The sequence below is a fragment of the Notolepis coatsorum genome (genome assembly GCF_963971535.1).
Source record: "Notolepis coatsorum genome assembly, chromosome: 18".
NCBI classification, from domain to species: domain Eukaryota; kingdom Metazoa; phylum Chordata; class Actinopteri; order Aulopiformes; family Paralepididae; genus Notolepis; species Notolepis coatsorum.
The window spans coordinates 100490510-100634688 of NC_140182.1; the positions used below are offsets into that span (position 1 = coordinate 100490510).

Below are 144179 nucleotides of genomic sequence, written 5' to 3' on the forward strand. Positions count from 1 at the left end.
GACGTGGGAGGGGCTGCCGCTTGCTTGCGCGTGGGGGCGGGGGGTCGCGGCCAATCAGAGAAAAGCCGAACACAAGTTGGTTGCCTTTAATATTCACGCCACCTGGTCGGGGACTGACCTTTAGATTAATCTGTCTAGTTTAGTTAGGATGTCTATTTTCTCCCATGTCTGCTTTTAACCTCTGTCTCTGTCTCAACGGGCCCATGGAACAGCTTCATACCGCCTTCTGTCTGGCCTGCAGTGCTGAACCTTCTGAGTGACTTCTCCTGCCCCCTCGGGGCATACAGCCCTGAGCTATTGTCTGGTATCTCACCCTGTATTGATTGATTGATTGAAAAGTTTATTAACAGATTGCAGAATGGGTACAGTACAGTACAGCTCAATACATACAATTGTTAAGGGGATGCAGACCAGAGAAAGACTTTCGTCTTGTTTACATCAGGGTCCCCCATTTTCAATTCATCATAACATATATGACATACATGACATACAGATAGACAGTACTGCTACATCTATACATTTATGACATATCAGATTTGCAAATACAGTACTGTTTGTGATACAAAAGTGTCCAGAAAAGGAGTGTATATACATTTGGCATAGAAACTGTACATTGGAGGAGGTTGGTTGGGTGGGGTTGGGTGGGTTGGGTGAGGGCTGTTCATTGGAGGTGGGGGGGGGGGGGGGGGGTTGGGAAGGGGACACACACACATTTTACACTGTACATTGGAATATTGACAAAGCCTTACTTGGTCATTTACTGTACAACTAGGTTAGGACATTTGTAGGGGCCAGTTTCGAATTGCAGTCTCACGTAGGTGTTTTTTGAGAGTGTTTTTGAAGGTGGGTAGTGATTCACATTCCTTTACAGCTTTAGGCAGGGCGTTCCACATTGATGTGGCATAATTGCGAAACGTGTTTAGTCCCTTGTTTGAGCCGAATCTGGGTTTTACATGATTTGTGGAGCTCCCTCTGGTGTTGTGATCGTGGTATTCACTGACCTTTGGGAAGTATTTTGACATGTACATGGGTACCTTGGTCGCGTAGTGTATCTTGTAGACCAGGCCCATTGCAAGTTGCTGTACTCTGTCGTCTACTCTAAGCCATCCTAGGTTGTCAAAGTGGGCAGGGGTGAGGTGGGTTCTAGGAGTCAGGTCAAGTAGTAGTCTGACTAGCTTGTTTTGAGATGTTTGTAATTTGTTTTTTAGTGCCTTTGAGGTGCTTTGGTACCATGAGGTGCAAGCATAGTCGTAGTACCCTTGAATGAGTGCTCCTGCTAGAGTCTTCAGGGTATTCTTGTTTACCAGAGAGGAGATCCGGTACAAGAATCGCGTTCGTTGGTTGACTTTTTTTATTACATTGGATGCCATTTTGTCACAGGAAAGATTAGCCTCTAGGATGGAACCCAGGTAGGTAATTTCATCTTTCCTTGTGATAATATTGTCACCCACTGTAACCGAGAAGCCGTCGGTCTTGCTGAGTTTGTTATTTGAACCGAAGAGAATGGACTCTGTTTTGCCCATGTGTAATGATAGTTTGTTGTCGGCGAGCCATATGCAGATTTTGCCTAGTTCCGAGCTGAGGGCTTTTTCAACCTGTAACTTGTTCTTGTCAGAGACCAGCAGGGCTGAGTCGTCCGCAAACAGGAACAAGTTGCAGTCACAAGCTGACGACATGTATCCATACGCTTACAGTAGTTCTATCTATTACTCTATTTCACAATGTTCTTATATACTATGATTCTACTGTCACCATGTATGCATATGCTCACTACATGTATTTATTGCTCCATCTCCACCCACTACAAACATGGGAACTCTCTAACCCCTGTCCCAACCCCCGCCCCCATCTCTCTGAGTGCTTGTCTCATAGTGCTGACCAAGGTGGTGGATGTCTCGGGGTCTTGGCCAAGATTGCAGTGACTGTTCTACGTGCACCACTGAGGCCATGGATCAGCTTCTTACCGTCTTCTGTCCTGGTCTGTCAAAGTGGTTTGTGGTCTGTCAACGTGGTTTCATTGCTGGGTTAAGTACTTCTATTCTATTCACTTAATATGCTTACTTCATATATCTTTTCTATTCACATATATGCTTACCACTTGTATCTATTGCTATGTCCGCCCATTACAATCACGCGAGCTGTCTAACGCCTGTCCCGTCTCCCTGTCTCCCTGTGAGTTGCTGTCCCGGAGTGATGACTGGAGTGTCGGACGTCCCGTGATGAAGGCCGGGAGGATGCGACCCTCTCTGCGTGCCCTCCTGTCTCCCTGTCTCCGGCTGTCTCGTAGTGATGACCGGAGTGCTGGACGTCCCGCGATGATGACGGGGAGGTTGCGACCCTCTCTGCGCCGCCCCCTGTCTCCCTGTCTCCGGCTGTCTCGGAGTTATGACTGGAGTGTTGAAGGTCCCGTGATTAAGACGGGGAGGACGCAACCCTCTTTGCGCCGCCCCTGTGCCTCAAATAGATCCGCTATCAGCTCTATCTTTAATCTTTCAAAATGTTCAGTTGCTATCGCTATCAGCTCTATCTTAAATTTTTCTAACTGACTGTATGTCGTGTATGTCATAAATGTCATGATGAACATTTCTGGTCTGCATCCCCTTAACAATTGTGTGTATTGAGCCGTACTGTATTGTACCCATTCTCCAATCTGTTAATAAAGTTTTCAATCAATCAATCAAAGATGCAAAACACTTGAATATACTTTATCAGAGTATCAGAAAAACTTGAAAATAAATAATGAAATAAGTAGATGTAAAAACAATCAATACAATTCCCACTTTTACCGGCCTACCACATCAGGGTTGATTGATTGATTGATTGATTGATTGAAAACTTTATTAATCAATACACACAATTGTTAAGGGGATGCAGACCAGAGAAAGACTTTCGTCTTGTTTACATCAGGGTCCCCCATTTTCAATTCATCATAACATATGACATACACGACATACAGATAGACAGTACTGCTACATCTATACATTTATGCATACCAGATTTGCAAATACAGTACTGTTTGTGATACAAAAAGAGTCTAAAAAAGAGAGTATATACATTTGACATAGAAACTGTACATTGGAGGAGGTTGGGTAGGTGGGGTGGGGGGGGGACTGTACATTGGAGGTGGTTGGGTGGGTGGGTGGGCGGGGGTTGGGTAGGCGGGGTGGGGGAAACTGTACAACTGTACAAGCAAAACTGTACATTGGAATATCGACGAAACCATACTTGGTTAGGGTCTCATCTATTCTTGGGTTAGGTAATTTACTGTACATTGGAGGGGGTTGGGTTAGGACATTTACAGGGGCCAGTTTCGAATTGCAGTCTCCCGTAGGTGTTCTTTGAGAGTGGTTTTGAAAGTGGGTAGTGATTCACATTCCTTTACAGCTTTGGGTAGGGCGTTCCACATTGATGTGGCATAATTGCGAAACGTGTTTAGTCCCTTGTTTGAGCCGAATCTGGGTTTAACATGATTTGTGGAGCTCCCTCTGGTGGTGTGGTCGTGGTATTCACTGACCCTTGGGAAGTATTTTGACATGTACATTGTACATGGGTATCTTAGTCATGTAGTGTATCTTGTAGACCAGGCCCATTGCAAGTTGCTGTACTCTGTCGTCTACTCTAAGCCATCCTAGGTTGTCAAAGTGGGCAGGGGTGAGGTGGGTTCTAGGAGTAAGGTCAAGCAGTAGTCTGACCAGTTTGTTTTGAGATGTTTGTAATTTTGTTTTTAGCGCCTTTGAGGTGCTTTGGTACCATGAGGTGCAAGCATAGTCGTAGTACCCTTGAATGAGTGCTCCTGCCAGAGTCTTCAGGGTATTCTTGTTTACCAGAGAGGAGATCCGGTACAAGAATCAAGTTTGTTGGTTGACTTTTTTTTATTACATTGGATGCCATTTTTTCACAGGAAAGATTTGCCTCTAGGATGGAACCTAGGTATGTAATTTCATCTTTCCATGTGACAATATTGTCACCCAATGTAACTGAGAAGCCGTCGGTCTTGCTGAGTTTGTTATTTGAACCGAAGAGAATGGACTCTGTTTTGCCCATGTGTAATGATAGTTTGTTATCAGCGAGCCATATTATGCAGATTTTGCCTAGTTCCGAGCTGAGGGTTTTTTCAACCTGTAACTTGTTCTTGTCAGAGACCAGCAGGGCTGAGTCGTCCGTGAACAGGAACAAGTTGCAATCACAAGCTGACGACATGTCATTTGCATAAATTACGAACAGTAGCGGTCCTAGTATGCTTCCTTGTGGAACACCACAGCTCACTGAGAGGGGGGGGGGGGGGGGATAGGGTACCGTTTACCTCCACCATCTGTTCTCTCCCCTCCAGGTAGGATTGCATCCAGCTCACTGATAGACTATCAAAACCAATTGCTTTTAGCTTGTCAAGCAGAATGGTGTGATTGACAGTGTCGAAGGCCTTCTGTAGGTCCATGACCATGCCGCAGTATTTGCCCGCGTCCACCTCTTGTTTGATGTGGTCGTTTAAATAGAGAAGGCATGTGTCAGTGGAGTGGGATGTTCTGAAGCCAGATTGGAATTCGTAGATTAGATTTTTTTTCCGCGAGGTACTTTTCGACCTGTTCGTATACTATTTTTTCCATGACTTTTGAGATGGAGGTAAGATAGAAACAGGGCGGGAGTTGCCTGAGTCTAATTTGCTGCCCTTTTTGTGCAGGGGTGTTACTCTCGCAGTTTTGAAGTCTTTGGGGACGTGTCCCTGTTTTATGGAGAGGTTTATTATGTACTGGGGTGATGGCGGCTGCTGAGTCTCTGAGGAATTTGGAGGGGATATTGTCATGGCCAGTGGCCTTGTTAGGTTGGAGGGCGCTCAGTTTTTTGAGTACCTCAGCTGTTGTTACCATTTCTAGTTTGAAATCGTCTTTGCGGACCCCTAGGTCCGAACCCTACCTTCGACTTTTACTTGAGTATTTGAGTATACAGTATCTTTTGCCGCCGGCATCATCACTAGGCCTATGTGAGACACTGTATTGTTATCGTGATCAAGGTGACACAAGGTATCCTGATTTATTCCCTCTCCCATAAAGCTCTTTGTTTCACCCTGTCTTGCACCCTGTATTTGAACCCAGCCCCCTTTTCAGCACGTACTCCGTAAACACTTTCCTAGGTTATATCTAGTTGACCGGGTACTCGGGTAGGAATGTCTTTTGGCTCAAAAGAGCATAACTAATAATTCAATGAAATGTGGGTCACATAATGATACACGTGTAAATGATGCTGATGTTGTCTGGATCTCACAAACAGTTGAAACAGGAGAAGACAAGGATCGTACCTTATTTTGGAAAATCAAGGCTTTTTAGACGGTGAAGTCATGGAAATGAAGTCCTTACCATTCTAAAACTATTCCGTCCCTAGAGGGCGTACAATAGAACATACGCATCAAATAATAAGAAAATAAGTGTGGTTTTCAATTCCTGTATTATAGGCAATAGACATTTTGACATCTTTCCAGTCCGCGCAATGATTGATGCAGGGTAACGTTAGTGTGGTACCACAGCGACCTCTGGAGGACATACTTGAGCTCTACAATCTCAGCATTTAACTGATTGATTGATTGATTGATTGAAAACTTTATTAACAGATTGCAGAATGGGTACAGTACAGTACAGCTCAATACATACAATTGTTAAGGGGATGCAGACCAGAGAAAGACTTTCGTCTTGTTTACATCAGGGTCCCCCATTTTCAATTCATCGTAACATATGACATACATGACATACAGATAGACAGTACTGCTACATCTATACATTTATGACATACCAGATTTGCAAATACAGTACTGTTTGTGATACAAAAAGAGTCCAGAAAAAAGAGTATATACATTTGATGTAGAAACTGTACATTGGATTGGGTAGGTGGGGGGGGGGTGGGGGTGGGGGGGACTGTACATTGGAGGTGGTTGGGTGGGTGTGGGGGGGGAGGTTGGGTAGGAGGGGTGGGTGGGGGACACTGTACAACTGTACAAACAAAACTGTACATTGGAATATTGACAAGACCATACTTGGTAATTTACTGTACATTGGAGGGGGTTGTGTTCGTACATTTACAGGGGCCAGTTTCGAGTTGCAGTCTCCCTTAGGTGTTTTTTGAGAGTGTTTTTGAAAGTGGGTAGTGATTCACATTCCTTTACAGCTTTGGGTAGGGCGTTCCACATTGATGTGGCATAATTGCGAAACGTGTTTAGTCCCTTGTTTGAGCCGAATCTGGGTTTAACATGATTTGTGGAGCTCCCTCTGGTGTTGTGATCGTGGTATTCACTGACCTTTGGGAAGTATTTTGACATGTACATGGGTACCTTGGTCGTGTAGTGAATCTTGTAGACCAGGCCCATTGCAAGTTGCTGTACTCTGTCGTCTACTCTAAGCCATCCTAGGTTGTCAAAGTGGGCAGGGGTGAGGTGGGTTCTAGGAGTAAGGTCAAGCAGTAGTCTGACCAGTTTGTTTTGAGATGTTTGTAATTTAGTTTTTAAGGCCTTTGAGGTGCTTTGGTACCATGAGGTGCAAGCATAGTCGTAGTACCCTTGAATGAGTGCTCCTGCCAGAGTCTTCAGGGTATTCTTGTTTACCAGTGAGGAGATCCGGTACAAGAATCGAGTTCGTTGGTTGACTTTTTTGGACCTGAATGTAACACACTTTCCCTTTGCGGGTACTAGACTGGTATCTGCAACTGCAGGTTCACATTTTTTAACCCAGTCCCTATTTAAAGTGTCTGTGATGATGTTGACTAGTACAGGCCATCATTTCACTGATCGCTTTAATATTGAGGAACATCCTACGACTATGCTTGCACCTCATGGTACCAAAGCACCTCAAAGGCACTAAAAACAAACATCACAAAATCAACTGGTCAGACTACTGCTTGACCTTACTCCTAAAACCCACCTCACCCCTGCCCATTTTGACATCCTAGGATGGCTTAGAGTAGACGACAGAGTACAGCAGCTTGCAATGGGCCTGGTCTACAAGATACACTGACTACAGTACACCACTAAGATACCCATGTACATGTCGAGATACTTCCCAAAGGTCAGTGAATTCCACGACCACAACACCAGAAGGAGTTCCACAAATCATGTTCAACCCAGATTCGGCTCAAACAAGGGACTAAACACGTTCCGCAATTATGCCACAACAATGTGGAACGCCCTACCCACAGCCGTAAAATTATGTGAATCCCTACCCAACTTCAAAACCGCCCTCAAAGAGCACCTATGGGAGGCTGCAATTCAAAAATGGCCCCTGTACATGTCCAACCCCCCCCCCCCCCCCCTCCTAATGTACAGTTTCTTCCCCCACGAATGTATATATTTTCTTTTAGGATCTCTGTTAAACAGTACTGTATATTTGTATATCTTGTATGTCATAAATGTAACAGTACTGTATATCTGTATGTCATAAATGTCATTATGAATTGAAAATGGGGGACCCTGATGTAAACAAGACGAATGTCTTTCTCTGGTCTGCATCCCCTTAACAATTGTGTGTATTGAGCCATACTGTATTGTACCCATTCTGCAAAATGTTCAATCAATCAATCAATCAATCAATCAATCAATCAATCCTCTCACAGAGTCCATTACAATCCATCATGCTAGACAATGCTTAAGTAGGGCCTGGGTGCAAAACCTTTTAACTTTTGTGTCAGTGGTGTCATCTCCTCAGTTCTCACTCTTCACACGCTACACTGTAAAGTGTATACATAAGGACAGAAATGCTTCTCCAAAAGACCACTTAAATCCATATCTTTTTTTCCCCCACACACGTTCTTACACATTTCTCACAACTGTAAACAAATTAATTTGGTCTGCAAAGTAATGGTATTTAATGAGTTGGAATTCATCCTCATGTATATCAATAACAAAATATAATGTAAATAGCTATATACCGGTTGTAACTTATTATACTGTTTCTCCAGACTTCACACAGAGTTAAGTTATGTTTGCATAGTTTCTGGTCCACACCTATATGAAGTAGTTATAGTTATAGCAACTTCTCACATAATTTCTGTGCAAACCCTTAAGTAACTAGCAACTGCAGGTTCAGATAAATGTAGTGGAGTAAAAGTCAAGTTCCCTGACGTGGAAAATACTCAAGTAAAGTAGAAGTGTCTCAGAATTGTACTTAGGTTACACTGCTTGAACAAACTTACTAAAAGACAAAACAGATGGATGAGCCAATTACTCAAGATATTTTATTACATAGTTCATTCTTCAGCTATATACATATAAAAAAAACACATAATAGAAACCAAAATGTTCACAAATATCAGCAATCAAACACAGTGAGTTACAGCATAATAACACGGTACAGATGTTCTGCAGTTAGCGATCATGTTTGAAGTGAGGCGTATGTCAAACAACATTAAACATTATTTCTGACAGATCGTCCAAAGGAAGGCAACACAGAAATTCTAGGGGATTTTCTATTACGCATTAATCTCGGACAAACAAATTCAGTCAAGGAGGGGGAAAAACACAGCACTTGGATGGCGGGAGTAGAGTACTAGTTGTTAATGATTTATTAGACTGATATTTTTCACTAGAATCCTTTCACAATCAGTGTCAGGAGTCCTGTTAAATTGCGACATATTATAGGTAATTTTCACAGGCTAAAGGCGCCTTTTTGGAATTACATACATACAAGAAAACAAAACGTTAACCAATGTTATATTATTTACAAAACTCCCTTGTGACGTCCCTTGTAATGTTGAAAATGATATAATAATTGTCCACTCAGGAAGGAGAACACTAACAGCTTTAGTGGTTCAATCTTGCACGTGGACCTCGGGGGCACAGCGGGGTGCACAAGCCCATAACATTATGACAGTTTGAATTTGAAACACTGACATTCCACTCCAGCAATCTGCTTTTTCTTTCCTTTTTGCATCTGTCCGTGTCTGTTCCCTTTTTATTTGGTCAATTGTCAAATCTCAGAAAGTCAGCCAGGGCTCTAGTCAACATTAGTGCACTTCATAGGTAATAGAGTTGTCATTTGAGAGACATAAAACCCCATCGCACACTGATGGATCGACATTGGTGAGCCAACAAACTGTTGCATCCGGTAGTGGGCTCTACTGGGCTCTACTGGGCTCTACCGGGCTCTACTGGGCTCTACCGGGCTCTACTGGGATCTACTGGGCCTGGGTGGTCTGGTTCTTTCTCTCCTGCCATTCCTTCTCCCTCAGGCTCAGCTCGGCGTCAGAGAAGGCCGCGGGGCCCCAGTTGGTGATCATCTGATGGCCCTTTGAACCTGGAGGAGAAACACACGAGGGAAAATTTGAACACAGAGGATGGCGCACGTCAAGCCCTGTCTAACGGACCTGGACAGGGCTATGGGAAGGTGAAGCTAAATAAAACACCTACAGGTTGCAGACGGAACACTGGTTCCTACTTCAACGGCCGTGAAGACTTTATGTGGTGTCTTTTCGCACAGCGCTATGTGTCGCAAAAATTGCGGTCACTCACGGGCGTCCTGTCGGGATGGCTGTGTCTACACGTAACGTTATTTGTGCCGTGGCTCTGGACGGTTTCGAGCTTGTTATTCATTGCCTTCCTGCGAGCCCAACACTGGGTGATGATGCAAGAGAGCGGAATGCTGTGCGCTCAGTGTGGAGTTCGTATCGGTATAGAACAGCAAGCTGTGGGGGGGCAGAGGTTGATTTATATTAGATATGAGGTCGGTTGAGACACAAGCTGTAATTACTAGTTTTGAGACGGTCACATGTTTAACATGAGACATAAATCCTGTTGGACATACTGGCCAGCAGAAGGCTGCAGCCTGTGTCCAAATGTCAAAAAGGTGTCTAGAAATTTCAGAAATGTGCTGGAATTGATGGAAAATAGAATAAAGCAAGTCTGGGCACCTCTAGGCAAAACAGTCTACAATATTTATAGGTCTAGTAATGATAATTCACAATGAGCAATACACTGTCATTACACTGTGTTTCCGTGAAAACACAAATAACATAAATGATTACACTGAAACAGTGCTGGACTTTGTTGGTACTCTGGTAGAAGAAACAATCCCCTCCAAGCCTTGGGTAGACAAATCCGTCCGTGAGGCTCTGAATACGCACACCTCAGCCTATAACAGGAAACATGGACGAGCACAAGGCGGCGAGATACAATGTAAGGAGGACAGTAATAGAGGCAAAAATGCGATACAGGGATAAGGTGGAACTTCAGTTTGAACAGGCTGATTCCAGAGGTGGCAGGGCCTCAGAACGATGACAGATTACAAAGGCACCCCCCCCCCCCCCATGCTGAATAATGATATCTCCCTGGCAAACAAACTCAATACCTTCTATGCACGGTTTGAGGCTGTAAATAACAACAACAGCCTACAGGCCACTGCAATGGAGAGTAGAGCCACTGCCGATGGAGACTCAGTGTTCAGGATAACAGAACATGAGGTGAGGAGGACCTTTAAGAAAGTGAATACCAGGAAGGCAGCAGGACCGGACGGTATCCCCGGTCGCGTCCTAAAAGTCTGTGCCGACCAACTGGCCCCGGTATTCACTGACATATTCAACCTGTCCTTAGAACAGTCTGTCATCCCCACCTATACCATTATCCCTGTACCCAAAAAATCCACGCCTGCTTGCCTCAACGACTATCGCCCTGTAGCTCTCACCTCCATAGCCATGAAGTGCTTTGAGAAGCTAGTGAAGGGCTACATCTGTTCCTCCCTCCCCAACACCTTGGATCCCCTGCAATTTGCATACCGCCCCAACAGGTCCACAGAGGACGCCATAGCCCATGTGCTGCACACAGCAGCATCACACCTGGACAAGAGGCAGGGGAGAATGCTATTTATTGACTACAGCTCAGCATTCAATACCATAGTCCCCTCCAAGCTCGTTGTCAAGCTCAGAGACCTGGGCTTGAACTACGACATCTGCCAGTGGGTCTTGGACTTCCTGACAGGAAGACCCCAGGTGGTGAGAGCAGGCAACTGCACCTCCTCATCCATCACTCTCAACACAGGTGCCCCCCAGGGCTGTGTTCTGAGCCCCCTCCTCTACTCGCTGTACACACATGACTGTGTGGCACAGCGGAACAGCAACACAATTATCAAGTTTGCTGACGACACAGTTGTGGTGGGCCTGATCTCTGCAAACGACGAGAGGGCCTACCTGGGAGAGGTAGAGAACCTGGCATTGTGGTACCGGGAGAACAGCCTCTCCCTGAACGTCAGCAAAACGAAAGAGATGATTGTGGACTTTAGGAGGTTGGGGGCCAGGGACTACAGCCCCCTCAGTATCGACGGGGCACCGGTCGAGAGAGTGAACAGTTTTAAGTACCTCGGAGTCCTGAGGACCACACACATTGACAGTGTAGTGAAGAAGGCACGGCAGCGCCTCTACTTCCTTAGGTGCCTAAGGAAGTTCAAAGTGAGTCAGAAGATCCTTAAAAACTTCTACTCATGCACAATAGAGAGCATCCTGACTGGTAACATCACCTCCTGGTTTGGGAATAGCACAGCACACGACCGCAGCAGACTACAGAGAGTGGCCCGTTCAGCCGAACGCACAATTGGAGGTGGGCTTCAGGACATTTATAACAAGCGTTGCAGGGCCAAGGCTAAGAGAATAATCAAAGACTCTAGTCACCCAAACAACTGCCTCTTTGAACTTCTGCGGTCAGGCAAGCGCTACCGGAGTCTCATGGCCAGTACAGAGAGACTCAGAAGGAGCTTCTATCCCCAGGCCATCAGGATGCTCAATGACTCTATGTAACAACCCATCATCTACACTCATTGCACACACATCCACATGCACACACTCACTTTTAAACAAACACTCACCTTAACACTCACTTTAGACACTTTAACACTACATTATATTTATCTATTATTAAAGAGATTTGCACTACATTCATACCTCGTTTGCAATTGCACCTTACCTCAAAGTTTTGTACCTCATTTTCTGCATTGTACCTCACTATTTTGTACCTCTATGTTGTACTTTAGATTGTATATTGTACTGTATATTGTATATATGTATATTGTATATTCCTCTTTACTTACTTTTTACTTACTTTTTTTTACTGTGTGAAGCACACTCTCAGGGGCTCATACAGAACCAAGCATTTCACCGTAAAGTATGTGTATTTTATTGTGATAATTAATAAACAAACTTGAAAACTTGTCATGCGTGCAGTGTCCATCCAGCATTGGCTTAAATGAAGTGCTCATGCTGCCCATAGCCCAGTGTTAGATAGCAGCCTATAGACTGATGACAACTGATGACGAAGTTCTGCAGATTTAAAACACGCCACAAGCACAGCCTCTGCTTCTGTTCTGCTCTGCATACTGTCAACACCATGAGAAAACGTTTGTTCCCAAATTGCTTTTATTAATCCAAAGACATAATGAATGACTTAAGGCTAAATGCTTGCGTACACACACACACACACACACACACACACACACACACACACACACACACACACACACACACACACACGCACGCACACACACACACACACGCACGCACACACACTGCTTGATGTTGTCAGTAGTGTGTGGTCACCTGGCTGGATGAGGCGAACCAAGCCCTCATGCTCTGCCACTTTGTGCCGCCAGGTCCTGGTGTTGTTGGCTGCATCCTCCAGTTTCTTCATCACTTCCTGTTTCACACCAAGCAGAGACAAAACACGTCACAGTTAGTTATTACAAACAAACACACAAGTCATTATTTCAGTTCATCACAGTTCATGAGGTCGGGTTCTTATTGTATACAAGTAAAAAAAAAAAAAAAAGTAAAAAAGGCTTTTGACTAAAATGTAAGTATTTTTGTTCCCGCTCCACACAAGAGTCCCTGTTTTGATCCCGGACCCTCTTACTTCAAAAGCACATGTGTAACGGAGGTACCGCGTGTCTATCCACAGTCACGATGGACTGTGTATAGTGAAGTGGCTGTGGACGTTAAGCGGTACTGCAAGTAAACTCACTCCCCAGAGGCATCCAGACCCATTACTAAGAAGTGAATTCACCTCTTGGTATAGTGGTCTGTGAGGGAGACCGGGGTTCAACTCCCACTCGGGGCATGTCGAATAAGACTAGTTACACATGCATTTTCCTTGAGTCTTATATGACAAAGACCTTGAGCGCACCGCTGCCACTTCTCATGATTATTTCAGATGTCTGTGCTTTTCCAAGAGAACCTTCTGGAAACGGGACACCCTTATTCAAGAACTTGCCTTGTTCACATGCTGAACAACTAGACAATGACAGATTGCCTCCTGTAACAGATATCATGTTTATTCTCCAGGGTTACAGCACCTATTTTCAATTCCAAAACTTTCTGTAACTTCTCCATGACCTTGTGTATGTGCGTATTAATGTATCTAGAGGTTGTAATTGCGCAAAGAAATTGTTGCTACATAGTGTCTCTGACCTCTTCTCATCTTACAAGTCGTAATTAATTTTCTCATAAAATGTATGGGTATTTTTTATTTATTAATTTAAAATCATTTCCCCAAAAAATGTCCAGGCCTGGAAAACACATTTTCAAATTCCATAACTTCTCAAGGATTCTCATGACTGGCGGAACAAGGTGCCTCCAATCTGCCAGACTTATAGTGACACCTTGAGGTCTAGTAAGGTACTACTCTAGTCCTCTATTTTCCTCCTGTTTCAAAACTTCTGTCAAAAGGCTCCCAAATGCCTACTGAGACATAGACACTATCCCTATCATTAAGAAGGTTGTTCTACTCAGTATAGACACTATCCCTTTAACTTCTTAAGCCCAGATTTATTTCACATCACAAATAGATCAATACAGTCCGTATAAGAGATGTTGTGTTTCTTTTTCAAATGTAGCCAAGAGTAAAGACCCGACCCAGGGTGCTCCAGTAGCACACCATGTTACCGCGCTGCGTCGCGGAACTCCGTGCTGCGTCACGGATCTGGTTGACTCCGAGTTCGATTCCCGGACTTGCCGTCATTTGCCGAATGTCTCCCCCTGCTCTCTCTCCCGTTTCACCCTACAACTGTCGGTCATGCTTGACCAGAAAAGCGATAAACGCTAAAAAATAAAGTTTAAAAAAGAGTAAAGACCCGAACCCTATCAAAACAGCAGTCAAAGTGTATATTTTCAGCAATACGTTTGTTTAGCAATGATTTTAAGTGTTATTAGCGAAATATGAGCTAAAGAAACATCTCGGTGCATTGCATCGGAAAACGTTTGATTTAGACGTGAGAAGAAGAAGCACTCATGAAATCGTTGTAGTCCAGAAAAAGAGGAGACCCAGGGCTTTCGATGGATGTCTAAATTTCATAAAACTACACTACCCAGCTCACACCAGCCGCAGACAAAGGAAGGAACACCATTTTGTTTCTTACAGGCATTGACATTAATTTCGTGTTTATATCTCACGGGTCGAACAAACCTCAACGTTATTGCCATAAAATACAACGTATATTATTTCTTTACCTTTCTGTGAACGTCTAGGAGAAGACCGCGTCTCAAAGTAACTTTACTTACAGTAGATTCCATTCACGGTCTTTGCTGCCCTCTACCGGGCGTCTGGTGGTACTAGATCCAGATTTAAAATAGGTATTACAAGACTATAATAGAGCCATTTATAGGCCTGATATTCTATATTCATATTTTATATTGCATGTGTCCGGATGGCAAATTCAGTACTGTATCTACAAAAAAACCTGTAAATCATCTGCCCTTTGTTAATTTGCTTCGATTTCTTGTAAACTTGATCTCAAGAAGGTGCTGAGTGAGCTCAGTGGCATCTTTCCGCTTTTAGTCAATGTTGACATGGTGTTATTCACCATCAAAGATGGAGAAAAAAGTAATAATTTATATTATCGTTTGGTTTATTGCAATTTACTCAAGCATAGTAACATACACAATATTTCGGACACTGGGAATATATTCCCTGATGTCCATAAATACCAAGAACATGCAAATGGACCTTGTAGAAGTGGAGTAATCTTCTATTTACTTGGGTATGTACTTTTAGGTGAATTTTCAGAAAATATGGCATGGGCTTAACAGGTTAACTAGACCTTTAAGAAGGCTGTTCTACTCAGTATAGACACTAGTCCTTTAAGAAGGTTGTTCTACTCAGTATATGCACTAGTCCTTTAAGAAGGTTGTTCTACTCAGTATATGCACTATTCGACTCCCGGACCCGGAGACCTTTGCCGCATGTCTTCTCCCAACCTTCCTCTCTGTCGGGCAGTAAAATGCCAAAAAAAATAAATAAAAAAGGCTGTTCTCCTCCAACACCTCACACACCTGCACCAAGTTGCTAATTACCCAGCTGAATCATGGCCTCTATTGTCTCTCTCAGGTCAGCAGAGTAGCCAGCCATGCTCTGTTCTTTCAACTCACCAAACTTTTTTCACCAAATACTTCAAACCAAGAATCTTCACCAAATGTTTATTGAAGAATGACCAGTATGAGTGATCCTATAATTAGTTTAACGGTATTGTTGCTGCATTCTAGGCATTGAATTGTTTGAATGAGGTGATGATGAGTTGAACATTTTATGATAAGCATTCTAATCTAGACCATTCTGAAGACTGACACCTGTTTGTGTATTCGTTTCACTATTGTGTGTAGTATGGGCATTTCATTTATTGAATGCTAATTTATTTTGTTTAGTAATTTGGTTATGTCTAACGCAATGCTGCCTTAATTGGTTAAGCCTTTGACTGAATTGTACTGTGTTTTTCCTGTATATTGTTGTAGCACAGACCTCCAAACTTCTTCAGTAAACACCACAGCCAGTGGTTAAACATAACCTCCTGTGTCCTGCCTCTATTGAGATGTTCACCTCTACCCCAGTCACCCCTTACACGTGGCCAGTCACCACAGCCAAGCATCCAGTTTTCAACTTCCTTCATTCCTTTAAAGATTCCTTTGACATTAAAAAACAAAACAAAAAAGCCAATGTGAAGGCAAGAAGAAATTCCAAGGCAAGTCAAGAGGTAAAAATGTTCTTCCTAATATTAAATCAAATCTCTCTTGCCACTGCCAGACATCTGTAATCAGCACTCCACAGATTTAGTATTGGTCTGTCTGCCTCACACAAACATTTGATGGGCCCAGAAGGTGTCAGTGTTTCATTCTTCGTCTATCTAGGTGACACAAATCACAAATTCCAGGATTATCTCTGATTTCTAGCTTTAGGAGGACGTGTTGCATTGACGGAACTGTTCTGGGGCACAGGAATAATATATAAGATATTCCTTTATTGATCTCCTTGGGGAAATGTGGGGAAAATACATGTGAATTCTTGAAATGGGTGTCATTCCTCTTTAAAGGGGACATATCCTTTTCAACAAGTTAATATGGGTCTTTGAGGTCCCCTAAACAGTTTTTTTTGCTGAATAAAACCACTCAGATTATGCATTCTAGCAGCCTCTATACCTCTCTGTTTCAGTCCTGTTCTGTATCGTTAGTGGCTTAGCTTGGCATCGCTACTGCACTATCTCGCGTACGTGCACGCGTACTGAATAAACCACAAATGTACCTCTAATACCAGTATTAGTCTGACCACACCCCTCATCAGCTTACCTTCATAAGCTGGTGTGTGGTCACCTGCTCTCCTCCTTCTCGCTTTCACCACAAGGAAGAGGTGCCTCGGTAGATCCCCACACTTGACACCATGATGGAAGAAATTGGATTAGGAACAGCTTGGGAAACAAGGATACGTTGACATCATATCTTTATTTTCTCTCTCACTATTTTCGAGAAAATACGGCGATATTGTCTTCGTACTGGAGTGTCTAGAAGATGATGATCATTCTAAAAACCCTCCACCGGTTTTCGTATTGGGAGCACGCCGCTGCATGCTTCTCAACTGCAGTTCCTTGCTGTGTTTGTTGGGGTGAAACCTGTCAGGCCACAGCTGAACTGTCGGACATGCCGCTGTTGTGAGGAGCGGTGCGTTCCAGGTTGGGTGAGTAATGTTTGCTGGCGGGCTCCACTTGTCTGTTAGTGCTATGGGGGCTACTTGACAAAGTTTATGGAAACCGGCCCCAGGCTAGGGTCCTTTGTTTAGCCGCCTAGGCGACAGAAGGCCTTGGTCTGGCGACCATTATAGTTTTAACTAGTGGGCCGCGACCATTGACACTGGTGATCCCTGTGTGTTCTGGACGAGTGGATTCTCTCTGTCACCGTGTTAAGACCCCATCTTTCATATCCAAATGAGAGTATTCCTTCACGAGGGGATATGTGCATGTAATGTGCGATAGCGGCAGATTCATGTTCAAAGTCAGCTATACAGGCCAGTTGGTACTGTGCTGATTCCGCCGGACGTGGTAATGTCACCGTTGTGAAGCGGTGTTGACGTCTTGTTTTCTCTTTTCTCTTAAAAAGTGAGGAGGGTTCAGAACGGCGGCCTGTCTGGGTGAGTGTTATGTCATTGTTTACATGTTCATAGCTTACGGTTAGCCGGTCAGTGGCCTGGCGCGGGGTAGCTTAGCTTCTCGCGCGCCGCCGGGAGCTCGCTTCTGATCGCGTGCGTCGTTAGATCGGCGTCTCGCGAGCGGAAGCAATAGCACCCGAACGGTTGGAGCAGCCGTTAGCTTGATGCTATTCTGTTGAACGTGCTTTGATTTTAACATGTTTTACACTCTTGACCACGACGTCATCCTTGACAGGGGATGTTCGTCGACCCTGCCTGAGCCTAGACGGGGATTGCGTCAACAAAGAGGACTGTAGCGACTGGTGGAGCGGCGACGCTGCCCGGATCGAACAACACAGGACGGCTGTGTTCTACGGTGTCTTGTGACTGCACTTCGCTGATCTGCGTTCCGGGTAGGTACGGGGTTGGCCGGACCTCATAACACGTCTTCTGGTTTTACTTTGCTAAATGTATTGTGAATAACGGTGTTTTTTCCCAAAACGTGTGTTGTTGCAATGCATTTGGGATACGTTGCGGGTTGTGTGTGAGCTGTTTTTGTCACTGGCAGTTAGCTTCTCCGTGCAGATCGTGATGTATTGATCTGGTTGTTGTGTGAGAAACATCATGGTGTTTATGTGTACCGTGTACTCACTACTAAGGCAACTAACCTATGAAGCTATGCTTGGTGACAAGTGAGTAAAGGAATGTTCTTTCTCAGACTGTAATGACAATGAACAGTGAGTTCACACATTAACAGGTTTTCCTGTTTTAACTGGCCGTATTGAGGGTAAAATAAGAGGATTGTGTTTTCCCCCCCGGTTCCCTGGGGACTTTATCACCTCCTATCAGACATGTTGTGCATTAATTGTGTCTTTTGTGTGGTAGGGATACGATGTAACTCTTAGCTTGATTGCTGAGGTTGTGCTAAATCTGCTGGAGAAACTTATTTCCTAAAGGGAAATTGGTTTGGTTGCTGTCATGTGTGCTTAGCAAGGCCTGTGGTCGATACTAATCAAGAATGATGTATTCTCTCATTGTGAAAAAAACGGCGTTCCTCTGTTGAGTGTTTTTTGCCATTTTTTGTAGGTGATGATGGGTTGTGTGTGTCATGTGACCTACAACTGGGTTGTACTGGCCACAGAAGCACATGTGTATGTTGGACCGGGGTTCTTAGAGCCTTCTCTATTCTGTGTTTTTCCTTAGTAAAAATCAGATAGCAGGTTAGCTCATGCGCTGTGTGGAGCTGTGAAACGCTTCATAGAGCTGACTATGACTGTGTCATATTCTCTTTTTGTCGTTACGTCGTATCATGGGTGTGGGGTCGTAAAGGGGTGAACTGGTAACCTTTCCTCTCCCCATTGTTCTGTCGGTCAGGGGTACACCCCCTGTCCTTCAAGGTTCCCGTCACGTGGCGGTTCGGCACGTTACGGGGGGGGGGGGGGGGGGGGGGGAGGGAGTTCCTGGTCCCACGGCCTGGTATATTGGGCGTGTGCACCGCAGGAATTCCCCCGCCATAGAGTACGTCACCGTGCGCGTCTCTGTTGGTAGGACTTCCGTGTGCTGTTCAGGTCCATGTGATGGATCTGTTTTCAGGGGGGGTGGTCAGGGCTCCTCCTCACCAAGCGCCTATTCAGGCCTTCTGTGAGTTCGGACTCCTTCTTCCATGTGAGGAAGCCTCCATCAGAGTACAGAGCCTTCCTCCTCAGATTGTCAAAGTGAGTGGACCCTCTAGAAGGGTCCTTTTCTATTGTATGTATATTCGATTCAATTCGTTTATTGAGTGTGTATGGGTTCAGTGCCTCTTCCCCGGAGGCCCTAAAACCAGTTTTTTACATGGCTCGAGGTGCAATATATTCTTTTCAATCTGTACAGCTCGCGTGGGAAGTCTCTCTGGGGATCCCCGTCTCTTTCCTATGGGAGGGTGGTGGGATGTAAAAATGTGAACATTTTTTACCCCGGCTGTGTAGACTGGGATACATACTGTTGATGCTTCCTTCTTTCTATTCCAGAAGTGTTGGAGTTAGGGAGTGTCACACCCCTCTTGTCGTTCCCCTGGGCGCCTTGGGGATTCAATGACAGGTCTAAATAGCCTGTTCATTGATGGGGGTGTGTCCCGACGCACGTATAGTGCTAGCTCGCTGTAAACAGGCGATTGACTGGCACGCCTTGGTTGCTTGTGGTTGAAACAGCGTTTTTATAAAGCAACTGAGATGGGGGTTTTTCCTCTTCCGACGACCACATCCCATGACCTGGGTGGGTTGTCGACGGATTCTCGTTCATGTCTGGGGGATGATGACGGGATGGATCTGAACATATGTAGTGGGGTCTCACGCCCTTGGGGTGGGCCACCAGGCGCGGTTCGTCCGAACGTCTGGGTGGCGCCTTCTTTTCATGTTAAGATCAACACGCATATCTGCCCTTCTCCTGGAGTAGGCATGTCGGCGTGGTTAGGGCACGGGACTGGTTCTGGTCACGCTGGTCCAGATCAGTTGAACCCGTTGTCCGCCGGGGATGCAGATCTGCTGTTCTGGTACCCTGAGGGACTTGGGCTTTTTTCAGGGGGAAAAATGCCAGGTCGGTCTGGGTGTCACAGGGTTAGGCGCTATGGAGACCCTGGTTGGGTATGTTTTTACTCAGCACTGTCGTCATGGCTTACAGCCATGCCATTCTGTACGCGCTCGATCTCGTCGGATCTCGGCCGCTACACAGGTTGGTCCTGGTTAGTACTTGGTTGGGAGACCGCCGGGGAATACCAGGTACGGTGTGCTTAGGGGCTGGTTCTCCATTATTTTTCGCTCCTCTCTCACGCATGGCGAAGAGGGGCCTGTGGGGGTGGTTTTTTGACCTCCTCTGGTGACCCTGTGCTTCCCGTACCGCCAGGCCCGGTCCGAAGTGATGTTTGCGACCCGTAGGCCTGGGTTAACCCTTTTTGGAAACTGAGACACTTGTACTGCGGTATAGCCGGTGTATACCCGCAGGTGTGTTTTGGAGTTTTTTCTTGAGGGGTTATAGGAACAACCACCGCATTGGGTAACACCGAGGTGGTTGATTCCCTGGTGTGTTGGAGCAGTGTCAACTCCCGGGTTCACCGTTTGAGGGTGCCCCTGCACGTTCATGACGTCTGCCAATCGTGTCAGCCTTCTCTGCCTCGACCCCTCTGGGTGGGGGTGGTTAAATGGAGGCTTGGTCATGCAACACCGCCAGCTTACGCTCCTTCCGCCGGGGCGGCTGTGTTCAGCTGTCCCCTCTGGCGCCTGTCTCGTCCGCAGTCTCCAGGCTAGGGTTAACAGCCTGTTGCCTGGTTTTTCCCCGGTGCGCTGCCTGCTTCCGTTGGTTAACCTTTTTTGTGTGCTTACGGCCATGCTGACTGCCTGTTCTGCAGGGTCAGTGTGCCAGGCGGTGTACTATTGGGGGGACGGGGCCCGCTCAGCTTACGGCCATACCGACCTGAACACGCCCGATCTCGTCCGATCTCGGAAGCTGGGCAGGTTCTGGCCTGGTTGGTTCCGCCTGGGAATACCAGGTGCAGTAACTGAGGGGCCTTTGTCCGAATACGCTGGCGATGTGGGGGGCGGGGCACTACGTGCCCACCTGGTGGGGTCTTGATGCTGGCATCATGGACTTCTCCGGGCCCCCATTCTAGGGAGTCCAGTCCTTTTGGTGGGTCTGGGTCTTCCTTCGTGCTCCGCTGCTACGGCCTTGCCACGGGGTTGGGTTTGCCCTTGACCCCGTGATTCTGGGGGCAGTAACGAGGTTGTTCCTCCGTTCGTTCCCGGGTGGCATGCGGGTTGTGCGTGTGTGTAGTCGTGGGGTCAAGCCACGGTCTGCTCACCCTGTGCGTTGAGTTGCTTGAGTGCCTCTTCGCACGGTCGGGTCCGTCGCCCTCCCGTGACGTCCCTAATAGGGGGGCTACCCTCCATTAGGGGGGGTCGGGGGGGCTCGGCCCTCCCTGTTCTGATGGTTTTGGGGGGCTGTCAGCGGGGTGTATTTGTCAGCCAAGTGGCTCCGCTTGGCCTCCCTTGTGCAGTAGCGATGCCAAGCTAAGCCACTAACGATACAGAACGTTAGGTTATGACTATAACCAAGTTCTGTTAGTTAGGGGCGATGCTTGGCATCGGACGGCCGCTGCAGCCCTTGTCCTCACCTTGTGGTGAAAGCTTGGGAAGGAGGAGAGCAGGTGACCACACACCTGCTTATGAAGGTAAGCTGATGAGGGGTGTGGTCAGACTAATACTGGTATTAGAGGTACATTTGTGGTTTATTCAGTACGCGTGCACGTACGCGAGATAGTGCAGTAGCGATGCCAAGCATCGCCCCTAACTAACAGAACTTGGTTATAGTCATAACCTAACGTTCTCAATGGGCTGTTTCTGTTCCTGTAACAAGCAAGCTGCTTTTATCGTACAAATACAATAATTATCGGACATCTAGCCTGTACTATCAAACGAAACTCCAATCCAACTTTCAGACTAGATGTTGCAGAAGATCCAGCAATAGCATAGCAATCTTGTCTTTATAAATGTTGTCGGAAACATATTTTCAAAAAGAAGATTTACGTGCGAGCCGCCATCTTGTACACACACATTTGATCAAGATATCTTCACATGCATGTTATTAACTACAGAGATTGTGGCTGCAATTCTGAATGGCTCGTTTCAAGAGGGAGGGTTCTTGTCACAGCTGAACTGCAGAAAATGCACAATGCACATATTTGACATTTTCTCAGTGTTGGGACAACATCATTAAAAAAAAATAAAGAAGCAAAACACAGGAAAAGGCCATTTTCACAATAGGTCGCTTTTAACCTCCGGTACCGGGCTGAGATTTATTTCACGTCAAAAATAGATCAATACAGTATGTATTAAGTGATGTTGTGTTCCTTTTTCAAATGTAGCCAAGAGTAAACACCCTAACCCTATCAAAACAGCAGTAAAAGTGTATATTTTCAGCACTATGTTTGTTTAGCAATGTTTAAAATCTCTGCACATTGCATCCAGGGGTGCAGTGCTCATGCCACGCGGTACCACGCCATTCCACCACCTTCGGTACCGGTACTCACCTGGCTACTAGCCTTTGCATAACAATAGCATAACAAAGAACGAGAAGAGCAAAACCAAAATACAAACCCTGTACCAATTGGTGGGGGTTTGCTTGAGCTGTGGAACCTCTCACTATGTGACAAAAGGTCCCGACTGGAAGGATGAGACATTTCTTAAGTTGTGATTCAGAAGGAAACTGTCCTTCTGTAAACTGTAAGTTCCATTGTTCATTTAGTTTGTATTAACTTTTCAAGTTTAAGTTAATTCAATTAAAGAATTTGTAGCTACAATGTATCTACAATTACATTTAAAACATTGTTTGTTTTTCAACCATATCTGTTGACAATATAATTTCTTTATATATTGAAAGCTACATCCTGCTACCTTTTTTCAGCTTCTCTATTTCAAGGCAATATTTACAAAAACGAAACTAAAACTATAATTTCCTATACAAACATGTTTCCTACTTGTTGTGAAGGGCCAGATTAAACCGAATATATATATTTATTTATATATATATATTTAATTGTATTTGTATATTCTCTAATATTCCCTGATATCCCTTGTATATTCCTTGTACAATATGCATTGAATATCCATTCTAGCCTACTGAACATCCCATAATAGTCTCCATTCTACTATTGGTCGAGACCTTGGTGCCAGGCTGCCATACCCCTCAGACCCAGTTCAAACGTACCGCTCCACATGTACGAACAAGTCCTAGTTCCGCGTAGGAATCTGACTACCGCACCACTAATGGGACTATTTGTTCATAGTGCGTATATATACTGCGCTACTAAAGTAGGACTTCCTTTTCAGTCCAGTTTCTTACCCTCCAATAGAGTCACAGACGTAAAGCCTCCCTGCGACGCCACGTGTGGGAGTAAGGCCAAGTTCGGCTTACCATCGGTATTGAGACATCGTGTATATTAATATTTGAATAGTCATATTTGGCACTATATCGTCGAGTTGGACGTAGTCTATTAAGCTAATAATAGTCTGTTAATATATAGTGCTTCGTGCGGTGAGAATACTACCGTAGTCAGTACCCCATCGTTTCGGGCAGAGAACTGGCTGCTTATCCAGGGTGGTTGACCCCACGTGAAGCTGCACCCGAGGAGCCCCAGAGCCGACGAGCGAGTGGACCTGTATACCGGATTATTCTACCGACGACAGCCCGCCTTCCCAGGCACGGATTATGCTTTGTATACATTGATTATTCCATGGATAAAGACCCCCGACACAGCCGTGTGTTGGAACCCCCCCCCCTGGAGAGGACGCAAGGTGAGGAGACGCTCTGCAAGACGAGGTCGCTTCACGTCTCTCCCCCGTGGACCGGAGAGAGCCGGCCCACAAAGAGTCCATCTGCTTTCATCTGTGGTCCAAGGATCGCCGGCGCATTGAACGGCACTACAGTGGGTTCACCTGGGATACCCTTGGCCGGATGAGGCAGCCGGATTCTACCCCCCCCCCCCCTCCTACTCCTGTCGGCTTACAAGCGACCGGATTAACCCCCCCTAGTGTGTCCAGTATATAATCATTAAAGTATCATTGCTGTTATTCCTTAAACTATTCCAGGTCGTATATGTACCACCTGCGCCTTCAGAGATTGGACATTCTCTATTGATATACTGACGAATACTCTTGCCATAAAAGTGCATACTAATTCCATTCATAAATGTGATTGATTTGATTAAGTGCTTGCTCTACACACCATCGCTGTGTAGAAATAAAGACCTATTTCTAATTCGTACATTTGTGTTGGATCCGTTTCATCTACGTGACAGTGTTCATCATAATATATTTATGCCGTGTACTGGGTGGCCGAATATTAAGTACAAAGGTAGTGGTAGTAAGTATCATATCTAGTAATACAGTCAGGGAATTGTACCCCTCAGTTACACTACTATTTATGCAGAATAATCTTTTTTTTTTTTTTCTTTTTTTTTTTTTTTTTATATTTTTCCCCCTCTTTTTCCCTCCGATCTTCTCCCATCCCAATGTTAGTCGTTATGCCAATTCCCAATCCCCTTCCTGGTCGCTGCGCACTTACCCCCCACAGTCGGTCTGGGAGAGTGGAGGCTATCACGTGCTTCCTCCGACACACGTCTAGCCAATCAACCGCTTCTTTTCACCTGGCAGCGCAGACTCTCACTGAGAGGGTGTAACGTGTGGAAGGATCACACTACCCCCCTTAGATCCTATCCGCGCTGAGCAGGCGCCCCGACCGAACTGTAGGAGTCGCTGTTTACAACGACCCGGACCCACCCCGCCAGCTTTCGCACCCTCTAATACAGCCAATTGTATTAGTGTGAACGGCCAGCCAAGCTGGTGACAACGCCGGAGCTGTGAGCTGGATTCGAACACGTCTCCGGTGTTGGTGACGAACGCAATCTCCGCTATGCCACCTGACCGCCCTGCATAATAATCATTCTAATCATAATGCTGGTCGGAGCTGTTCTGTGAGCATGCGAGGGAAAATGTATGCGCGGGAGCGCGCGTGCACGTGACGTCATTAAAACACAGTACAACCACTTATGAAATCACCACTGCACCACTGATTGCATCGGAAACCGGATGATGTGATTTGACGCGAGGACATGAGGCCATCATGAATTCATTATCGTCGTAAGAAAATTTCATAAAACTACCCTACCCAGCGCACACCAGCCGCCGACAACGGAAGTCCAACCATTTTTCTCTTCCAAATATTGACGTGATTTTCGTGTTTATATCTCAAGGGTCGAACAAACCTCAACATTATTGCCATAAAATACAACGTATATTGTTTTTTTTACCTTTCTGTGAATGTCTAGGAAAACTGTCGCAATCCGGTAAAAAATGCCGGAGCTATGGACATTTTACAAAAGTAACTGTACTTACAGTAGATTTCATTCACAGTTTTTGCTGCCCTGTACCGGGCACCTGGTGGTATTAAATCCAGATTCAACTCTGCCTATGGAAAAAGGAGATTTGGGCCGATCCATAGATGTATGACTTGGCCATAATAAGGCCATAATTTAGGCCTGATATTCTATATTCATATTTCATATTGCATGTGTCCAGATTGGCAAAATTCTGTACTGTATCTACAAAAAAAACTGTAAATCATCTACCCTTTGTTAATTTGGTTAGATTTTTAGTACACTTGAACTCAAGAAGGTGCTGAATGAGTCGTGAATGAGCCCAGTGGCAATTTTACACTTTTGGTCAATGTTCGCATGGTGTTATTCACCGTGAAAGATGGAAAGAAAACCTAATTATAATAATAATTATATTCTCCTTTGGTTCATTGCAATTGACTCAAGCATAGTAAAAGACACAACAGGCTCAATACCGCCACCTGGTGGATGGTCGGGCGAGTTACACTCGAACAACAGGAAGTGGGAGGTGTGCGTCGATTAAATTCATCCGGCCATCAGACATTGTTGCAAGGCTCCCGACAGACACTATAGTACATATCGATCGCTTTATAAACTTAATAATCGATATGATTTCGGCGTTTATTGCGACATACAAACCGGAAATGGACCTAGGCGATCGACGTCCTATACTTGGGATATTTCACCGCTAGTCTCTTTGACGCACGGTAAGAGGACGCTAACGTTATTTTCAGCCCAATTGTTTATTCATTTCACTGCAAACCATCTGATCAATATATCACCCATACTACATAAAGCATTTACTGACGATCACGGCATTATAAACGACCCCCCCCCCCCCCCCCTTTCCTCCGCGCATGATGACGCATAACGTATACGATCATATACAGTTGAATTTTTTAATATAGCGTGTCTAGGGAATAAACGGCAATCGATAATCTATATATGCGTTTAGGCCTATAACTCACGTTCTAGGAATTACTGCAGAAAACGATAAAAACATACTTATATTCTAGACGGTATTTTTGTATGAATGTATGAATGAAAAAGTATAACGTTCCTACATCCTGAACGATAGATAATCGATGTTGAATGGGCCATAGTAATGTCAATTTAGCAATACAATTTAAAAAGTTATAGCCCTGCAAAGAAGGTAAACATCTCCATAGGCTTAGAGTGCTGGCAGACTGGCTATATTGATGGATATAAGTTATGGCAGGGAATGTGTTAAGTATGACCCATTTTCTTGCTGGGTTGTTGAGGTGACTGTGGTTCCATTCCTAAGGTCCATAGATGTGTTGCTCATCCTCAATGAAATGTCACAGAGAAAGGAGGAAGACACGCGAGGAGGAGAAGAGGAGGAGAAGAGGAGGAGGAGGAGAAGAGGAGGAGGAGGAGGAAATTAATGTGAGAAGCACAAGTGAGTTTTGAAGTGTTTGCAGGAGGAGCTTAATACGTTTAACAGCCTACGTCAGATGTTTGAAAAACGCCTCCGCATGAGGACACGCATATGTATCCTCCACCAGAGGAGACAAGCAAGGAAACCTCAGGCTTCCTCTGTGTATTTCCTACAACCTTGAACATGGCAAAATAAATGTTCAGTGAGGGGTTCACAGAGGGATCGAGGACGGAGGAAGGGAAGCTTTTGTAAATCTTTTGGAATGGATGCTGCTGCGCGTCTGACCTGGTACTGCTCCAGTGCCTCCTGTCTCTCGCCCTCCAGCAGGTCCAGCTGCTTCATGGCAGCCTGCAGGGCGCTCTCCTTGGCCGCGCGCTCCTTCTGCAGCTCCTGTTTCTCCGCCTCCGTCTCAGAGATGGCCCGCTGCTGCCGCAGGTGGATCAGCTCCAGCTCCCCGCGCTTCGCTGCCTCCTCCTCCAGCAGCCTGCTCAACATACAATATAGGGGAGAACGGGGGACGTTGTCACACGGGTAGGTTGTCACATTCATTATATTTCACCACCAGAGGGTCCTGTCTCCCATACTTTGGTATTTAAATGTCCAGAATTGGGGTCAGAGCTCACCTACATTGTCATCTTTGGAGTGAAACAGCTGAATTTGAGGTGAGGACTTTTGTGCTTTTCATGTTCATTTGTAAATATTCCGCTCCTCAGTATTTTTCTTCTAGGCTTTTACACAATTGGTTTATAATGAAACAATTATTACCCTTAAAAAGTGTGAAGGGATAGCTGTAACGACCCCAGGTCCGGGGGGGCCTGGGTTAAGAAGAACAATAACACTGGACATTCTCTACATCCTTTCGGTGGTATCATGCCGCCACCTAATGGACATCATCAGATGATGCAGGCGACCATTTGGCCTATTTTGAGAGAGGTAATTAATGTAATTAACAGTGTGAATAATGTAATTCTATGTGTGTTCATTCATTGTTGTCGTTCCCTTCCCTGGTGTGATGTTCTCCCCTGTCTGGTGTTGTGGTAATTATGCTTTTGTGTCCTTGTGGTTGATGATTTGTTTTAGACTGGCTTGCCAGCTGTTGTCAATTTGTAATTAGTCGGATATTTAAGTGTGGGTTGTCCTCACCTGGTTGTGGCGTCATTTCCTCCAGTTCCCTGTTTCCTGTTCATGTCGTTGCTCTCCCTTGGTTGATTCTAGTAAGTGAAGTGTTTTGATGTTGCCTGTTTGTTTTACGTTTTCTCCAGTTTATTGTTCTAGTGCCAGCACGGCTGCGCCGTTTACTTTCTTTTGTTTGTTTTCAAAGTCCTTTGTTTATCGTACCAGCAAGGCTGTGTCGTTATTGTCCTATTTTTCGTGTATCGTACCAACAAGGCTGTGTCGTTATTGTCCTATTTTCGTGTAGTGCTTGGTGAACTTAAAGTAAAGTCATTATTCTACACAAATCCTGCCGTCTCTGCCTCTCATCATCATTGTCCGCAGTATTGGGTTCTCTCTCCTCTCCACACTACCCCCACTCGTAACAGATAGCTATAGATTAGATTGTTGTTAGCTAGCTAACTAGTTGTTAGATGGCTGTTAGCCTTGATGCTATCAAGACATTCCAGTTGGGGTTGGTTGTCACATTTTATTTGGGGTTGGTTGTCACATGTTGTGTAGGCTATTATTGTTAGGCCGATTTATTGTGTTCTTATTTTGTTATATAGGATGGCCTAAAGATGTGTTTCCTGTTTATGTTCATGTTAAGATGCATTAAGTTATGTATTTGTCAACTTGTCAATGCAATTAAACTTTCAAATTTGAGTTCCCATTAAAACACATGGTGACAACCAACCCCATAGTGTGTGACAACCATCCCCATGTAATGATAGGACATAAGTGCAAAGTAGCTTGTACTCGGTCACACTAGAGGCATGTACCTGTAAAGGAATACTTTGACATTTTGAATTTCACGTTAATGTTTATTATTGTTCACCAGAAAGATTTGTCCATTTGTCCTTCCGTTCCTGTTCCCTTGAACTTGCTTCACAATATTTGCCATTCTGTCCAATAGTTGGAGAGCTAACGGCTGAAGAACCAGAGAACTGTTAGAACAATTGCTCAATTTCTTCTAAGTTGATTTATTGACCACAAATAGTCCTTCAATCAATATCTGCTCACAAAACACTTAATGTAAAAAAATGTTATGCTCTGAATGGCATCTAAACGAAATGTCCACAGGTTCTCAACAACACAGTCTCTTCGTGATCAATTGGCAGCGGAAATGAATGTCCTTTATCAGCGAGGTCCTTTTGAAGATCTTCTTGTCAGCTTTCTCAATGTTCTCTGTCCGATGTCCAGAGACTTTCCTACTTATAGCAGGCCCGAGTCCCGGTTTCGACCTCACAGGAAATGACGTCACAACCGGTTTTGACCTTACAGGAAAATATGGGCGTGGCTTACGGTCAACGGTTCTATCAATTCAGGATATCTTTACAAATTAGTCTAAGGTCTAAATCATCTTAACTATTGCATTTGTCTAACATATTACATATATATTAATGTAGGTCTATCAAAGGGCCACAGTTCAACATAACTTTTTACCATTTTGTACCAGATTATAACACAAATACAGTTATTGCTCAACATTCCTTTGTTTCCACTCAATGTATCAAAGATTACATTTCATCATTAAATTCACTCAAAGTTTCTCCTGGATATCTTAAAATGTGTCTTCTAAATAGTTATATTATTTGACACTAGTTTAACCCTTTGCAAGTTGTCTCAAACCAAATTTTTACATTAAATCTATGAATTTGGCTATAACCCACTTCAAGTTTAATATCTGCATCTCGCTCTAACGCTCTAAGAGTTTTCTTTCATCTGACATTGTTAGGTTTTCTAGTCATAAACATTTCATTTCTCATATCAACATGTTCGTCTGATTAAGCATATCATCTCCGTAATAATGGCATTTCAATTCGGGTCATATTTCATATTGCAAATTACATTTGAATGTTTTACCCATGTCTTTTAAATAAGCATGCCAGAGATATATGTGGCCACTTCAGAAATTGTATTACTATCTTTAACCCTCAAAACATGAGTCCACATCTTTTTTTGTTCAGTCATCTACAATATGATGTGTCTTTATTGGTAAAAATGCTTTATTCTTTGTAAAGGTGCCACTAATTTGCATACTAGCTCGCCACAAACAGGTGATCATTCTGGCAATAGTTTTATTATGATTTTTGACCCTCAAAATATGGGTCTAGACGACCTACTTGTTCAGTTATTTGCAATATTGGCTGAAATAGCGACACTCGTTTTTTGACTATGGCGTCATTCATTTGAACATGGGACACTCTGACAGATTTTTAACATAGCCTATCATTGTCTACACTGTTTCCAATCTAGAAACACTGGTTAACAATATATTTCCAGGGGGTGCATGATAGTATCCGCTTTCCTACTCAACTAATTAGTAAAAATGTGATTATTTTGTATTGACCCCACAGATTTGCATAGGCAAAATTACATAGAAACATGTGATCACTCTAGGGATAGTGTTATTGTGATATTTGACCCTCAAAACATGGGTCTAGACACCTCATTTGTTCAGTTATCTGCAATATTGGCTGAGAATCATGAAACTGTTTTTTTTGTGTGCGATTTTTTGATAATTGCATCCTTAATTTGCATATAAATGATACATGGGACACTCTGACAACTTGTTAACATAGCCTATCATTTTGTTCACCTTTTTTCCATTCTAGAAAGTCTGGTTAGAAGTATATTTCCGGGGGATGCATGATACCCCCCTCTATCTACTAGACTAATAGTAAAGGTAAAGACTCTCATACAAGCTCTTCCACAGACACGCGTCACACAGGTGCTGTTCAAAAGGCTCTTTTGCTAGCATATCTGTCTCATTCTTATGATGGCTGTATGGCTCTGCCGGCATTCCTGGCTCTCTCCATTGTACTATCCAGGAAACTAATTAAACATCTAAAGAGGACCGTTCATTTCTAAAAAAAAATAAAGCTAAAAAAAAGTCACCTCATTAGTCGCCGTACATTTACATTTACATTTACATTTAGTCATTTAGCTGACGCTTTTATCCAAAGCGACTTACAAGTTCTGTACGACAAGCCATCAGGAAGGGCACAACTCTATCAGCTGAGTAACAATGTTCATCAAAGTGTTGAGTGCTAGTGTAGGTTAGTTTATTAGGACAAGTGCATGACAGTATGTTTTTTTTTTTTTTTTTTTTTTTTTTTCAGATAATGGTTGAAGAAGTGCGTCTTTAGTCGACGGCGAAAGATTGGATGTGTTTCGGCTGTCCTAACTGGGGTGGGTAGTTCATTCCACCATTGTGGGGCAAGGACTGAGAATAGGCGACTTCTCTTTGATGACCCTCCCGGAGCTTGGATAGGAGTAGGTCTGAGGCGGCCAGAAGATGCAGAGCGTAGGGGTCTTGAGGGTGTGTAGTTAGAGACCATTGACCGGAGGTAGGCGGGAGCGGTTCCCTTTGCCGCACGGTATGCTAGGTCGAGGGCCTTGAAGCGGATTCGTGCAGCAATGGGGAGCCAGTGCAGGTCCCTAAGAAGTGGGGTGACATGGGCCGACTTCGGTAGGTTTGAGATCAGGCGGGCCGCTGCGTTCTGAATGAGTTGAAGAGGCTTAGTGGCAGTGGCCGGGAGGCCAGCGAGCAGTGCGTTGCAGTAGTCGAGGCGGGAGATGACTGTTGATTGGACGAGGAGTTGGGTGGCTTCTTTTGTCAGGAAGGGGCGGATCCTTCTGACGTTGCTCAGGAGGAATCGGCAGGTTCTGGTTGTCGCTGCGATGTGAGCAGAGAAGTTCAACTGGTCGTCGAGGACAACACCAAGGTTCTTGGCGGTCGGGGACGCGGTCACAGCTGCATTCTCGACTGTGATGGAAAGGTCGGTCAGGGGGGAGGATTTGGCCGGCAGGTGGAGCAATTCTGTTTAGCTTAGGTTCAGTTTGAGGTGGTTGGTCGTCATCCAGGCGGAGATGTCGGACAGACAGGCCGAGATCCGCTCAGAGACGTGGATATCTGAGGGAGGGAAGGAGAGGAAGAGTTGAGTATCGTCGGCATAACAGTGGTAGGAGAAGCCATGAGACGTGATAATGTTACCCAGTGATTTAGTGTAGAGGGAGAAGAGAAGGGGTCCTAAAACCGAGCCCTGGGGGACACCCGTCCGCAGGGGGCGGGTGGCCGACAGGGTCCCTCTCCATGACACTTGGTAGGAGCGGTCATTGAGGTATGATGACAACCATGTCAGCGCAGAGCCAGCCACTCCCATTCGTGCGAGGGCCGCGAGGAGGATCTGGTGGTTGACTGTGTCGAAGGCTGCAGATAGATCTAGGAGAATCAGGACAGAGGAGAGGCCTTTCGCTTTTGCTAAGTGAAGTGCCTCTGTGACCGCAATGAGAGCTGTCTCTGTGGAGTGACCAGTCCTGAAGCCTGACTGATTAGGGTCTAGGAGGTCATTCTGTAAGAGATAAGCAGTAAGTTGGTTGGATACAGCACGTTCAAGTGTTTTAGAAAGGAAGGAGAGAAGAGAGACAGGACGGTAGTTGCCTATGACGGTAGGGTTCAGGGATGTTTTTTTTATGAGGGGCGTGACTCTGGCTTGTTTTAGGGAGGTGGGGACCACCGTACAGAGAGTGTCAGCAGAAAGGAAGGAAGGAAAGGTGCTGTGGGCAAGAAAAAGCAGGAACTGCTGTCTGTGTGTCTTTTGTTGTATCTTCGTTAATAAGAGACCGTGGTAGTTCTCAGTTGTGCTTTATTCACAGTTCGGTAGATTACATGTCTACAGTGGAACCGTAGGCAGTCCCTCTATCGGCTGCCTGACACTGACACAGAGCGCTCCTTGGCGCATCTGGTTAACGGAACAGTAACCAATGACATGCAAGACACGTGACACAATAACCATGGGAGTTGGGATAGTGTTATTGTGATCTTTGACCCTCAAAACATGGGTCTAGACACCTCATTTGTTCAGTTATCTGCAATATTGGCTGAGAATCATGATTTTTTTTTGTGCGATTTCTTGATAATTGCGTCCTTAATTTGCATATAAATGATACATGGGACACTCTGACAACTTGTTAACATAGCCTATCATTTTGTTCACCTTTTTTCCATTCTAGAAAGTCTGGTTAGAAGTATATTTCCGGGGGGAGCATGATACCCCCCTCTATCTACTAGACTAATAGTAAAGGTAAAGACTCTCATACAAGCTCTTCCACAGACACGCGTCACACAGGTGCTGTTCAAAAGGCTCTGTTTCCTAGCATGTCCGTCTCATTCTTATGACGACTGTATGGCTGTTCAGGAGGCTCTGTTTGCTAGCATGTCTGTCTCAAGCTTATGGTGACTGTATAGCTGTTCAGGAGGCTCTGTTTGCTAGCATATCTGTCTCATTCTTATGACGACTGTATGGCTGTATGGCTCTGCCGGCATTCCTGGCTCTCTCCATTGTACTATCCAGGAAACGAATTAAACATCTAAAGAGGACCGTTCATTTCTAAAAAAAGAAAGCAAAAAAGTCACCTCATTAGTCGCCGTACAGAGAAAGCAAGTGTCAGCAGAAAGGAAGGAAGGAAAGGTGCTGTGGGAAAGAGGAAGCAGGAACTGCTGTCTGTGTGTCTGTGTCCTTAATAAAAGTAGTCATTTCGGGGTGGAAGTCCACAGACCCCTGCAAAGTCATGAAGTCAGGAGTTGTGGAGGTTGTATTATAAAAGTGTAGGTCTGTTTTTTACGCCAGTGTTTACAAACATTAGAAACCTTTTACAACTCATATTCATACCCATTATGCCACATCAATGTGGAACGCCCTACCCAAATCTGTAAAGGAATGTGAATCACTACCCACTTTCAAAAACACTCTCAAAGAACACCTACGGGAGACTGCAATTAGAAACTGGCCCCTACAAATGTCCTAACCCAGTTGTACAGTAAATGACCAAGTATGGCTTTGTCAGTATTCCAATGTACAGTGTACAATCTGTGTTTCTTTTTGTTTTGGGGCTACCCATTTATTAAAATTTAGATTACATATTTGGCCTTTAATCAGCTCGGTGGCCATTGGTGGAAGACTATGGTTGTACCAGGCAGCTCACAGGTGTGTGTGTGTGTGTGTATGTAATATGCATGGAACCCTCCCTCTATAACTACCACCCCCCAGACTATTACTGTAAATACCTTCTTAAAGGAACACTCCAACATTATGGGAACATTATAGGAAATGCGCTTCCAGTCTTCTCCAGAGTCTTTTTGATTGATTGAATACTTTATTTTGACACAAATCGTAGGACAAAAACAAGACAATAACAGTGTCAACAACGCTGGTCAAAAATGGATAAAACACAATAAAGCCAAGGCTTGTTTCCATTGTGGTCCATACATGGAACATAAAAAGGCACAGAAACACAAATGGACATGTACACTAGACATGATACATCCTAAAAATGTGTATAAAAACACCTAACTGACAACTCATACAGTTAACTAATGTTAAAAGAAAAATCCGCAACCCTTAAAAGCAACTCATGATAAAAGAAATAAAAGCCAAGTTATGATAAAAGAGATAAAAAACATTTTAAGACCAATTTGAGTTGCTGCTGAGCCATGTTTTTAGGGCGGATTTAAATCCGAGAGGGGAGTTCAGGAGTTTTATGAATGTTGGCAGGGCATTCCACATTACCGCATGCATGTCCTGACTCTCGGCGGGACCAGGTCCGTGGGGCTCCCTCTTGTGGCGTGTTTGTGGACATCTCCTACTTTATTAAAATAATTTACTAGGTACTTGGGGACCGTTTCTTTCAGTACTTTAAAAACCAGTCGCATTTTAAGCTGGTGTACCCTTTCTTCAACCCTAAGCCATCCCAGACTGCTAAAGTGGGCTGGCGTTAGGTGAGTCCTAAAGTGAAGGTTGTGCAGGAGTCTCACTAGTTTGTTTTGGGAGGTCTGGAGCTTTGTCTTCATTTGTTTTGATATGTTACTGTACCATGAAGTGCAAGCATAGTCAAAGTGACATTGGATGAGGGCTCCAGCTAGGGTCCTCAGAGCGTTTCTATTTATGAACGAGGAAATTCTAAATAAAAATTTGGTTTTTTGATTGACCTTAGTAATAACTTTTTGTGCCATTTTTTCGTTAGAAAGTTTGTTATTTAAAATAAAGCCTAGGTAGGTGACCTCCTCTTTATCCTCAATAATGTTTTCACCTACTCTAATTTTAAACCCCTGGGATTTCTTTAGGTTGGCGTTTGACCCAAAGAGTATGGCCTCTGTTTTTCCCAGATGTAGAGACAATTTATTGTCACTGAGCCAAGAGCAGATCTTTTTCATTTCATTGCTCAGGACACTTTCCACTTTAGACTTATCCCTGTCAGAGACCAGGGCCCTCATTCATCAACGTGTTCTACGCACAGATCTGTGCTTACCCTGTGCGTACGATCATTTCTAAGCAAAGAGTGGGATTCATCAATTTCGATTTGAACTTGACTCCGTGCTTACATCTACGCACAGGTCAGACCACACTTACCTGACGCCCAGTGGTAGAATATATTATTACAACAAGGAAATGAGCTTCTGTGCATAATAACACTGGCATGTTCTGTACGAACCGTAGTTCATTATAGTTCATTGTAAAATAGCAACAGTAGTGTAATTATGGTCAAAACCCTATAAATAGCATTTGGAATAATAGATCTTTCTCTCAGAATGAATGCAGCATGGTTTATATAGCGTTATCGGAATATACGGGGTGTAGGCTACTGACTGACTGCGCTCCGCGTAGCTTGATTGATTGATTGATTGAAAAGTTTATTAACAGATTGCAGAATGGGTACAGTACAGTACAGCTCAGTACATACAATTGTTAATTGGGGATGCAGACCAACTTTCGTCTTGTTTACATCAGGGTCCCCCATTTTCAATTCATCATAAATCATAAAGCTCAACTCGTTATTATCTTGCGCACAGACCGCCGAAACACGGGAACGTTTTGATTATATTTAAAAGGCTTTACGTTAAACGAAACAAGTGGAATTTCGAAGCTGTAAGCAGAATAAGTCATATGAATATAGTGTTCTTCCCCCTTTTTAATGTATAAGAAAGAATAGAAAACGCATTGCAATGACACCATGCAGATAGTGGACAGACTATGTATATGATGGGATTCAAGTTCGCGTTTTTGTTGCTCATAGGCATGCTGTCAGAGTATGATATCTTAATCAAACATTCTAGAACATTTGTCGTCACAGATCATGTCCTAATAGAACATAGGCTATGGCATGGATCGTGATATTGTGTGGACTGTAATTATTACTGTACCGGTACCACCCATTGTGACAACAGCCTTGTGAGTCCCGCACACAAACATGATGGAATTCAAGTTCATGTATTGAAAGGCATGCCTACATCATACATGCAGTGAGATTCATTGTTCTTGTATATGCTCTCTATTATTGTTTATATAGGCTACCCAATACTGACATCAAAATAGATTGTAGTATGCCTCTAGAAATCATATGCAGCAGGTAGAAAATTGACGGGAGATCCATCGCGATTTGGAATAGAATTGAGGAGAACTTTAATCCCTGGGTATCAATCAAACAACACGGGAAAAGGCAGTCATATTCCAGCGCGGTCTTTATTAGCCGACAACAAAATAGATGCCTCTAAAAATCATATAGCCAATCGAACACAACTAATAAAGGCATTCATATTACAGCACGGTTATAATGACACACAACCAACGCCAAACAGTGGTCAACGAACGGTCTTTATTAGTATTCTGAGCTGTCCAGGCAGAATTGCAGCAATGGTCTTAGGGAGCCGTTGATATCTGACATCACCGTTTACAAGTCCGCCTTTTATTATTTATCCCATAATACGCGATAGTGTCTTCTTGGTTCGACAGCAGTGAACAATCTTCGTGGAGTTTCTCAGGGTTCCGCTCGGGTCAGTCCATTATTTCACATCCCATGGGGGGTGTTTCCTCATTTTCATGACCATATATGGATAATCATGCACGAGCATTGACGGTAGAACAAAGTGGTATTCATCAACACGGAGGGGCATAGAGCCTGCGTACGCACCGTGTGATAAATCCCGACATCCCTGTGCGTACACTAGTTCTACATTCCGTGCTTAAGTGTGGAAATAGAAATGTTCTATGCACACTATTGATGAATGAGGAAACACCCCCCATGGGATGTGAAATAATGGACTGACCCGAGCGGGACTCTGAGAAACTCCACGGAGAATTCACTGCTGTCGAACCAAGAAGACACTATCGCGTATTATGGGATAAATAAAAGGCGGATTTGTAAACGGTGATGTCAGATATCAACGGCTCCCTAAGACCATTGCTGCAATTCTGCCTGGACAGCTCAAAATACTAATAAAGACCGTTCGTTGACCACTGTTTGGCGTTGGTTGTGTGTCATTATAACCGTGCTGTAATATGAATGCCTTTATTAGTTGTGTTCGATTGGCTATATGATTTTTAGAGGCATCTATTTTGTTGTCGGTTAATAAAGACCGCGCTGGAATATGACTGCCTTTTCCCGTGTTGTTTGATTAATACCCAGGGGCAGGGATTAAAGTTCTCCTCAATTCTATTCCAAATCGCGATGGATCTTCCGTCAATTTTCTACCTGCTGCATATGATTTCTAGAGGCATACTACAATCTATTTTGATGTCAGTATTGGGTAGCCTATATAAACAATATAATACGAGAGCATATACAAGAACAATGAATCTCACTGCATGTATGATGTAGCCTGCCTTTCATACATGAACTTGAATTCCATCATGTTTGTGTGCGGGACTCACAAGGCTGTTGTCACAATGGGTGGTACCGGTGTACAGTAATAATAACAGTCCACACAATATCACGATCCATGCCATAGCCTATGTTCTATTAGGACATGATCTGTGACGACAAATGTTCTAGAATGTTTGATTAAGATATCATACTCTGACAGCATGCCTATGAGCAACAAAAACGCGAACTTGAATCCCATCATATAGTCTGTCCACTATCTGCATGGTGTCATTGCAATGCGTTTTCTATTATTTCTTATACAGTAAAAAGGGGGAAGAACACTATATTCATATGACTTATTCTGCTTACAGCTTCGAAATTCCACTTGTTTCGTTTAACGTAAAGCCTTTTAAATATAATCAAAACGTTCCCGTGTTTCGGCGGTCTGTGCGCAAAATAATAACGAGTTGAGCTTTATGATTTATGGTGAATTGAAAATGGGGGACCCTGATGTAAACAAGACGAAAGTTGGTCTGCATCCCCAATTAACAATTGTATGTACTGAGCTGTACTGTACTGTACCCATTCTGCAATCTGTTAATAAACTTTTCAATCAATCAAGCTACGCGGAGCGCAGTCAGTCAGTAGCCTACACCCCGTATATTCCGATAACGCTATATAAACCATGCTGCATTCATTCTGAGAGAAAGATCTATTATTCCAAATGCTATTTATAGGGTTTTGACCATAATTACACTACTGTTGCTATTTTACAATGAACTATAATGAACTACGGTTCGTACAGAACATGCCAGTGTTATTATGCACAGAAGCTCATTTCCTTGTTGTAATAATATATTCTACCACTGGGCGCTAGGTACGCCAGGTCTGAACTGTGCGTAGATGTAAGCACGAAGTCAAGTTCAAGTTGAAGTTGATGAATCCCACTCTTTGCTTAGAAATGATCGTACGCACAGGGTAAGCACAGATCTGTGCGTAGAACACGTTGATGAATGAGGGCCCAGGAGTGCCGACTCGTCAGCAAACAGGAACAGGTTGCAATCGCATGCCGATTTCATGTCATTAATATATATTAAAAACAGTTGAGGCCCCAAAATGCTTCCTTGGGGGACCCCACATGTCACTGGAAGGGACGAGGACAAGGTGCCATTGATGTCTACCACCTGTTCTCTTCCCTCCAGGTAGGACTTGACCCATTTGGCTGACTTGCTATCAAAGCCTATCGCTCTCAATTTTTCTAGTAGGATGGAGTGGTTGACCGTGTCAAACGCCTTTTGCAGGTCCAACATTACCATCCCGCAGTAGTTCCCCTTGTCCATCTCCCGTTTTATATAATCGGTCAGGTCGTACAGTAAACAAGAAGATAGATCTATATTTCCAATTTCCTCTCTTTCAGTAGAGAGCTATCTGGCTGAAAGCTAGCCTAGCTTAACACAAATGAATGGAAGTGGATGCGGATGAACTAGCCTAACTGTTGGCCAAAAACACCTCTCCCGGAGTTTTAAGCTAGGCTAGTGGTCCGTATCCGCTTCTATTCATTTGTGCTAAGCTAGGCTAGCTTGCAGCTGGATAGCTTTCCACTGAACGCACAGAGAGGAAATTGGTATCTATCTGGTCTGACTCTGGAGAAGACGGTAAGCACATTTCCCATAGGGTTGGCGTGTTCCCTTTTTTTTATCCACTTTTTCTCCTCCTATTTTTCTTGTATTTTCCTCCCATCCCAATTTAGTCGTAATGCCAATTCCCCCCTCCCCTTCCTAGTCGTTGCGCGCATTTGCCCCCTACTTGCCGGTCTAGGGAGCCCTGAAGTCTATCACATGCTTCCTCCGATACATAGGAGACAGCCAGCCGCTTCTTTTCACCTGACAGCGAACACTCTCATTGGGTTAGTGTAACGCGTGGAAGGCCACACTACCTCACCCAGATCCCTGCCTCGCTGTGCAGGCGCCCTGACCAACCTGTAGGAGTCGCTGTTGACAACGACCAGATTACCACCCACCAGCTTCCCTCCCGCTGACTCTTGCTGTGTTAATTAAGTCTTAGGAATTACAAAGAGTCCTATTCAGCATCCACTGACCGCGCCTGCAGCCTCCGGACGGTCTCCTCGTCCTGCCGGGCGCTCCTCTCGTCCTCCAGGGCGTCCTCCAGCTGCCGGTACATGTCCTCCTGCTCCCGTACCCGCTGTAGATACTGCTCCAGCTCAGTGGACTTCTGGGCCACCTGCTCCTCCATCTGCTGACGCACCTATATATACGCAACACATGTATACAAATCTTAATTTATACAAAATAATTACAAAAATGAATGTTTGCCGAAATAAATTGTAAATATTAAATGCTATTATGATCACTCACTATACAGCTACTTATTCCTCCACAACAACAAAAATCACAGCACCACATCAGTGGGATTTAACATACAATGAGAATGGTTTGTCAGGGCAATAGTATTCATAATAGTATTTATTTAATAGTATTTTCAATAGTACTTTCAATAGTACTTTCAATAGTACTTTCAATAGAATTCAATAGTATTTTCTGTACTTTTTTAATTAGCCTATTGAAAAATGAAAAGTAGGAAAAGTATGGTTGAAATTCTCAAATTCTCTACTGATCTAGAATCAGTCTCTCTTTGAACAAGTAAAGAGAAACGATGAGGAACTGTTGGACATAATGTCTCTCTGTTGGTCAGTGAGTGTGTGATTTTAATGAGACCGTGCATTTCCGTGTATGTATGTGTGCATGTTTGTGTCGACACCTGGTTCTCTACAACACACACATTTCCATGAATACAAAAAAAAAAAAAAAGAGGAACCGGCTCATGTGAGTTCTTCCTAAAAATGTAGTGAGCGTTGAAATGAGCTGTCACATCACCACCAGCCAGACCAGGCTGCAGAAACAAATTAGTGGGGGGGCATAAAATGTTCTCGGGGGGGCACAATGGTTTTTCAACACAGGTTCCGTTTTATACGTTTCAGCTGGGACAACGGCGCTGTGGCTTGCTTGGCGCTGCCCACGGTGCTGAACTAAACAGCAGAGAGGCAATTGAAAAATCAAATTTCTCTATCTTAAGAACATTCACTTATACAAAAACAGACTGAACGGATATATATAACAGACCTGCTGGGGCAGCGGACTGAGAGCAGGGGACACAGACAGGCTGGATAAGATGGTCAGGAAGGCCAGTAGCGTGGTTAGGGTGTAGCTGGACGCCCTAGCGAGGGTGGCGGAGAGGAGGAACCTTGCTAAGCTCCAGGCCATCAGGGAAAACCCCTCCCACCCACTATACACAGACTTGGCTGACAGGAGGAGCATGTATTGTTATAGGCTCACACTACCTAAATGCAGCACTGAACGGCACAGGAAGTCCTTCATTCCGACAGCCATCAGACTATACAATATCACTGTGCCTCACTGCATCACTGAGCACAGAGTGACAGTTACCATCTTCCTGGACTCTTACTTTTTAAACAGCACTGTGCAATATTACACCTACTGTAGACTTCAGTATATTTTTACTGTATTTATTTACTGTATCTTTTATTCTATTTTTATTCTATTTCATTTTATTCTATTCTTAGGCCATTTGTTTTGTTATTCTTATTCGTGACTTGTTCTGTCTAAATGTTTAATGTTGAGTGATTTGCAGTGTCAAATTTCCCTCAGGGTAATACATTTCTATTCTATTCTATTCTATATCTTTGAAAAGTCTCCATTTATTCAACACTTGTGAATTCACTGACAAACTGAACTGAACTGACAAAAATAAGGTGCATAAAAAAGCAAACAAAATTCCTCCACAGTGTTATGGTTTGTAACCGACCCCAATCGCACAACACAAGACAGGTATGGTGGTTTGCCAAGAAACAGATATTTATTGTGAACAGGGAAAAAACAGGGAAAAGGGCACTGTCCCTTTAAGGGAGAATCACAAATACAGGAATATAATATGAGGGGAAGGAAAGGTGCCTTTAAGAGGCGGGCAGGAAAGGGAACACTATGGGAAGGTAAGGGAACGCCTAAGGGAAAGTTAAGGGAACGCCTTGGGAACAGAGGAACTAGAGACTAGGTAAACCAGGGACAAGGAGAACTAGGGAGAGAGGACTAGGGACTAGGAGAGCTAGGGATAGAGGACTAGGGACTAGGAGAACTAGGGAAGGAGAACTGGGGACTAGGAGAACTAGGGATAGAGGACTAGGGACTAGGAGAACAAGGGACAAGGACTAGGGACTAGGAGAACTAGCTGGAACTAGAAGGGGAGAAACTGGGACAGGAACTAGGTGGAACTAGAAACAGAGGGGACAGAGGGGACTGAGGCCCGCGGTGGCGGGCTGGGAAACAGGGAGGAACTGGGAGGACTGGTGGAAATCATCTGGGCCGCTCTGCAGGACAGAGGAGATAGTTAATGCACAAAAGGGGAAAAAACAGAGCAGGTGCAGAACAGTCCAAATAACAAAGTGAACAAAGTAATAATATCTTCGTGTGACAAACACACAGGGGGAGATGTAAAGTCCAAAAATACTATTCTAAGTGAGAACCAAAAACAGAGGCAATACGCAGGGAGATGAAATGTCCAAACTAACTAACAGAGGCAATACGCTGGGAGAGTGACATCACAATCAAAACTCACCCAGGCGTATGCGTAAAGGTACAGGAACAGCAGCGGGAACGGGGGCAAGGGCACTACGCTGAGTGAGTGACATCACAATCAAAACTCACCCAGCGTATGCGTAAAGGTACAGGGACAACAGCGGGAACGGGGGCAAGGGCACTACGCTGAGTGAGTGACATCACAATCAAACTCACCCAGCGTATGCGTAAAGGTACAGGGACAGCAACGGGAACGGGGGCAAGGGCACTACGCTGAGTGAGTGACATCACAATCAAAACTCACCCAGCGTATGCGTAAAGGTACAGGGACAGCAACGGGGCGAGGGCATCGCCACCGGTTGGCTGGCTGTCCGAGCCGAGGGACAGAGTGCTGGAACAGTGGCGGTGACGAGGGAGTCGTCCACCGGGTAGCCGCTGTCGGAGCCGAGGAACAGGGTGCTGGAACAGCGGCGGTGGTGAGGATGTCGTCCACCGGGTAGCCGCTGTCGGAGCCGAGGAACAGAGTGCGCGCCACACCTTGGTGTGCGCGTCGGAACAGGGAGCTGGAAACAGTGGCGGTGGCGAGGATGTCGTCCACCGGGTAGCCACTGTCGGAGCGAGGAACAGAGTGCGCGCCACACCTTGGTGTGCGCGTCGGAACAGGGAGCTGGAACAGTGGCGGTGGCGAGGATGTCGTCCACCGGGTAGCCACTGTCGGAGCGAGGAACAGAGTGCGCGCCACACCTTGGTGTGCGCGTCGGAACAGTGGCGGTGGCGAGAGCGTCGTCCACCGGGTAGCCGCTGTCGGAGCCGAGGAACAGAGTGCGCGCCACACCTTGGTGTGCGCGTCGGGACAGTGGCGGTGGCGAGAGCGTCGTCCACCGGGTAGCCGCTGTCGGAACCGAGAGACGCCTCGGGGTGCGTCTGCGAGGAGGAGTGTGCCAAGCTCGAAGGTCTGGAAGATGCGCGTCAGTGCGCTGGTACGGAGGAGCGTGCCAAGCTCGAAGGTCTGGAAGATGCGCATCTGTGCGCTGGAACGGAGGAGCGTGCCAAGCTCGAGGGTCCGGGAGATGCGCGTCAGTGCGCTGGAACGGAGGAGCGTGCCAAGCTCGAGGGTCCGGGAGATGCGCGTCAGTGCGCTGGAACGGAGGAGCGTGCCAAGCTCGAGGGTCCGGGAGATGCGCGTCAGTGCGCTGGAACGGAGGAGCGTGCCAAGCTCGAGGGTCCGGGAGATGCGCGTCAGTGCGCTGGAACGGAGGAGCGTGCCAAGCTCGAGGGTCCGGGAGATGCGCGTCAGTGCGCTGGAACGGAGGAGCGTGCCAAGCTCGAGGGTCCGGGAGATGCGCGTTGGTCTAGATGTGCGTCAGGACGAACAGCTGCGCTGGGGTCTGCAGTGGAACGCTGAGGTGCCTCCCGTGGAAGTTACAGGGAGCGCAGAACAGTCTCCTCCACAGGCTACGGCGACAGCAGACGAAGGCTGGAGCAAACATCTCAAGGCTGGAGAGGTCCATCTTACAGCATTGGTAGACCAGAGGATCTCCCGAAAAGAGTCTAGATGTTAGGAATATGACTCGGCATGAATACAACACGACCCCACGCCAAAACGAGGGGAAGCGCCCTGGTATTTAAAGCCCACAGGGGGACTAATTAGCCTGCCACCACAGGTGCGAGAGATAATAGAATATCAAACAGGTGTGGCCACTAAGGGTAAGGAACGAGAGGGTGGGGGCTAGAGAGAGTGAGTAGGGAATTCCTAACAGTAGGCTTAAAGAAGACAGAGAATAGGGAATTCCTAACAGTAGGCTTAAAGAAGACAGAGAATAGGGAATTCCTAACAGTAGGCTTAAAGAAGACAGAGAAAAGGTAGTGAGCAGCGGGCAAAACCTCACAGTATCCCCCCCTCCAACGGGAGCCACCCGGCGACCCAAAACAAATACAGACAGAGTGGCAGGGGGACAAAACAAGAGGTACTGGCCAAGCCAGCAGGGGAAGCCACCACAAGAGTGGGGCTAGCAAAAGAAACAGGGTCGCCGAGGGGTAACTGGGGGAACTGGTCTAGAGGAACTGGTCTAGAGGAACTGGGTCTAGAGAACTAGTCTAGAGGAACTGGTCTAGAGAACTGGTCTAGAGAACTGGTCTAGAGAACTGGGCTAGAGAACCGGGCTAGAGAACTGGTCTAGAGAACTAAGGGGCAAGCAGGGTAGCAAAGGGGTAACCATGGAAGCACCGGGAAAGGGCTAGCAGAGGGAAGGTTAGCTGCCAGGGCACTGATAGCTACAGGGCCTATGCTAGCTGTACTGCTACATCAACATAGAGGCTGCGCAAGCTGCCGGAGCCAGGCTAGCAGAGGGAAAGGGTAGCTGCCAGGGCACTGATAGCTACAGGGCCTATGCTAGCTGTACTGCTACATCAACATAGAGGCTGCGCTAGCTGCCGGAGCTAGGCTGGCAGACAGGGCTGGACCAGCATGAGAGCACAAGCTAGCTGGAAGGACAGTCCTAGCTGTGTGAGAAAAACTACACAAAAAAGTGGAGGCCATGCAGAGGGACCGGGTTAGCTGCTTGGGCCTGGCTAGCTACAGGGCCCATGCCAGCTGCAAGGCTGCATTAACATAGAGGCTGTGCTAACAGCCGGGGCCAAGCTAGCAGACCGGGGCCATGCAGAGGGAAACTGGGTTAGCCGCCAGGGCATGGCTAGCTACAGGGCCTATGCCAGCAGCAAGGGCTGCATAAACATAGAGGCTGTGCTAGCAGCCGGGGCTAAGCTAGCAGACAGGGGCTCTGCTGAGGGACTGGGTTAGCTGCCAGGGCATGGCTAGCTACAGGGGGGTCAAACAGGGCAAAACGGGAAGCAAACAGGGGAGCTAACCGGGGAGACTAACAAGCTAAACAGGGGAGTAACAGGCTAACAAAGGAGCTAAACAGGACTAACAAGGAAGCTAAACTGGGCTAACAGGGAAGCTAACAGGGCTAACAGGGGAGCTAGAGGGAACAAGAAAAAAAAAGGCAAACTCAACATACACAGTCTGTGCTGGCTGGGGTCGTAGACTTGGTGGGGTCGTACTGTTATGGTTTGTAACCGACCCCAATCGCACAACACAAGACAGGTATGGTGGTTTGCCAAGAAACAGATATTTATTGTGAACAGGGAAAAAACAGGGAAAAGGGCACTGTCCCTTTAAGGGAGAATCACAAATACAGGAATATAATATGAGGGGAAGGAAAGGTGCCTTTAAGAGGCGGGCAGGAAAGGGAACACTATGGGAAGGTAAGGGAACGCCTAAGGGAAAGTTAAGGGAACGCCTTGGGAACAGAGGAACTAGAGACTAGGTAAACCAGGGACAAGGAGAACTAGGGAGAGAGGACTAGGGACTAGGAGAGCTAGGGATAGAGGACTAGGGACTAGGAGAACTAGGGAAGGAGAACTGGGGACTAGGAGAACTAGGGATAGAGGACTAGGGACTAGGAGAACAAGGGACAAGGACTAGGGACTAGGAGAACTAGCTGGAACTAGAAGGGGAGAAACTGGGACAGGAACTAGGTGGAACTAGAAACAGAGGGGACAGAGGGGACTGAGGCCCGCGGAGGCGGGCTGGGAAACAGGGAGGAACTGGGAGGACTGGTGGAAATCATCTGGGCCGCTCTGCAGGACAGAGGAGATAGTTAATGCACAAAAGGGGAAAAAACAGAGCAGGTGCAGAACAGTCCAAATAACAAAGTGAACAAAGTAATAATATCTTCGTGTGACAAACACACAGGGGGAGATGTAAAGTCCAAAAATACTATTCTAAGTGAGAACCAAAAACAGAGGCAATACGCAGGGAGATGAAATGTCCAAACTAACTAACAGAGGCAATACGCTGGGAGAGTGACATCACAATCAAAACTCACCCAGGCGTATGTGTAAAGGTACAGGAACAGCAGCGGGAACGGGGGCAAGGGCACTACGCTGAGTGAGTGACATCACAATCAAAACTCACCCAGCGTATGCGTAAAGGTACAGGGACAACAGCGGGAACGGGGGCAAGGGCACTACGCTGAGTGAGTGACATCACAATCAAACTCACCCAGCGTATGCGTAAAGGTACAGGGACAGCAACGGGAACGGGGGCAAGGGCACTACGCTGAGTGAGTGACATCACAATCAAAACTCACCCAGCGTATGCGTAAAGGTACAGGGACAGCAACGGGGCGAGGGCATCGCCACCGGTTGGCTGGCTGTCCGAGCCGAGGGACAGAGTGCTGGAACAGTGGCGGTGACGAGGGAGTCGTCCACCGGGTAGCCGCTGTCGGAGCCGAGGAACAGGGTGCTGGAACAGCGGCGGTGGTGAGGATGTCGTCCACCGGGTAGCCGCTGTCGGAGCCGAGGAACAGAGTGCGCGCCACACCTTGGTGTGCGCGTCGGAACAGGGAGCTGGAAACAGTGGCGGTGGCGAGGATGTCGTCCACCGGGTAGCCACTGTCGGAGCGAGGAACAGAGTGCGCGCCACACCTTGGTGTGCGCGTCGGAACAGGGAGCTGGAACAGTGGCGGTGGCGAGGATGTCGTCCACCGGGTAGCCACTGTCGGAGCGAGGAACAGAGTGCGCGCCACACCTTGGTGTGCGCGTCGGAACAGTGGCGGTGGCGAGAGCGTCGTCCACCGGGTAGCCGCTGTCGGAGCCGAGGAACAGAGTGCGCGCCACACCTTGGTGTGCGCGTCGGGACAGTGGCGGTGGCGAGAGCGTCGTCCACCGGGTAGCCGCTGTCGGAACCGAGAGACGCCTCGGGGTGCGTCTGCGAGGAGGAGTGTGCCAAGCTCGAAGGTCTGGAAGATGCGCGTCAGTGCGCTGGTACGGAGGAGCGTGCCAAGCTCGAAGGTCTGGAAGATGCGCATCTGTGCGCTGGAACGGAGGAGCGTGCCAAGCTCGAGGGTCCGGGAGATGCGCGTCAGTGCGCTGGAACGGAGGAGCGTGCCAAGCTCGAGGGTCCGGGAGATGCGCGTCAGTGCGCTGGAACGGAGGAGCGTGCCAAGCTCGAGGGTCCGGGAGATGCGCGTCAGTGCGCTGGAACGGAGGAGCGTGCCAAGCTCGAGGGTCCGGGAGATGCGCGTCAGTGCGCTGGAACGGAGGAGCGTGCCAAGCTCGAGGGTCCGGGAGATGCGCGTCAGTGCGCTGGAACGGAGGAGCGTGCCAAGCTCGAGGGTCCGGGAGATGCGCGTTGGTCTAGATGTGCGTCAGGACGAACAGCTGCGCTGGGGTCTGCAGTGGAACGCTGAGGTGCCTCCCGTGGAAGTTACAGGGAGCGCAGAACAGTCTCCTCCACAGGCTACGGCGACAGCAGACGAAGGCTGGAGCAAACATCTCAAGGCTGGAGAGGTCCATCTTACAGCATTGGTAGACCAGAGGATCTCCCGAAAAGAGTCTAGATGTTAGGAATATGACTCGGCATGAATACAACACGACCCCACGCCAAAACGAGGGGAAGCGCCCTGGTATTTAAAGCCCACAGGGGGACTAATTAGCCTGCCACCACAGGTGCGAGAGATAATAGAATATCAAACAGGTGTGGCCACTAAGGGTAAGGAACGAGAGGGTGGGGGCTAGAGAGAGTGAGTAGGGAATTCCTAACAGTAGGCTTAAAGAAGACAGAGAATAGGGAATTCCTAACAGTAGGCTTAAAGAAGACAGAGAATAGGGAATTCCTAACAGTAGGCTTAAAGAAGACAGAGAAAAGGTAGTGAGCAGCGGGCAAAACCTCACACACAGGCTACTCACCATCATTAGTAGAGCGGCAAGCAGCGTTTGTGGACAGAGTGAAATCTTCTTAAAACACTGCCCCTCCACTCATTCCTGAACTTTTTTGTTAAGTCCTTCTCAAATGCCAACTGAATTAAATTGGCCTTGCGTCGATGAAGCATACTAAGGCGATGTTCTGTAAAGATGTTCTTGAGGGTAGAAAACGAATTCTCACAGAGTGTCGTGCTAGCTTCAGTAGTGTTGTTGATGACATCAGTGCCCACTAGGGCTGTCCCCGACTAAGCATTTGGATAGTCGACTTTGATTGACCAAAAAAATAAATAAAAAAAATGTTTTTTTTTTTTTTTTTTCAGGGTGGGCACAGCTGACTCAGTGGGCGGGCCAGGCCCCCCAATGCCCGCCCATGGCGCCGGGTCTGCCACCAGCGAATGATGAACGTCACTAACATCTGCTGCCTGGAGGATGAACGCCACAACACTTCCAGGCAAGATATTCGACCACAAAGTTAGAGTGAAACTGTGGTTCACAGATTGGTGAAAATACCAAAAAGAAACTGAATGATCGCCAAACGCCACTAAATCTTCTCAAAATGATGCTGCTGAATGCAGACACCCCCTGAATAGAAAATGATTCAACTGGTGTCATATGGTTTAAATTTGACTTCCCAAATACCCTGGAATAGAAGAGGTTGCGTGTGGATTTTTGTTGGGGGTGGAGGGGGGGGGGGGGGGGGGGTTGGAATCACTAAATGAAGATGGTTTCATTCCAAAAGGCTACACGGTTCACACACTCAGGGTTGGGATTCATTCACTTTCCGTTTCAATCAATTCTAACTTTAAATCAGAAATTCCTGTTTACTTGCCGATGACGGAACATTCATTCGCATTTACTTGTCAACTGGTTGAAGAGGACAGACTTTTGCATGCCAAACGTTTTCCAGTAATTTATCACAAACCCGCCCTTCTTTTCTCGATCCTCCAATCACAACTGTTGCTTTCCTCAGATCAAGAGAAGAGGGCGGAGTTTGAGATCGAACTTTACTTGAACTTGAAAGAAATACCATTTCCTGAATTAACTGAATTGATGGTGAATTGAACCCATTCCTGCTTCCTACACGTGAGGTCACAGAGCCCGTCAAAATGTTGGTCATTCTTTTAACAAATAAAGAAAACTAAAGATGATCGCTGCGCTCCAATAACCTACTCTCCTCAATTCTTCAGTTCTTTCCTGAGAAGCACCAGGCCTTTGTCTTCATAAACCGGTTGAAGCTGTCTGTATGCGCCCTTCCTAGTATGAAGCCCAGATTGTTAAAGCAGCTTCCTACTGTACCCCCCTTGGAACACAAGCTTCCATTGTGAAGGTACATCAAGGTTTTTGACGAGACAGGCAAGCACAGAGAGACTCAGAAGAAGCTTCTATCCCCAGGCCATCAGGATGCTCAACGAACAATAACACTATGTAACAACCATCAAATGCACTCACAGCACACACATCCACACGCACACACTCACTTTAAACAAACAACTCACTGCAGCACCCACTCTAACCACTTTAGTACACCTAAGCACACTTTATACTTATCGGTAAAGAATTTGCACTACAACCCATACCTCATTACACCTTACTGTAAATTATATTGTACCTAAATTGTACCCCATCCCACTACTGCCTTGCACTGTATAGTATATTGTATGGTAACTCAGTTACTTCTACTCTACATAGAGCATTGTATATGTATATACTGAACATTTTTGTCTACGTACTTGACTTCTATTTTATACTTGCTATACTTATTTTATTATCTATCTTTGCCTGGCACAGTCTCTTGAGCGAAACAGAAAGAAGCATTTTGTATAAAAGTATTCTGTACTTCTGTATGACAACTAATAAAGAAACTTGAACTTGAACTTGAGATATTAGATGTACCATTTTCTCTCTCTCCAGGTCTGTCCTGTAGCGATCCTGGAGCTCCGTCTGGGTCTGCAGGCGCCTCCGCTCCTCCTCCGCAGCGCTGGCTGCTGCCTCCTCCAGCGCCTGGACAATAGCAGGAAGGCTACTGTTAGACATGTGTATCAGAAACACTTCATTTAATAAATCCACTGAATGTACAGGAATTTGTCGCAGTGGCAAATGGTGCAAATGACATATCAACAGCCCACAGAGTTCCACTGTATGACTGACTCACCCATTCAAACAAAACATGAACTTGAACACACACGGTCGGTACAATGACAACAGGGACAGTACCACAAACAGTAAACAGTGGACTATACACACCACTCTCCATACATTTAGTACTATGTACATCAAACAATAGACAGTGGACGATACACATCACTCTCCATACATTTAGTACTATGTACATCAAACAATAGACAGTGGACGATACACATCACTCTCCATACATTTAGTACTATGTACATCAAACAATAGACAGTGGACGATACACACCACTCTCCATACATTTAGTACTATGTACATCAAACAATAGACAGTGGACGATACACATCACTCTCCATACATTTAGTACTATGTACATCAAACAATAGACAGTGGACGATACACATCACTCTCCATACATTTAGTACTATGTACATCAAACAATAGACAGTGGACGATACGTATCACTCTACATACAGTACATTTAGTACTATGTACATCAAATAGACAGTGGGCGATACGAATCATTCTACATACATTTAGTACTATTTACATCAAATAGACAGTGGACCTCCTCAACCTCCTCAAGGACCCCTGGGAGTCCCCAGACCCCACGTTGAGAACCGCCACCCTGGTACATAAATCCCCACTTCACTTCAACTCTCTTAGCCCCTAAGAGCCACATGTCTCAGTCACCCCACTCTGTAAACAAAGGCGTAGATGATATTATGATCAAAATGAACCCGCTGCTTGCTGAGTGGCTCCCATTAACCTCCATTGTGACTCTTATCACCCAGCTGTGACTTGTCAGTTGACGTTAAGACCAGTGACGCCCACCCATTACATGGCAGATTAGTGTGTGTGCTGGAGGGAGGCTGGAGAGGCAGCCGGAGGAGAAAGGAGCTATTGTGTACTTGTGAACCTTTTAGTTAAGGGGAGATGACCCTGGAGCTCCCTGGGTCTCGGATTTGTGTGTGTGTGTGTGTGTGTGTGTGTGTGTGTGTGTGTGTGTGTGTGTGTGTGTGTGTGTGTGTGTGTGTGTGTGTGTGTGTGTGTGTGTGTGTGTGTGTGTGTGTGTGTGTGTGTGTGTGTGTGTGTGTGTGTGTGTGTGTGTGTGTGTGTGTGTGTGTGTGTGTGTGTGTGTGTGTGTGTGTGTGTGTGTGTGTGTGTGTGTGTGTGTGTGTGTGTGTGTGTGTGTGTGTGTGTGTGTGTGTGTGTGTGTGTGTGTGTGTGTGTGTGTGTGTGTGTGTGCACGTGGAGTCATTTGTGCATACAAGCACGATAGACAGGGAGTTGCATCTCAATGGCAGATTGTTTTCCAGTCTGTGTGTATTCAGGGGAGCGCAGTCAGTGTCAACTCAGACAAAAGGGATATTGTTGCCCCGAGTAAAACAAATTATTGTCCTCGGTTACACTCTGTGTGTGTTGTCATGTCATGTGTACCAGTGTTAGTGTGCCAGTGTCTGTGTGCCAGTGTGCCCGTTGACTGCATCTACATCATCTTAAAGTGCATTACGGTGGGTTTGATAACACAAAGCGTTACTGTGCCGTTAGCTGCAGATCTAACTATTAGGTCATGATTTATTATGGTCTGATCTTATTGAATATTAATAAACATACATGTCTGAGTGTTGGAAGTTGGTCTAAAAATGTATGTTGCTTTTGTTTTTCATGATGTTGCCTTAGTGTAGAATGAATGTATGGTAATTTACTATCATTTATAAGCTCTAAGACATGTGTCAAACTCAAGGCCCGTCTGGCATTTTCATCCGGCCCCCAGACTGAATTAGTTTATCAATTAATTTTGACCCGCTGCCTCACCTAGGAGCAATTCAACTGGCCTGTGATAGAAATGAAGCGCCCCTAGCACAAATGTCCTGACTTTTCTAGCAAACGCAGAGAGAGTTATGTGCACCGTGTTTTTATTGAATAAAAATGCATCAATCTACTTTCATGGACTATTGGAGGAGGACAGAATATTTTGCCTTCAGTTTTACCTTGTGTTTTTATTTCCGTTCACTTTTAAAAGCTCGTCAGTCATCCATTTTCACTCTCAAGCCGTGGCATTTTTCGGTTGCATCCAATTTTACTTTATCAAGTGGATTATTGCTAATTCGTCATACCTAGTCTGAAATCAAATCCATGCAAATAGTTGTTTTTTGCGCAAGATAAGTGAATGCTACGGTAGAAAGAGATGCTGAGGCGAGCATGTTTTTTGTGTGCTGTTTGTGTTTGTGTGTGTGTGTGTGTGTGTGTGTGTGTGTGTGTGTGTGTGTGTGTGTGTGTGTGTGTGTGTGTGTGTGTGTGTGTGTGTGTGTGTGTGTGTGTGTGTGTGTGTGTGTGTGTGTGTGTGTGTGTGCATGCGTGTGTGTGTTTCACTTAGTTCACCATGTCCAAGACCAGTTTAGAATTGCTAATGTTACAAACTTGTGTGGGTGAATATCTCATTGAAACTTAATTATTAGCATAATTATCATTATTTTAATACATTTCACATACCTACTTTCTGTGGAAATAATAGTTTTGCGTGAGACCAGTGAAAGTGAGGTGTTGTTACAAACTGTTGTGGGTGAATAATTAATTAAATCCTAATATATGTAATTGCAATCTATAAAAAGCTTATCTATAATTATCCATAAATGATGCCTGTTTTTAGTGCTATCGAAAATGTCATTTTCTGTATGAGGAAGTTGGTGCTCAAACTCATATCTGGTTTTATGGTGTTTATGGATGGTACTAGTGCTAATGATTATCTTTTACTGTACAATGATGACAGCATGATTGGCTATGACCACATGCTGCATTCAGTTAGTTCTGGTTCAATTGATGACAGGCATAAATACTGTGCTTTACGCAATCAGGTGACAAAACTAAACAAGGTAAAAAAAGGGACTATTTTAAACAAAGGTTATATGATGCGAGAAATGATAGCAAACAAATATGGAATGTTTTTAATGAAATGATGGGTCGAAAGACAACTGTGTGCACACCCTTAGTGGAATCAAATGGATTTGTTCTCACGAAACCAGGTGAGATTGCAAATCATTTTAATGATTATTATGTGGGTAAAGTATCTAAACTAAGGCATGCTATGAATATGTCAAACAACCTTAAAACAAATGACTGTATTAAGTATATTATAATGAAAGACAAAATGTGTGAATTTGAATTTCATCAGGCTGAAGTCAGTGAGGTGGAGCGGTTACTCCGCTCTCTTCCTGATAGTAAGTTAGCAGGCCTAGATAACCTGGATAGTAAAGTGCTGAGAATGACTGCTGGTATTATAGCATCTCCTATATGTCATATTATGAATAGATGTTTGGATGTGGGTCTATTTCCAAAGATGTGGAAGGAGGCTAAGGTTTTTCCTTTACCTAAGGATACCAAAGCTGCTTTTAATGAGGGAAATTCTAGACCTATAAGTATTTTACCTGTCTTGAGCAAAATCATGGAAAAGTTGGTGCATTCACAAATTCAAGAGTATTTTGTTTCAAACAAGCTTGCAACAGATTCTCAACATGCCTATAGAGCTGGTCACTCTACTTCTACTGCCTTGATACAGATGACTGATGACTGGCTTAAAGCTATAGATAACTCTATGTTGGTGGGAGCTGTGCTGTTAGATTTTAGTGCTGCATTTGATGTGCTGGACCATTCTCTACTGGTTGATAAACTTAAATGTTATGGTTTTAACTCTTCTGCTTTAAAGTGGATACTAAGTTATTTGTCCTCTAGATCACAGAAGGTGTATATAAATGGCAGCCTGTCCAGTAGCAGAGGTCTAGAGTGTGGCGTGCCGCAAGGAAGTTGCCTAGGACCTTTGCTCTTCTCTGTATTTACGAATGACCTATCTTGGGCTACCAAATGTGCTACAACAGTTCTTTATGCAGATGATTCAACATTGTATTACGCGGCACCATCATGCAATGTACTTAATGAAGTTTTGAGTAGAGAACTTAAAGTTGTGCATGACTGGGTAGTATGTAATAGACTTGTCCTTAATATCTCCAAGACTAAATGTATTGTACTGGGAACAAGGCACAGGTTATCTACAAATCCAAAGCTTCATTTAAACTTGTGTAATTCAGCAGTTCAACAAGTTTAAAGTACTAAACTCCGGGCGGCTAGGTGGTGTAGTGGTCTAAGGCACTCGCCACCAGTGTGGAGACGCTAGGATTCGCGTGTTCGAATCCAGCTCTCCACATTGTTTTTCAGTTTGGCTGGTCGTCCGCAGTAATACACATTGGCCGTATTACGGGGAGGGAAAAACTGAAGGGTGGGGATCGAACGTTGTGAACAAGCGACTCCTACAAGTCGGTTGGTGCGCCTGCGCAGTAGAATCAGGAAGTGTCGGGGGCAGCGTGAGCCTCCCACGCGTTACTCCTCGACACTGAGAGGTCGAGCTGCGCAGGTGAAAAGATGCGACTGCTGTTACCTCAAGTACCGGAGGGGACTTGTGCTATGTATGACTTAGTCCTCACTGCAGCCGGCTTGTGGGAGGCAAGAAACAGCGTTCGTGACAGGGGAGGGTTGAATTGGATGATACGAAATTGGGATGGGAGAAAATATAGAAAATGGGAGAAAAAGTGGATCAAAAAAAAAAAAAAAGTACTAAACTCCTTGGAGTGATGCTGGATTGCACTCTGTCTTGGTCTCAGCATATTAATTATATTGTTTTAAAAATGGGAAGAGCAATTGGTATTTCCAGGAAATGTGCTTCTTTTGTTGCCCGTCCCCTTTTATGTCAGATAGTGCAAAGTTTAGTTTTATGTCATCTTGACTATTGCTCTGCGATGTGGTCATCTGCTGCCAGTGGTGAACTCAGGAAGCTCCAGGTGGTCCAGAACAGGGCAGCACGGTTGGTACTGGGCTGCTCACTAAGGTCTAATGTGAGCCGTATGCATGCCCGCCTCTCTTGGCTTAACGTTGAAAATAGATTGTCTTTTAATATACTTGTGCTGTTCAAGTTGGTCATGAGCAGTAAGACTCCTGTTTTTATACATAATCAGATTGTTTTTAGTAATACTGTGCACGAGCATTACACTAGAGGTTCCAGTAGTGGGCAGCTTGAATTGCCAGGTCCTAGAACCAGCGCTCTGGGGAGATCTTTTATTTTTAGAGCATTAACTCTGTGGAATGGCCTGCCTCGGAACCTCTGCTGCATTTACAGTAGATTCACTTTTAAAAAGAATCTTAAATTGTTTTTAAATTGTTTTTAACACTGTAAAGTAATTTTTTGTTTTTGTTTTACACTAATGTAATTTTAGCTATATTAATTGTTACAGTAGGTTCATTATGCATTGTGTGTACTGACTTTTAATAATTTTGTTTTTTGCAATAGTGATTGTTTTTGTGTGTTTTTTTGTGTGTGGACCCCAGGAAGACTAGCTGGTTGCTATCGCACCAGCTAATGGGGATCCCTAATAAAATAAAATCAAATCAAGATCAAAAACACCTATTTCCGTCTTTGGGGTCATTACAAGACAGAGGGAAAGCAAAGGACGGAAAGTCTTATTCTCTTACTTCCTGGTTAATGTTTTGCTGGTGCCTGCTCAGCCAAACAAACAGAAATGGTGTATTAACCTGTATCTAATTGGGGAAGGTTGACTGAGAACACTTAAAGGGGCACTTCGTCGAAAAACTGTGATTAATTGTGCAGATAATCTCATACAAGGCTCTAAACTGTTTTGCACACATTAATTTAGTTCGACAGTGAATGCCTTTGAATATCTCCTCCTGTGATGTCAGAGGACACTGCATCATTGTGTTGTGTTAATTACAGCTCAATGAAATTATGTTGGAAATAAACGTGGGTCTTTTTAGAATGCTATTGTTGTCACTTTGAAACCGTCTATAAATTAACACATACAGTAGGTGATAGCCAGTATAATCACATTCCTCTACTGTAAATGTCCTGCCATTTAGACACTGGAGAATATTTCACATATTTCAAATTCAGTACAATGGAAAAAAAACTAAGGCTGCTGTTGAATTGTAACAAACGATGAACATTAAAAAGGCAGGACACAAACTAAACTTTTTTTGTCAACTGGGCCAGACTGGATACTGGTGGATTTGGAATCTCACAAGTCAGTTAAAGTAGACTGGTTGGAGGCAAGCTGGCTTCCTGCCAAAGTGGTGGGAAGATTCAACAAACCAACAAACCAACAAACCAACACAGCCACAGTCAATTTCACAACCATCAGCATTTGGCTGGTGAGAGCTACCTATATCATACAAGACCACTTCTCCCACTCTACTGGTCCTCGATCATGTTGATAGATGTTGTTCTTGTTGAGCTTTTGACCAAATTAATGTGTGGTATATTCACATCAATTCTTAAATAGTTGGACTTATAGATGGAAAATAAGCTTTGTGGAACTTTCAAAACCCATCTCTAAATCACAATGCACTTCTGTTTTACCTCAGTGTTTATAAACGTCTCTAAATCACAATGCACTTCTGTTTTACCTCAGTGTTTATAAACGTCTCTAAATCACAATGCACTTCTGTTTTACCTCAGTGTTTATAAACGTCTCTAAATCACAATGCACTTATGTTTTACCTCAGTGTTTATAAACGTCTCTAAATCACAATGCACTTATGTTTTACCTCAGTGTTTATAAACGTCTCTAAATCACAATGCACTTATGTTTTACCTCAGTGTTTATAAACGTCTCTAAATCACAATGCACTTCTGTTTTACCTCAGTGTTTTACCAGCAAAGCTAACTGCCTAAGAAAACGGGCACAGAGGCACTGAAAGAGGATTTCACCCGTCTAATCAACACACTAGACTAGACAAATATCAAGATGTATCCATCAGTGGACCAATTGCAAGATTTCGCAGAGAACAAGAAACCTTCAGTCGACTTCTTCAGACATTAAGCACCCCCCACAGCCCAAATGGAATGGAATATATATAACGGTTGTGACAACGTCACCCTCAAACTTCGATGCCCCGAGTGGGAGTCGAACCCTGGTCTCCCACACCGCAGGCAACAACACAGACCGCTATACCAAGAGGTGAATTCACTACTTCGCAACGTGTCTATCTGTCTTTGAGGATGTGAGAGTGAGTTTAACCCATAGCACCGCTACTCACCCCAGCCCTTCTTGACTGCGCTTCACGATACCATCCGTTACATTTATATATATATATATTTTTTTTTCTGCAAATGTTGGCCAATCAAAGTAGACTATACAAATCCTCCTACCTTCCTCACAGCTCCTCCTACCTTCCTCATGGCTCCTCCCTACCTTCCTCACGGCTCCTCCTACCTTCCTCATGGCTCCTCCTACCTTCCTCATGGCTCCTCCCTACCTTCCTCATGGCTCCTCCTACCTTCCTCATGGCCGGGGCTCCTCCTACCTTCCTCATGGCTCCTCCTACCTTCCTTATGGCTCCTCCCTACCTTCATTATGGCTCCTCCTACCTTCCTCATGGCTCCTCCATACCTTCCTTATGGCTCCTCCTACCTTCATCATGGCTCCTCCTACCTTCCTCATGGCTCATCCTACCTTCCTCATGGCTCCTCCCTACCTTCCTCATGGCTCCTCCTACCTTCCTCATGGCTCCTCCTACCTTCCTCACGGCTCCTCCTACCTTCATCATGGCTCCTCCTACCTTCCTCATGGCTCCTCCTACCTTCATCACGGCTCCTCCTACCTTCCTCATGGCTCCTCCTACCTTCCTCATGGCTCCTTCTACCTTCCTCATGGCTCCTCCTACCTTCCTCATGGCTCCTCCTACCTTCCTCATGGCTCCTCCTACCTTCCTCATGGCTCCTCCTACCTTCCTCATGGCTCCTCCCTACCTTCCTCACGGCTCCTCCTACCTTCCTCACGGCTCCTCCTACCTTCCTCACGGCTCCTCCTACCTTCCGTATGGCTCCTCCTACCTTCCTCATGGCTCCTCCTACCTTCCTCACGGCTCCTCCTACCTTCCTCACGGCTCCTCCTACCTTCCTCACGGCTCCTCCCTACCGTCCTCATGGCTCCTCCTACCTTCCTCATGGCTCCTCCTACCTTCCTCACGGCTCCTCCTACCTTCCTCATGGCTCCTCCTACCTTCCTCATGGCTCCTCCCTACCGTCCTCATGGCTCCTCCTACCTTCATCATGGCTCCTCCTACCTTCCTCACAGCTCCTCCTACCTTCCTCATGGCTCCTCCTACCTTCCTCATGGCTCCTCCTACCTTCCTCATGGCTCCTCCCTACCGTCCTCATGGCTCCTCCTACCTTCCTCATGGCTCCTCCTACCTTCCTCATGGCTCCTCCTACCTTCCTCATGGCTCCTCCTACCTTCCTCATGGCTCCTCCCTACCGTCCTCATGGCTCCTCCTACCTTCCTCATGGCTCCTCCTACCTTCCTCACAGCTCCTCCTACCTTCCTCATGGCTCCTCCTACCTTCCTCATGGCTCCTCCCTACCTTCCTCACAGCTCCTCCTACCTTCCTCACAGCTCCTCCTACCTTCCTCACAGCTCCTCCTACCTTCCTCACAGCTCCTCCTACCTTCCTCATGGCTCCTCCTACCTTCCTCACGGCTCCTCCTACCTTCCTCATGGCTCCTCCTACCTTCCTCATGGCTCCTCCTACCTTCCTCACAGCTCCTCCTACCTTCCTCATGGCTCCTCCTACCTTCCTCACGGCTCCTCCTACCTTCCTCACAGCTCCTCCTACCTTCCTCACAGCTCCTCCTACCTTCCTCATGGCTCCTCCTACCTTCCTCATGGCTCCTCCTACCTTCCTCATGGCTCCTCCTACCTTCCTCATGGCTCATCCTACCTTCCTCACGGCTCCTCCTACCTTCCTCATGGCTCCTCCCTACCTTCCTCATGGCTCCTCCTACCTTCCTCACAGCTCCCCCTACCTTCCTCATGGCTCCTCCTACCTTCCTCACAGCTCCTCCTACCTTCCTCATGGCTCCTCCTACCTTCCTCACAGCTCCTCCTACCTTCCTCACGGCTCCTCCTACCTTCCTCACGGCTCCTCCTACCTTCCTCATGGCTCCTCCTACCTTCCTCATGGCCTCCAGCTCATGCTGCTTGGCCTCGTTGGTGGTCTGCAGCTCCCTCATCCTCAGCTCCAGCTCCTCCTGTTCCACCTGATGCTTCAGACGCTGCTCCCTGCGCTTCTGACGGGCCTCGCGGTGCGGCGCTGGCCGGCCCAGTCTCAGCAGACTCACACAGGTCTGGATGGCTGATAGGAGGTGGGGGAGAGAGAGAGAGATCCACACATCGCGTAAGGTGGAGTAGAAACGGCGGTCTAAAAGACAGGATTTGGGGTCTTTGAGAAATATACACAATCTGTCTATCCTGTTACATCTCTGTCAACGTCTTTTTTGTGTGTGTAGTTTTACTAAACCCTCTTCATACCTCTTCTAGCCCAGAATTATTTGTAATATATTTGCATGTTAATCAGAGTAAAAATGTTGGTGTCTATAGGTCTAAATGAAAATAAATTCTTACAATTACCCAATTGTGGTTATGATATAGAATATTACACTTTATAGGATTGATTGGTGGTGGGATGGAAGGTGGCCTGAGTCACTTTATCAAAGTGCTTCAACACACAGTGCTGACTTGGTCCCTGTGATGTTCCTTTTTGTTCGTTTTTTGTGCTGATCGTTGCGCTGCCCTACTGTCAGTCTGGAGAGGGTGTGTGGACGACCACCACCTCTGATACATGTGGAGTCGCCAGACGCTTCTTTTTCACCTGACAGCGAGGAGTTTCACTGGGTGAGTGTAACGGGAGTGTAGGTTCACGCTATCTCGCTATTTTCCCACTCGCGAACACTATCCAATTGTGTTCGTAGGGACGTCTCACCAAGCCAGAGGTGGCGCTGCCGGGGATTGAACCAGGGTCTCTGCAGCAGTAGGCGAGGTCTTAGACCTCTATGCCAGGGGTTCCCAAACTTTTCAGGCCGCGACCCAAAAATAACGGGGTCAGAGAGCCGCGACCCCCACTATTATAGGGGGTAAAAAAAATAAAATCATTTTTTTTTTCTTTTTTTATAAATGGAAATGTATGGTTGAAACATGCACACGTTCAAACGCACACACACTAATAAGCATTGGAGGCTTTTAACCAGGGCCGGACTGGGGAAATCATTCAGGCCAGGAAATATAGTGCAAAATATAGCCCCAGTCAGGCCACTTTTTAAGCGGGGGGTCTGGGGGTCCCCCACCAGGACATTTCTTGTTACAAAGACTTCATTTCCTGCATTCTGGTGCAGGCATTTTTTTTTATTTGTACCCTTTAAATGCCAGTGTTTGTGATCTTTTATTCAACTTCAGCCCTGATCATAACACCACATATTAATTTGATAATTCTAACCCTTTAAATGCCAGTGTGTGTGATGGCGTATATTTGCAATATATCAAATGCAAAGTAGATTTTTCTGGGGGGGATTATTACAGGCTAGCATGTGTCAATGATTAGCAGCAACAGTTTTTTGTAAGGGTCCCGCCTCCACCAATCACATGCGGCTCCTTTTGTGTGTGTGTGTGAGAGCAAGAGAGAGAGAGAGAGATAGTTCTCCAACTTGTGTGAGTTGCAGTGATCTGCTGGTTGTTCCCCACCTAGGTTATCTCTAACTATTGCGCTGCTGCAACTAGAAACACTGGCCTGACCTGCTTCTAAGTTCAGTGGCCTGACTGCAAAAAAAAAAGAATTTGGTATTTTTTAATTTTTTTATCATTTGGCGACCCCCCCCCCCCCCCCCCCGTGCGGCGGCTCGCGACCCCAACTTTGGGAACCCCTGCTCTACGCTACCCAGACGCTGAGTCAGAGTGAGGGAGGCTCCACTATTCTTACCCTGGATCCACTCCTGTTTCCTCTTCTTGTCCGAGGCGCTGATCTCAAAGCTCTTGCCCGAACACTTGATGAAGAAGAGACACTTTTTCCCCTCCTTGTCCGCTAACGACTGTGTGGAAAAAGTAGATACTTAATAGCGTTAGGGTCCTGTATAGGGTTAGGGTTAGGGTCCTGTATAGGTCAATGTGTTAGGGTCCTGTATAGGGTTAGGGTTATAGGTCCTGTATAGGTCAATGTGTTAGGGTCCTGTATAAATCAATGTGTTAGGGTCCTGTATAGGTCAATGTGTTAGGGTCCTGTATAGGGTTAGGGTTATAGGTCCTGTATAGGTCAATGTGTTAGGGTCCTGTATAAATCAATGTGTTAGGGTCATGTATAGGGTTAGGGTTATAGGTCCTGTATAGGTCAATGGGTTAGGGTCCTGTATAGGTCAATGGGTTAGGGTCATGTATAGGTCAATGTGTTAGGGTCCTGTATAGGGTTAGGGTTATAGGTCCTGTATAGGTCAATGGGTTAGGGTCCTGTATAGGTCAATGGGTTAGGGTCATGTATAGGTCAATGGGTTAGGGTCATGTATAGGGCTAGGGTTAGGGTCCTGTATAGGTCAATGGGTTAGGGTCCTGTATAGGTCAATGTGTTAGGGTCCTGTATAGGGTTAGGGTTATAGGTCCTGTATAGGTCAATGGGTTAGTGGGGGCAGCGCTGTGGTGACCTAAAGGTTAGGATTGTTTCTTATGAGTGAGAGTGAGATCTGCCCTATAGCCAACAAAATGGTATATATGCTATTAATGGTATATATATGCTATATGGTATAGAACTAAATTTAAAAACTGCTGCAGGAAAGGGTTAAAAGAAACAGGACTGTTGGCAGGTATGTGATCATCTCCTTGAAATAATGGTATTCCATCATTGCTACATAAGTAATGCGTTAGAGAGATGGCTGGAGGGTGACAGTAAAAGGGGCATGTGAGCACTTCTAGTCAGTGAATAAAATATTACCAAAACTAAACTATTGCCCAATTTTGCTCAAGGACCCCTGGGCACCGAGACCCCACTTTGAGAGGCACCCTGGTCTAGGAGGACTGTCCTTGCCTCTACACAGCAGTTTCCGTCCAATATGATGTCTCCTTTCTTCTCAGCCAGGTCCTCTCCCACATAGTATGAGATGCTGGTGGGCTTCAGGAGGAACCAGCGCTCGGTCCAGTTCTTCCTCCTGTGTCCCTTCTTCATCATATAGCCCTGCAGAGAGGGAGGGTGGCGCGACGGCCTAACGGTTAGAGACTAGGGCTGTCAATTGTCCCTAAGAATAACATTTGACTAAGAATAGACTGAAACGAGGCACATTTGAATATTAATTATTGATAACAATGTACGCAGTAGTTCCACATCAAAGCGGGCATAAAATACTTACAATTAACACTTTCATTGTGTGTTGTATTTGCTATTATGGGTAGTATGAATAGTAAACAATCATTCAGCATTGGGCTGTGCTTTGTAACTTCTGAATTTACCCAAGGGGATCAATAAAGGAATATATTATCTTATCTTATCTTAACACCCATTTATTGGCCATGTATTGCAGGCACATTTTTCCAAAATCACGAAGCACCAGTGATGCGTTTTCAGTTCATGTCATAGCAATAATGTTTTTCTTTTTAATTTACACTCAACTGGACGGTTTGGTAGGCAGACTCATATTTTCTAATTGGAATGAAATTTTAACGTTGAAATTCGTTCTGACAGCCCTATTAGAGATGCAAGCTTCTTGTGGCCGGAATGTTGCTGGTTTGATCTCCCCTGACTAGCAGAAGAATCTGGGCAGGGAAAGGGAATGAATAACACCCACCCTGAAACCCACCATTGACACGCCCTTGAGCAAGGCACTAAACCCCCAACTGCTTCAGTGGAGCAGCTCAGTGGCCACTAGACTACTGGGCAGCTCCCAGATGTGAATGTGTGAAACGGTACAATGCTAAAAAAGAGGACAGATCTAAATAGAGTAAATAGAAAGCAGTTTATTTTTTTTATTTTTTTAAACAGATGTCTGTCAGGGGAGATTATGTCATTGAGACTTGATGTAATGCTCTTGCCTAGTTTACAGTCTCTTTAAAAGGAACATGCAAACATTATGGGAAATGCACTCACCATCAGACAAGAAAATAGATACCAATTGTCTCTCTGTGCGTTCAGTAGAAAGCTAGCTATCCGGCTACAAGCTAGTCTAGCTTAGCTCAAATTAATGGAAGCGGATACAGATCACTAGCCTATCTTAAACCTCCGGGAGACGTTTATAGCCTAGCTAGCTAGCTGGTCCGTATCTCCTTCCATTAATTTGTGCTAAGCTAGGCTAGCTTGCAGCCAGATAGCTTTCTACTGAACGCACAGAGAGGAAATTGGTATATATCTTCCCATAATGTTGGCATATTCCTTTAAATGAGACTGTAAACTAGTCAAGAGCATTACATCATGATGTAATCTCCCCTGACAGACGTCCGCTTTGAGATTTCACGTCTTGGCTGCTCCTGACTCACCAGACTCCTGACTCACTCTTGCTGTTTGATAACGTTCTGATAATCATTGTGATCTCTGTGAACATTTGTATATTTCTTCTCTGTACAATAAAATACACGAGTCAAACTCACTCACAGTGTGGTGTACATCATTCATATCTGTAGGTAACTGCTTGACTTGAGTTTCAACTTGATTAACCCTTTCACTACCACACTACCAAAGGGTTAACCCTTTCACTGCGACAATACAGAAGGTTAACCCCTTCACTGCCACATGACAAAGGGTTAACCCCTTCACAACCACACTACAGAAGGTTAACCCTTTCACTGCCACACTACAGACGGTTGAATTGAATTGAATTGAATTGAATTGAATTTTTATTCACACACACACACACACGATACATTTTACATGCAAGTATCCTCATGTGATAACATGTCGCAAATTGTGTGCATGTGCCAGGTCTCCCAAGAAGCTATTTAAAGCTTTTGGAGGGAGCCTGAACACAGATACAAACAGAATATGAACGACAAAACAATAACAAAATAAACAAAACAAACAAACAAAAACAAAACAAAAAACTACAACGTGGGTAGGTTTATACACCTACCTACTAACTGACATATAACAGAGATACATAATACAGACAATTTTATTCCTAAGTTATAATTTTAATTAGAGATATGATTTGAGCAGTTCCTCTTTCAATGATTTTTTAAAGGTTTTAAAGGTATTAGTCATTTTTAGATTTTCATCAAGCTTGTTCCAGATCTGTGGACCCCTGCATGCTATGCTTAGGCTAGCACAATTTAGCCTTCTCCTCTTGCCAGATATAAGATGCTTGTTTCTTGTGTTGTGGATGTGCAGTGGTTGGCAGACAGGGATAAGCTCAGACAGTCTGTGATTCATGTTGTTGACAACTTGATACATAATTGATGCGTTTTGATGTATGTTAAATTCAGCGAGCCTCAGGAGACCAAAGCGATGGAAAAGAGGCTTTGAGGGCGCTCGATACCCGGACCATGACAGCACTCGTAGTACCCTCTTTTGTAGGCTTTCTAGTTTTTTGAGATGGCTGGGGTATGTGTTGCACCATATGACGTTACAGTAATTAATGAGGGGTTCAAACAGGGTTTTGTATAAAGTGAGAAGGGCAGGCAAGGGAAGAAAATGACGTATTTTGCAGATATAAGCCAACATATTTGGACAGTTTTGTTTGTAGGTATTTTATGTGGCATTTGAAGTTGAGTGACTCATCGATGATGACCCCCAGGAATTTTGTGGACGCCACTCTTGACAGCTCCTTTTCATTTATTTGTATGCACATGTGATGTGTTTGCATCCGATTTGAGTGGAAGACAATAAAGTTTGTTTTGCTGAGATTTAGTGATAACTTGTTGCATTTGAACCAGGTGTCCACTTTTTGTAGTTCTGTATTGAGTAGATCTTGTAGCTTGAGTGGATTTTTATGTGACAGAAACAAATTAGTGTCATCAGCGAATATAACTTTGTGCAGAAGTACAGATGAGTTGACAAAGTCATTTATATAGAGAATAAATAGTAAAGGCCCTAGAATTGACCCCTGGGGGACCCCATATTTGATGTCAATTTTTATTGATTTGTGATTTTTTATATCGACGTACTGTTGCCTACCATGTAAATAGCTACTGAACCAGTTGAGAGCCAGACCCCTTATGCCATAATGGTGTAGTTTCCCAAGTAGAATGGTGAAGTCAATGGTGTCAAAAGCCTTTGATAGATCCAGGAAAACGCCCACCCCACAATCACCCTGATCAATGGCATCATGTATTTTTTCTATTAGGTCTAATATTGCCATGTTTGTAGTTCTTTTTTTCCTGAAGCCGTATTGTGAATTGGTGAGTATATCTAGCTTGGTGGTGTTAACCGTCTATTAGTGTGGTAGTGAAAGGTTAACCTTCTGTAGTGTGGTAGTGAAAGGGTTAAAGATTAGGAATCTTTCTAAACGTGTTCCCAAGCCACATTAAATGCAGCAAACGTAAAAAAAAAAAAAAAATTAAATAAATAAACATTAAAAGGGTAATACCAATGTATTTGACATGTGGGTTCCAAGTCATTCTTGCTTTGATACGATAATGAAGTCACACTTTCCTTTTCTTCATAATCCTTTACCATTTACTGTAAAGTTTGCTTTTTTTTTTTTTTTTTTTGCCGATTCACCACTGCCACACAGGCTTCAACCACAGGTTGGCCTTGGCAGGTTCAGCGAGGCGTTCACCTGTTTGAGGACGTCGAGGATGAGCTCCTGGTACACCTCGCTGACGCCCATGGAGAGGGTCTGGTGGTCCATGCCCTTGCTGAACTGGCCCGTTCCAACCAGGCTGATCAGCTCCCAGACAGAAAGGCAGTGCTGCTTGGCGTCCAGCTTCAGCTTGTAGTCCTCGAAGCGCTCCTCCACCCAGCTGCCCCCCATGGCGTCCGTGAGCTTACGCAGGAAGTACTCAATCTGTGTGGACGGAGGAGGGGTAGTGGGGAGTGAGGCACAAAATACGCACACAGGGACATTCACACACACACACACACACACACACACACACACACACACACACACACACACACACACACACACACACACACACACACACACACACACACACACACACACACACACACACACACACACACACATGCGTGCACCAGGAAAAACATAAATACCAAACAGCAAATACACATAGGCAGGTGGATAATCATAAGGAATAGAATAGAATAGAATAGAATAGAATAGAATAGAATAGAAATACTTTTATTATCCAGTGGGAAATTTGACACTGCAAATCGCTCAACATTTAAACATTTAGACAGGACAGGTCACAAATTAGAATAATAACACAAATCAATCAAGTTGCCTAGGATAAGAGTAGAGTAAAATAGAATAAAAATGAAATAAAATATACAGAAATAAATACAGTAAAAATATACTGAGCATGGGGGAAGGGCATGGGGCATGGGGGGTACAGGTAGTAAAAAAAACAACACAGCAGTGTAAACAATTTGGTCAATATAATTTAACTATCTAACTAAATGAAATATATATTCACAGTGTCACATAAGGTGCAGTATGATTCAGGTAGTGTATTGTCCTCCTTGGGTTCCTATTAATCCAAGGTCAATGTCTGGCAGCCGTCGCTGCCCCCTGTTTTGGAGCCTGGAGGCCGCTAGTCGTCCTGCCACTATTGAGCTATTGAGGAGCACACACACACACACACACACACACACACACACACACACACACACACACACACACACACACACACACACACACACACACACACACACACACACACACACACACACACACACACACACACACACACACACACACACACACACACACACACACACACACACACACACACAATAATCCCTGAGCATCATGGTTAATCACTAATGTTATCAAAAACGGGTCCAAATCATCTCTAATATGACACTGAGCGCTGCATAGAGTTACATTTCATTCCTAAACGGCCTTCCTGCAACATGGCTCCGGTTGTTCATTGTACCCAACAATAAATCCTGCAACGTTTGTAATACAACAGGAAGCTTCAAACTTCCTTTTCTGCTCTTGAGCAACAAAGCAGGCTGTTATGTACCCTGGGAACTCAACACTGATCGTATAAACCACAACATATACCACTACCGCTGCTAACCCAGTTCTTACTGAGGCAAAGATCTCTTCTTCACTTGCAGTTTAAATATCTTTATTATGAACAACGTTTCAGTACAAGGACCTTCATCAGGTCATCCCTTCAGGTCCCAGTAATGGGTTCTGCATTCTGAGCCCCCTGCTGTACTCACTGTACACACATGACTGTGTGGCCAGGTTTAGCTCCAACTCCATAGTGAAGTTTGCGGACGACGCGGTGGTGGTGGGGCTGATCTCTAACAATGACAAGAAGGCCTGGTTGATGAACTGGCACGCTGGTGACGGGACAACAGCCTACTCCTGAACATTGGTAAAACCAAAGAGCTGATCGTGGATTTTAGGAGAATACAGCAGGGGACACACACGCCGTTGTGGATAAACGGGGCTATTGTGGACGGGGTGAGCAGTTTCAAGTATACCTGGGAGTCCACATCACAGCGGACCTGACATGGTCTACACACATAGATTCTGTGGTGAAAAAGGCGAAACAGCGTCTCTATCACCTGAGACAGCTAAGTTCAGAGTATCGGGGAAGATACTCCACTCCTTCTACTCCAGGGCTGTAGAGAGCATTCTGACTGGAAACATCACTGCCTGGTTTGGAAACAGCACGGCACAGGACAGGAAGGCACTCCAGAGAGTGGTGCGCTCAGCTGAGCATACTACGGGTATTGCACTACCACCAAAGAAATTTCATCAACGACAAAACTGAAACAAAAACAAACCCTGCAAACTTTGGAAATTACTCAATAATCAACTAGGCTGCAGTAAAAAACTTAAAACCAGATTCTCAAACATAAACATAAAGACGGACAACACGCTCATCACAGACAAGCTGGATGTAGCCAATTACTTAAACATCTTCTTCACAAACATAGCCACAACACTGGTAAACAAACTACCCTCCCACTCAGGGCATTATGGGGTAGAACACATAGTAGCATACTACAAGAACCTAGACGACAAAGACGACTTCAAACTGGAAATGGTAACAACCGATGAGGTACTCAAAAAATTGAGCGCCATCCAACCTAACAAGGCCACTGGCCATGACAACATCCCCTCCAAATTCCTCAGAGACTCAGCAGCCGCCATCACCCCAGTCATCACACACATAATAAACCTCTCTATAAAACAGGGACACGTCCCCAAGGACTTCAAAATTGCGAGAGTGACCCCTCTGCACAAAAAGGGCAGCAAATTAGACCCAGGCAACTACCGCCCTGTTTCTATTCTTACCTCCATCTCGAAAGTCATGGAGAAAATAGTCTACGAACAGGTCGAAAAGTACCTGGTGGAAAAAAATCTAATCTACGAATTCCAATCTGGCTTCAGAACGTCCCACTCCACTGACACATGCCTCCTCTATTTGAACGACCACATCAAACAAGAGGTGGACGCAGGCAAATACTGCGGCATGGTCATGCTGGACCTACAAAAGGCCTTCGACACTGTCAATCACTCCATTCTGATTGACAAGCTAAAAGCAATTGGTTTTGATAGTTTCAGTGAGCTGGATGCAATCCTACCTGGAGGGGAGAGAACAGATGGTAGAGGTAAACGGTACTCTACCCCCCCCCCCCCCCTCACAGTGAGCTGTGGTGTTCCACAAGGAAGCATACTAGGACCGCTACTCTTCTTAATTTATGCAAATGACATGTCGTCAGCCTGTGACTGCAACTTGTTCCTGTTTGCGGACGACTCAGCCCTGCTGGTCTCTGACAAGAACAAGTTGCAGGTTGAAAAAACCCTCAGCTCGGAACTAGGCAAAATCTGCATATGGCTCGCTGATAACAAACTATCATTTACACATGGGCAAAACAGAGTCCATTCTCTTCGGTTCAAATAACAAACTCAGCAAGACCGACGGCTTCTCAGTTACAGTGGGTGACAATACTGTCACAAGGAAAGACGAAATTACCTACCTGGGTTCCATCCTAGAGGCAAATCTTTCCTGTGACAAAATGGCATCCAATGTAATAAAAAAAGTCAACCAACGAACTAGATTCTTGTACCGGATCTCCTCTCTGGTAAACAAGAATACCCTGAAGACTCTGGCAGGAGCACTCATTCAAGGGTACTACGACTATGCGTGCACCTCATGGTACCAAAGCACCTCAAAGGCGCTTAAAACAAGATTACAAACATCACAAAACAAACTGGTCAGACTACTACTTGACCTTACCTCCAGAACCCACCTCACCCCTGCCCACTTTGACAACCTAGGATGGCTTAGAGTAGACGACAGAGTACAGCAACTTGCAATGGGCCTGGTCTACAAGATACACTATACGACCGGGGTGCCCATGTACATGTCAAAATACTTCCCAAAGGTCAGTGAATACCACAACCACTACACCAGAGGAAGCTCAACAAATCATGTTAAACCCAGATTCGGCTCAAACAAGGGACTAAACACGTTTCGCAATTATGCCACATCAATGTGGAATGCCCTACCCAAAGCTGTAAAGGAATGTGAATCCCTACCCACATTCAAAACCGCTCTAAAAGAGCACCTACGGGAGGCTGCAATTCGAAACTGGCCACCGTAAATGCCCAAAACCCCCACCACCTCCTAATAGACAGTCTCCTCCCCACCGTATATATATTCCCTCCCCGCCGTATGTATATTTCTCTCCCTCCCACCCACCCACCCACCACCTCCTAAAGTACAGTCCCCTCCCATTTCCAAAGATGTGGAAGGAGGCTAAGGTTTTTCCTTTACCTAAGGATACCAAATCTGCTTTTAATGAGGGAAATTCTAGACCTATAAGTATTTTACCTGTCTTGAGTAAAATCATGGAAAAGTTGGTGCATTCACAAATTCAAGAGTATTTTGTTTCAAACAAGCTTGCAACAGATTCTCAACATGCCTATAGAGCTGGTCACTCTACTTCTACTGCCTTGATACAGATGACTGATGACTGGCTTAAAGCTATAGATAACTCTATGTTGGTGGGAGCTGTGCTGTTAGATTTTAGTGCTGCATTTGATGTGCTGGACCATTCTCTACTGGTTGATAAACTTAAATGTTATGGTTTTAACTCTTCTGCTTTAAAGTGGATACTAAGTTATTTGTCCTCTAGATCACAGAAGGTGTATCTAAATGGCAGCCTGTCCAGTAGCAGAGGTCTAGAGTGTGGCGTGCCGCAAGGAAGTTGCCTAGGACCTTTGCTCTTCTCTGTATTTACGAATGACCTATCTTGGGCTACCAAATGTGCTACAACAGTTCTTTATGCAGATGATTCAACATTGTATTACGCGGCACCATCATGCAATGTACTTAATGAAGTTTTGAGTAGAGAACTTAAAGTTGTGCATGACTGGGTAGTATGTAATAGACTTGTCCTTAATATCTCCAAGACTAAATGTATTGTGCTGGGAACAAGGCACAGGTTATCTACAAATCCAAAGCTTCATTTAAACTTGTGTAATTCAGCAGTTCAACAAGTTGAAAGTACTAAACTCCTTGGAGTGATGCTGGATTGCACTCTGTCTTGGTCTCAGCATATTAATTATATTGTTTTAAAAATGGGAAGAGCCATTGGTATTTCCAGGAAATGTGCTTCTTTTGTTGCCCGTCCCCTTTTATGTCAGATAGTGCAAAGTTTAGTTTTATGTCATCTTGACTATTGCTCTGCGATGTGGTCATCTGCTGCCAGTGGTGACCTCAGGAAGCTCCAGGTGGTCCAGAACAGGGCAGCACGGTTGGTACTGGGCTGCTCACTAAGGTCTAATGTGAGCCGTATGCATGCCCGCCTCTCTTGGCTTAACGTTGAAAATAGATTGTCTTTTAATATACTTGTGCTGTTCAAGTTGGTCATGAGCAGTAAGACTCCTGTTTTTATTCATAATCAGATTGTTTTTAGTAATACTGTGCACGAGCATTACACTAGAGGTTCCAGTAGTGGGCAGCTTGAATTGCCAGGTCCTAGAACCAGCGCTCTGGGGAGATCTTTTATTTTTAGAGCATTAACTCTGTGGAATGGCCTGCCTCGGAACCTCTGCTGCATTTACAGTAGATTCACTTTTAAAAAGAATCTTAAATTGTTTTTAAATTGTTTTTAACACTGTAAAGTGGTTTTTTGTTTTTGTTTTACACTAATGTAATTTTAGCTATATTAATTGTTACAGTAGGTTCATTATGCATTGTGTGTACTGACTTTTAATAATTTTGTTTTTTTGCAATGGTGATTGTTTTTGTGTTTTTTTTGTGTGTGGACCCCAGGAAGACTAGCTGGTTGCTATCGCACCAGCTAATGGGGATCCCTAATAAAATCAAATCAAATCAAATCAAATCCCCATCATATGTATATACTCAGGTCTGCATCCCCTTAACAATTGTGTGTATTGAGCCGTACTGTATTGTACCCATTCTGCAATCTGTTAAATAAAGTTTTCATTCATTCATTCATTCACCCCTGCAGGTCTTATATAACAAGAGGTGCAAATCCAGAGCCTGCAGAATAATGAAAGACCCTCACCACCCCAACAACAGCCTGTTTAAGCTGCTGCGGTCAGGCAAGCGCCTACGGTCACACGCTGCAAGAACAGAGAGACTCCGACTCAGCTTCTTCCCCCAGGCCATCAGAACACTGAACACTGAACTCTCCACTCACAAATACACATGAGCACACACAGACACACACACACCACTCATGTGGCAACCGCATTTTTTTTTTTAAATCACTTTAAACAAAATGTCACTTTAAAAAATAGAATCTTAGAAACACTTTAAAAGAAGGAGGTACTGTATAGTTTTGATAAATTAAGAGTTAACATTGTAAATTGTATATTGTATAGTAGTGTATATAAGAACCAGTTTCTCAGAAACCTATATGTTTTTTTTTTACCATGCATATCTTGTGTCTTATCTATTTTATTTTTTTCTATGCCTATTTTATTCTATTTTATTATTGTATTTTGCACAATAAATGCGGGCAAGACCACCCGCATTTCACTGTATGCCCTGGTATGTATGTGACAAATAAACCTCTTGATTCTTGATTCTTGGGTGTTTTAAAGGTAGAATCTGTAATGCTGTCCTCCTGACAAAAGAGCCCTGCTTGGTACTGCACTTGGGTTGGAGTTGATGGGGAATAGGGGAGGGGTTGCTATAGCTGGCCACACCTCAGGACTCTGCCAAGAGAGGTCTAGAGAAATCCACACTATAATAAGTTACTAAACAAAGTGCAATACCAAGCTTTTGCCTAGAGGTCACGGTTTGATGCCATTACAGATTCTACCTTTAACTCTGAGTGAAGGAGGTGGCACGTTGGAGCTCTCTGTTTCTGTTCTGCTGACACAACCTCCGTCAAGTATGCGGAATCTCTGTTGTTGTATCACTAGGGAACAGTCTCTTTAAAATCTCTTTAAAATGACTTAAATATGCTTTAATCTATGCACATACCTCTTAATAAATATCAAGGGGTACTTAAAACATTGTAAGTATTCATTTCAGCTTAAAGAGGCACTTTGCCGAAAAACAATGCTGATTTATTTTGCACATAATCTCACACACATCCCAAAGCTCTAAACTGTTTTGCACACATTCATTTAGTTTGACAGTTATTAAGAGTTAATGAGTACCGGTAACTATGAACCTTTTATTTCAACTCGTAAGACACTGTGGTTACCCTAATTTACAGTGATGTCAAGCTTACAAAAAAATACACAGTTTATCAGCACTTTCATACATATAGGCACAATAAATAAGAATAAACAATAGAAAATCATTAGACACAGTGGTTGGAGAGCATACTTTTAAATGCAGCTAAAGAAGGAAGAACCTTCAGCTCCAGAGTGGGGCATTTTCCCCCAGTTGTTCCTAGTTCAGAGCAAACTTGAGGAACTTTATGAACCAACCAGTCATTTGAACATGTAGAATAGGTTCCAAGATTCCATTCCAACAGTGTTGTGATGTAAGGGGGACGTTTACCAATAAGGGCTTTAAAAATAAACAAATACCAATGATAGTTACGCCTTTAAACCAGAGAAGGCCATCCAACCATTTATATAAAGGACACAGTGGTCTGTATGATACCTGTCACCATAAATCTGAGGGCAGAATGATAGACAGAGTCCAACCACAGCATGCCTATAAATCACATCACCATAGTCCAAAAGAAAACAACTTCAACAATCATCTTTCTACTAATCACGGGAAAGCTGGATCCATTTCTGTACAGGGAGCCAATTTTCTGTCGCAGCTTGGAAGCAAGAATATCCACATGGAACTTAAATGAAAATCTCTCATCGAGCTAAACGCTAAGATATATTTACTCAGTGACTCTCAATGTTAGAACAGCGTACGGTAGATACTGTATATGTACTTCATCATAATAAACATTTCTGGCTCTGGAGAACCACATCAATTTTGTTTTACTAGCATTGAGGACTAATAAAAAATATATAAAAGCTTCCTGAAGAACATTAAAAGAAAGCTGCAAGTTCTCAGTGGCCAACTGAACAGTGTCAGCGATACAGTACACAATAGTATCATCCGCATGTAGCCGCTCTCGTCCTGCCATCTCTGCGTTGTGTTAAAGTCCGACCCCTGTTAAGGGATTGCCCCGAGTGAGTCTCGAACCCCGGGCTCCCGCGCCGCGGGCAACAACGCAGACCACTATACCAAGAGGTGAATTCACTTCTTAGTAACGTGTCTGGATGCCTTTTAAGGGGGAGTGAGTTTAACTTGCAGTACCGCTAACGTACACAGTCACTTCACAACACTTGAAGTCCGTCGTGACTGTGGATATACTCGCGGTACCTCCGTTACACGCATACAAATGAGAATGACAGTCAAGAGAATGGTTTCAGACCATATCCCTCCTGAATGTAGAAGGTAAGATTTATCAAACTACCTAGAAAGGAATTGTTTAATAGACATCACAGTGCAGAAAGCAAGAACCCCAGGGTTTTCCAGATGCATAGAATACACAAGCATGATGTGGCACCAGAATCAATCAGCCAAGATGGAGAAAAGAGATTTACGTGTGGTATTTTTAGACCTGGCAAATGCATTTGGTGCGCTACTGCATAGCCTTATTTGGAGTGTGTTTGACTTCTTTAGAGTGCCGGGGGTGATTGTAAAAGCATACTTCCAAGATATAATAATGTGTTTTAGTACTACAGATTTTACAACAGCATGGCAGAGACTAGAGATAGGCATTATGGAAGGGTGTACTATTTCCCCACTAGAATTCACAATAGCGATAGAAGTAATTATTAGAGCCTCAAAATGGGTGGTAGGTGGGGAGACTAGGGCCAGGGCTCAGATCGCTAGGGCTCAGATCGGAGAAGCCAGTATGGAGTAAAGCAGGTCCCACAGAAAGGAGGAAGCTGGTAGTGGAGCAGGTATGGCGACAAGAGGAAGTAGTGAGGTGTACAAAGGTTGTGGCCCAGGCTAAGCAGGGACAGTGGATGAACTGGGAAAGTGTAGAGAGGAGCAAGATTAGCTGGAAGGATCTGTGGAGTATGGAGAAAAATCATATACAATTCCTAATAGGAGCTACTTATGATGTGCTGCCATCACCACAGAACATAAAACATTGGGTAGATGGGGACGTTGTCGTGTCCACTGTGTTCAGAGATGGTGAGGCATATTATGTCAAGCTGTAAGACTAGTCTCAAGGCTGGTATACATTGGCTACATAATCAGGTTTTGAAGAGCTTAGTGGCAGGAATTGAAAGTAGAAGAGTACAGGTGAATTCATGTAATCGGATGGAGGGTGCAGCCATTACATTTGTTGGTGAGGGAGAGAGATGTAGAGGAGGTAGGTTTTAAGACTCTGGGCTACTTGACCCTCATGCAGGCTAACACATGGTCCAAGGTGCTACTTGACCCTCATGCAGGCTAACACATGGTCCAAGGTGCTACTTGACCCTCATGCAGGCTAACACATGGTCCAAGGTGCCGATGGGCAGAGAAAAGAGGAATGGATGCCCCTCGTCCTGCCGACCCTCCAACTCCCTTGTTGTCCTTAATATTAATATTCTCCTCTCAAACTCAGATATTCTCTTACTGCTGATAATACAGCCTGCCTGCACAGGAGGGGGAGGAGATAGGAGACGGCATCACCAACAGGTAAACGTTACCGTGTTAGTAGTAGGCTATAGGCGAAGGAGCTAACCAGCTAGCCGCCAGCTAACAAGCCGATCAGCGGCAATCAAAGTCCAAAATCAGAGTCGCAGTCCAGGCTGGGGTCATAACCGTCCAGGCTGGGGTCATAACCAGGCTGGGGTCATAACCGTGCAGGCTGGGGTCATAACCGTGCAGGCTGGGGTCATAACCGTCCAGGCTGGGGTCATAACCGTCCAGGCTGGGGTCATAACCGTGCAACAATCTGATATCAGTCCAGGCTGGGGTCATAACCGTCCAGGCTGGGGTCATAACCGTCCAGGCTGGGGTCATAACCGTCCAGGCTGGGGTCATAACCGTCCAGGCTGGGGTCATAACCGTCCAGGCTGGGGTCATAACCGTGCAGGCTGGGGTCATAACCGTGCAGGCTGGGGTCATAACCGTGCAGGCTGGGGTCATAACCGTGCAGGCTGGGGTCATAACCGTCCAGGCTGGGGTCATAACCGTCCAGGCTGGGGTCATAACCGTCCAGGCTGGGGTCATAACCAGAGTCCAGGCTGGGGTCATAACCGTGCAGGCTGGGGTCATAACCGTCCAGGCTGGGGTCATAACCGTCCAGGCTGGGGTCATAACCGTGCAGGCTGGGGTCATAACCGTGCAGGCTGGGGTCATAACCGTGCAACAATCTGATATCAGTCCAGGCTGGGGTCATAACCGTGCAACAATCTGATATCCAAAATCCAAGAATCAAATATAAATATTAGGCAGAGATGTCGATAGCCACAAGAGAAAAACAGCGTTTACTTCCTTCCGGGTGTCATCAGAGGACACTGAATCCTGGCCTTGTGTTAATTTACAGCTTGATGAAATTATGTAGATGATGTAGTTATTTTTTTATCAATTCTTCCATTGAGCTGTAATTAACACAACACAAATATTCAATGTCCTCTGATGACATCACTGGTGGCCATATTCAAACTCATTGACTCTCAATAACTGTCAAACTAAATGAACATGTGCAAAACTATTTTGATTGTTTTAGTTTTTGCAGTGAACTGCCCCTTTAATTTCAATTAATGTGTTATTATAATAGTTTTTTATGGGTAGAATTCAGTGGTTATTTCTATCTAGTTATTGTCCTTCTCAATTTAGTTTCTTATTTAATTTACGGTTATTGTAACGCACCTTTTTCTGATGCAATGCACAGAGAATTCACATTATTCAGAGAAACTCTTTATTCAAATTATTTTAGAATCATTGGTAAACAAACGTAGTGCTGAAAATATACACTTTGACTGCTGTTTGGGTTAGGGTCTTTACTCTTGGCTACATTTGAAAAAGAAACACAACATTAATTAATACGGTCTGTATTGATCTATTTACGACGAGGACAGCAGGGTCCCCCAATCCTACAGCTCAACAGGTTAAGGGACTATCTTCCCTAGTGTATGATGTATGTCTTTTTAAAACGGTTAAAACATTCACTTTAACAGGCTCACACTGAACCGGGTCTGCGTGGCGCTGTGTACCCTCACCTCCTCTGTGACCATGGCCAGCGGGTACTTGTCCTCGGACAGGAAGTTGAAGATGCACCATATCTTGAAGGCGTCGTCGTCGGAGATGAGCAGGTGGCTGCGGTCCAGGTTCTTCCTGGCGCACAGGGTCCAGCACATCCTGTTGAAGTCCTGGCGGTCGAAGATGTCCTTCACCTGTCGGCGGACGAGAAGAACCGGTGAGGACATTTATGGAGGCCAGTGGTGGAAAGTAGGGGTGGGGGGGGAAATTGAGTCCACACACACACACATGTGCATTCAGTTAAGTTGGAATATGACTGTAATACAAACAGTTCAGTTTGTCAGGTACATGCAACACAGATTACAGTGTGTTTACAACATCTGTCTGCTTGAGAAAATACCATGTTCTGCAATAAAAATTATTGAAGTGAGATGAACAGACTGAACTTTATTTTATTAGATAAAACATGTTGACAAAGTTTTACTTTGCAGTTGAAAAAGGTAATAAATTAAATTTGAAATTTCTATTTTTTTTTTTAAATCGCAATATTAATATCGCAATACTCACTATCGTATCGTGACGCAAGTATCGCGATAGTATCGTATCGTGAGGTCTCTGGCGATTCCCACCCCTAGTGGAAAGTAAGTATTTTTACTGCAAGTACTGTACTTAAGTACAATTCCGAGCTACTTGTACTTTACGTGAGTATTTTCATTTTAGGTAACTTCATACTTTTACTCCACTACATTTCAAAGGAAATATTGTACTTTTTACTCCACTACATTTATCTGAACCCATCAGTTACTAGTTACTTTGAAGAAAAGGATTTTGCATAGTAAACATGTACAATTTTGTTTGTTTGTACAGAGTCCCCCCCCCCCCCCCCTCAATGTACAGTTTTGCTTGTTTATACAATGTGCCCCCCCCCCCCCCCCCCCCACCCACCTCCAATGTACAGTTTCTACGTCAAATGTATATACTCCCTTTTCTTGACTCCTTCTGTATCACAAACAGTACTGTATTTGCAAATCTGGTATGTCATAAATGTATAGATGTAGCAGTACTGACTATCTGTATGTCATGTATGTCATATATGTCCTGATGAATTGAAAATGGGGGACCCTGGTGTAAACAAGACGAAAGTCTTTCTCTGGTCTGCATCCCCTTAACAATTGTGTGTATTGAGCTGTACTGTATTGTACCCATTCTGCAATCTGTTAATAAAGTTTTCAATCAATCAATCAATCAAAAATTTATGAAGATGATCTACTTTCACATTTGAAGCCTGCCAACACCAAGAGGACGTAATCAGAGCAGCGTAACTGGACCACATGCCACATTAACACAACCTATAGAGGTCAATGGTTAGATGATTGAATGCTCCCAAGCATCCAAATGTCATGTAGAATGCTTTTACTTTAGATACTCAAGTACATTCAATAGCAAATACTTCTCTACTTTTACTTAAGTAGAATTTGAATGGAGGATTTTTACTTTTACAGAGTTTACTTCTGGGTAAAGGAACTGTGTACTTCTTCCGCCACTGGTCGAGGGGGTTGCGTCTGTGACTGGCACAGCAAATTATGTTTTAACGGACACTGTTAGGGGATAGCTTATAATTTCTGCTTCGGCGGAAGCTTTCTGTCGTCTCTGTCAACACCAAGCTCATGATTGTTTCAGTTTATTTGCTCTGTCAATATGTCTTCTGTGTCTCCTCTATGTATACAAATGTCAGCTGCACTCATCCATCACTCTCAACATAGGGGCCCCCCAGGGCTGTGTTCTGAGTCCCCTCCTCTACTCCCTGTATACACATGACTGTGTGGCACAGCGGAACAACAACACAATCATCAAATTTGCTGACGACACAGTAGTGGTGGGCCTGATCTCTGCAAACGACGAGAGGGCCTACCTGGAGGAGGTCAAGGTTCTAGCGGGATGGTGTCAAGAGAACAGCCTCTCCCTGAACGTCAGCAAAACAAAAGAGATGATTGTGGACTTCAGGAGGTCGGGGGTCAGGGACTACAGCCCCCTCAGCATCGACGGGGCACCGGTTGAGAGAGTGAACAGTTTTAAGTACCTCGGAGTCCACATATCCGAGGACTTGACATGGACCACACACATTGACAGTGTTGTGAAGAAGGCACGGCAACGCCTCTACTTCCTCAGGCGCCTAAGGAAGTTCCAAGTCAGTCAGAAGATCCTTAAGAACTTCTACTCATGCACAATAGAGAGCATCCTGACTGGCAATATCACCTCCTGGTTTGGGAATAGCACCGCACAAGAGCGTAGCAGACTACAGAGAGTGGCCCGTTCAGCCGAACGCACAATTGGAGGGGGGCTTCCCGCTCTCCAGGACATTTACAACAAGCGGTGCATGGGTAAGGCTAAGAGAATTATCAAGACTCCAGCCACCCAAACAACTGCCCCTTTGAACTGCTGCGGTCAGGCAAGCGATACCGGAGTCTCATGGCAAGCACAGAGAGACTCAGAAGAAGCTTCTATCCCCAGGCCATCAGGATGCTCAACGAACAATAACACTATGTAACAACCATCAAATGCACTCACAGCACACACATCCACACGCACACACTCACTTTAAACAAACAACTCACTGCAGCACCCACTTTAACCACTTTAGAACACCTAAACACACTTTATATTTATTGGTAAAGAATTTGCACTACAACCCATACCTCATTACACCTTACTGTAAATTGTACCTCATCCCATTTCTGCTTTGCACTGTATAGTATATTGTATGGTAACTCAGTTACTTCTACTCTGCATTGAGCATTGTATATATGTATATGCTGAACACTTTTGTCTACGTACTTGACTTCTATTTTATACTTGCTATACTTATTTTATACGTATCTATTTTTGTCTAGCACAGTCTCTGGAGCGTAACAGAAAGCATTTTGTATAAAAGTATTCTGTACTTCTGTATGGCAACTAATAAAGAAACTTGAACTTGAAACTTGCAGTAAAACCACCACTAGTGTATAGTATGACCAGGTTGTCATTTCATCCAATCATACGGTATATATGACAGTGTCCGCAACATAATGTGTTGAGCTCCCTAGCATAAACCAGCCTTTAGTCTACCAAATCTGGCAGCCTATCTGCTAGCCTTGGGTCGAATCTCTCTCCTGTGTCCACCCTACAATGTCTCCCTGTCAGCCTTTGTATTACTGTTTTAATGAGGGAGAAAACTAAGGGAATTGATCTGCCTGCTCTCAAAACAACAAAACAATGGTGTATGTTTATGGAAGATGACATAAATTCATCAGAACTGACAAGAAGTGAGTGAAAAGAAGAAAGTGACCCCCCCCCCCCCCCCCCCAGCAGAAAGGGAGGGAAACCCTTGAAAGTTATCTGTTAAGCTGTAGGATTGGGGGACCCTGCTGTCCTCGTCATAAATAGATCAATACAGACCGTATTAATTAACGTTGTGTTTCTTTTTCAAATGTAGCCAAGAGTAAAGACCCTAACCCTGTCAAAACACCAGTCAAAGTGTATATTTTCAGCACTACGTTTGTTTACCAATGATTCTAAAAGAATTCGAAAATAAGAGTTTCTCTGAATAATGTGAATTCTCTGTGCATTGCATCGGAAAAAGGTGAGTTACAATAACCGTAAATTAAATTAAAGGTACAAACAACTCCTACCCACCACAACATTCATACTCATCAAAAACAAGCAGGACATTCTGACTGGAAAGACAATTATTCTAACAACCTAATGGTGCATTTATATAGTGCTTTTATCCAAAGCGCTTTACAATTTGTTCCTCACATTTGACCCATTTCACACATTCACACACAACCATGCAAGGTGCCAACCTATTCATCGGGAGCAGTTAGGGGTTAAGTGTCTTGCTCAAGGACACTTCGACACGCTGTCTGGGAGGAGCGGGAATCGAACCAGGAACCTCCGGATTACCAGACGACTGCTCTACCTCCCGAGCCCTGTCGCCCGATATACCAAACAGCATTATGTTAATATATATCACCCATCATATACCAAACAGCATTATATTAAATATATATCACCCATCATATACAAAACAGCATTATGTTAATAATATATATCACCCATCATATACAAAACAGCACTATATTAATATATATCACCCATCATATACCAAACAGCATTATATTAATATATATCACCCATCATATACCAAACAGCATTATATTAAATATATATCACCCATCATATACCAAACAGCATTATGTTAATATATATCACCCATCATATACCAAACAGCATTATATTAAATATATATCACCCATCCAAACAGCATTATGTTAATATATATCACCCATCATATACCAAACAGCATTATATTAATAATATATATCACCCATCATATACCAAACAGCATTATGTTAATATATATCACCCATCATATACCAAACAGCATTATATTAAATATATATCACCCATCATATACCAAACAGCATTATATTAAATATATATCACCCATCATATACCAAACAGCATTATGTTAAATATATATATCACCCATCATATACCAAACAGCATTATGTTAATATATCACCCATCATATACCAAACAGCATTATGTTAATATATATCACCCATCATTACTAGACTTCACTCAGGTGTATTATTTATACTCTCATTGATACTATGTTTGTTTCTGACTCAAAGTGTGTGTGTGTGTGTGAGAGAGAGAGAGAGAGAGAGAGAGAGAGAGCGAGAGAGAGAGAGAGAGAGAGAGAGAGAGAGAGAGAGAGAGAGAGAGAGGAGGGGACAAGAGAGATAATATATATCACCCATCATATACCAAACAGCATTATATTAAATATATATCACCCATCATATACCAAACAGCATTATATTAAATATATATCACCCATCATATACCAAACAGCATTATGTTAAATATATATATCACCCATCATATACCAAACAGCATTATGTTAATATATATCACCCATCATATACCAAACAGCATTATGTTAATATATATCACCCATCATATACCAAACAGCATTATGTTAATATATATCACCCATCATATACCAAACAGCATTATGTTAATATATATCACCCATCATATACCAAACAGCATTATATTAATAATATATATCACCCATCATATACCAAACAGCATTATGTTAATATATATCACCCATCATATACCAAACAGCATTATATTAATAATATATATCACCCATCATATACCAAACAGCATTATATTAATATATATCACCCATCATATACCAAACAGCATTATATTAATAATATATATCACCCATCATATACCAAACAGCATTATATTAAATATATATCACCCAATATATATCACCCATCATATACCTCTTTTTTGTTCTCTTATTTTGGAGATCGGTGTCATACTGTGACACTGAAATGAAAAAATATTTCATCAACTAAAATATTTAGTCAACAAAAATATTTCATCAACAAAAATATACAGTACGTCACACCCTGCGCCTCTCCCTGCCGTCTGCAAGTGGCTAATCTTGAGTTTCCGACCCACCAGTAAGATAACCATGGATAAATCCAAAAAAAGGAAAGTCTGAGGAAAATAGAGGGTTTAATTCAGCGTGGATAGATTAATTTGCTATGTGGTGCAAAATTTGCAAACAACGAAAAATTTACTTTTTATTTTATAGATTTTCCAGGTCTACAGATCCTTTTCTGTGTTTTATTTCAAAGTAGGTCTACACATGGTAGTCTTTTTTCAAAGTAGACTACTTTTTATTTTATAAATGTTCCACAAATAAGGGAAGGACTCAAATATACCTGAATAGTTCAGGGTTTTATTTCAAAGTCGGTCTACACAGACACCAGTGTTTTGTCTCCTCTTCTGTGTTTTATTTAAAAATAGGTCTACACAGCCAGAATTTTCTCTCCTCTTCATAAGAGTTTGAGGTTTTCCTTTGTTATAACAGGTAAAAACAGCAATAAAAAGTCAAAAAAAATCTTTTTTTTGTTGCTTTATAATCCCAGTAATGCAACAAACTGTGTGCTATAAGTATAAAGTATAATAAATCGCAAATTACTTTGGGTATGCAATTGTCAGGCGTTTTATGCTAAATGTGGGGTATGCTTGGGGATATATAAAACGTTATACACTGTGTTATCTTCATTTTAAGGGTAAATAGGTTGTGCGGCTCCCTGAGCATTTTATTTTGTGGGAGGGGGGAAAAGTGGCTCTTTTGATAGTAAAGGTTGCTGACCCCTGGTCTAGTGTTTACTCTTTTTGTCTTGTCTTGTGTTACTCTTCTTGTCTTGTATTAGGTTATCTGTTTAGTCTTAGTTTTTGTAGTTACTGTCGGTTATTAGGTTCTCAGTTTAGTGTCTGTAATCTACTTGTTTTGTCCCAGTGTATGGTGTTTGTCTTGTCGTCCATAGTTGTAGTTCCTGGTGTTGTTTCTTGTAGTTCTTGTAGTCAGTCCGTTTCCCCTCCCAGGCAGTGGCGTCGCGTGGGTAAAATAACAGGGGAAGCCAAAAAAATATTATTAAAAAAAAAATTATTCAATATTTTTATTAATAATTTTTTTTTTTTTTTTAAGTCAAGCAGTCACCATGTACACTACAGTATGGCTCGGCGGCCAGTCAAACGTTATTTTTATTTATTTAACAGATTGCAGAATGGGTACAATACAGTACGGCTCAATACACATTTACGATGAATTGAAAATGGGGGACCCTGATGTAAACAAGACGAAAGTCTTTCTCTGGTCTGCATCCCCTTAACAATTGTATGTATTGAGCTGTACTGTACTGTACCCATTCTGCAATCTGTTAATAAAGTTTTCATTCATTCATTCATTCACACACAATTGTATAAGGGGATGCAGACCAGAGAAAGACGTTTGTCTTGTTTACATCAGGGTCATTAATACTGCTGGAGCATTGGTTAATTTTTGGTCCGATTTTTCCTTGCGCGATTTTGCGCGCCGCGTGGGAGCAAATTCGAGACACATATTCGGTTGCAAAAAGGTGTCCCACGGTCTCCTCTATGGCCGTGAATATTTTCACGCGGATCGGAATCACGGCGCGCCCGTGGGACACTTTTCCGTTTCGGCGAGTTTATTCCACGCTTTCTGTTTTCCTTTTCTAAGCATTTTAGGGGCTACATGTGAATCAGTAAAAGTTGCGGGACGCCCAGATGTTTCCACGATAGAAAGCTCGCGTGGATCCCATAATAGGCTCACTTAATACAGCGTTTTTAAAATCACGCGACATTTTCAGGGTCGCGAGCCGACCTTTTCCCCTCGTTTTCGATGATGGAAGTGATTTAGGAAAAGCTTCGGCACGCCGAGAGGTCCCCGTGGATTTAATCTCGCGAGGATCGGGGCAATATTCGGCCCGTGGGAACAGTTACGGGTTAATACAATGTTCAGAGTGCAGAGGGGAAAATATGGCACCTGCCCCGCCTCCAGGTGGAATATTATGCTGAACGTCTTCCTCCCAGCTCCGTTTTAAACTTTTAGGGTGTGGCCCAGTGGCAGTCAGCTCGAATCTGATTGGCTAGGATCGGATTTGGAGTTTGGACTCACTCTATAATGCTGGAAGCCTGGAGAAAGAGACCTACCCACTGCTTCTCTCCTATACTAGCTGCAGTAGTGAGCACAGTCTGACAGTGTGTTAGAGGGAGTGATAAGGAGAAGAGGGAGACATTTAAAAAAAAAAAAAAAAAAAAAAAAAAAAAAAAACACAGATGCACAGATGAAAATGAATGTAAACTATATAAAAAAAATAATATATTTTAATTTTTTATTTTTTTTTCATATTTCATATTTCATAATTTGATATGAAATTTATAGGGAGGCATGGCTTCCGTTGGCTTCCACAAGGATTCGCCACTGCTCCCAGGTGTCTCCAGTTGTAATCATCCCAGGTGTTTCTCGTTTGTTCTTGTGTATTTAGTAGTAGTAGTAGTAGTAGTAGTAGTAGTAGTAGTAGTAGTAGTAGTAGTAGTAGTAGTAGTAGTAGTAGTAGTAGTAGTAGTAGCAGTAGTAGCAGTAGTAGTAGTCGTTTTATTCAGTCATCACACACAATACAATATGCACAATCATTCCACAATCTTTGATTTGGTAGTGACTGAAAAGGTACAGACTGAAGCATAATGCTTATACATGCCTGTCCTATATTCTTAACAAAATTAAGAGTCCAAAACAGTATTCTAAAAAAGAAAATAACAAAAAAAGAATTATTCACATTTGTAATCTTCAAAAATAGCTATACAAACCATTTTCTTAAAAACCAAAAGTGAATGACTCATTCTTGTATATCAGCATTGTTCCACAAGTTAACCAGGCTGCCAATAAATTTGAAAAACCTGGAGTGCGTGCCTGGACTTGTTTCCCTATTTTTTATCCACACGTTAACCCCAACAATAGAAATACATCTCCTTTTAATCCCTTTCTTAGCTTTTTGAACAGTAAATTTACAAATGTCTCTTGAATCATATTTTCTTTCATGTATTGAAAAAAACCTTTGCACACCGTCCGGGAGTAACTTTGCTTTAGCTCTGTACATTATTTGCATAATTTTATAATAAACCAAATCATTAAATTTCATAACATGAGACTTTATAAACAGTGGATTTGTGTGGTCATAGTAATAACCAGCCTTATAAAGGCTCCGGATGGCCCGCTTTTGCAGTAAGACTATCGGATTTACAGTATTTTTAAATCATTATGTTTCAGTTCCTTGTTGCCTGTTCTCTGTGTCGGTTCATTGTCTCTACTACTCTGTCTATGTTTCAAGTTCCATGTTTCCAAGTAAGTGTTCCCCATGTTAGTACTTAGAGTTTGTGTTTGTGTTTACTTTTTCCCTTCTTCTAGTTGTCACTGAGAGGTTTTGTTTGGTTAGTTTTGTTCCTTGTTCTGTTATTTAGTCTTGTGTCATTAAAACCCTTGGACTTGCTGCCGTCTCCACTTGTCTGCTATTTGGGTCCTAACGTACACCACCACCCCGTGACATAAACAGCAGTACACGGTACTAGCTAGAGGAAGACGGCTTGGATTACAGTTGATTTCCTGTTGCAGTGCTAATATCCTCATATATAGGTCAGTGGCTAATATCAACAACTGACAGGAAGTCAAGTGTAACCCGTTCTAGAACGCTGCTTTACATTTTGTTTTTGTCAAGTTGAAACTGTCTACACCATCACAGATCAGGAGGTGGTTACCATCACTTGGTTCTGACTAAGGGCCTTGAATAAATGTTTACTGATCTCTGCGCGTGCAGGGTTTGGGGGGTTGGTGCGTTTGTTTGTTTTGTCCCCTGCGCTCCGGTGGTCTATAGCGGTTGACCCCGGAAGAGAATGGCGGTTAATAAAGGTGTTGTAAGTAATTTTTTTATTTTTACTTGTATGTTATATTTTGTTAAAGGTACCATTGAATGTATACGTATAATTTTTATATGATTATACTATGGACTTAAAGATGAGGGAGATGTTAAGAGAGAGATAAGGGGGTGGGTGGACGGAGTATTTGTTTATGTTTGTGGAGAAAAGGAACTCTCAACGTAATTGATGACAATGTAAATATGACTGACATGTGTGCAGTAAAATCCAATACAAATATTGTTTAAAAACTGATCAAGACTGAACTTTTCTAGACCCAAGGTCCTTATGAAAAAAAGGTCTAGACATTGACAGCGCCATGGCAGCGCAGGGACCAGGATTCTATTTAAGTGAATGAAAGGTTTAGAATGCTGGTCCCAGTCAGCGCTCCAGTGGTTGTTTACTTCTGCATCTGTGACCAAAACCCTTCTTATATAGAAACCCTGCCTATAGTATGTAATGAGGTTGAAACCTTGTAATGGTGGCCCCTTGGTGAATTGGATACTTTTCAGGTGGGAGCGGAGGGTTCAGGAGGACAGGTGCCGAGCGTGAAGTGCCTGCTAGTACCTAGTGACCACCTAGACCAGGGCTATTCAACTAAATTGTTCAGGGGGCCACATTGTCAGAAACCCAAGGGGCCAGGGGCCGGACTGCCACGGCGCCTCCCCGTGCTATGAATATATGTACACTTGACACAACACGCAACCACATTTTCACAACTTTTATTTAACTACATTGCAAAAGTAGTATACTTTTCAAAAAAAGTGCTTCATTTATGTGCCACATCTGCAACATCTCCTGCAAAAAGTGCTTCATTTATGACTGTGCAACAACTGCAACATCTCCTCTTCAACATTTCAATATAAAAATAAAATAAAAAACAAACAACATTCTAACATCAACACTTGAACAAAAAAACACATTTATAGTGCAGCTGAGCTTATGAAAAAGTGCTTCATGTCTGTGCAACAACAGCAAATCACAGCATCTTATTAGCACTTATTGTCGATTCTTAACTCTCAAACATCAGGGGGGTGGGGGGCAGACAGGCCTAGCCTACATACACACATCTAATGAGAGCGATTGCACTTTTTTGACTGGGCAATGGCAGAGAAAGAGGGTTCATAGGAAGTGAGGGCTACCCGCAAACAGTGATGCAAATGCTCATTTGTCAAGGAGGCATGGTTGCTTGTTTTAATGGCATTCATGTGAGAGAAACCAGCGTTTTTATTTTGGGGAATGTCTTGACATGAATACACTTTATCCAAAATGTTGTGGTGGATTCATTCTCAAGTGCCTGCTTCAGAGCAGATGATGCTTGCATGTCAATTATTTCAAGTTGCAGGAGACCTTCATCAATGTGAAGTGATGCAAGGAACTCTTGTCCTTTTGTGGAAATAGCAGCTACATTGGCAAATGGGTTGCTCACAAAATGCATCAATTCTCTGGACATGTCAAATTCATCAAATCGACTTGCAAAGTTTTCCCTCAATTTATCAATGAAATCTGTCATTAATTGAGTGACTTTTGGCTCAATTGTGCGTGTTAACGTTGACATGAAAAGAAAAAAGTTAAAAAAAAAAAAAAAAAAAAAAAAAAATTATTATCATGTAATCTTTGGCGGGCCGGTCAGAATCATCCCGCGGGCCGCCAGTTGAATAGCCCTGACCTAGACCTAGAGCTCAGGAATACCGTACTTCAGAGCAAAAGTGTAGCGGTACTCCCCATCCATATGTTTTTTTTTTATTCACCTTTTCTCCTTATTTTCTATTTTTCTCCCATCCCAATTTCGTGTTTCCAATTTTCCCCTATCCTGTATTGAACGTTGCTTGCATATGCCCCCCACTGGTCGGTTGTAGGGAGGATAGAAGCCTTGCATCACGTGTCCCCTCCGGTACACAAGGAGGCAGCCTGTCGCATCTTTTCACCTGCCAGCGCGGACTCTCAGTGGCGAGGTGTAACGTGTGGGAGGCTCACACTACCCCCGCCATTTCCTGTCTCTGCTGTGCAGGCGTCCCCCGACCGACCTGTAGGAGTCGCTGTCCACAACGTCCAGATTACCACCCATCGACTTCCACCCGCTGACTCTGCCAATTGAGTCAGTATGACGGCCGGCCCAAGCCGGAGGCAATGCTGACACCGGATTCGAGACCGGAGTCTCTTGCGTTGGTGACGACTCCGAGCACAATCTCCGCTGCGCCACCCAGCCGCTCCATCCATACGTTTTTGAAGATGTTACTTTTACTCTTCCTTAAAATAATTGTAACTGTTTGAACTAACCGTCTTGAGCAAATTGCATGAACTCAGAGTTAATTAACTTACAATTCTATCGATTCGGAAGTGGCTTATCCATTTCTTAAAAAACATTTTGCGTGTGTCCAACCTCCAGTATATTAAAGAATGAATGCACGATCATTAGCAAATAAAGAGCAATACCTATGACTATTTTCAATTGATGGGAGATGAAAGTCACGTTTCTTTTCTCCGTCATTAACAGAGCAATGTGGCTTGACACTGCGACGTGAAACAATGATTTCCAGTTCCAGAAACAAAATAATAACATAAAGAAGCAGGTGGCTGACCTTGAATATCAGCTTACTATTCCTGGAGCTGTGCTTTTGAATGAGTCAACGACACAGCAGCCAGTAAACACATTGTAGACAATCCACTCCCTCTCTCTCTCTCTTTCTCTCTCTCTCTCTCTCTCTCCCTCCCTCTCCCTCTCTCTCTCTCTCTCTCTCTCTCTCTCTCTCTCTCTCTCTCTCTCTCTCTCTCTCTCTCTCTCTCTCTCTCTCTCTCTCTGCAGCTCATCAACAATGAGGGCCTTGTCGTGGCTCCTGCAGCGCCGAGGCCTCCATTCCCTCCAGCGACACATGTTCATTAGAATTCACTGGCAGGAGGAGGTCACAAGCCTCGTCTCCTCCATCCCGTCGCCTCACTGGACGGATTTCTATTGACTCAGGAATGTTGTTGTTGACGTAGCTTAAGAGTGAGGAAGAATAAACATCGTCATTGCTCCTCGCTGTGGTTAAAGACGGAGATGCAAAAAACGTCCCCATTAAAGTTATGCCACAGAAAAAGAAAAGGACAACGCTGCATTGTGACGTCACATGGACACAGAATCTGAATCACCTAACTGACAAAACACAGTATCTGAATCACCTAACTGACAAAACACATGGGCTTATAGAACTAAAAATACATCTGCCTCCTTGTCTGAAAGAGGGGTGTCACGATTAATCGAGAGAATTGAATAAATCGATTACAAAAGATTCTTGATTAAAAGTTACTGCATCTGTGCTTTGACACATTTCATTTGTGGCAGTTAAATTATCCAAAGCACCTAGTATATGGAAAATGAATCGTTTAGTTTAATCGTTTAATCGTTGGATAAATCAATTACTTAAACAATTGCTTGTAGTAGCCTGGCCTAGACAACAACCCCTGTGGCCTTCGACATTTCAGAAACAGGGGGTCAAACCTTTGAAATCTTTAAACTATTTCATCACTGGTCTCTCTGTGTTTCTGTTCTGTTCTGGTTGCCTCGTTCCTTTTTTCCTCTCCTGACATCAGAGCCTCCTCCCAATCAACACAAAGCATTCCAGGATGCTACAAGGTCAGTTGCTTCGGCGGAATGTTATACTCTGACTACATAGCCAGAAAGTGCAGTGTCCGAAGTCTTAAGTCTTTCTGTTCGTCAGTCTGATTCAACGTGAGCTGTAGGAGTTTCGAACCTGTGACCTGTGTCGGATGGCCCCTTATTGAGGTTAGAAAATTCCTGTGACCTCAGCATTTTAAAGCGTCACTATGCAGTCTTGGGAGGGAAGTCTGAACTGTAGGAAATTGCATAATAAGAAAAGAAAATATTGTATATTATATATTTTATAACTTAAAACAAACTGTCTGTAGAGGAAAGTCTAGTTTAGTTTGCCAGATAGTGAGCTTGTGAACATTATTGACCCTATGTGGTCACGTTGAATCATGCTCTACTTTGTTACTTTATTTTGTAACCACATTTTTACTTTATATTATCCTATCATCTACTATCACCCCCCCCCCCCCCCCCCCCCCCCAATTAGAGATAATAACGCAGTAACTCTTACTCTGAGCAAATTTCCAATGAGTCACTTTTTACTTAGATAAAATGGCTGCATTTATATATATATAGATTAGATAGAATAGACTTTCTCACCAGTAATTGTACTTTTACTAGAGTAGGATATTTTTGTACTGTACCTCTGCGTATTTGTTAGGTCATGACTATATCAACCTTGAATGATAGACGTTTGTTAGCAACGCAGGTTCCCTTGGTGACGATTGTAATGAACTGGCAGTAATGGTCATTATTTCCCACCGCTGACTTACTGTAACTGACTAATGGAATGAATCAGGGAGGATGTGAGTGACACATACCCATATACACATCACACGCACGCACGCACACACACACACACACACACACACACACACACACACACACACACACACACACACACACACACACACACACGCGCACACACACACACACACACACACACACACACACACACACACACACACACACACACATACCTCTCTGGAGCAGGGTGGAGTTTCCTTGGGGGGTGGGGGGCTTAACCAACGCCAAGCCTTAACCAACGCCCAGGCTCTCTCTATTACCTCTATACTAGAACGGGCGGAAGGGGGGTCTGTAACGTTTTTATTTTTGCCAGTGACGTCATGTCTCTGTTCCTGAAACCTCTTCGAATCACTCGAGGAAAGCCCTTGAGGAGACGCAGTCAATGCCACGCAAAAAAAGGATGTGTGGAATGAGGCAATAATCCGCGAGGCGTGAGACACAAGAGATGCCAGACGACACCTTGGTCTGGATTGCTTAACGTGTAACTTGTAACTCGGTGGAAATCCCCAAAGATGACACAAGTTCTGACGATATCCGCGGAAAAAAACCAAAATGACACAAGCCAAGATCACAAGCCATTGATATTAATGCGGGGAAATGTCACAGCTGACAATGACATTAACAATAGAATAGAATGGAATCACAATAGAATTCCAGACTTGTTGTCATGGTAACATCTCAAGGAGGAGCTCCAAGTTGGGATCATGACAATGGGATTCATTGCCTTTCATGACAACACAAGTGGAATGTCTTTATGACAACATGACACTTTGGCACAATTATCACCAAACTCCATTCAGTGAAGCCATGTGACATCACCACCACCGATATGAGGACAAAGAACAGAATGGAGTCTGTCATTGATCAACACATGGCCTTGTGTGGCCGTCCAAGTTGAACCCAGTAGAATGATGGATGTATCAAGATCACAGGTTTTATGTCGTCTCTTATGGCCTTTTGATTTGAAGCTAGAGTCCCTCATTGGAATAGACCATTTTAAAGGGGAACTATCTTATAAATGGCCTTTTTCAGTGTTTAGCATTGTTTCCTAGCTATGTGGACTTATATTAATAGGATCTATGTCTCTAATTCTCATATTGGCGCATTCTTCCAATTCTCCTCTCACAATATTCACCGTCACTGAACTGAGTCATCTGAAAATGTGCATATCTGTGATGTCAGAGGTTTCTCAGCTGCATAATAATGTGGCAGTTGATGTGGCAGTTGGCACCAGGCCACACAGTGGTTGGAGCCCAGCCTCAAAACGGCTTAAGGTCTTGAGGTAGAAAAATGCTGTTTTTGAGGACTTGATTAGAAATACAAAACAATGATTTAAAAAAAAAAAAAAACTTACAGAGGTGTTCCATAGACTCACAGGAATTGTGTAAAAGAGCCCAAATAGTGAAAGAAATAGTAAAATAGTTCCCCTTTAGAAATTGGACACCTTCTTGCCATGGAGTGATCATGTTTTAATGAAGAAATGTTCTCTATTTTCGTAGTATTTGTGTGCTCTCTCACTATCTTGTTTTTATTTGTGTTTGTTTTAATGTTGTTCTATATGTGAACACTTTCTGTATACTGTCTTCTTGGCCAGGGATGCACTTGAAAAAGAGGTGGAAATATCAACGTGATTATCCTGGTTAAATGAAGGAGAAAAAAAATTCTCAAGCGTGAAACAGAAACAGTAGCTTGTTATGATTTAGATTTCAATGGTGAAATCTGTTTACCCGCTCAGTTGCTGAGAAAATAGTGAAAATATAGGTGACTTTTCAAACTGCAAATGTTCCAAACCAATACTCTGACTGTCCAACCAGACATCAGCAAACCTTATTACATTGAAATTGAGGTGGTAATTTCAAATAACATTCACACTCACGGTTAAAACACAAAAGTAACTGTAACTGGGTTTAAACACACTATAACATGGAAAGAGACAATAAACCACACAATCATAACATTTGCAACACTTATTTGACATCTTATAAAACAACTAGAACCACACATTTAGCTGCAACCGCAAAGCATGCTGGGATGGAGGGAGTGGCCAACTTTCTCTGTTACTCTTGCTAGCCAACTGTTTGTAGTATAGTACTGTCTCTATGCTGACCCCCTGCAGTAGTCTCTGTGGCAGCATTTGAAGCCATTGTTGTTGCCTTCTGGCAGTAAAAAGGTGTACCACAACTACACAAAGGACTACATGAAAGTCAATGGAGAATGCGGAAAATTAATTCCCCCGAAAAACGTCCCATTGACCGATGTGAAACATTCCCACACGCTCATCCTTGTACTTCTGTAACTTTCTGCACCAAAGAACAGGCTGACTACCCCTATAATTTGTGAGATATTGCACATACTACCCCCCCCCCCCCCCACACACACACACACACACACACACACACACACACGCTACCGAATTCATAATGTCCTCGGATAGGCTCTACCTACCACAGGCATAACTACAAAACAATCACTTGACTTTTAGACTCTCGAAAATGTTCCACTTCATATTAAAAGGTAAGTTCATCATTTCGAACCCCTAGCCCTATGTCCTACAAGGGGCAAAGAAAAGCCGCAAGCCGGTGCATCAATCATGTTGTTAATATGTGCTTGTTATTATTAATTTATACAACAGAATTGTCTATGACAATATCAGGATTCCATTACAATATGATCCCCTTGAAAGGCGATAAATTATGATATTGAATTATCCCCCATCCTACTCCTATGGTGTGCTTTGAAGGAATCAGGGTTGTTGGCTACTGACCTTGTCCAGAATGAACTTGTTCAGGTAGGGCATGTAGCCCTGGTTTGAGACGGGGCCCTCGTCATCATCCTTGAAGTGCTCCTCCAGGGCGACAGGGTCATGTGGGATCTTCATCACTGTGCACAGGTTATGGGACAGCACCTGCAACGCAACACGCTGCTGATCACACTGGCGGACAGATGACTGGTCGTACCGTCAGTCTTCACAGTGAATAAAGTCACTGACAAAGAGGTGAACTGCTGTGCAAACATCTGCAACTAGGACGGGTGCTGCTCACCTTAAACTAAGGTTTGCCCTCAGTTCACCCTATACTATTAGTAAACATGTATGTACTGCTAGCAAGTATAGTAAGTACTACTGGCAAACTTGTTTTCCCTCCCAAACAAACCATTTCACGTGAGAAACATGCAAAGTTACATTGTTTTGAAAGAAATGGGCAAAGGCTCACTGTCCTCCAGACTTAACTTTTCCTATAAACTCTGGTTATATTAATAGCCTAGTTATAACTTATTGACACCAGGGATACTTGTAAATCTTGTAAATGACCAACAGAGGTCGAAGATGACCAATCATCATAGAACAGATTAAACTGGGACAACACCAGCAAGATTATCGGCAAATTGATGGAACTAACCATTTTTTATTGATGCAATCCAACTGTTCTATTTGCAAATGACTGAAGTGAGTCAGAGCCATATGCTACCATTTAAAACCACAATCGTTAAATATACGATTGTCAAAGTACTTTGTATTTCGTAAGTGTTGCTATGCAGTCGCCCTCGCCCATGATTTGAAATAAACGTTATTCTCATGATTATGGTAAATCAGTGCGCGCGTCCATCGATAGAAGACAGGTGCGCGCGTCTGTTGATAATGTTCGGGAATCTGTCAGACTCATCATCATGGAGCTATTCTTCACTGTCAACCATCGGAACTTTTCAAGATGATGCATTCATTTTTAACAGGTCGGGTTTGGATTTTAAATTAAGGTCTAGAAGACGAAGTTGAGCTCAAAATGTACAAAGAATGTCCTGCTTGGCCACGGCAGGTCCTGCTTGTGTGGAAGGTGGGGGACCCTGATGTAAACAAGACGAAAGTCTTTCTCTGGTCTGCATCCTCTTAACAATTGTATGTATTGAGCTGTACTGTACTGTACCCATTCTGCAATCTGTTAATCAAGTTTTCAATCAATCAATCAATCAATCAATCAAGGTGATATAAACAAGGAAACAAACGGCGCAGTTTTTGATTAAATAAAAAAAAAAGTAGACTATAGTTCTACACCATACCTTCAATTGTGATTTGGACACTTTCCCGCTTTTGTCGACGTCCAAGGCTGTGAAAGCGTGCCATATAGACTTGAGAAGTTCGTCCCGTAGAGCCATGATTACAGCCTCTCTCTCTTGCTGTAACTGTGCGTCTCTGGGAACACTTCCCTCACAGGGACACAACAATAGCAGCGCAGTCACGTGACGCGCTGTCAGACAACTGTGTCCATGGTGCGTCTGTCTGGCATCACGATGATACTATTGGGCTGCAGCACCACTCAGCGAGGAGGTCGTGAGCAGTGATGCCAGTAAGTAACTATAGTTAGTAGTTACTAAGTAACTAGTTACTCTAATCTGATTACTTTTTTCAGTAAATAGTCATCTAACTTGTTACTTTTTACAAGCCAGTAGGCTAATCTGATTACAGTTACTTTTCCAAGTGGCTGTGAGTTACTATTCAGTTACTATCTCATAATGCTGATCGATAAGAGAGCCAGCTAGACCGGTGTATGGCCTGATGGCTGATGACGTCTCATGATGACCTGTCTGAGCAGCCAATCATGATTTATGACATTATGCACTTTCAATAAAGCATTATAAAAAAAAAAAAAAAAAAAACTGTTGTCATTCTTGTGGCAGCAGCAGGGGGGGGGGCAACGACTTCATAACCTAGTTACTTTCTTGATAATCAAGTAATCAGTAAAGTAACTAGATTACTTTTTAAAGGAGTAATCAGTAATCAGATTATTTTTTACAAGTAATCTGTGGCATCACTGGTCGTGAGCCAGTAGGGTTGGTCGGTACCATCTTGTTCCTTTGCTCCTAACTTTCATAGTGATTTTTGGGAAGGTATGACACCCCTATTGCTAGAAAATATGTGATAGCAATGCTGCAGTTGCCTCCAAATGTGTGCTAGCACCCATTCTATAACACTACCAAGCATATTTTCAGGCCTCCTGTCCGAAATGACATGCCCCCAAATTAATCATGATAGCCCCTGAACCATAAGGGCCTATATGCATGTTTCTGGTCTCCTTTGATAGGTAACAAGCTATACATATGAATCCATCTATTACCATTCCAGAGCAAATGGAGATACAATGAAGAAACTAATATTTTTTTGTATCCTCGCCTGGTACATAATCTTAATTTAAAAGGCAATATGACCATTATAACCAATATCCCATGGATAATAATGCAACTGCATGTGTTCTCCTACTCCTTGACTACAAATGTAACTGTAAATGTGATGACAATACATACAAAATACAACATTTATGATACTGTTTAAAAAGGTATACTCAGATGATGTAAATGTTTTGGCCATGGTTATCATTTACATGTTGACTGTTTACTGGTCATTTTACTCCAAAACACTATTTCTTTCAATACAGCCATGTTACAAAAACATAAATCTCCCCAAATATTTTTTATTGAAATAGAAATAAAAAACAATGAATATTGATCAATATGCATATTCAATCAACATTCATATATGGGCCACAGAGCTTCATGCCATATGACCTATCAATATTCTCAGCTCAGTTAGACCTATACAATGATATATTTCTTATTGGTTTTCAGAAAAATATTTGTTTATTTTGGAAAACTCAATACAAAACCCAGGGCACATTATAATCACATCACAGAATTTATTCAGGAATTCAAATAACTATTTACTTTTTGTATAAGTTCCGTCAGTACAGACAGTTATCAGTCTCTATCCGTGGCGCTGTTGGCGGCGCTCTCCAATTGTCTGGAAGCCAAGACTAGTACAGACGTAAAAAACAACAACATATATATATATATATTTTTTTTTATTTAACCTTTATTTATCCAGGCAAGCAATTAAGAACAAATTCTTATATACAAAAGCAGCCTGTCCAAAAAGCAAAGGCCTTTTGTGGGAAGGGGGGGTGGGAGGCTGTAACAAAAACAAGGTTTCAATCAATTAATCAATCAATCAATGTATTTCACATTATCCAAGAATGATTTGATCATCCCACTCTTCTCTGGAACACTGTCCTCAACCCAAGGTGTGAACTCTGCCCATGTGAGTCTCATCAGTGCTTCATAGATGTACTTGTGGGCCCTGACAGCACGGTTATAGTGTTTACCATCAAGGACTCCATTGACAGAACCCTTAATTCCAGCCTCTATGCATAATGTCCTTTAGACCAGCATCCCGAAAACGCTTTCCTAGGATGGCTAAGGCATTATAGGTATGGAATGTCCCCATTATGATGAGAAGAATGTTGGAGAAGCGCTCTTTGTGCTTCCAGGCAATTTCAGTGGCTTTCTTATATAGTGCTTGATCCATGACTACCACAATTGTTTCTAGATGCAGTTCCTTCCTGATTATCTTTTAAATGTAGAATATGTACCTGGCGAGGGTAAAAATATTATGTTGTCCTTCATTGTATCTCCATTTACTCTGGAATGGTAATATATGGGTTTACTTACACTGGATTCATATGTATAGCTTGTTACTTATCAAAGGAGACCAGAAACATGCATATAGGCCCTTATGGTTCAGGAGCTATCATGATTAATTTGGGGCATGTAATTTCGGACAGGAGGCCTGAAAAATATGCTTGGTAGTGTTATAGAATGGGTGATAGCACACATTTGGAGGCAACTGCTGCATTGCTATATCACATCTTTTCTAGCAGTAGGGGCTTAGGGAACAGCCGCACCGTTAGCCTAGCTTAGCGTCATTCACTGGAAGTAGGTGTGCCAGTGTAGCCTAGTTCCCAACAGTCACGAAATACACTCCTAATACAACTCCTAAACTGTCCTGTAAACATGTTGTGACCTGTGTACTGTATTTACCACGTAAGTTTTTGCGCCCCTTCTATATCTGCAACCAATATTTTGACATTTAAAAAAAAAAATCTAACATAACATTTATTTGGGGGAGGGGGCGCCAAGGGTGAAGCTTGCCTAGGGCACCAAATGTGCTAGGTCCGGTCCTGCAGGTGATGCAGCTGATTGATTGATTGATTGAAAACTTTATTAACAGATTGCAGAATGGGTACAATACAGTACGGCTCAATACACACAATTGTTAAGGGGATGCAGACCAGAGACTTTCATCTTGTTTACATCAGGGTCCCCCATTTTCAATGGACCTGTCTCAAACCCTGCCCTCTTTTCTTGATCCTCCAATCACAACTGTCGCTTACCTCGGACAAACCAAGTTTGTCCGAGGTAAGCGACAGCTGTGATTGGAGGATCAAGAAAAGAGGGCAGGGTTTGAGACAGGTCCATTCATAGTGCTGGCGCTTTTGCGGAGGGTGTATAGTGTTGTAAGGCCGAAACACCCAATGATACAAGGGAACACTGCTGATGTGTCCTGTGCCAAATTGACCTGAAATGTTACCTAACCCAGGCCAAGATACACCTCCTCCCACATACATTAAAGAACCCACACCTGTTAATCACATACCTCCTTCAACAACAAGGCACATCTTGTGTGTAAGCACTCACCACCTATTGGCAGGACAGTTTAGCATCACTGAATTGACAAGAAACTGTATGTCAAACATTGACAAATATTTTTTTCTGACATATGGACAGCAAATGAAAAAAGACCAGCAGTATATTATCAAGATAATATAGTTGGGTTAAGTTACATAGAAAAAGTAGTTCAAACTGCTTCATCATTTATTTTTTATAACATCTGTAATACAATACAAAATTATAACATATAGACAAAGACAAAATGAAGAGAAATTATTGCAAAGAATACCACTCAAATGAAAGAGAAAACTTAAGTGCATAGTGTAGGCTACTTCTCACTTACACAATAACAGAAAAAGTGTTGCGTGCATAAAAACTAGGGATGTCCGATATTAAAATGTGATATCGGAAAATATCAGTATCGGTTTTCAATTTTTTTTTACATTTCTATAACCTTTATTTACCCAGGCAAGCAAGTAAGAAGAAATTCTGATTATATTTATTGTCAAAAGTATGCATAATGGGGGTGCTCCAGTAGCACACCATGTACCGCACTGCGTCGCGGAATACCGTGCTGCGTCACGGACCTGGTTGACTCCGAGTTCGATTCCCGGACTCGCCGTCATTTGCCGAATGTCTTCCCCTGCTCTCTCTCCCGTTTCACCCTACACCTGTCGGTCATACTTGACCAGAAAAGCGATAAACGCTAAAAAATGAAGTAAAAAAAAAAAAAAAAAAAAAAAAAGTATGCATAATGTTGTGTTAATTCCACAAGAGATATGTAATGTTAATTACCTGAAATTATTCCATTTTTTGGGGAGGGAAACCCTGCATATATCGGTATCGGTTGATATCGGTATCGGAAATTAAGAGTTGGACAATATCGGTATAGGTAAAAAAGCCAATATCGAGCATCCCTAATAAAAACAGATGTTAACTTAAAACTTGTTTATCGTGAACTGGCTTTTGGTTTCGGATGAGTCATTCTATGAATAAAAAGAGTCAGATAAATTAATTGTTTTTATTTTATAACACTGTACATTATAGATGGCTTAGTTACACCACGTTTACAGCTAACCCAGCCAAATGGAAGTTGTATTTAAGCCTAGCTAACGCTAGGTCATAGTGTTTCAAAACAGTGCTTTGTTATAGGTAACAAGAATAATATGATTATTCTGCACTTAAGACATTTTTATAAATGACTTTCATGCCTTGAAAACACTGAGATATATCCGTCCTATCCCTATTTAAATGTAGCATCAACAGGCAATGTGGTAAAGTGACTGTAAGCACACTCTGCTCTGTTACCTATAACATCTCGTCTATGGAGCAGTTCCAGACAGTACTTCATATCACAACTTGAGTTTTAGCAATCGACACTAGGGAAAAAGTAGTTTGTTCTCACTAATATTTTTGGACTATCATGGACCAAAGGAATAACACATGCATTCTTAAATTGGATGTAGTTCCCCATATTTAACAACAAAATCCTGTCAGATAGGGGCCCTGGAGAGTGGAGACAGAATCTTGTAAAAAGATGGGTCCAGACTTACAGTATGTGTACCTCAGGAGGACGGGATGGGTAGGAAATTACTAAAAAGTAGCCCATTGTATTTGTAATGGGTAATAATCAGTCAGAATAACAAAACACATAGATTTGATGAGAATTTAATAAAAGAATATATGTACAGGTTACAACAATGCAATGTTTTGTTAGGGGGGGGGGGGTGTTATCTTTCTAACAAGATATTCCTCATGTAAATGACAGTAGAAACTACTTCCATTCAGAACACGAGAATCCACTGAACAGGACAATGATTGTTCTAATGCTACAGGCGGGGCTGGCAGCTTGGATCAACAGAACACAAACAGGATGTACCATTTATAACCTTACCACCAAAGGCTAAATCATTGGATTTGGTACTTCCAACAAATTGGATGATTTGATTTTCTCAAACTGCATAATCCATTTTTCACTCTTAAAACAGATCAGAGAAAAAAGGAAACAGCCTCCTGTCGGCTATTCGGAAATAAGAGCCAATGGCTTCTATAACAGTCCAATTTGAAAAACAAACCCTGATACAGACAAACATGAATAGCAGCAGGTTAAAATAACACAAAAAAATAACGTTTTACGTGGCAAGTTCCACCAGTTGCCTCCAAAGTGCTCCATTACACAGCAAGTCAGCTCTCAAACTCTTTGTACCCAGCATCAGGCTTTTGACAGGCAGTAAGGTGCGCACGGCTATGGGCTTAGTACATTCACACTGAAGAGCTTAGTCTCCCATCCACCGCACCAGCAAGTCCAGGCTTTGTCAAGTGTGGAAGTGCAGGGAGACAACGGAGAGAGAGCCTGACATCCATCTATGCGACTTTGAGGAATGACAGAGTGTGTAAAAAATAAAGAAAAAAGGTACAGCTACCTTTAGGGAATGAATGTTTCAAAAGCACAGCCCGTCCAGGGGCTGAGTTCAGAACAGAGTACGGCAAAGTCTATGGTCTTTTTCATAGAACTGACTGGGTCCTCTTCAAGAGTGTACCTCTGTTTAAAAAATATAAAATCTGCTTCAACTGAAAGTGTTGAATCCACTGTCTTGTTGTGATCTCCAGCCTAGTCCCTTTACCCGAATATGGGGTAGAGTAGGGGGGTTGGAAGTATCGTCTCAGTAGATGGTCAGGCTGACCGATCGGTTCATCTTCTTGCCGATGAGCCGGCTGCCTCTGGGGTTTGACTGAAGCGTGGAGCGGGTCAGGACCCTGTCGGTGGACAGCACCTTCTCCTCAGCGGCAGCTTTGGCCATCTGGGCTTTCTTCAACTCCCTGTGGAAAAAAACACAACAAAGGATTAATTCCTCCATGTTAAAACAAATATGACTTCTGCCGTTTGTACATTTGATCAATTAGTTTGGATTTGCCCTTGTGTGCTTACTTTTGGAGCAGGGCGTTCTTGAACTTCTCTGCGTTGAGTTCCACTCGTAGTTGGTCGGCGCTCATCCTGGCGGCGGTGAGCAGCACGGGGTGTCTGATGAGTTCGGAGGTGGATGGCCGTCTGGCAGGGTCAGGGTGGATCATCAACTGCAGGTGGAAGGAAACAGAGGAGGAGGTTAGAACCAGAAAAGCAGGAGGATCTGGAACAGGGGATGTTTTAAAAACAGAGTCAAGGATAAGGGAGGAGGATGTGATTAAAAGATCACTACTGTTAGGCGTGATGTTGTGATGCGTGTGCTAGGGCTGTCCCGGATTACACTGAACTGGATTACACTGATTATTCCTGCGCAAAAGTGTAAATTATTGCTGTGTAGTAGACCGGTTCTCATGACGTCCTTGTCTGGGAGGAACCCATTTCAAAATGACTGTTGGATCATTATTTCTACAAGCTTTTTAGTGTTGTCAAGAGTGCCCAATAGTTACCAAGCTCTTGTTTTTTAACCCATGATAAATAATGAGCTCTACCTGTGGTTATTAAGAGCAGTGGAGCAGACAGGCGCGTGGGGGAAATTATGCTGATGTGAAGAACCAGGCTACACATTTTCATGGTGTTTCAGGCCTTAGTTTAATCTCTATAAACAGATATCTGCAAGAATGGAACATCTGTGGACTAAACGAGGACTGGAGTAACACTTGTTAGGTTGGAATACAGCTACCATAGAATCATCTAAAAGATAAAAAACAATGGTTTGGGTTTGTACGTATCCAAATTATGTCAACATGTTGCCTGCTTCGCATAACGTTCATAAATTATTGATACAGACTGACATGCTTAAGTTGTGGCTAGCTGTTGTGCTACATGTTTGTGTACTGTGCCTTTGAAAAAAATGTAAAGAAGCAGTTGGCAATCAGACTGTAAACAATGGCCGGTGGACAGAGGAAGTCTTGGCCTGGATATTGGGAATTAAAGGCAGCAGCTACACCGGTCGTTGCCCCCAGAGGTAAAAACATTGTCGGTAAAAGAAAAAAGATGACAGCTGGAGGGTTCCGAGATTGGGGTTTGAGGGCATATAAATACACTATCCACCACATTAGCTAACCTGAATTCCTTCAACAGGTCGGCATGTCCGTCTGTGAGATAATTTGCCAGGTTGACCGTGTTGGTCCCTTGATCTGTGCACGTTTAAAACATATTTTACAGACAGGCTTCGTGGTGTGCATTCCCAGGACTGTCGGCTATGCAAGGCAAATAATGCCATATTTCGTTCCGTGCCTCTGCTTTGTCAATAAGCCACGGACTGTCGGCAAGAGCACTTTTTAAATTGCAGCCATGCCTCTCATTCAGTCATCATGAAAGCGGAAAAAATTGGCACGCCCACTATGCCTGCAGGGAGTGGAAGCAGAGCGCCACGCACACAGCCCCGGTGTCTCACATCGACGCAACTCCAGGAAATATGGATCTTATTTAAAACACTGATTGTTATTAAAGTACCGTACTAATTTACAGGTCAAACTGTGCTGTGACATGGTGGGTGCAGCACTCGAGTGCCATTCTAGTTTCATGTTTTCAAAGCGTCTCACCTTGAGAAGACTGAGGAATTCCGGAGAGAGCACTTGGGGGATGTGAGGCAGTTTCCCTTGACGGATCTCATGCCACTTGTCTCCGTTGGTGGGCAGAGGCTCTGTACCCGAGGCGCTGACAACAGTCAGTGCCAACGCGAAGATGTCCGCTTTACCCAGGTTACTGTAGTCCTGAGAGAAAGAGGGCAGAGATGTCCATGTTTAGTTATAAAAACTTTGGAAAAAAGAGTCCGCTAAATGACGAAATGTAACATACATAAAATATATACATATACAGTGACCCGGCACAGTTTAACGCGTCTTGTTAAGGAGCTCACGATTCTGCAGAAAACCCCAAAATGTCACAATTCAGAAATAGGTTGAAATGGAGATATTGGCAATTTTGAGTGCTTTGAAATGCTCTCTATATGTCTACTTATTTGCAAAACTTAATGACTTGTAGACGTGTTCATTATTGTTAGATTGTCCCGACAATAATATTTTTCATTTTTCCTCGCTGTGTGAAAAAACTACAGTTGCGTCCTGGGGGAGTGGCCACTGGCTAAGTACTTTCTGTCTCGGGTATCGGAGAGGAAAAGCAGATGCACCAAAATCCATTCGGAAACAACGGGCCCAGTACTTTATTGGCGGTGTGAAAATATGCAGAGAAACATTCATATCTTTTAATACCATTAATACAGTCTGTTAAATTGAAATCGGGAGACGATCTTCTCTCCGTCACAATTGAAATTGTATTTCTCTGTTGCACAAAAGCTGGCTGGCAGCCGCATTGAATAATCTACTCCAGTACGCGCTCCGAAAGGCTGTAACCGTGCGCATACCGGAGTACAGAGAGAAGGCTCTATAGCAGAGGTCCCCAACCATCAGGCCGCAGACTGGTACTTGGCGTGGATCATTTGGTACCGGGCCGCAAAGAAAGAATAAAGTTGTTTAAAAGTAAATGTATTTTATTCTTCCTGGTATTTTACTTCAAAAAAAATTGCCACTTCCGTGGCACATGCCTCACTCTTAAAAAAAAGTCTCCTGCCATAATGTTCCCCATCGCGTAATTCACTCACAGCTCACACTGTGGTTGTGGCAGAGACATGATTATAATCAGGTTTTTTATGCACCGAGTCTCCCGAACACAGAGAACAGCGTACATACACTGAGCTATGGTAACGCGCACCTACCCCATATAGATTGAAAAGTATCTGCCTGTACTTTGATATAATGTAACTTAACCCTATTGTCTGTGCCTGGTCACATATACACACAGAAAAACCATCAACCTACGCAGGTACACAAATGAGAAGAGTAAAACAAAATAATAAGACAATGACAGACATATCAGTACAATTAAACAGAGTAAATACCAACAACCCATCCAGCCTGGCACAACAGACCCACTTGGCCCAGAAATAAATAAATAAATCAAAGAGTTTAAGGTTAGTAGAATAATAGTAACATATGGGTATGTGCCAATCCTATTCTTTGGTGAGGTAATTCTTTGAAAGCGTTTTGAAAGTTATTGTAATATTTAGGGCTGACCTTCGAAGCTTTTTTTGGCAATCGAAGCTTCTGGGCCGAGCTTCGATTTTAATTCGAAGCTTTGAAGAAAAAAAAATAATAATAATATATATATATTTTTTTGTATCTTATGTTGTGGGACTTGTACAGAACTTTGGTAAACGTTGTTGTTTTTAAATGTGCTCTATAAATAAAGTGGATTGGATTAATGAATTAAGTAGCCCCTTTCGTGACTGTGACGAAAACAAGGTTTCACTCGGCTGCGCTGCCTGGGTGCAGTCTATCGTCTATCAAGCAAACAATTATATTATTTAATTTATAATTATATCAGACAATGCACCTACAAAAGCAGATGATACAATTAAATTAGCCAACTTGGTAACACATTAGTCATAGCAGCATAGGCATAGCCTTATTAATGTTTTATGTGGCATCGCCGTCATGTACAACGATACTTACGTTTTTTAGGCGATTTGACAAAGTTGTTGTAGAGTTGTGATATGCCATTTTCTTCTGGAGGCGAAAGATTTGAGGCAAAAAAAAATATTTTTTTTTAAACTTCGATTTTTTTTAATGTTCGAAGCTTGTGCCATCGAACGAAGCTTCGAAGTATTTAAGACAGCTAGTGATGCACCGATGTGAAAATTGTGGCCGATACCGATAACCGATATTAATATTGCTGTTCTGGCCGATACCGATATTTACCGATGTCGATATCTCTGTATAGAAAACACTTTTTTATGATAATCAAATAAAGAGCTATTTTACAAAACGCATAATTTTTTTACTTTTGTAACTTATTTTCAGAAATGACTGATATTTTGAAACTATTTAAGGCCAAAACATGTAAAAAAATTTTTTTTTTTAAATATCGGATATCGGCCCTATCTTGATATTGGACCGATACCGATGTGTAAAAAAACGGCCATATCGGCCGATATTATATCGGCGGCCGATATATCGTGCATCACTAAAGACAGCCCTAGTAATATTATCCATAGAAATTATATATTTGGGTAGATAACTCCAGAGTGCTATTGACCTATACATGAAGGTACATTTATGAAAATGTGTTCGTGCCGTCAGAAATATTGCGGCCGCACCCCTGTAACCATGCATCTGCTGAGCCAGGCCGGGTTGGGTTGATAGCAAGATGGAGGCTTACCTCTTGTAGAACTTCATTGGCCAGAAACCTGCTGTCACCTTCCTCTACTTGTGGATTGTTTACTCTAGTCACATGGCCAAGGTCACCTAAGAGGAAAAAATAAAAGTTTTGATCCAATTCTTGCTTGAAGTAGCAATGATGTTGACTGCAGCGGGCATGCGTTTGAAAATGACGTACCTATTTTGTACACAACGCTGGTGGTCAAATTTCCATCATCATCCTCATCCTCCATGGTGGCGACGGTCTTGCGTGAAATGAAAATGTTGCCTAGGAGACAGGTGGCAAATAGATAAGTATTGTACAAAACAAAGACGTGGCAGATAACATTATCCATACAGAGTATAATACAGTGAATTATTTAAAGCAAATGCCACCGATTTTAATTATTAATATATGTTCTTCCCGTGGACCAGGAGGCCAGTTCAGTCAGTATTTGTGAACATGCACCACTCTCTCCCTAAAGCTAGAAATCAGACATTTCTTTGGAGAATCCTCCAAACCGGTGATGCCACTGGAATGTAAAAATGTGGGGCAACTCCATAGACATTGAATGGGGCTGATGGTTCCTCGACTCACTTGGCTTGATGTCCATGTGCACCAGTGACGAGGAGTGGATGTACTTGAGGCCTCGGGTCACCTGCAACAGCAGGTCCTTCAGCTCCAGCTCCGTCAGGTAGCGGAGCCGCCGGTAGTTCTCGGCGATGACGTCGGAGAGCGTGCCGCCGTTGCAGTACTCGTTCTGGATGAGCATGTGGTCGTCCTCCGCCCAGGCCGAGTAGTAGCGCACCACGTGGGGGTGCTGGCCCAACACAGCGTGGGCATACACCTCTCGTAAGGCATTCTGTCTGTGATGGGAGGGGGTGGGGAAAACCGTTTTAATTAGGTCATGTCTCTGAGCAGCACTGAAATAAACATCACAAAAAAGGACCCCACAAATGATTCCCAGGACTCAACGTTCACCATCGGCCGATACAAAGTACGAATCCCTTGCTTTTACTGAACAGTGCCGATTAGACACAGGAATTAACCTCTTATGCCCGAGTGGTCCGGTACGAGATTGATAGCACACCATAAATCCATCAATACAGAACGTATTAATTAATGTTGTGTTTCTTTTTCAAATGTAGCCAAGCCGGTCAAAACAGCAGTCGAAATGTTTATTTTCAGCACTAGGTTTGTTTACCAATGATTTGAAGTGTTTAGTGAAATATGAGTTTAAAGAAATCTCAGCGCATTGAGTCGGAAAAAGGCACTTATTGACGTGAGGACTTGGCGCAGCCTAACTTGAGTGTAGTCTTTTGAGAGAAGAGACCCAGGGCTTAAAATAAAATACACCTGCAGCCCTCGTCAATCATCTGACTTTTATTTTTGGGATCATATCTCACGGGTGGAACAAACCTGAACGTTATTGCCATAAAATAGAACGGAGTTAGTTTCTCTACCTTTCTGTGAACGTTTAGCAAAAAAACGTGTTGCAATCTGATGAAAAATGGTGGAGCAATTTACATTGTAAAAAATTAACTGTACTTAAGAGTAGATTTCATTCACGGTTTTTGCTGCCACGTCTGGTGGTACTAAATCCAGATTGAAATCTGCCATTGGAAATGCTGATTACCGCATCTCCGGCTGTTTTATTTTTTTTTATAATAATAATTGTGTATAGCCTATTTTCTTCACGCCATGTGTTCGAAAGTTTCAACTCGCAGGTAACATTCTGATCGAACCCCAGAATGTGCTTTGCCGCTACGGAAAGTTTCCGCTTTGAATTCTGCTAAAAACATAGATCTTGTAGCGAAACCTGACCGAAGGGCATTCGGATGCCGTAAATGCTGCCGTTTTGATCTCGAAATAAGACCGAGATGGTGCAAAACTCTGTGCAAAGCAAACTAGAGACATCTGCAGTGACTAGAAATAATGTTTAGCAAAAATCTTCACACATCTACTGGGGAAAAAAGCATTACATAGGAAAAACCTTGACTTACTCATCTACCGATCCTGCCAAAGGCTTCTTTGATCGCTTGATGGCATAGATGCAGCCGTCTATCCTTTTCACACACTTGAACACAGCGCCAAACTCCCCACAGCCGATCTTCTCCAGCTCATGGAACTCTGACACGTATCTGGACACCATATTGCTTTCCATCATGGTGATTCTCTGAGAAGGTGAGAAACATTTTAGAAAGAAATTCAGAATACATTATTATGGGAAATAGAAAATAGTTCCTACATGAAATTGAAACTCCATGGCTTGTGGATTATCTCAATTGTAACCAGGTTATGGTTTCTGTAAAGACTCAAGAGACATTGCTTCTGAGTTTTTGCCATTTTAAGCACCACAAACAGTGTGTCAATCAGCTCCATTGCATTGGAGTGACTGGCGACATCTCTACGGCAGATATCTCCAAAACTAGGCAAATCACACTAAAACTATCTGGACGGATAAATAGCACCCAGTATGAGGAAAAATATGTTTATTTTGGGGGGTGCAACGCCACCTTTAAGTGATGCAGATTTCACAGAGTAGTTTTCACCCATCAAAGACAAACAGGGAGGACAGAGCGGTTACCTTGGACGGTGGGAGGATTTCTTCCTCACCCTCGCCATCACTGGCCTCCATGTCCTCACCGCAGGAGCTGGAAAAGACAATAAACTGTTAGGAAACATTCTGCACACCAGAGGGCAGCACTGAGGGAGTTCACAACCACATGGCGGAATTCACTAATGACCATGAGGTCTTGGTTTCCAGCCAAACCCCCTTTGCCTTAGTCATACTTAGTCAACGGATTTAACGAACCTGGTTACTACAACAATGGCTTTCAATCTGAGTCCATCAGCAAGATAAGAGACATGTACATGTGTTGAGGTGAGTGCCTGTGCTATAAGCAGTACGTTGTGTTGGGGGGAAATTCCATTCAGCATGGAAAAAAAGCATAAACTACTAATCGATCAACAGAATATGAATGGTTTAAGACCCAACCGACCAATTAATATAATAATAGACCCATGTCCTACTGATTACACCAAATTGTTAAAAACAAAATACTTGAAGTGACATACTCATTCCAGTGTGCCCTCTTCCTGTTGATCCTTTGCTGTGTGGCAGACTGGATGAGGATGTTGTCAGGGGTGAAGGGGTTGAAATTGACCAGAGGGGTTTGGCTTCTCTTGCAGTCACTGTCCACAGAGGCTTTCCCCGACGACTCTGCAGTCTTGAACAGGGCAACTCGTCTGCTGGACGATCCCGGGCCCCTGGCTCTGGACAGTAAGCTCTGCAAAAGAATGACCATTACTCAAAATGGGTGGAAGACCATTTAAGAAATACTTGATCAAATTAAGCACTCATATGTACAAGTGAGACAATTGAAAACACACACAATGAGAGATTGCATTTTTGTGTGAGACAAATCTTCTGAATATCTAGATCTGGCTGAAAATGCTAAAATAATTATTTAATTGTATAAGCTATTGTGATTCAGTATTCCCCATAAGTCTAAGACATGCCCAGACAAAAAACCCTCTCCAGTTCAATGAGTCATTTGGCTGGCTGGCTGCTCTGATTATGTAAGTGTACTGTACTGTTGTGTCAATGGTAGCTAGTTATGCAACCGACAATGACAATGGTACCTTTAAACATGAGGCGTTGGTTAAGCAACTGACAAGGTTACCTTTACATTTGAAAAGGGGATTGGCTTGCCATTGTATATATTTTAATTTATATATATATATATATATATATATATATATATATATATATATATTACACATACAAATAGCAGTTTTAAGAGTGTCACCAAAAACAATATTCGGTCAAACATGTCAACAAATATAGATGCGTAAATTAGCTTTACAATTACATTGCCATTTTCCGTTGTATACTAATTCAATTACAGTAAATTCAGTAAGGAAAGACGTATTTCAGTATGATTATTATTATATTAGATAGCCACTTGTGAATGACTTCATGGCAAGGTAGTTCGATCTAACGTAATCAAATCATAATAACTATGACCAATTCCATTCGTCTGACGTGTAATCATGAGTTAAAGGTTAACCAACGTTACACCCCAATTCCAGAATTGATACATGTTATTCACCTGGTCTAAAACAGATCAAAACTATTGAAAATGAGCAACTATCTTCCAAATCCCAAAAAACTAAAAAAAAGTGCTAAAACTCACAACTGTGGGAGAGGATTATTTATCGAACCGTTTTAAGTAATGGAATGGGCTGGGCGATTCTTGCTAAAATGTGAATCACGATTTTTCTCCCTAAAAAGAATTGAGATCACGATTCTATCACGATTCTTATTATTTTTTCAATAAAATGATTTATTGCACTCTCTTAAACAAAATGATTGACTTAAACTTAAAAGTATCTTGTATAACGTACAAAATAACTCGTCAGAATAGTCATCATTTTAAAAAGTAAAGTATTTTTTTTTTTACTAAAATGTTAATTTAAAAAAATCGTCATAACTTAGAAATGAGATTGCATAGGTCTATGAATAGATAGCGATTTTTTATTATTATTAATTGCCCAGCCCTTAATAATATGAAAGGCCCATAATATGAACCTAATCCCCCAGGTTTCTTGAGACACTGAGCCCGGAGAGAACACCAACCTTCGGCGTGTGCGGGGTGTCGAACAGCCGCAGCTTCCTGAAGGTCTTGTGCGGCGGGGTGTCGGGACAGTCCGGGACGGGCGAGCTGGAGCCCTCCTCCCCGTCGTCGTAGGGCCGGTCCGGCGAGCCGCCGTGGTGGTGGTACAACAACCGAGAACTCTTCCGCGGAGAAGGCGAACAATTCCTATTAAACAGGACCCCGCTGCTGGGGGACCGTAGATAAGACGACGGGGAACCGAAGCCCTCCTCGTCCCACAGCTCGTCGTCCTCGTCGCCCCCGGTCACACGGTTCATCAGCAGCGGGCTGCTGCCGTCCCCGGTGAGCCGCTGGTCGGCCTCGTCGTCCCGGCGGCGCCCGCCTCCTCGCACCGGGGAGTCGAGCTCCGTGAAGCCGGACTCGGCCCCCGACGTGCTGCTGTTGATAACGTCCTCGGTGAGCTCCTCGTCTTCCTCTCCGTCGCTGCTGGACGTGAACTGTAACTTTTGACGGGTCGGTCGCACCTTGAGAGGGGACGATGCGGGTCCGTGTTGTCTATACGTCGACATTTTTATTTTTTTAAACCCCCTTCTTCTCGACTCGCGGGTGGAGCTCGTTCCGCGTCTCTATACGCGGCGAGTTTGTTCCTGTTGCGGTGCAACGTCCGTTAGTTGAAAAATACACGTATAGCTTGATTACCTCTCTGCGAATCCTGTGATAATAAATACAGAAGCTCGTCGGTGGAAGGTGTCTTTAGTAGAAAGCTATTATTAACGCGCTGCTAACATGTTGTACGAAGTTAGCCACCATGCTAAACCAAAACACGCCCCTCCGATGAGGCTGAAAACAAGATGTTCTCTCCGTTCAAGCAAACTCACTCAGAATAGCTGGTGGTAACAGTATATACGATCCCGTGAACTTGTAATGCTGTTGGTCAATGTCTTCCGAGATGAGTATCAAACTAGAAAGTCGATCTTCTACCAATAACTATGTTAGCTGTTTACATTGCATTTTACAAAGACGTTTGAACCGAGCAACAACTCTTCCCACATCACGCGCGTGGCAAAGGACTTCCCGCGACCGTTGATCACGTGCATTTTCCTTAGCCAATGACGGCGCCGGTGTGAAGTTTGAAAGATGGGCGTTCCAGAGGGGGTCAGAAGGCGCTACGTCATCGGCGAAAGGACGTCGATCTGGCGCGAACGGCGAATGAATGGCTTTTATAAAAAAAAGTCTCCTTCATCCTTTTGTTGGAGAGGTCAAACAATTAATTACATTAACCCCGGACAATGCTTCAAAGCCTTTTCCATTTAAGTTACTTTTCTTTTTCACATGTAGCAAAAACAATAATTACAAGAATCTCACTTCAACATATTTTGTTCAAGTAATAAATATATATATATATATATATATATACGTTTTTGCAAGTTGCAATGTCACTTTTCATAAGCATCACAAACTTCACAAGTGATTTGAGTAAACCTAAAAATTGCAACTATTTATAAAATAGTTAAAGACATATTTACATTATTGTAAGGACTTATGTGACTTTAAATACCGGTATCTACCTGCATGAGTGTGACTGCTTGAGTTGAAAATGTTTCACTGAAACATGACACAACATTTTCCAGATTAAGACATCTTCTAAAATAGTTGAAAATATACTAAATTTCGGATCTTGAACATGGGTGAAGGGCCGGAGGCAAAAGAATTACCCATAAAATTGTAAATAGATAACGAGTAAATCATGTTTTGCCAGCGTGTTAGCTCCTTGTAATGATCAAGGCATTTCAAATTCACTCCTGGGACCCTTTGGAAGGCCAACGTTTGTTAAGAATACACCTACGTTTGCTATATCAGGCAGGTTAGTTTCTCAAGTTGCGCTGCCTAGAGTGAAGCAGCCAACATCTTTCTCCATCACCAGTTTCCTTTCACTTTGCATGCATTCCCTTATCAGTAAAACTCAACAGGATGCAGTTTCCTTAACACAAGGTGTCAATTAATCACACAATATTTGTTTTATTAGAAATAGCATTAGCTGTACATTGCAGCATGTGCATTGTTGCACCACCATGGTTAGAAAGCCTTCTCCTCTCCGCTCTTCCTCCTGTTTGGATGAGGGACTCTTATCAAAAATCTATATATACACATAAAAGCTAAGGTCTCATGTAAGATGTGGAAAATAGAGGAAGACCAGTGATTTTTTTTCTCTCTTTGATACTCGTCCACTTTGGATGGTTTAGATCCTAAGTCATAGTCCATTTGTTTTGCCATCAATCGTCCAGGCCTGGCGACTCTCCTTGCTGTATTCTTGATGCTATCCTGATGGCTTCCTCCAGTGAGGGCTGATCAAGCTCTTGCTGATCACTGAGCTAGGAGAAAGAAAGCATAATAGATTAAACATTGATCTGCAATTATTAACAGAGCTTTGCAACGCATTGAATCTTGTGACATTGAGGACCGGTTAATCAACACAGATTCAATCAATTTACTATACCATCCCTTTGAAGCCCCAATCTGTTAACACAGCTTTGTAACACATTTACCGGTTTAATCAACACACAGATTCAATCAATTTACTATACCATCCCTTTGAAGCCCCAATCTGTTAACACAGCTTTGTAACGCATTTAACCATGTGACATTGAGGACCGTTTAATCAACACAGAGATTCAATCCATTTATTATACCATCCCTTTAAAGCCCCAATCTGGGATTTATTTTTTGTTAAAACCATACGAATGTGGGGCACAGAATATAGGGTTTGTTTTCCTCCAGCTTTCAGTTTACAAACATTAGCCTACTTGAGCATCGATTTACATTAGGATTATGGGGTAGGCCTTTTTAAAAACAAGTTATCACGTTATAACGTGAAACGTTTTATGTTAAAACAATAAGTTATCACGTTAAAACATAAAACGTTGCACGTTATATCGTGATAAATAGTATATTGTTATAACAAGAAAAGTTTCTTGTTATAATGTGATAAGTTAGTACCGGTATGTCATAACGTGAAAATATATTGTTATAACGTGAAAAACATCTAGTTATAACAATACACGTTATAACGTGATACTGATACTTTTTTACTGTTTCTGGTGTGGCAGCAATATGCTTCCACACATTAGCACCTCTGGATATGTAAATTATTGCTTTTACTTAAGTGACGACTGTCGCATGGCGGTAAAAGGAGGAAACAGTGTATATACAGTAATTTTTTGTGCAACAACAAAAACGGTTTGTTTTAAGACCTGGGAGCAGATTCCATTAAGTTCTACAGCGAATTAAGTCCAGTTCATTTTAGATTAATGAATGGAATTAATGAAAGTTTCGGGGGGACATTCTACCTTCCTTCTGGGCTTCTCGATAAGGTTCCTCAGTGATGTAGTTTAAAGCCAAGCACAAAAACCTCAGCTGTAAATCATACCGAGAGGTTCTGTTGATATAGTGCCTGTCGGTCGTCAGGAGTCTGGTGGCGGTCATTGTGGCTTTGGATTTACATGTAAACCCACACATCCTGTAGCTATAAACATGCTTCCCCCCAAACTTTGGGTTGAGATCCTCTTTGATATATTCCTGATTACACCAAAATGCCCAGATAATCAGTTATTTTTATATAATAAAAAAAAATACAACCAGCAGGCTGGGGACTTTAAAGAAGCCAGTTTGAAACATTTTTGAAACTCAACTGTAGGATCAATTGGTATGATTGTGAACACAATTTTCATGCATTTAAAATTATCCTGAATAAATTATCCTGTCGAGGAACCCCTGGGGTGTAAGCTTTCCTGTAGTACGATATGTCAACAGCAGAAGCAACCGTAAGCAAGAAAACGCTACTGCTGAGTGCCATTGTTCCTGACCACACCCACCTACACTTTCACCTGAGAGTTTGAGCAAACAGCCCAAGTGGGTGGGGGCTATGGAGGGATTATTGAACAGGTGTAGGTTCAGTCAGCATTGCCCCGAAACCACGTCGGTATCACAGAGACAGCAGAGTATTGAAGGAGGTGTTAAACGAAATAGAACCATATACATTGTGCAGTAGATACTGAATTTTTATTAGACGGCAGAAAATTAGGCGGGTTTCAGCTGTCCTGACATGTCCCGACGGTTCTCCATTTCTTGACCCCACTGACGACACCGTCTCATCAGAAAACGGAAATAAATAACTAATCAACCACATTAAAAAAAAAAAAGTACATAATGTACATTATGTTATAGCCATATGTAATATTATTTACGTATTGTATCTGCAAAAGTCCAAAAACAAACCACAATCAAGAGTTGAACCAACAATCATTAGAGTTGCGGGCAAGTGCTCTCACCACTATCTATATGATTATAGTTAGAGTTAAGGTTAGTTTTAAAATGTTTACGGTTAAAGTTCGATTTAATGTTAGGGTTCGATCCACAGCAGGGGAACTTAAACGTAAAAGGTGTTAAATGTTGAATATGAATATATGTACTTATTTATAATACGTACACGTTACATTTTCAACACAATACTTTTACTTCACAATAAATGTATAGCTATAAGATAACGTATATTATGTACCTTCCCCCCCTCTGTGGTTCATTAGTACTTTATTTACATATTTTAAGCGAGATCGGGCTGCCAGTTAAGACTGTAATCAACTTAAATCTGTAAAATTGTGTTTCCCGCATTACGGTCCTGTAAATTAATGTAAACCTAGAGGGGCCGTTTTAAATCTAGTGTTTACCAAAAACAAGAGTAACTCATTCAGTTATTACAAATAAGTCTTGACTAGGTCCAAATCAACAGCCAAGTCAACTAAGAGTGGCGGGGGGGGGGGCAGCGCTACCACACTGTTAGTGTACCAACCTGCACAGCGATGTGAGTGCCATTTGAGGTGGCCAATAGGGTGACAGGGTGAATGTCATCCTGCTCATGGCTGTAGGTCGCCTCCTCCACGGTTTGAAATGAAGCCATGTCGGGTGTCATGATCGCCACCTGAGGACAACAGAGATAGCTGACTCAGGACACCATGACTACAGTAACCTACACATCTCAGCTGTAAATGGCTCAAATATTGAAAGGGTCACAGAATACACATTATGTTGGAATCTGGCTCAACAACAAATACACATTTAAATAGATAATGTATTATTTTTTTCAGTTTCTCCTTGTTCTGTAAAAGGAGGATTGTTGAATCAACTTTCCTGGTAATTCTGGACTATGGGGATGTAATTTACAGGCACGCTGCAGCCTCCACACTCAGGTCCTTGGACTCCGTTTACCACTCTACCCTGAGGTTTATTACCAGTGACAGCTACAACACTCACCACTGTATTCTTTACGGTAAGGTTGGTTGGTCCTCATTAACACACAGGCATGATAACCATTGGTACCTGTATATTTATAAAGCCCTACTCTGTCAATTACCACCTTATATCTCAGCTATGTTGCACTGGAATACTGGTCCTTGTGTGACGTACTCATTTTTACATTTCACATTTAGCTGACACTTTTATCCAAAGAGACTTGAAATTTGCCTCCAGTGACGCTCTGATTCTTTTGGCAACCTATGCTAGGACTGAACTTGAAAGACCGCTTTTTGTGTTGATGCAACTGTATCATGACATTTCTTGCAAACTGACCTAAAATGTATGGATTAGATAGATTTTTAATCAACAACAGAACATTGTCAACTTGTCAACAATTGACTCCCAAGGTCAAAATAAAGTACAAATAAAAATAAATTGTTTTTAGAAAACATTAGCTGGCTGGACGTTGGTCAGTTGATTACCTGTCCATCTGAGCAGTCAGTCGTGACCATGGTAACTGAATGAGTCCCGTGTGATGTCAGCTCGTGGGCTGGGATGGTTATGGTGGTGCCTTCTTGTGTTACCATGGTTATCGTGCCGCCCATAGCTTGCAAGTCCGCTTCAGAGATACTGACCTGACATGCGAGATATTACCAACAAGAGGCCAATCAGTTTCCTAGCACACCACTGTAGTTCACTATTATAGGGATTCCTATGCCCATATAGTCAACTAGTCACATTTGATCAAAAAAGGGTTTCATGGGACCTCGATCCAAACAGAGGCTTAAGGCAAACATTTTAACAGCTTTTCCTATTGATCACTAATCAAGCCTACTCTAACGATATTCATTACGTTTTCATTAGGGCTGGGAAAATAGACAAAAATCTATATTGAATAGTTTCACTTGAATCAAATTGATTCTTAAAATCCAAAGATTGATCTTCTAATCCATGTTATTTCCAATGCGCCTCCTGTCCTTCAGATTTCTCTCAATTACATCTTTTGACAACAATGGCAGGTGATGGCCTCCTGAAACCAGCGTCATCAACTCTAACCATATTGAATTGAAATATTGAATTGAATCGAATCAGGACCTTGTGAATCGAAATCAAATCAGGTAGTGAATGCCGATACCCTGTCCAGGTTCTCTTGCCTGCTTTTCATCACAGCCTCCTGTTAAAAATGTGTTTAGTACCCCAACAAATTCCAATGGTTGATAGAACCCACTTGGGAAACCACTGTCGGCTGTGACATCACCTGCTGTTGTGTTCCATCCTCCTGCGTAACCAAGGCAACATGATGATGCTGTCCCAAGATCTCTGCGTTCTCCACGGTCACCTGTTCCGAGTCCTCCGCTTCCACTATTGTCGTAGTGTAGGTCACGTTAGGGTCGTCGATGGCATCTGGGTCAAACAGAGGAGTACGGTTCAGACTTTTTGTCCCTTGAAAGTTGAATGACTTGACTCCAAATCAGTGTTATTTTTCAAGTTCAATAAAAAGTACACTCATATTTGAGGTCATTGAATTAGAGAAACAAAAGATCTGTTGCAACTTCATCCTTCAACCACGGTGCATGAACTGGAAAGCAACTCTTGAGTTCTATAAATAAATCTGTAATAATCAGGCCATCAGAGTCTTGAACACTGAAATCTCCACACACAAGCACACATGAGCACACACATAACACACACACACTGTATACGCTCACACACTAACAGTCACTTTAGCATGAACACACACACACACACATGCTGCACACGCTCACACTCAATGGTCACCACACGCTCACACTCAATGGTCACTTTACACAATGAAAAGGTCACTTTAAAAAAAGAACAGGAGTGGTTCTTGTATAGTAAATAGATGGATATAGCAAGTTAGCATAAGGACACATAGTATAACTGTAGATTGTATAGTATAGCATTGTATAGTAAGTGTACATAAGACCCAGTGCCTCATCCGTAGCTAACATTGTATTGCAGGACCGTCGCATGTCTTTACCATGCTTTTTGCAAAATGTATGTACATTATACCTGTTATGTCTTATTCTTATTACTTGTATTATTGCACAAATGTCTTATTCTCATTCCTATTCTTATTACTTGTATTATTGCACAATCGCTGCAGGCATGACCCCCCGCATTTCACTGTATGCCGTGACAAATAAAACTCTTTGACTTGACTGACTTGACTAATGACCTCATTCTCGAACATGTTCGTAAGTATCTTTGTAACTATCTTCATAAAAAGTTTACGAAAATCGGCCTCCGGATTCCTGAACGCGTGAAAAGGTCTTCGTAAGTGGCCAAAATCATCGCAGCTGGGTTCCCATGAATGAAAAACAACTCATTCATAAACTGTAAGTGCGTTCTCGTACACCCCCATTTGCATACAGAAACGCCCCGCCAGCTCCTTATAAGGAGAGGCTATCCATCGCGTTCGATTCATGCTGACCCTTGTGGGGGAAATATTAACGGGTAGAGCGAAAGCAATTTGCGACTGATCAAAATTAGATTAGATTTAGATTAGATTCAAATGTACATTTGACAAATTGTCATTATACAGCACAAGTACAATACAACATCCAACCAGAGTGCAAATGTAACAGTAACGTGTAATAGTAACATACAATGCACAGGTGATGAAACTGGTAAAAGGCTTCATTTGGGATAAATAGTTGGTGATTGCGTTCGCGTAGATTCTACAGACATCCTCGGAATAAAATTATTATAATAAATACGACAATATTTGTATCATTAAAGGGGAACTATCTTACTATTTCTTTCCCTATTTGGGCAATTTTACACAATTCCTGTGAGTCTATGGAACACATCTGTAAGGTTTTTTCCCAAAAAAATTCATTGTTTTGTATTTCTAATCAAGTACTTTCGAGCAGCATTTTCTGCATTCAAGATTCCAAGCTGTTTTTGGCTCGGCTCCGCCCATACTAGCAATGCGCTTTGAGTGAGTCACCCACACAGCGGGAAACTACATTTTTGTTGGCCGACGGCTCCTGAAATCTTCACATTAGATTGCTAAGCATAGCACGACCTGTGTAACGTTAAGTAACTTGTGTTCCGCTGGGAAAGACCGTTCATCACTGGATACAATTTGGTTTAATCCAAACGTCCATTTAGAAACTTTATATTATGAAATAAGAATAAGTCTGTGACTATTTTCCCTATGCTCAGTCGACACCGTTGACACGCCCACTACGCAAAGTGTGCACTCTCTCTCTCACACAGGTGCGGAGCAGGTCACGCATCCACTAAACTCGTAGAAAATACAGAATCAGGCTATATTGTATATTAGTAACTTTACTAATTTAAAGTTTGTAAATAGAGTTAAAGAATTTCTTGGTAACTTTCTCGTAAGTCCGTTCGAGAATGAGGTCTAATGTTCTTTAATCATACTACGGCTGCACGATTAATCGATTTTAAATCGAAATCGCGATTTGGAATGATGCAATTATCAAATCGCAAAAAAAAGAAAAATCGCTTTTTTTTTAACATTTATTTAACCAGGAAGTCCCATTGAGATACAAGATCGGTTTGGGAGAGGAAGGTAAGGGGTTTTAGATTGTGTGTTGTGAAGTTTAGACTTCAGCGAGGGAGAGTAAAGTACAGAAAAAAAGGTACCGTTCGGTACCGGTATCGATTCCCAGGTAAAAAGAAACATTTTCAGGCTCTGTGTCCTGAAAAGACCCACCGCGTAGGCCAGATGCAAGCCGCATTTTACAATAAACCTCTGTGGGGCTGCTTAAAAAAAAATTATAATCGCAATCGCAATATCCGTCAGAAAAATCGCAATTAGATTATTTCCCAAAATCGTGCAGCCCTAAATCATACAATTAAAACCAACACATTTCAGCAACATGCCTTCATTAGAGTTACATCTAAGAGTTGCAAGCAAGTTGAAATGTTCTGTCTTGTATGTCAGTTTTATATACATCATAAAAACTTTGCTTTTACATTCTCTTGCAACCTCATCTTATTCACACGCATGTTTTGTACACACACACCTGTAGGTGGTTCATAGTAGGCCTCCTGCTCCTCCTCGATGGGCTCTGTGTCATTGTGGGCAGTGCGTTTGTGCATGGCCAAGGTGGAGATCTGCTTGTAGGTCTTGCCACAGTGGTTGCAGGTGTAGGGCTTGATGGGCGTGTGGACCACATGGTGCTTGTACAAGCTGGAGTATTCTGTGAAGCGCTTCTCACACCCGGGCACTGTGCACACGTACGGTTTCTCTCCTGAAGGCACATGGGTGAGCAGTATGGAGACAGGGTTTATATTCATTTCATTTCTAAATAACATACATATTCATATATCGGCTGGGCAATATGACCTAAGCCACATCACAGATCAAGATTATTCTTCTCAACAAGTACCACAATATGCAAAAGAGTTGGTCTGCAGCTATATAATAAGTTAAGTCTTGGTTTGCTCCCCTCCTATCTGTGCACTTTCATACCAGGCAACATTGGTAGTTATAGTCTTACGCTCGACTGACCTGTACTTATTATCTGTAACCAAGATCCCGCACAGAACTAGGTATGTTGGTTTTTAGGTATTCTGCTCCCTCTTCCTGGAATACACTACAAGCAAACTTGCGGCTGGAAAATACTTTTGATGAATTTAAAAGCGGGAGCCATCTGAATCTCACTTTCTTCAACTCTGGCCCTGAACACTTTACTTTTAATGTGTTTTGTATGATTTATTCTATGTACTTATTCTGCATTTGTTTTATGTTGTAGCTGTAACCTTACTGTATGTTATAAATGCTGCAGTCTCTTGCAAAAGAGATTCTTATTCTCAATGAGACTAACCTGGTTAAATAAATAAAACGCAAGAGAGAGAACTAATGAGTGTAGGTTTGATCAAAAAGAGGATATGGAGAGGGCTTCAGCGTTCTTGGTTGTTTCAGTAGGTGTTCTTTGGATTAAATCCGGGGTAGGATTCGTTAGTTATAAAAAAGTTGAAGTCCAAGGCAGCTCTACAAATATTAAAATTCCTTTTATTTTATGGCTCACATTATTTAGAGAATTTAAAATAAACCGACATGTTTCGGCCTACATAGGGCCTTCAATACCCTGATGTAGACCGAAACATGTCGGTTTATTTTAAATTTTCTAAATAATGTGAGCCATAAAATAAAAGGCATTTTAATATTTGTAGAGCTGCCTTGGACTTCAACTTTTTTATAACTTAAAGGGGAACTATTTTACTATTTCTTTTACACAATTCCTGTGAGTCTATGGAACACCTCTGTAATTTTTATTTTTATTTTATTCATTGTTTTGTATTTCTAATCAAGTCCTCAAAAACAGCATTTTTCTACCTCAAGATCTTAAGCCGTTTTGAGGCTGGGCTCCAACCACTGTGTGCAGCTCATCATGTACCTGATGCCACACAGCCACATTATCATGCAGCTGTGTCTCTCTGACATCACAAATCATCACATTTTCAGATGACTCAGTTCAGTGAGGGTGAATATTGTGAGAGGAGAATTGGAAGAATGCGCCAATATGAGAATTAGAGACATAGATCATATTAATATAAGTTCACATAGCTAGGAAACAATGCTAAACACTCAAAAAGGCAATTTATAAGATAGTTCCCCTTTAATGAGTGTAGGTGTTTTATTTGAGGCTTGAACATACCGGTGTGGATCCTCATGTGATTCTTGTAGTTGGTGGCGCTGGCGAAGGATCGCCCGCAGCTGGGCTCGGAGCAGTAGTACGGCCGCTCTCCGGTGTGCGTTCGGATGTGGACCTTGCGGATGTTGGAGGTGGTGAAGGCTCTACCGCAGATTTCTATGGGACATTTGAAAGGCTTCTCTCCTGCAAAAGAGATGGAGTCATCCTCTTTAGATAAAGCTATATAAACACTGGGGTGAGTGTTCCCTCCCTGGCCCGGATGTAGAATTTCATGTTGAAGTTTTTCCATGACTATGTCTTGAGCACTTTCATTATTATTCTTATTCCATTTTATTTTTTTTATATTTAATTTCTGTTCCGTTTACAACTAATTTCTGTGTTTTTTCTTTCTCTAGGGGTCCTCTACAAGCCCTCTTATGTTTCTTATCTCTCCTGCACATTTACAGTCACTCACTGTAATAATTTTTATTGTAAACATATAGTTTGTGAGCAAATTAATAAATAAACTTAAACTACAATTTTATAATTCCTTCCTGGGAACCTATCATGGTTTCTATTGCCCAGCTGGCCACACCGTCATCCAGGAAATGCTAACTGCTAACATGAAACCAGTTACCTACTTATCTATGCATGAAAACTATTGTTTTTTCTTAGCTATAACAGGATTGTGTGAAGTGGCGAACCATTTAGGTGGAGAGAGAGCCAGTGAGCCGGCTTGGGGAAGACGTGAGGGGGAAGGGGGAGGGGGGAAGACGTGAGGGGGGAAGGGGGAAGACGTGAGGGGGAAGGGGGAGGGGGGAAGACGTGAGGGGGGAAGGGGGGGGGGGGGGAAGAGGGCGCTCAGTGAGGGGGGAAGGGGGAAGGGGGAAGGGGCCGGCTTGGGGAAGACGTGGGGGGGGAAGGGGGAAGACGTGAGGGGGGAAGGGGGAGACGTGAGGGGGGAAGGGGGGGGGGAAGGGGGCGCCGTGAGGGGGGAAGGGGAAGACGTGAGGGGGGAGGGGGGAAGGGGGAAGACGTGAGGGGGGAAGGGGGGAGGGGGGAAGGGGGAAGACGTGAGGGGGGAAGGGGGAAGACGTGAGGGGGGAAGGGGGAAGACGTGAGGGGGGAAGGGGGCGCCGTGAGGGGGGAAGGGGAAGACGTGAGGGGGGAAGGGGGAAGACGTGAGGGGGGAAGGGGGCGCCGTGAGGGGGGAAGGGGGGGAGGGGGGAAGGGGAAGACGTGAGGGGGGAAGGGGGGAGGGGGGAAGACGTGAGGGGGGAAGGGGGAAGACGTGAGGGGGGAAGGGGGAAGACGTGAGGGGGGAAGGGGGAAGACGTGAGGGGGGAAGGGGGAGACGTGAGGGGGGAAGGGGAAGACGTGAGGGGGGAAGGGGGGGAGGGGGGAAGGGGAAGACGTGAGGGGGGAAGGGGGCGCCGTGAGGGGGGAAGGGGGAAGACGTGAGGGGGGAAGGGGGGAGGGGGGAAGACGTGAGGGGGGAAGGGGAAGACGTGAGGGGGGAAGGGGAAGACGTGAGGGGGGAAGGGGGAAGACGTGAGGGGGGAAGGGGAAGACGTGAGGGGGGAAGGGGGAAGACGTGAGGGGGGAAGGGGAAGACGTGAGGGGGGAAGGGGGAAGACGTGAGGGGGGAAGGGGGAAGACGTGAGGGGGGAAGGGGGAAGACGTGAGGGGGGAAGGGGGAAGACGTGAGGGGGGAAGGGGAAGACGTGAGGGGGGAAGGGGAAGACGTGAGGGGGGAAGGGGGAAGACGTGAGGGGGGAAGGGGGGAGGGGGGAAGACGTGAGGGGGGAAGGGGAAGACGTGAGGGGGGAAGACGTGAGGGGGGAAGGGGGAAGACGTGAGGGGGGAAGGGGGAAGACGTGAGGGGGGAAGGGGGAAGACGTGAGGGGGGAAGGGGGAGACGTGAGGGGGGAAGGGGGAAGACGTGAGGGGGGAAGGGGAAGACGTGAGGGGGGAAGGGGGAAGACGTGAGGGGGGAAGGGGGAAGACGTGAGGGGGGAAGGGGGAAGACGTGAGGGGGGAAGGGGAAGACGTGAGGGGGGAAGACGTGAGGGGGGAAGGGGGAAGACGTGAGGGGGGAAGGGGGAAGACGTGAGGGGGGAAGGGGGAGACGTGAGGGGGGAAGGGGGAAGACGTGAGGGGGGAAGGGGAAGACGTGAGGGGGGAAGGGGAAGACGTGAGGGGGGAAGGGGGGAAGACGTGAGGGGGGAAGGGGAAGACGTGAGGGGGGAAGGGGGCGGACGTGAGGGGGGAAGGGGGAAGACGTGAGGGGGGAAGGGGAAGACGTGAGGGGGGAAGGGGAAGATGTGAGGGGGGAAGGGGGCGGACGTGAGGGGGGAAGGGGAAGACGTGAGGGGGGAAGGGGAAGACGTGAGGGGGGAAGGGGAAGACGTGAGGGGGGAAGGGGGAAGACGTGAGGGGGGAAGGGGAAGACGTGAGGGGGGAAGGGGAAGACGTGAGGGGGGAAGGGGAAGACGTGAGGGGGGAAGGGGGCGGACGTGAGGGGGGAAGGGGGAAGACGTGAGGGGGGAAGGGGGCGGACGTGAGGGGGGAAGGGGGAAGACGTGAGGGGGGAAGGGGAAGACGTGAGGGGGGAGGGGGAAGACGTGAGGGGGGAAGGGGGAAGACGTGAGGGGGGAAGGGGGGAGGGGGGAAGACGTGAGGGGGGAAGGGGGGGACGTGAGGGGGGAAGGGGGAAGACGTGAGGGGGGAAGGGGGAAGACGTGAGGGGGGAAGGGGGAAGACGTGAGGGGGGAAGGGGGGAGGGGGGAAGACGTGAGGGGGGAAGGGGGAAGACGTGAGGGGGGAAGGGGGAAGACGTGAGGGGGGAAGGGGGAAGACGTGAGGGGGGAAGGGGGGAGGGGGGAAGACGTGAGGGGGGAAGGGGGCGCCGTGAGGGGGGAAGGGGGAAGACGTGAGGGGGGAAGGGGGGAGGGGGGAAGACGTGAGGGGGGAAGGGGGAAGACGTGAGGGGGGAAGGGGGAAGACGTGAGGGGGGAAGGGGGAAGACGTGAGGGGGGAAGGGGGAAGACGTGAGGGGGGAAGGGGGAAGACGTGAGGGGGGAAGACGTGAGGGGGGAAGGGGGAAGACGTGAGGGGGGAAGGGGGAAGACGTGAGGGGGGAAGGGGGAAGACGTGAGGGGGGAAGGGGGGAGGGGGGAAGACGTGAGGGGGGAAGGGGGAAGACGTGAGGGGGGAAGGGGGAAGACGTGAGGGGGGAAGGGGGAAGACGTGAGGGGGGAAGGGGGGAGGGGGGAAGACGTGAGGGGGGAAGGGGGAAGACGTGAGGGGGGAGGGGGGAAGACGTGAGGGGGGAAGGGGGAAGACGTGAGGGGGGAAGGGGGAAGACGTGAGGGGGGAAGGGGGAAGACGTGAGGGGGGAAGGGGGCGCTCATTACAGGGGGGGGAGGGGGGAAGGGGGCGCTCATTACATTCTCAATGAGGACAAAGGTGTAAAGATGATGCTAAGCCATTATCAATAGTTTAGTGAACATCTTTGGTGGAAAAACCAGACCAAACAAATATATAAAATGTTAAATGTTTCCGCATGGGCTTGACATCAACTCTTTGACTGCCACCAGCTTTCGCCATCTTTATGGCGCCAGCGTTATTGACCATTTTAGCGATGTTTGCAGACCCATCGTGTGCTCTGTATTATAGCTATGGAGACAATAGTATGGCTCATTTTACAGGCATTGTTCATAGTCCATTGCTGACTAATCACTTCATTTCTACACACTGTAGTTTGTTACACACTACACATCGCCCCATTTCCATAGATTGCGACTCGCGAGATATGGCGCGTTTATGCAATAAGCCCAAATCGTTCTGGTTGATCGCCTGAAGTCCCAAAGACTGCCAAATCAAAAAAGGTATATACCATGTACATATGTGCCTTCACAAAATCATCAAAGGGGGGTAGTCTTACCCCAAAAACGGGATTGTTACTAAAAGCTTGGTTTAGGTCCGGTAAGATACGACTTGGTGATCGTTACAGAAACATGTTTCAGGTTCGGTAAAATAGACATAGAATATACCTTACCTTAGCCAGAAGGTACTCCAAAAATAATAATTCCAATGATCCCATCAGTGATCGTGATTACTCGTTTATATGTAATGACTTGTATACGGGAAACTATAGGTTGAGGCGAGATCTCCTAGCGATTGCTCTGCAAGAGCTCCTCCCCCTCAGAGCGAGTCAGGAAATAAAGGGAGCAGGACAGAGACAGTTTAGTTCAGAGAATCAGAGTTCAAAAGGTAGGCGATACTGCCACCTAGGCCTGCCACGATAACACATTTTGCTGGGCGATTAATTGCCCCCGAAAATATCGCGATAAGCGATATTATTGCGACCGGTTAGAGAATTTTTTTGAGAAATTTATTTCCCAAAACTTTTATTTTGAAGCCCACCGCTCCGTCTTTTCCGGTGTTTAAGACTTTTATTTTGAAGCCCACCGACCGGACCGGAAGTATTGTTGTGATTATCCTAGCCGACAACTTGTCTCGTCCGGTTCCTATGTTTTTTAGTTTTAACGTTAGCTACTAACGTTAGATGGAGCTACTACAGGCAATCAACGATGAGGAGGAAGCGTCAAAGCAGTATATAATAGAATAGCTGTGGTGCGTAGGCACTGCAGCACGACTCGAAAACGACCTGTTATAATAAATTAATTCATGTTTAACTTGTCCCCGTCTCCAGTCCTTTGACTAGCCCCACCCGTTCATTGTAAACAATGATGCATGTAATTGTATTAACGTTATTCTGTTATTCTAACGTTACACTACAAATAACGCTACTTGGTTAAAAGGAGCAACACTATTGAGAAATGTAGTTAAGCTATGTGGTGTTGCCCCACGGAGCTCCTGTGCTGTGCTCTGTAGTAAAGCCAGCGGCCCGCCTCCCAACACGGACAGTGACTGACAAGGGGCACTGGTTCCGCCTCATTAAAACAAACGCGCAAATAGCAATTAATCGCGCCCGTCAAAATCATTGCATTCATTTTAATTATCGCTGCAATTAATTGATTTATTGCTTATCGCGGCAGGCCTACTGCCACCTGGTGAGATTCGGTCGTCATTGCAATTCCAACGTAGGCAGATGAATCAGAGACATCTCGGGTTTGGCGGTCAATGAGTAAACACCCACCAAATGCGGGTAGAATTCAGCAGTGGCGTGTAACTCGTCACACTCACTCCAGGCACTTTGGCGGCTTTTTAAATTTCCCCCATCACCGTGAATCCGCCCCCACGGGACAATGCATTCGGAATATGGGCACACGTGTGGGAGCTCGTGCAAAATCCGCGAGGTTTTTCCATGTCACGCCTCAACCTTTTTCCGACGTTTTTGCTGATGGAAGTGCATTGAGAAATCGTGCCCCCCACCGACTTCTACCCCTAGGAGAAATCTTGTGTCGATCCACGGGTGGGAGCTCGCACAAAATCACCCAAATCATTCCACGTCGCGCAAAACTTCTTTCCCGACATTTTCGCTGATGGAAGGGCATTGGGAAGTTGTACAACCGACCGAGATCTACCCCTGTGCATATTTTCGTGGGGATCGGAATACGGGCGTGGGAGCTCGCACAAAATCGCAGTTGCCCCCCTTTGGCTACCGAGAGTCATAGTTACTCCTGCCGTTTAACCGCGCTCTATTGCCCGCCTGTGGAGGTCAGGAAACATTGACCTTTGACCCCCCCTCCCATTTGGCGTTAGATGTTATTTTAGCACACACCACACTACTGACATTTTGGATTAGATGTTATTTTAGATGTTTCTGTTCAAATAAAACCTTATGTCCAAACAAATGCATGCAGTTACATTGTCCAATTACCTATATTTATAACCTTTTGGGTGGGGGCGTGAGCTTGGGGATTTTTGGCTGGTGAAAATGCTGAGTGGCTAGTAACTTGTGGAAAACCACTAGCCACAGTGGCTGGTGAGCCAAAAGGTTAATGTCAAGCCCTGATTGTACTGTACCTGTATGTGTCCTGGTGTATTGTACCTGTATGTGTCCTGGTGTGTTGTACCTGTATGTGTCCTGGTGTATTGTACCTGTATGTGTCCTGGTGTGTTGTACCTGTATGTGTCCTGGTGTGTTGTACCTGTGTGTGTCCTGGTGTGTTGTACCTGTGTGTGTCCTGGTGTGTTGTACCTGTATGTGTCCTGGTGTGTTGTACCTGTGTGTGTCCTGGTGTGTTGTACCTGTGTGTGTCCTGGTGTATTGTACCTGTATGTGTCCTGGTGTGTTGTACCTGTATGTGTCCTGGTGTGTTGTACCTGTGTGTGTCCTGGTGTATTGTACCTGTATGTGTCCTGGTGTGTTGTACCTGTATGTGTCCTGGTGTGTTGTACCTGTGTGTGTCCTGGTGTATTGTACCTGTATGTGTCCTGGTGTATTGTACCTGTATGTGTCCTGGTGTGTTGTACCTGTATGTGTCCTGGTGTGTTGTACCTGTATGTGTCCTGGTGTATTGTACCTGTATGTGTCCTGGTGTGTTGTACCTGTATGTGTCCTGGTGTGTTGTACCTGTATGTGTCCTGGTGTGTTGTACCTGTATGTGTCCTGGTGTGTTATGTGTCCTGGTGTGTTGTACCTGTATGTGTCCTGGTGTGTTGTACCTGTATGTGTCCTGGTGTGTTGTACCTGTATGTGTCCTGGTGTGTTGTACCTGTATGTGTCCTGGTGTGTTATGTGTCCTGGTGTATTGTACCTGTGTGTGTCCTGGTGTGTTGTACCTGTGTGTGTCCTGGTGTGTTGTACCTGTGTGTGTCCTGGTGTGTTGTACCTGTATGTGTCCTGGTGTGTTGTACCTGTGTGTGTCCTGGTGTGTTGTACCTGTATGTGTCCTGGTGTGTTATGTGTCCTGGTGTGTTGTACCTGTGTGTGTCCTGGTGTGTTGTACCCGTGTGTGTCCTGGTGTGTTGTACCTGTGTGTGTCCTGGTGTGTTGTACCTGTGTGTGTCCTGGTGTGTTGTACCTGTATGTGTCCTGGTGTGTTGTACCCGTGTGTGTCCTGGTGTGTTGTACCTGTGTGTGTCCTGGTGTGTTGTACCTGTGTGTGTCCTGGTGTGTTGTACCTGTGTGTGTCCTGGTGTGTTGTACCTGTATGTGTCCTGGTGTGTTGTACCTGTGTGTGTCCTGGTGTGTTGTACCTGTGTGTGTCCTGGTGTGTTGTACCTGTATGTGTCCTGGTGTGTTGTACCTGTATGTGTCCTGGTGTGTTGTACCTGTGTGTGTCCTGGTGTGTTGTACCTGTATGTGTCCTGGTGTGTTATGTGTCCTGGTGTGTTGTACCTGTATGTGTCCTGGTGTGTTGTACCTGTGTGTGTCCTGGTGTGTTGTACCTGTGTGTGTCCTGGTGTATTGTACCTGCGTGTGTCCTGGTGTGTTGTACCTGTATGTGTCCTGGTGTGTTATGTGTCCTGGTGTGTTGTACCTGTGTGTGTCCTGGTGTGTTGTACCTGTGTGTGTCCTGGTGTGTTGTACCCGTGTGTGTCCTGGTGTGTTGTACCTGTGTGTGTCCTGGTGTGTTGTACCTGTATGTGTCCTGGTGTGTTGTACCTGTATGTGTCCTGGTGTGTTGTACCTGTGTGTGTCCTGGTGTGTTGTGTGTCCTGGTGTGTTGTACCTGTGTGTGTCCTGGTGTGTTGTACCTGTGTGTGTCCTGGTGTGTTGTGTGTCCTGGTGTGTTGTACCTGTGTGTGTCCTGGTGTGTTGTACCTGTGTGTGTCCTGGTGTGTTGTACCTGTATGTGTCCTGGTGTGTTGTACCTGTGTGTGTCCTGGTGTGTTGTACCTGTATGTGTCCTGGTGTGTTGTACCTGTGTGTGTCCTGGTGTGTTGTACCTGTGTGTGTCCTGGTGTGTTGTACCTGTGTGTGTCCTGGTGTGTTGTACCTGTGTGTGTCCTGGTGTGTTGTACCTGTATGTGTCCTGGTGTGTTGTACCTGTGTGTGTCCTGGTGTGTTGTACCTGTATGTGTCCTGGTGTGCTTCTGCAGGTCTCCGGAGGTTTTAAAGGATTTGTGGCAGTTGATCTCTAGACATCTGTAGGGCTTCTCCCCAGTGTGTGTGCGAGAGTGACTCTTCAGTCCGTAGCCTGAAAAACAAAAATGCAGAGATTCTGTCAAGAATGAGGTGGGAAAATGACTTTTCTAATTTGTCTCATGTCCCTGGAAGAAGTATTGTAAATAGGGATGCTCGATATTGGCTTTTTTACCGATACAGATATACCAATATTGTCCAACTCTTAATTTCCATTACCGATATCAACCGATACCGATATATGCAGGGTCCCCCCCCCCCCCCCCCCCCCCCCCAAAAAACGGAATAATTTCAGGTAATTAACATTACTTATTACATGGCGTTTTCACATTCGCCGAAATGCTTGCTTGCGATTGGTCAGAGGTCCGTTATTACTCGATAACGGACCTCTGCCGAACAATAATGACCGCTGTGCGCAGCTGTTCGCAATCAAGCCCACTGACACTCCATCAGTGCAGCCAATCAGACACACCTGCCGGCTGCACCGACAGCGGAGTGTGTGTGACGATGACAGCGGGAGCGACAGAACAGAACTGCGTCTGCATTTGGTCTCGTCTTGTCGATGTAAAATGAATTAGGTATATTGTTAGTAAGTTAGCCATGTAATAAGCGGGATAATGTATAGCTATACTCGATCATTGTCGCAAAATAATTGACCTTCACTGACGTTTAAAACACCTCTGCGAGGCGCCTCGGTATTTTAAACATCGTGTCGGTCAATTATTTTGCGACAATGACCTCGTAGCTAGCTATACATTATCCCTTACATATCTCTTGTCGTGTAATTAACACAACATTATGCATACTTTGACAATAAATAAAATAATAATTTGTTCTTACTTGCTTGCCTGGGTAAATAAAGGTTAAATAAATGTAAAAAAAACAATAAAAAATAAGTGTTTTTTTTAAAAAAAAAACGATACCGATATTTTCCGATATCGGTAGGCCGATAATACCGGACATCCCTAATTGTAAAGCTACGTTTCAATACATGCCAAATAAATTAAGAAAAACTGAACCCCCCCCCCCCCCCTTTGTAAATGAGAGCCTGCTCTCGACCATCCATCGAGATTAGATAACAGATTGAATGGTCAGGTCTGAGCACCCGGTTTCACTCAGAGAGAAGTGAAGCTGGAGGAGACACTCGCTCTGGATGTTGTTTCATTGGTAAGGACTGTACCTCGAGTCAGACGAACGCACACACGCTCATTACCTGTGGCAAACTTCTTCCCACAGCCCAGATATTCACAGATGTATGGCTTGTCTCCAGTGTGAGAGCGCTCGTGTACCTGTAACACAACACAAGACTGTTGAAAAACAACACAGAGGAAAACAAACGGACCGCTGACACTGCTGTGAGAACATAGGGAGGTAAATCCTTTATTTAAGATGAGGTTTGAAATCATCCCAACATAGAGTTAGCGATCCAATCCATCACTTTTAGATGCATAATAGTGTTCTCCATTAGAGAGATCTAACATGCTTCTAAAATGCAGCAAAACAAGTCACTTTGCCTTGATTTCTATCCTGTATCTTGGCATCACATTTTTGTATTGGAGAAATTCTCTAATATTTTCTATATTAGCCTGGCATCGAACCAATATCGGATACCAGCATTAGTGCCTCCCTAATCAATTCAAAATGTTAATGTTATTGCAGTTTTACACACACATGTATATATATATATATTTAAATGAATTCCTCGTCAAATTCGTTGATAGGACAAGCTTCTCATGCTTCAAAAACTCTTGAATTTTTATGAAAAATCCACATCCTGACTGGTCTGAACAGACACGCGCCGCCTTGCCTTGAGGTGGTGGGCGGTGGTGTAGAGTTTACCACAGCCCTCGTGGTCGCAGCGGAATGACTTCTCTCCTACGTGTGAGACCCTTCCTGGCCTTCCATCCTGACTCTGCACCACAATCTACAGAGAAGGAAACAACAGAGGAGTTAGTTACTGAAGAGACCCTCCTGGCCAACCTCGGGGGCAGGCGAGAGGTCAAGAGATTTAAAGGGGACATATTTTAGTGCGTTTCATAAAGTTAATATAGGTCTTCGAGGTCCCCTAAACATGTCTTTGAAGTTTATTTTAAAACCACTCCGATTATACATTCTAGCATGCTCTATACCCCTCTTGTTTCAGTCCTGTTCTTAATGGGCTGTTTCTGTGCCTCTAACGAGCTAACTGCTTTTATCGTACAAAAGTACAAATACGATAATTATCGTACATCCAGCAGTTGAGTGCGAGCCTGAACCGTCGCACAGATCCAACTTTCAGAATAGACTTCGTAGATCAAATATGACTCAAGATCCAGCAATAGCATAGCGATCTTACATTTAAAAATGTTGTCAGAAACATATTTTAGGTTAAACTTTAGGTAGAAAACAGCATTGCTTGGGGCTTGGGCTGATCGCTATACTAACCCGTTTGGCTGGGTTAGGGGGAGGGCAAGACATGGGTGGGAATCTGGCGTTGTGGACAGCGACACCTACAGGTCAGTTCTGGGCGCTTGCTCAGCAGAGGCAGGACTTGAGCGACGCCTACAGGTCAGGTCTGGGCGCTTGCTCAGCGGAGGCAGGACTTGATGAAGGCAGCGTGACCTCCCACGCGTTACACTTCACCAATGAGAGTCCTCGCTGCCAGGTGAAAAAAGAGTCACTGGCTGCCGCCGCACGTGTCGGAGGAAGCGTGCGGATGACTTCAGGGTTCCCTTGTACCGACCAGTAGGAGAACATGCGCACAACAACCAGGTAGGGGAGGGGGGATTGGCACAACGACTATCTGAGAAAAAAAAATGTTAAAAAATCTGAGAAAGGGAGGATTAAAAAGAAGAAGAAAAAACTTTGGTAGAAAAGATAAAAATTGACCAGCAAGCAGTCATCTTGTGCATGCTATCTTTAATAATTTTATCAACATATCTTCACATGAACGTTATTAACTACGCCCATTGTGGCTGCAATTCTGAATGGCTCATTTGAAGAGGGAGGGTTCTTGTCACAGCTGAACTACTAAGTTATTTATACGCTACCCGCATGTGGACTCCGTTGTCCGTGTCCACTCTGCCGAACCCCAAGGCACTCTCTACATTCTCCACCTGAGGAAGGAGAACAGAGGATCCCTTGAGTTATGGTTAAGATTGTATTCAAGGAGATACTCTACCCTAGAGTTTTACCTCATTTGTTTTTGTGCATCATTGGACAATAATACAAATAATGTTAGTGGAAGTCAAGAGTACACAGTATGTCCAGTAGCAGTAGTTTCTTAGATGTTTCATAACATAGTTCACTATAGCGGGATTATTTCTATCCCCGAAGGAGACTATTCGACAAGCTGCGACACACAGCCTGGGTGCAACAGTGGCCAGCGTGGCTACGCAACTGCAGAGCAAGCTGGGTGGGCACTGTTGTGACTAAGCTGCAGCCAGTGTATTGATTTTTAAATGACCACTGTTTATCAATAAGTCAGGGAAAGTTCTCATCACCAACGTGTGGAAAAGCGCACAGATAGCAAGCCTAATAATGTAGTAACTCTACCTTGGTGGTGTACTGCTCCAGTACACTGATGGTCTCTGCGTCGATGCAGGCCTCTGCCTGCAGGTCTGCGATGGTGCCGTCGGCCTGGATAGCTAGGATGGTGTTTTGCTGGGGCATGTGGACCGTGTGTTGGATGTAGGCCGTGCTGCCGTCCTCAAGCTGCACAGCCTGCAGACCGTGGTCATACGTCTCTGGAGAAGGCAAGGAAAAGTGAGCTAAAGAAAACCCCAATAACTCCTCAATATGAATATCATTGCAAAACTCACTAGCACAGCCATGAGACGAGGTTTATTATATTACAGTGCCGTTTATAGATTTAGACTTGAAATTAGACTCTTAAAAGTTTAAGAAACTCAAACGTAGGTCAGCAAGAGGGACAAATAGGAGGTTTTCCTGAAAGCAGGGGTTGAGGAGTCGTCAACAACTTGTACCTTTGGGTGCGTGGATGTAAGCTGTAGTCCCGTCTTCTAACTGGACCGTCTGTCCATCTTCAAGCTGTAAAGTGTCACCTGCCACATCAGAACATAATATTATTATTCACCAGCTCCTTTCACAAGTCTTCCAGGCAGATCGATTTGAATAGGACCTCCAAGTGATGCTTGGTTGTCTACCAAAGTGGCTGGTAGGTTAGATAAACCTTAACCAGCCAAAACTCGTCCTATTGGTCCTCAATGGTGGAATGAAGGCCGTCACTCTACTTGTTTGTTACCATTAATATCTTTAGGTAATGTTCAAAGCAAGCCCCTCCCACTGTTAAGTCCCACCGGTTTCATTTGAACACGCATCAAATCACAGAAGCGCAAACACATCCTTAACGCCATTTCACAGGCACTTTATGTCACGAGTTAATCGGAATCATTGCACTCATAAGTCATTTACCTCCTTTGGGCATGGACACATGCTGCACGTAGGCCGCAGACCCGTCCTCCAGCTGGATCACCTGGCCGTCCATGATCTGGCCATCTGAGAAGGAAGCTTTGGAATCATGCTGGATGTATGCGGTGGAGCCGTCCGCTAGAGTGACGGCCTGCAGACTGACGGTGTCCATACTCTCCATCTGATCTCCATCTAGAGAACAGATCAGATATACAGGCATTATTTATTACCTGCAGGGGCTTTCTGCCCGTCACACCTCCACCAGTGCCACAAGTTTCTATGATGACTGGCACCCTCTTCTTATAATTCTAGACAGTGCCCTTTAGCTGCATCCATCAACACTCAGGAAACAGGTGGGGTTAAGGTTGCATTAACAATTGTTTTGACAGTATTTTTCACAATTTCAAAACTGTTTATTACCACCCGTTTGTTTTCGTTTTTTATTTGTCACCTATAAGGTATACACATTATACAGTGAAATGCTTGGTTCTGTATGAGCCCCTGAGAATGTGCTTCATACAGTAAAAAGGAATAAAGTCCCAACACTATACAAATATACAAACTAAAGTACAATCTAAAGTACAATGAAGTAAAAATGCAGACAATGAGGTACAAAAATGCAAGCTTAAAAAGAAATGCTAAATGCAAAGATTTGGTATGGATGTAGTAATGCAAATCTTTTTATAATAAATATATAAAATATGGTGTAGTTTTTAAGTGTCTAAAGGGAGTGTTAAGATGAGTGTTTGTTTAAAGTGAGGTGGATGTGTATGCAATGAATGTAGATGGATGGGTTGATGTTACATAAGTCATTGAGCATCCTGGTGACAAAACACTTGTTTTGTTGTAGGTGTTTTAGCCCCAGCACAGGGACCCCCCAGGGCTGCGTGCAGAGTCCCCTGCTGTACACACTTCACACACAACAGTGTGGCCTCCAAGAACACCAGTATCATCAAGTTTGTGGATGATACTACGGTTGTCGGACTGATCACTGGGGGAGCTGTGGTCTTGTTTTTTTGTGGTCAGAAAATAGTTATTGCAGCTTTAACATGACTAATTAATGCTTTCACCCAGCAAACTGTGGCATAACAAAACAGGCTATTCTACTACAATGATAGTATCTGTAATATCTGTATCAGTGCCGAGCCAGCTCCTGAGTATTTGGACTCAAACTGACACATTCAGTTGTCCCAATTCCAATCCTTTGTTCATATTTTCTGTTTCATTTGACTGGGGATTGGTATGCAGTGGTAAATGGACTGCATTTGTATAGTGCTTTTCTCCAAAGCGCTTTGTAATTTATGCCTAACATTCACCCACACATCAACATTGTGCAAGGTGCCAACCCGCTCATTGGGAGCAGTTAGGCAGGGTTGCTCAAGGACACTTCGACATGCTGCTGATTACCAGACGATTGCTCTACCTCCTGAGCCACTATTGCGTGGTCAGTACATAATTAGATAAAATAGTAAATATAGTTTTTTATAATAACAATAGGCCAATACTAGTCAGCATGAATGACCATGAATTGATAAAGTGCAGTGAGCAAGTCTTTTCAAAATGTTTGTTGTTTTGGCTTTGTACTCTGTACTCCAGAACCTTGGATTTGAAACAGAATGACTATGAGGTTAAAGTGCACCCAAAAACAACTTTATAAAGTAACCTACTCGTTACACTAATCAGTTCCGAATATTTCAGTGAACCTCTAAATATTAGTGGTACTTTATTATCCCTTAGTAAAATTTTCTTTTTGTCTGCGCCCATGGAGCAGGTAATGGGTTCCGTGTCTCGCGCAAGGACACTTCGGCAGGGATGGACTTTGGCTGTTACGGGAATCGAGAGGTATGGGTCTTTCTAGCAACAGGACGGTATCTCTCTAACCCATCAGGCTACCCTGTCACCCCTTCATATTAAGGTTGATTTACTATGGATCAGGTGAGATGCTTCAAGTGGTCCCCAACTTGAAATACCTTGGTGTTACAGTATATTAAGACTCATCTCTCATTTAAAAAGCAAGTTGAACATGTTGTGGCAAAAAATCTAATTTAATGTGCACAACTTCAGATACATATGGAACAATTTGACATCTGAAGCAGGTAAAATGTATTTCCATGCCATGATTCTCCCACATATAACCTACCGTTTAACACTTCAGTGCCACCAGGGGGCGCACGACTTAGTGCTTGAATGCCACCATCAGCGCCAATGTTAACGTTAATATCACCTAATCTGTTTTAAATTATGGCTATGTGTCTAATCTGCCCGTCGCTTATCAAAGAATAATTTTCCAGTCAGTGTTGTCAAGGCAGATTGGTTTTTTATCGCTTCATTTCCGTTTGAGAGCATTTTGAAAAGCACCCGTTTTGAGGTGAAAAACAGCCCATTCTGTGATAATCGCCTTTTACTGGAATATTCCAGAACGTTGATGTTTGTCGGCCTATTTATGAATCGTTTTCAAATAAACATTCTCGAGTGGCGATGAGATGGAGGGTTCCCCCTCTTGGGGGGGCCCTCCAAGAGAGGAGATGATGTTTGTATTGTGATTGTATGACAAGAGGAGCAGAGAAGAAGGAGACAGAGACGATAGAAATGTGTTTTGAAGATGAGAAGAAGAAGAAGAAGAGTGTAAACTTTCTCAAGTGTGGGCGAAGCAAGAATTGTGGAGGGCAGTAATACGCCACGATGCGTCTACACTGCCGGAAATTCAAATAAGAAGAAGAAGAAGAAACGCTGATCAATAGTATACGTGCACGCACGTTCGAGGCGCGCGCTGATAATAGCTGCTTTCATTTCCTTGTCGATTTTACAGTGAAACCGCTGGAGCACATATCACAAAAAAGCTTATATCTTCATCAAAACGAGTCTGATTATCCTAACACTGATAACATAGATTCCTTACCTGACATCAGATGGTATCCAACTGGTATATTCCAATTCCTGATCACCATTCGAAAAAATCGATAAGTGTATAGATCTAACGTGTATACAGTAGAACTCATGATCCGCGGGGCTCAGAGCCCCCTGAATGAACTCTGGTAGACCGGCTGCATGGGTGAGAAGTGAAATGTGGACTGGACTATTCTTTCCCCCCCATCCATTTTCATTGAGTCCATTCCAAAAGGGTGATTTACGATAGGGAGCGCTTTTTTTCACATCTGATCGCCGGCGGCCCTTGGGTAGGCTCACGTGATGCAATATGATTTCAGATCACTTAAAAAAAAAAAAAAAAATCCGAGAAATCTCGTGAGTGGCTTTCAACGTAACTATCGTAAACACGAGATTAGCCGTGAGACGTGAGTGGCTCTCAAAGTGTTAACGATTTAATGATGTTACCACCGATAAAACCTTGGAACCCATAGTCTTGGAACCCATAAGCAGGCACTTAAGGCCATTGATATCAAACCCAAAAGCTACCATCACTGTAATATACTGTCCAAGTATGATGGGGCTCAGCAGGTAGAGCGGTCGTCTGGTAATAGGAAGGTTCCCGGTTCGATTCTTGCTCCTCCTGGCAGCGTGTTGAAGTGTTCTTGACCAAGACACCTTGGCAAGACACCCACCTGCTCCCGGTGAGCGGGTGGGCACCTTGCATGGTTGCCTCTGTTGTCGGTGTGTGAATGTGTGAGTGAATGGGTATAATTTGTAAAGCGCTTTGGATTAAGTGCTATATAAATGCAGTTAATTTACGATCTCCTGGGGTGGGGAAATGTGTCTAAATTTCATGAGTTTACAAGTGTTTACAGTGAGAGCTTCCCAGTCTTAGAAGTTAGAACACACTTCCAGTACATAAGGCATAGCACCACCGCTCCTTCATACATGATCTTAAAACATGGCTCAAAAGAAACCAGCAAGCAACCTAGCCTCAACATGCCTATCTTGGCTGTCCTCATCTGTCTGGCTTGTCTATCCGTGTGTGTCAGGTTGATGTCTATTCGCTTGAATCCCCCCGTCTGTATGGTTGTACTGCACGCATTCCAATTTCCAACCCAACTGTTTTATTGCTGGCTTGTCTTGTCTGTTCATGCTAATTTCTTGTCGTGTGTAACTGTGTCTTGTCTAATAATTCATATGTCTAGTTGTGCATAATTGTGTCCTGCCTGCTAAATATATTGTTGTATTTAAATGTGTCCTGTCTGCTAATTGCTCATTTGTATCATGTACGAGTGTCAGCTTCACATGTGCCATTTAATTGATATATATTTTTTTAAACACCTGGCCCAGGGATAACAGTTGAAAATGTGCCCTTTGACTAACATCGGCAAATTTACAGCAATGTGTATTAAATGCACTGTCCCTGTAAACAAAACAAAAAATATATTTCATATATAAAGTCATGAAAACTTTACCAGGTATAAAGTCATGGACCCGTCACCCAAATCATTGGGGACTCAACCCCTTGGGAACTCACCTGCCACAGTCACAGCCTCTGCCAGGCAGAGCGTGACCTGCTGCCCATCGGCGTCCTGAAACTCTGCCATCCCCTGGGAGTCCCGGTTAATCTGGGCCAAGAGCATTATTTAGCTGCTGAAACAATGCATGGAGGAAACATTGGCCATTTATTATTATTGTCAGCACAATCATAATCATTCAAACACAAAATAGTGATGATGATGCAAATATTCCGCACTAAAATGCACACAAACAACACAGTTCCATCATGAAATGTAGCTGAAATCTATTCTAATTTATCAGAAAACTAAACATGATTGATTGAAAACTTTATTAACAGATTGCAGAATGGGTACAATACAGTAGGCCTACGGCTCAATACACACAATTGTTAAGGGGATGCAGACCAGAGAAAGACTTTAGTCTCGTTTACATCAGGGTCCCCCATTTTCAATGAATCAGGACATACAATCATACATGACATACAGATACAGTACTGCTACATATATATATTTAATGACATACCAGATTTGCAAATACAGTACAGTTTGTGATACAAAAAGAGTCCAGAAAAGAGAGTACAGTTGACATACATAAAGCTTATAGTTGGGCGGTGAAACTCTTGCGGTCTGCAAGTCATTATTAGCAACACTTTAGCATGACTTGCAACATTTGTAGCAGAAAACCGGGGTGGTGTTGTTGTGTACACCAATGATCACCCAGGCTCCAGACGATCACCTATAGAAGCTAGCTAGAGAGACTATGTGTGTGTGTTCGCCAGCAGAATCACATGAGATTAGAGCAACACAAAAAAAAACGTCAAAACGAGTTAATAAAAGCGGGATCGTTAGCAATAAGCAACATGCTAACAATCCTCGTGCTACTCGTTCTTAGCATAATGACAGCAGCCACGACGACGCGTCGAGTTTTCCGTTATAATTAGCGAGCTGTCCAAAGCAGCGAGAAAACATTAGATCGTCCTCAATGTAGCTTAATGTTAAGAATGTAAATCCGGTTGTTTCTTCACACGCAAAGTTACAAGTTCAGTTAACGTTTTAACAGTTCGGCAAAGCTTCCCCAGTGGCGCTACAACGCAAGACTTTAGGCAACAAGAAGAACGGAATCCATTAGCTAATTAAATGATAACATAAGCATTTTGACTCTTTTTGAAGATCAGTTTTATTGTTGTAGTTCAAATGTTTTCCATTCTTCTTTTGCATCGCTGCAGTGGTCCCCCTCTCTCTCTCTCCCGCACGGCGGGGGGAATAATGCACACTGGGTAAAAACACACATTTATATACTAACCTCCGAAATTTTCCAACAATTCCTCCTGTTCGACCACCATGCACCAGTGCAGGAAACGCTGGGTGAAGCCGACACCCTGGAACATGTATGGCGAGAAAACCCATAACTTGAAAGGTCCAACCTACTTGGAAACCCTGGTCACTGGATTGGCTTTCTAACATTAAGACCTATATTTCCGGCGCGCTGGTTGGCCCAAACGCTCGATCAATCATTTTGTGTATTATAGTTATTCATGTTCACGGGCCCCCTGACAGACGCCATTCCGCGTCGATGTGTTCCGTATTGTTCCAGGCGTTTCGACTAATAAACGCGTTGTGTCGTCGAGGAAACACATAGTTACTATTTGGAAAATATAAATGACAAAACAGGCATGCGAGTGTTTTGTTTTTATCTTATTGTGTGTCATATGCGAGTGTTAACTTTGATTATTCTCTCATGTAAACAACACTGTCGGGGAAATTGTCGGCATCCATGTTGAAAACAAGGTCGTGGGGGGGAACATAGGGGTATGTGGGCAATGCAGTGAAGTGGAGAGACATGCAAACGCCTGCATACACAATCATAGACAAGTAACAACCAGTACAATGCTTTAAATTATGCAGTAGCTATAACGTTATCACCCCCAACTATAAGAGGCCTACCCCTGGTTTGATTGATTGATTGACAACTTTATTAACAGATTGCAGATGGGTACAATACAGTACAGTACAGCTCAATACATATTGTTAAGGGGATGCAGACCAGAGAAAGACTTTCGTCTTGTTTACATCAGGGTCCCCCATTTTCAATTCATCATAACATATATGACATACACGACATACAGATAGACAGTACTGCTACATCTATACATTTATGACATACCAGATTTGCAAATACAGTACTGTTTGTGATACAAAAAGAGTCCAGAAAAGAGAGTAGCTATAAAACGTTATCACCCCCAACTATAAGGGGCCTACCCCTGGTCCCCAATGGGGGGCCCTGATGTAAACAAGACAAACATCTTTCTCTGGTCTGCAATCCCTTAACAATTGTGTGTATTGAGCCGTACTGTATTGTATCCATTCTGCAATCTGGGGTAGAAAAAATTCTTATTGGGGACTGGAACACGGATATGCTGCGTAAAGCAGCACCCGTCTTCAAGGCCTTCAGTAGATTTTCTGATCTGCACGGTTTCAGCCAGCTAATCACCCAACCCACAAGGGTATGTGATTCGACACAAACCACCATTGACCTCATTTTGACCTCTGACAAGTCCATGATCTCCAATAAAGGGGTGATAGCATGCGGGTTAAGTGATCATTATATGATTTTCTGTACCCGCAAAAAGCTAAAACAGAAGGCCGGCTGTCACAAAACAGTCACATCTAGAGACCTCAAAACTTACTCTAGTGAGGCCTTTAACCTAGAACTGGGGAGCTTGGACTGGTCAGATGAACTCAGTGGTACACAGGTTGAAGAAACATGGCTTGGATTCAAAACTAAATTCACAGCAATACTCAACAACATGGCACCCATAAGAACCACCAGGGTTCAAAATCGCGCTGAGCCATGGATGCACACTGAAATACTGGCCGCTATGAAAACCAGAGACAAAAAATGCTCTGAACTTCATAAAAGTCAGATAAAGCTTTCCAAAAGCTCAAACAGTGAACTCCAAGCCCACGTGGTTGAACTAGAAATTCAAAGAAACAGACTAAGAAATGACGTAAACACCATGATCAAAACCACAAAAAGAAATTTCATCAACGACAAAACTGAGGAAAACAAAAACAAACCCAGCGAAATTTGGAAATGACTCAATAATCAACTAGGCTGCAGTAAAAAACTTAAAACCAGATTCTCAAACATAAACATAAAGACGGACAACACGCTCATCACAGACAAGCTGGATGTAGCCAATTACTTAAATATCTTCTACACAAACATAACCACAACACTGGTAAACAAACTACCCTGCCACTCAGGGCATTATGGGGTAGAACACATAGTAGCATACTACAAAAACCTAGGGGTCCGCAAAGACGACTTCAAACTTAAAATGGTAACAACCGATGAGATACTCAAAAAATTGAGTGCCCTCCAACCTAACAAGGCCACTGGCCATGACAACATCCCCTCCAAATTCCTCAGAGACGCAGAAGCCGCCATCACCCCAGTCATCACTCACATAATAAACCTCTCTATAAAACAGGGACACGTCCCCAAGGACTTCAAAATTGCGAGAGTGACCCCTCTGCACAAAAAGGTCAGCAAATTAGACCCAGGCAACTACCGCCCTGTTTCTATTCTTACCTCCATCTCAAAAGTCATGGAGAAAATAGTCTTTGAACAGGTCGAAAAGTACCTGGCGGAAAAAAATCGAATCTACGAATTCCAATCTGGCTTCAGAACGTCCCACTCCACTGACACATGCCTCCTCTATTTGAACGACCACAGCAAACAAGAGGTGGACGCCGGCAAATACTGCGGCATGGTCATGCTGGACCTACAAAAGGCCTTCGACACTGTCAATCACTCAATTCTGATTGACAAGCTAAAAGCAATTGGTTTTGATAGCTTATCAGTGAGCTGGATGCAATCCTACCTGGAGGGGAGAGAACAGATGGTAGAGGTAAACGGTACTCTATCCCCCCCCCTCACAGTGAGCTGTGGTGTTCCACAAGGAAGCATACTAGGACCGCTACTCTTCCTAATTTATGCAAATGACATGTCGTCAGCCTGTGACTGCAACTTGTTCCTGTTTGCGGACGACTCAGCCCTGCTGGTCTCTGACAAGAACAAGTTGCAGGTTGAAAAAACCCTCAGCTCGGAACTAGGCAAAATCTGCATATGGCTCGCTGATAACAAACTATCATTACACATGGGCAAAACAGAGTCCATTCTCTTCGGTTCAAATAACAAACTCAGCAAGACCGACGGCTTCTCAGTTGCAGTGGGTGACAATATTGTCACAAGGAAAGACGAAATTACCTACCTGGGTTCCATCCTAGAGGCAAATCTTTCCTGTGACAAAATGGCATCCAATGTAATAAAAAAAGTCAACCAACGAACTAGATTCTTGTACCGGATCTCCTCTCTGGTAAACAAGAATACCCTGAAGACTCTGGCAGGAGCACTCATTCAAGGGTACTACGACTATGCGTGCACCTCATGGTACCAAAGCACCTCAAAGGCACTTAAAACAAAATTACAAACATCACAAAACAAACTGGTCAGACTACTACTTGACCTTACCCCCAGAACCCACCTCACCCCTGCCCACTTTGACAACCTAGGATGGCTTAGAGTAGACGACAGAGTACAGCAACTTGCAATGGGCCTGGTCTACAAGATACACTATACGACTAAGATACCCATGTACATGTCAAAATACTTCCCAAAGGTCAGTGAATACCACAACCACTACACCAGAGGAAGCTCAACAAATCATGTTAAACCCAGATTCGGCTCAAACAAGGGACTAAATACGTTTCGCAATTATGCCACATCAATGTGGAACGCCCTACCCAAAGCTGTAAAGGAATGTGAATCCTTACCCACATTCAAAACCGCTCTTAAAGAGCACCTACGGGAGGTTGCAATTCGAAACTGGCCACCGTAAATGCCCAAAACCCCCACCACCTCCTAATAGACAGTCTCCTCCCCACTGCATGTATATATTCCCTCCCCGCCGTATGTATATTTCTCTCCCATCCACCCACCCACCCACCCCCTCCTAATGTACAGTCCCCTCCCCATCATATGTATATACTCTGTCAGGATCTAGGGGTAACAGTACTGTATATTTGAATACCGTTTATGTCACAAATGTATCAGTACTAAATACCTATATGTCCCTATGCCATAAATGTCATGTATGTTGAGTATGTCATAAATGTCTATATGAATTGAAAATGGGGGACCCTGATGGAAACAAGACAAACGTCTTTCTCAGGTCTGCATCCCCTTAACAATTGTGTGTATTGAGCCGTACTGTATTGTACCCATTCTGCAATCTGTTAAATAAAGTTTTCATTCATTCATTCATTCATTCATTCATTCATTCATTCATTCATTCATTCATTCATTCATTCATTCATTCATGGTTCCTACACATTGTATAGAAATATTAGCCTACTTTCCTGCCCTGGAAAAAGTGTGCTTGGTTCAGTTATGTAGGCCAAGTGTTATGTCAATATCAATAAGACAGCGTTCTGTAGCTGAAGCAGCACAAGCAAAAAATGCCCTCAAATGGTCTTAACATCTTCAAGACCCTTTGGAAGATATGTTTTATATAATATTTAAAAACATGTCATGGTAGACATCTATGATCATGATAACACGGTAAGATAACACAGTAAATGGTCTCCACTACTTTCAAGGCCAATATAATGTAGGCTACTGTTAGATAATTGAATGACAGCTCAAAATTGTATAAAACATTACTTTAATTATACAAACATTTAAAACGTGTTAATACATGTATAATGTTATGCTGTATCTAACATATTCAGACTGATATTGTGTATCTCCCCCCCCCCCTGATACATTATCCTACTAGAATCCTGCATCACCGAACTCCAAACTTGGATGACTCACAACTTCCTCAAACTGAACAGTGACAAGACTGAACTTCTCATCATTGGCACCAAAACCACCCTCACCAGATCACACTCACCATCAACGACTCCACCATCACCCCCTCCCCCCTAGTCCGAAACCTTGGTGTCCTCCTTGACCCCACCCTCTCTTTTGACCCCCACGTCCGCTCCATCGTAAAAATATCCTACTTTCACCTCCGCAACATCGCAAAAATCCGTCACTGCCTCTCCCCCCCCGCTGCTGAATCCCTCATTCACGCCTTCATCTCCTCCCAGCACAGGGGGCTGCCACAGCGACCCGTGCGCTTGAGAGAGGGCCCACGACGACCAAGGAACAGGCCACGGCAGGGCTACTAAGAGCTGGATCAGGACCGGGAACCACGCAGCCGTGCCCCGGTCCGGCGCAAACAGGATCAAAGTCCTGTGCTCCCACCGTACCCGCTCCAACAACTGACCTATCAGGTGTGAGGGGGGGAAGGCGTACAGAAGCCCGGGCGGCCATGGATACATCGAGAAGGCATCCACCCCCAAGGGAGGATCGTCCCCCCGACTGACCGAGAACCACAAGGGGCACTGGTGAGACTGTCTGCTCGCAAACAGATCCACCGAAGCTTCCACCGAAGCTTCCCCGAAGCGGTCCCAGATCTGCCTGACTATGTCTGGACGTAGTTCCCACTCGTCTTGACGAGGACCGCCCCGCGACATCACATCTGCGCCCACATTCTCCTTGCCAGGGATGTGGAGCACCCTCAGACTGCTCAGATTGTGAGACGCCCACAGCCAGAGGCTGACCGCCGCCCGGTGTAGACGGATGGAGCGTACTCCACCCTGTCTGTTGATATACGCCGCTGCTGTCATA

At 43.9% G+C, this 144179-nt stretch overlaps 3 protein-coding genes across 5 annotated transcripts; all 3 read right to left on the reverse strand.

Annotated features, from left to right (window-relative positions):
• Positions 1–8181: 8181 nt before the first annotated feature.
• Positions 8182–94544, reverse strand: swap70b (switching B cell complex subunit SWAP70b). Its single transcript, XM_084334404.1, has 12 exons — positions 94431–94544; positions 93142–93282; positions 76645–76818; positions 65605–65832; positions 61929–62075; positions 60837–60945; positions 59038–59219; positions 49785–49892; positions 39611–39777; positions 27001–27199; positions 12553–12649; positions 8182–9269 (listed from the first exon to the last, which is right to left on the reverse strand). The coding sequence occupies exons 1-12, from the start codon at positions 94524–94526 to the stop codon at positions 9151–9153; spliced, it is 1767 nt and encodes a 588-aa protein (XP_084190530.1). The 5' UTR covers positions 94527–94544; the 3' UTR covers positions 8182–9150.
• A 4965-nt stretch (positions 94545–99509) lies between these two features.
• Positions 99510–110693, reverse strand: wee1 (WEE1 G2 checkpoint kinase). Of its 2 annotated transcripts, XM_084334746.1 has the most exons (11): positions 109676–110693; positions 108112–108323; positions 107621–107687; positions 107037–107209; positions 105631–105899; positions 105232–105321; positions 105055–105140; positions 104349–104402; positions 102381–102551; positions 100801–100946; positions 99510–100691 (listed from the first exon to the last, which is right to left on the reverse strand). In XM_084334746.1, exons 1-11 carry the CDS (start codon positions 110219–110221, stop codon positions 100535–100537), a joined length of 1971 nt encoding a protein of 656 aa, XP_084190872.1. In that variant the 5' UTR covers positions 110222–110693; the 3' UTR covers positions 99510–100534. The 2 variants fall into 2 exon arrangements, with proteins under 2 accessions (XP_084190872.1, XP_084190873.1); XM_084334747.1 differs by lacking the exon at positions 104349–104402.
• Positions 110694–111662: 969 nt separating this feature from the next.
• Positions 111663–138813, reverse strand: znf143b (zinc finger protein 143b). 2 transcript variants are annotated; one of them, XM_084334939.1, is made up of 15 exons: positions 138741–138813; positions 137455–137570; positions 133050–133238; positions 132602–132679; positions 132171–132361; positions 131666–131731; positions 130444–130560; positions 129850–129925; positions 128566–128691; positions 120602–120781; positions 118964–119191; positions 116200–116345; positions 115424–115576; positions 114499–114627; positions 111663–112024 (listed from the first exon to the last, which is right to left on the reverse strand). In XM_084334939.1, the coding sequence occupies exons 2-15, from the start codon at positions 137558–137560 to the stop codon at positions 111926–111928; spliced, it is 1884 nt and encodes a 627-aa protein (XP_084191065.1). In that variant the 5' UTR covers positions 137561–137570; positions 138741–138813; the 3' UTR covers positions 111663–111925. The 2 variants fall into 2 exon arrangements, with proteins under 2 accessions (XP_084191065.1, XP_084191066.1); XM_084334940.1 differs by having other exon boundaries at positions 137455–137567; positions 138741–138793.
• Between the last annotated feature and the right edge of the window lie 5366 nt (positions 138814–144179).

Excerpts from the sequence above, each read along its gene's own strand:
- swap70b (XM_084334404.1), bottom strand. The coding sequence starts at position 94,526 with ATGGCTCTACGGGACGAACTTCTCAAGTCTATATGGCACGCTTTCACA. Across the intron at positions 60,946-61,928 it reads ACGGAAACTGCTGTGTAGAG|TCGTTAGCGGACAAGGAGGG; the intron begins GCAAGGACAGTC and ends TTTTCCACACAG. Across the intron at positions 27,200-39,610 it reads GTCCGGAGGCTGCAGGCGCG|GCTGCTGGAGGAGGAGGCAG; the intron begins GTCAGTGGATGC and ends TATGTTGAGCAG.
- wee1 (XM_084334746.1), bottom strand. The coding sequence starts at position 110,221 with ATGTCGACGTATAGACAACACGGACCCGCATCGTCCCCTCTCAAGGTG. Across the intron at positions 107,210-107,620 it reads AAATCCTCCCACCGTCCAAG|AGAATCACCATGATGGAAAG; the intron begins GTAACCGCTCTG and ends TCACCTTCTCAG. Across the intron at positions 102,552-104,348 it reads TGTCAAATCGCCTAAAAAAC|GACTACAGTAACCTGGGTAA; the intron begins GTAAGTATCGTT and ends TCTTTCTCTCAG.
- znf143b (XM_084334939.1), bottom strand. The coding sequence starts at position 137,560 with ATGCTCTTGGCCCAGATTAACCGGGACTCCCAGGGGATGGCAGAGTTT. Across the intron at positions 132,362-132,601 it reads TTACATCCACGCACCCAAAG|AGACGTATGACCACGGTCTG; the intron begins GTACAAGTTGTT and ends TGCCTTCTCCAG. Across the intron at positions 130,561-131,665 it reads ACAACGGAGTCCACATGCGG|ATTGTGGTGCAGAGTCAGGA; the intron begins GTAGCGTATAAA and ends CCTTCTCTGTAG.